The sequence below is a fragment of the Diadema antillarum genome, unplaced genomic scaffold (assembly GCF_040938485.1).
Source record: "Diadema antillarum isolate AM-2024a unplaced genomic scaffold, OU_Dant_1.0 seq00001153_RagTag, whole genome shotgun sequence".
Classification (NCBI taxonomy): Eukaryota; Metazoa; Echinodermata; class Echinoidea; order Diadematoida; family Diadematidae; genus Diadema; species Diadema antillarum.
In genome coordinates, this window is record NW_027271964.1 from 153,540 (window position 1) to 269,563 (window position 116,024).

The 116,024-nt window shown below is 39.2% G+C and overlaps 2 protein-coding genes across 2 annotated transcripts; one reads left to right on the forward strand and one right to left on the reverse strand.

The window, feature by feature from the left end:
- The first annotated feature begins 12,740 nt into the window (after nucleotides 1-12,740).
- Nucleotides 12,741-71,917, forward strand: LOC139744281 (NADPH oxidase 5-like). The gene is made up of 14 exons (XM_071654727.1): nucleotides 12,741-13,005; nucleotides 14,413-14,504; nucleotides 29,255-29,369; nucleotides 37,295-37,445; nucleotides 44,841-45,051; nucleotides 56,238-56,464; nucleotides 59,330-59,518; nucleotides 62,083-62,261; nucleotides 64,398-64,589; nucleotides 66,162-66,294; nucleotides 66,940-67,889; nucleotides 68,683-68,889; nucleotides 69,697-69,963; nucleotides 70,726-71,917. Exons 1-14 carry the CDS (start codon nucleotides 13,003-13,005, stop codon nucleotides 70,855-70,857), a joined length of 3,048 nt encoding a protein of 1,015 aa, XP_071510828.1. The 5' UTR covers nucleotides 12,741-13,002; the 3' UTR covers nucleotides 70,858-71,917.
- A 31,711-nt stretch (nucleotides 71,918-103,628) lies between these two features.
- LOC139744282 (DNA polymerase epsilon subunit 4-like) lies at nucleotides 103,629-107,397 on the reverse strand. Its single transcript, XM_071654728.1, has 4 exons — nucleotides 107,200-107,397; nucleotides 105,785-105,869; nucleotides 104,585-104,626; nucleotides 103,629-103,648 (listed from the first exon to the last, which is right to left on the reverse strand). Exons 1-4 carry the CDS (start codon nucleotides 107,395-107,397, stop codon nucleotides 103,629-103,631), a joined length of 345 nt encoding a protein of 114 aa, XP_071510829.1.
- Nucleotides 107,398-116,024: the final 8,627 nt, after the last annotated feature.

The following is a 116,024-nucleotide window of genomic DNA, read 5'->3' on the forward strand; positions in this document are numbered from 1 at the left end:
GAAGAATATTGAAAGAAAGAAAGAAACTAAGAAAGATAGGAAGGAATAAGAAAGAAAACAGAAAGGAAGGCAGGAGAAGGAAAGAAAAAGGAAATGAAGCGAAAGAAAAGGAGAAGATTGATAAGAAAATGGAAGAATTAATATCAAATATTTGTTAAGTCTGTACGAGACCTTGAGATCCATCTTGCGGTCGGAGCTTACTCTTCTGGAGCGAAAATCTATCCGAAGATATTTTGTGGGTATGCGTGTGTGTGTGTTTGTGTATGTGTAGTGTGTGTGTGTGTGTGTGTGTGTGTGTGTGTGTGTGTGTGTGTGTGTGTGTGTGTGTGTGTGTGTATGGGTGGGTGTGGGTGTGCATGCATTTTTGTGCGCAGAGTATATAGAAGATAACATAATCTGTCTTCCTATTGCTTTTCAGTGTATAAACAGGCCGTCTTGGTTCGATTAACTTGCGTATATCCGTCACCACCACTACCAACACAGCTTGTGCCTCACTCCAAGCGTGTCTGCTTTTTTATTGTTTTGTTTCGTTCTCTTGCGGGTTCTTGAGCTGTGCCTGAAATGGTGCATGCAGTAAACCCTGTCAAAGCGAGAAAGGATTTTTTTGTTTTTAGGGTCTTTTCTGTCAACTATTTATTTCTAAACTTTTAAGAGGGACACTGAGTGAATAGCAGCTGTCATAAATCACGCACTTCTCCTCGAGTTACAGTCGATGACACGAAGTGGAAGAGAGGTGATCAAGATACTTGAAACAGGTGTAATGTCTTCTTTCCAGGAGAGATTGACATGATGGTGTGGTGTGTGTAAGATTACACTCTCTCACGTCCATTGCCGCAGTGTGGAGACTGAGCAGAAAATGGTGTTAGATTTGTTCACGCCTGCTGCATAACTCTGGAAACGTGATGCGACTGGTACAATGCGAACCTGTACCTTTTACTCTCGGTTTGCTCTTGTTACAGCGGGGTATTATGGCCACATGGTAATTGATTTATGACATTTCGTGGGACGCGCAACTCAGGTAAGATTTATTCATCAATCTGGGAAATATGACATAACTACTAATGTCAGATATCAAAGATCTGCCTTGTTTTTACAACCAATTTTGATATCATCAGTAAGTTTGGAATTGTATATTGATGTATTTTTTCTTTATCTGTCTATCTATCTATTTACCGATCTACTACCATCTATCTATCTATCTATCTATCTATCTATATATATATATATATATATATATATATATATCTATCTATCTATATCTATCTATCTATCTATCGATCTATCTATCTATCCATCTACCTATCTATCTATCTATCTATCTATCTACCTACCTACATATCTGTCTATCTATCTACCTGTCTATCTATCTACCTATCTATCTATCTCTATCTATCTATCTATCTATCTATCTATCTATCTATCTATTGTTAGAATGCTTATCTATCTGTTTATGTATTCTGGTATCTAATCATCTATACATCCAAATATCTTTCTGTACTTACCCATAGGCTTACATTTTTTCGTGTCTCTACCTAATGATATGGATGCATCTCTCTCTAGCTAGCGAACATTGCATTTATGTTGTAACTAAGCCTCTTTCTTTCGGTCGTTTGATATTGACAATTCATATTGACATAGGGACAAACAGACAGAGAGCGAGAGAAAAACACAAGGCCCAGACAGATCTATCTATATATGGAAATATACGTAGAAATGTTTGTCTAACTGCGACAGCCGCATACATCTCAAGTTTTCGAAGAAAATATACCACGAGGACGCCCGCTGACGGCTAAACTCAGCATATCATTAAGAAACAGGTCATCCCCAACCTCACTCGCCCTATCCAAACACGTCGGCGCAGTACAGCGTGATTTCTTCACCTAGCATCCTCTGGCATCGTATCGTCTTACCGGGATATCTTCACGAAATCTTTCGCTGGTACAACTTTTAAAGGTAGGGTTTTCTCCTGCAATACTAGGAAACGAAGAGGTGGATGATGAGTATGAGTTGGGTTTCGGGGTATAGGATGGTTCCTATAATTATCCATGATTCTGAAGTTTATGTAATATAAACGTCTGTGTATCATAGTAAGGAACATGCTTCATCCACGATTATCAGAGATGATAATATTCTGAAGGAGTCTTCATATCCAAATGTATAAAAGAATACACAATAAGTTAAATATACAATATTTAGCAAAGATGAAGATTTATGAGTTCTTCTCATTCTTCTTACTCAAAGCTTTTGACATTTTTTCTGGTTTTATTAAACCAGAAAAATGAGGGAATGTGAAGAAGACCACCAGATAATCACAATTAAAATTTTGATGAAAAAGTGTAGCAAGGAGAAGGAAAATGCCATACGGGAAATACAGTGAGTTTGCCAAGCTAAGATGTTTCTGCTCATGACAATAATCACTATGAATATTGTAAAAGTATTGTAAATCGCGAGCTATAACACATCACTGACAGCAATCTTCCCTTTCATTATTCAAGCTGAAATTTTCGAGAGTTTTATTTTGGATTGATTTTTTCCTATATACTGCATATTCGTTATTCTGTCGGCAGATCAGTGATAATGCGATCTTTTCAATTCAAACTTTGGGGTAAAACTTTTGACAAGCGGTAAAAAAAAATAAAACAAACAAACAAACAAGCAGGTGCGGAATCTCTTTCCCGACTCCCAAATTGACATTTACAAAGTACAGTGTATACAAAGTGGTCTATAACTCACCTTCTGACGTCATAATCATGACAGTCGCTTTATCAGGAGAAAAACTTTTACTCGATAGTAGCCCCAATTTCATCCAAAAAGTGAATGCTTTGATGACGTGGAATGAGTATAAGCGAAGCCAAAATACGTTTGTATCAATGCGAGTGAATGTCAGCTACAACTGAAGACGTAGGCTATGTGAAGACAATTTTTTCTCTCTCTCTTTCTCTTTTTCTTTCAACTTCGCTGAATTAGAAATGATATGCCAAATATGATAATTACGATCAGTTTTGTGTTTTTGTTTTCCAATGCGATGGATTTCTTAGCGATGTAAGGCGGATTTGACTCGAATATTTGACTGCAAATTAATATTTTTTCCTTTTTATTCCCCTCAATTTCGTTTAAACCTGTTCAGAGTGAAGCTAAGTATTTGTCTTTCAGCTATCAAGTTCCAGTCTCGGTGTATCGAACTATTTTACCACAACGCCCGCTGAGCTAGCCGCGGGCAGTTCAGGCGGCAAACGACGATCTTAGGGTCAGAGAGCAAAATCCGGCGGTTGTTTCCACTATCTACCCGAAGATCTTTCCAAATTTGATCTCGATCGCTTGTCGGTTAGTTTTATTTCTGTATAAGTCCCTGTCGACACTACTTCTCATCGAAGAATTGAGGCATTAGCACGTCTGTCGAGTTTTCTGACTTTGTGGACATTTGCTCCAATCCTTTGATAATCCTTCAAGTCACGTCACGCACGAGACATTACATTACATTTCATTACACTACATTGCATCACATTACATTACATTACATTGCACAACATTACCACTACATTACATTTACATTACATTACATTTACATTACATTACATTTACATTACATTACATTTACATTACATTACATTTACATTACATTACATTACATTACATTACATTACAATACATTACATTACATTACGTGTAGCAAAAAAAAAAGCTGCTGAAAGCTGCTTATCCAATAGTGCCGAGCCAAAGTAAAAGGTCATTTTGCCTCTGATGAAGATTCTGCTATAGAACCGAAAGCTCAGGTCCCTTTTGACTACATTACATTACATTACATTACATTACATAATACTACATTACATTACATTACACTACATGACATGACATAACATGAAATTACATTACACCACATAACAACACATTACAGTGCATTCTTACACAGCGCAACTACCACTACATACCATAACATTGCATGAAGTACATCACATCACACCACACCACACCGCACTATTAAAACCACCTCAACGAGGCATCTCACGTCAAACCATCACACTGCGTGTCACGTCACGTCACATCACATCACATCACATCACATCACATCACATCACATCACATCACATCACATCACATCACATCACATCACATTATACTACCCTAAACCACACCATTCTTATGTCACAATACATTACAACACGTCATATCACATCACATCTCATCACACCACACCACAACAAACCATATCACACCACACCACACCACACCACATCACATCACATCACATCACACCACATCACACCACACCACAACACATCACATCACATCACACTACATCACACCACATTACAAAACATCACATCATAACACATCACGTCACATCACATCTTATCACACCATACTACACCACATAACATCATGTCACATCACATTACACACATCACATCACGTGACGTCACATCACACCACACCGCACCACATCACATCACATCACATCACACCACACCACTTCACATCACATCACATCACACAACACCACATCACATCACATCACATCACACCACACCACATCACATCACATCACATCACATCACATCACATCACACCACACCATATCGCACCACACCACATCACATCACATCACACCACATTACAAAACATCACATCACAACACAACACATCACGTCACATCACATCACATCACATCACATCACATCACATCACACCACACCACATCACTCACATCACATCACATCACACCACATCACACCACATCACATCACATCACATCACATCACATCACATCACACCTGACCACACCGCATCACATCACATCACATCACATTGCATCACATCACATCACATCACATCGCATCACATCACATCACACCACGTCACATTACATCACAGCACAGCACATCACATCACATCACATCGCATCACGTCACATCACATCACACCACGTCACAGCACACCACACCACACCACACCACATCACATCACATCACATCACATCACAGCACACCACGTCACATCACATCACATCACATCACATCACATCACATCACACTACATCACATCACATCACAAAACATCACATCACAACACATCACGTCACATCACATCTTATCACACCATACTACACCACATCACATCATGTCACACACATTACACACATGTGACTTCACTTGTCACGTGATTCGAGAGCTTCTTGTTTACATTCCCGCTCAAAACGACGTCACATCACATCTTATCACATCACATCACATCACATCACATCACATCACATCACATTATACTACCCTAAACCACACCATTCTTATGTCACAATACATTACAACACGTCATATCACATCACATCTCATCACACCACACCACAACAAACCATATCACACCACACCACACCACACCACATCACATCACATCACATCACACCACATCACACCACACCACAACACATCACATCACATCACACTACATCACACCACATTACAAAACATCACATCATAACACATCACGTCACATCACATCTTATCACACCATACTACACCACATAACATCATGTCACATCACATTACACACATCACATCACGTGACGTCACATCACACCACACCGCACCACATCACATCACATCACATCACACCACACCACTTCACATCACATCACATCACACAACACCACATCACATCACATCACATCACATCACATCACACCACACCATATCGCACCACACCACATCACATCACATCACACCACATTACAAAACATCACATCACAACACAACACATCACGTCACATCACATCACATCACATCACATCACATCACACCACACCACATCACTCACATCCCATCACATCACACCACATCACACCACATCACATCACATCACATCACATCACATCACATCACATCACATCACATCACACCTGACCACACCGCATCACATCACATCACATCACATTGCATCACATCACATCACATCACATCGCATCACATCACATCACACCACGTCACATTACATCACAGCACAGCACATCACATCACATCACATCGCATCACGTCACATCACATCACACCACGTCACAGCACACCACACCACACCACACCACATCACATCACATCACATCACATCACAGCACACCACGTCACATCACATCACATCACATCACATCACATCACATCACATCACATCACACTACATCACATCACATCACAAAACATCACATCACAACACATCACGTCACATCACATCTTATCACACCATACTACACCACATCACATCATGTCACACACATTACACACATGTGACTTCACTTGTCACGTGATTCGAGAGCTTCTTGTTTACATTCCCGCTCAAAACGACGTCACATCACATCTTATCACACCATACTACACCACATCACACCATGACACACACATTACACACATCACATCACGTCACATCAAATCACGTCACGTCACATCACATCACATCGCATCACATCACACTACGTCACATCACATCACAGCACAGCACACCACATCACATCACATCACATCGCATCACATGACATCACATCACATCGCATGACATCACATGACATCACATGACATCGCATGACATCACATCACATCGCATCACATCACATAACACCACGTCACATCACAGCACAGCACATCACATCACATCACATCACACCACGTCACATCACATCACATCACATCACATCACATCGCATCGCATGGCATCACATCACATCACATCACATCACATCGCATCACATCGCATCACATCACACCACATCACATCACACCACGTCACAGCACACCACATCACATCACACCACATCACATCACATCACATCACACCACGTCGCATCACATCACATCACAGCACACCACATCACATCATATCACACCACATCACATCACATCACACCACGTCACATCACATCCCATCACGTCACATCACACCACATCACATCACATCACATCACACCACATCACATCACATCACACCACATCACATCACATCACATTACACCACACCACATCACATCACATCACATCACATCACATCACATCACATCACATCACATCACATTTCATCACATTATCACATCACATTATCACATCACACCACAACCCATCACACTTCACTTGTCACGTGATTCGAGAGCTTCTTGTTTACATTCCCGCTCAAAACGACGCTGCTGGTCTTCGTTGTAACTTCTGTTGTCTGACCATTTATTCTCGAAAACGCCTACGTACGGTATAAGTCGATCCTCTCTGGACCATGCAAACCACTCCTCCTAAATGTCATCGACACCTTACGTAGTACATTCGCCAGGGATAATAACAGTCAACCTCGTATTATTAACCTCGACGGATGGATGGGGGGGGGGGGGGGGTTGGGGTAGGGGGCATTCGTTTCCGCTACGTCATGCTGTATTGAAGTACAATGTATGTGAGAGCCGTCACACATGCAACAAATTCCTCCCTAACTGTGATATACAGTCCGATTTGTCCTTTGCCCTCACCCTATCACTGTAACACGAATCTCCATGGATGTATAGTCTCGGGGGTAACTTGCGGTTCATAATGGTCCGTCTCTCTTGCATTCAATTGCGCCCTATCCCGTTTCCGGATCAGCGCGATCGCTTACAAAATGCGCACGGTATCGATGACCAGCAGACGATGTGGGGAGTGATTGTTCTAGGCGGGAAGGAAAAAAAAATAAGTGCTACCCTTCATCAGTGTTTACCGATATGCTATATAGTCGGCGCAAATTGAAGACTTCGAAATATCCTAGTAGATAAGAGTGCGTGTTTGGCACAAAACTGAAGTGCATAGGGCCTAAACACAATGAAACAAACATGAATCCGACAAATTGAATATTGAGACTAAGTGCAATAAAGCAAACTAATGTTGATCAACGAAATAAATTTATGAAATAAATGAAACAGAAATAGAAAAAGAAAATCAATTCCTGAAAACGCCGCCTTTGTCGTACTGTGCTAAAGAAGTTTCTTATGTGAATTGCTTCCCTTTTCTCCGCGAGGAAAATGCCTCTGATTGCAATTTTGATTTAGCCACAACTCGACTAAAACAGGCAGGGGCAGCATACTACCAAACATCTGTAATTGATATAAACAATTCGTGTGTGTGTGTGTGTGTGTGTGTGTGTGTGTGTGTGTTTGTGTGTGTCTGTGTGTGTGTCTGTGAGTGTCTGTGGCGTTGTTTTATTTCTTTTCGATGCTTGTGACGTCACGGTAACACGTGACAGACACGGTTATTTCAAGGGTCTCCAAAGACGCCACATTGAATGACCTGCTGACATTCAATCCGTGGTGGCTTTTCCCGTGTTTGTCTGAATGTCGCTGGGTCTGATCCCCTCCTAAACCTCTACTGATTTTATTCAAAACAATGCCGAGAGAAAAGATGTGTATTCTTGTGAAGGAAATTTAAATTCGACTATGACGGCAGGGGTGTGAGGCGCTAAATATTAAAGGGAATATCAATCCATGCTTTTCTTCATGGTGCGATATTCTGAAGTAAAAGACTTTGACAGACCGACGCAGGCATTGACTTATGGATAGATAGATAGATAGATAGATAGATAGATAGATAGATAGATTACTAGAAGAATATACAGACAGAAAGATAGATGGAAACTAATATATAATGAATAGATAGATATAAAGAAAGAGAGATAGGGACAGATAGATAGATACATAGATAGATAGATAGATAGATAGCTAGATAAGATAAGATAGATAGATATGGATAGATAGAAATCGATTAGTTACATGCGGATTGGTAGAGATACATAGACAGATAGATAGACAGGTAGATAGATATACAAGTGTATGTATATATTTAGATTGATATGAAGATAGATAGAGAGGCCGATGGGAGACAGAGAAATACATCCGTGCACCTTAGTGGTTCTGTCAAGTCACAACATTGCCATCATCGGCTTCTTGCTGAAACACAATATCAAGCCTGGCTGGGTTCCTATCACTTTATTAACCACTTCATTAAATTGAAACCCAAGCCAAAGTCATAATATAAAAGTTATAAATACGTTTCTACGAGTTTTTCTAAAGTAGCAACTTCTGATAAGTAAAAAAAAATGAGGCGATAAGATTAAAACACACACACACAGAAAGTTTGAAGAAAACTTGAGAACAAACGTGATGTCAAGACTTCAATCAAACTACTGAAACAAACGGAAGCGTAATGTTTTCTGACCTGGTTTGATTCTTTCAAAGACATGTGCAGTGTGTTGTTGTTGTTGTTGTTGTTGTTGTTGTTGTTGTTGTTGTTGTTGTTGTTGTTGTTGTTGTTGTTGTTAACCATTGGAATGCCACATCTCTGTTTATGCTCTCTCATATATAGCGGCAAAGTGATTAAATATCTCATAAAATCATTCATCTCCTGAAAACCACCTTTGTTAAAGGGGATGGCTAGTAACTGAACAGTGTCGGGCCGTTAACGATCGCCCCGACACTGTACAGTCATGCTAACCCGGAAACATTGAACTGCACATTACTTAAATATGAGACCAATATGAAGCAAATAATTTTCACACAACAATAGATATATGTCTCATCAAGTTTCTAGCATTTGTAGATCTGTAAGATACCAACTTCGTAATATCGGCTTCATTAGAACATATTTGAACCGCTCTTCTACCGAAAAATTAGTCCATGCCTTGATATCCTCTAGGCTCGATTTTGGAAACTCTGTCTTATTTAACTTACCATAAACTCAGCTCTCCATGCTACAGAGGCTTCAAAATGCGGCAGCACGCATCATCACACTATCCAAGAAGCACACTCACATCACCCTTATTTTGAGATCACTTCATTGGTTACCAGTCAAAGATCGCATTATTTTTAAGATTTTACTTTTGACTTTTCATTGCATTCAGGGCGCTGCTCCTCAGTATAACATTGACTTACTCCATAATTACATCCCTGCTAGATCTTTACGCTCATCCAACTCCGGTTCTCTGATAATTCCAAGATTCACTACAATATGGGGCACACGTGCCTTTGGCCATGCTGCTCCCACCTTATGGAATAACTTACCTTCAGCCGTAAAAAATTGTTCTTCATCAGACTCCTTTAAAAGCAGTCTAAAAACTCACTTGTTTAAAGCCTCAATTTGACTACTCATTACATGTACTTGATATTTGTATGTCCTTTTATATATCTCCTTCACTTTCTCTTCCTTCCGCGCCTAGAGCACTATGCAGAGTGGATTTGGCGCTATATAAATCATATAAATTATTATTATTATATAATGTACTCTTAAATGAATCCCACAAGGACTGGAACAATCATCCCCCAGTATTCCCACTGATTCCCACTGATCAGTTACTAGCCATCCCCTTTAATCAGAATGTGGCTGCTCTTTTCATCGACTCATTGACACTGTCTGTCCATGCCTGTCTGTGTGCGCATGTGTGTGATGTTCGCATCTCTTACATGTATGTATACTGTACGTCGCCTCTATTTTTTTTCTCTCTCTCTCTCAGGTGTATGAGTGTTGGACAGCATGATTAGAGACCTTAAATTATAGTCGCTAAACTATTTTCCCTTGTTCACATCACTTTAGATTTGTCAGACAGTGAAACATGCCTCTTCGTGTGTTTTTCATCGAGTAAACTGTAAACATTTCGTGTTACCACTCAGAATAGAGCGCCTGCTTATGATCGACCTAACTGGGTTCTTCTTCATAGTTATCAAGGAGGTAGATTTTGGATGAAAAGCGAAAAGTGTCACGCATTCAGTGGAAGGTAGAGAAATGTTTACTGCGTTGTCGGACGAGACTCCGGGGAGACGCCGAAGATTGACGACTCTGCCAATTAAAATGATGACAGACATGTAAAGATTAGCGCGGAGGTTATTGGGGACCCAGTCGGAAAGAGTTATTATTATCATTATTCTAGGTAATATATCACGCAACTTACCCCCTACTGACTTAGCGAGAAACATACCGTTTTGCTTTATCTGTCACGCCCAATTTAGATGGCGATAGCGTTGTGATTTCCCATGAAGATGACAAATATTTCAATGGCTCTCGTGGTCCTTAAGCTTGCCATCATTTCTTATCTTTGCTGATTTATAATGACCCTGAATTGCTAACTGAGCTCCCGATCAACATGTCCCACGGATTCTCGGTGAGGGCGACGTTCACTCTGAAAGGCAATTACACTTTTGCCATCCACTCCTAATAGCAGCGCAGCAGCAGCTGCAGGTAGTAAAGTGCTTTTCATCGAAGCATGATTATCTATAATAATAATGATAATAGTAATAATAATAATGATGATAATAATAATAATAATAATAATAATAATAATAATAATAATAATAATAATAATAATAATAATGATAATAACGACTTATTCATCCAAAGTAGCCTCTTTTGCTGGCACTGCTCTACGAGAGAGAGCCCTGCCATTACAATTACTCCAGCGTTGCCAGGTACCCATTCATATAGGCCCTACCTGGGTTCAGAGGGACATAATGGGTAAAACCATTTTGTCCTATAGGACGAACCCCGGGTTGGGGGGGGGGGGGATCGAACTCGGGTCCTCCGAGTCTTCCCTTCTATCATACTTTTTTTCAAGATGAAAAGAAAAACTTCTCCCGGGGAAACTTTCAAAATTTATATAAGATTGTAACATTGAGTTTGACTCTGGAATTGGTGTTCCGACGCCCTTATTCTCTCAGCATATTGAAACGTTTCATAATCATGGACAACTGATTAACAAATATTGTCCTACATCGACGGAAATAAGCATTAAAATCATCAGTGTTTTAGTAGTAGCCATGACAAAGATCATGGACCTACACACTCTGGCAGGATTCGAACCTACGACCTCCTGATCTCCGGACAGGGCTGGCGTCTTATCCACTGGACCACCGAGCTAGCATCCAACGACAGCCAGTGCTGTATAGTTCTAATCCTTGTAGTTGCAACGGGTAGTGCGTAATTCTTCAAATTCATGAAGTTTTTCCGTCGAGTTGTGTTGATTGCAACTGATATTGCAACCGTTTTATAATTATCTTATTCCTAATAATCCCAAGAAAAACTGACCTATCACGAATGCTATTGTAGATTATTGAAACTGCAGTTTGATTTTTTATGCGAAGTCATTTTGTCAGTTGATATGACTATTTCTCGTAAAGTGCTCGGTGTTTTGTTGTAGAGATCACCCTTTCGGCGGTCACAGACGTCATACAGGCAAGGATTAGGTACCAAAAGGGCATGTTATGTGGGCCACGATATCAATTGCTGTAAGATTATTGGACGAGACCAAAAGAGAGATGAAAGAAGTGAGAGCAAAGGGGTGGAATAAATGAGATCACACATTGGGCACGTTGACACAGAATATGAATCAAATTATCTACGTGGGTGTGGGTGTGTTTGTGTGTGTGTGTGTACGTGTGTGTGTGCGTGTGTGTATGTGTGTGTGCGTGTGTGCGTTTGGTGTTGGATGTGATGTTCAGCTATCACTTGGTACCGGTAGCCACCCCTTTGATCCCCCCTGATATGATAAAGATATCAATAAAGACAATTACCCTCCCCTGAGCGGCTTGTCGGAGTCGATTTGTCAAACTGCGTGCCAGGCGTGGAGTTTCTTTCACCCGCTCCAGTTGGGCGTGGGCTTCCACACAAACACCATGGAAACCACGAGGAACTTTCGCTCTTCTTCTGTTGCAATTTCGATATCACAACTACATCGTGCCTGCGCTTTCATTTCTCGGATAAACGGCAGGAAAAACTGACTCCTTCTTTCCCACCATTAATTTTTGTAGAGATTTCCCCCAGATTTGAGGTGCTTGGTTGAGATTTAAAAAGTTTTGTGTATACTGCTAGCTGTTTTCGAAGTTTTCTCACGAATGATGTTGGCGGGTTAGGAACTCGGGAGACTCAGCACAGACATTTTACCGTGGATAGTTTTCAGAAAGAAGCCAGGGTTCTTCGACATTCCTTGGAAGCCCAAACACTCGTTGAGATACAGCTCCCCGTTCACTTCGCAGAAATGGTGATGTATTTTCGAGTCTGTTTTCCTGTTGTATACACCGCAGTGGTGAATTCCTTTCATATGGCTGGTCATATATTGTTGTCATTTTTTGTTTTAGCTAGATGCTCTTATTGCTGAACACTTCCCGTCAGAAACATGGCTGCTTAAAAATGATACGAGGTTTATCATCTCCTTTTATTTTCAATCTCTCGCTCCCTCCCTCTCTCTCTCTTTCTTTCTGTCGTTTCCTACCTTTCTATTCTCTTTAGATTTGCTGGTTGCTCTTGCATGTCGAGTGTTGTTTTTTTGACAGCCCAACAATTTAATGCAAGTTTTCTTGATCATTGTCACACTCACACACACACACATTCAAAATAATTTTCTGTTACAAAGATAAAATACAAAAAATAAAACGACAGTCATTACAATGACTGTGATGCTGAACGGAACAAACGAGTAAAACAATACCATTCAAAATTACCTTTTATATTTCTTTCAGCGAACAACTGACTTAATAGACCTACTCCAATTATATGAAATGATATGTTTATATCCCACGGTATACCAAGGAGCTCCGGATGAGTTGTGATGTTGGGCCAACGATTTCCTAGATTCAAAGACGCCGTGTACAATTGATCAGAATTTTTTCTCAACATTTGTTACCCAATGAATAAAACCTCACAAACCATCAAACACACTCAAGCACATGCAAATACTAGAACAAATAACGTTATAGAACCCCACCTTTTTCTCTTTACCTACCTGCTTGGTACAAATTATTTTATGCTCTGGTCCACGCAAGTTATAGCAAGACGTTGTGCCTGAAGGGCATAATCATGACGTGGAAACCAAATCTTATTACACGCAAATTTATCAACAATGTTTTGCATCCTTGAATCTCTATGTTGAGTTCTCGGTGCTTCGAGAAAATAACGAATCACATCTTTATCGTGCTCATAGTGAACAGAATCAGTTTTTGATAAACGTGTCGTTAATTGCAGGTTGAGTTGGGGCTAATCTTATTAACTACATAATAATCAACTCTCATACCAAACGTGTATTTGATTTTTTTTGTTTTTGTTTTGGAGTCATACGTAACTGTTCAACCATCCGTTTTGCATTAACAATGGTCGATGAATTTTTGCTGTATTTTGACTTGCCTTATCGAAAATGAAACAGAAACGCATACTACAAAACGATTACAGGCGATAGTATACCAACATGTTTGAAATGAATGACACACAACACCACTGAATTGTTGCTTTGATGGCTTGTAATATTTTCTTTCTTTGAAAAACATTGACATACATGAGGTGTCACATTTATTCTGTAGGATGGAGGGTGAATCAAAATAATTTCATATCAGTCTGAGAGAAGTATAATTATTGTATATTATCAGCAAGTGCTTGTTTTCCCTTTATTTCTCAGGACGTTAAAGAAGCTTGGGAAATAAAGCAGCAGGATATGACGAACTCCTCGCCAAGCCGGCCGTACAGCATCGACCCTGATGATCCGAGAACGTAAGTAACAATTGATCATCATTGGTTTTATGAAATAAAAAAAAAACCCGCATGTAATTATATCCACATTTTAACCACGCACCACATGTTTATTTTAAGACTACAACGCTGATGCCCATAAATATCATTGGTTTCAACTTCACTTTACAAACTAGTATCTCATCTACTGTAAGCTTTAAACAATGACAAATATGACCATGGCATTACCTCTTTTGTCAACATTCTTTCCCCACATGGCCCTATCGCTGTATATTGCGTTCAAAAATCAATTTCGAGGTTTCCTTTTATTTGTCATTTTTAAAAAAAAATAGATAACTGTACACAAAGTGTCAATTTGTTGCGTCAAACAATGTCCCTGAAGTGGATGTCCTGACGCAAAAATGAGATAGAATTTCATTAAACAATAATATAACTTTTTATCACCGAGGTAGCCACCTCCACTTACACACATTTAACACTTATTAATACACACGTATTAAACGCAAACACACACATGCACACATTAATACGCACACGAGATTAAAGGGTTCAATGCATTAAATCGGCAATCTTCCTGCGTTATCGCATTGAACGTCATGAAGGACTTAGGATTGATTTTGTCCTCAATTATCCGATTTGTCATATCAACATTGTCCTCCGCTTAATGCGTATAATACTCCATGCTTTAACTTTGTCAATGACAGAAAAAAAATAGTTACAGCTGGGGCTTAAACTTTTGACTTCCTGATTTCATCCAACTTAGTCATTTGTTAGTCCAAACGGTGAACTGTCATCGTTGTAAATTGAGAGGACACGTCATTTTCTGTCATAGATTACTAAGTAACCCTTTCTGTGCCAGGAACTTTTGAATTGTGTTACAATGCTGTTTGGTTTGCTATACCAATCAACACTCAAAGCACACAAGGGGTTAATCAACCCACTGGATGCTTGATATGTTTAGACTGTGAGCAGTTGTCACATTTCGCAAACGATTAGTTACAGTGCAGTTTGACGCAATGTTCAGGTTGGTTTCAGTATAGAATAAGAGTGAAATCAGATTAGCGGAATAACAGAGGTTTCATTAAAACCGGACATGAAATCGGAAACTTACAGGAACTTTAAATTTCCACCTAATTTTGTGAAAAAGTAAAATAAGATGCAACCAACTTGTATGCAAGTCAGAGAAGTTGATGGTATCATCACTCCAAAAGTCTTCGGTTTACTTTTGCATACATCTTCAATTTTACTCTTTTCGGCATTAAATCATTCAAGTTTTGAAATTTGCATAGAATTATCATAAAATGATTCACAATATTGTTAAAAATTAGTGTGATTGTCTTGTGATTAACCTGACTTGTAGGGGGGAAAAGAGTTTAGTTGGAGTTACTAACGCATCAATCCAAAACATATTTGTAATGTTGGTGAGTGCAAGTCAATGAAAGATAGTAAAATTTTTCCGTAATGACATCACCGTCTCTCCTAATTTGCGGGTGTGATTGCGCTGTATGTCACCATTCGGTAGAAAAACCTAAGAAACTGTTAAATTCCATGACTCTGTCATATTTCATTTGCAATTCCGATTAATAGTCCACCAATATGTACGTCTGACTGTATTCTACGAGTCAGTAACGTTCAACATGGTTTGTAATTGGTCTGTCAGACATCAAATGCCACCTTTTTTGTCAATAGGGATAGGCAGCTTTAGATCCACGACGTTACTCCAGCGACGCGCCTATTATAATAGGCAAAGAAAAAAAAAAAGAAAATGAAGTTCTGCGCATGTGCGAGACAATATTGTTCCCAATAGAGCGCACGTTGTCCAACATGGGAGGAGGAGCTTCATAGAAATATAGCGTCGTAGATCGTAAAGCTGCCTACTGACGTTGGGAGGAAGCGCGGGACGGGAGTAGACCGAAAAACAACAATAACACCAACAACAAGAAACAGGTGGCATGGTGGTATGCAGCAGGTGGAATGATAAGTGTAGAATGAATCATTCTTTGGTCAGTTGTGACGTCATAGATTCAAGCGACACTAAATGCCACGTCCTATCCATCCGTTGTGAATACAAGGTCCCCTGCAATAAGCATTATTGTCTTAACGTCGTGCTGTTTCTCAGTGTTTTACGGAAATCAAAATCTAGATAAAGTTCTGAAGAAAAGCATGAAACCGCCTACTTGAGGGTAAATACTATCACAATCCGATTATCATCAAATTCAACGTCAAATGTCTTCATTCCATGCACCCAACCTTCCATTTTACCGTTTCCTTGTTGCGCGGGCCGTCCACACCATTAACGTACTTTGCGTTTAACCAATGACATCTTTGACATCTAAAAGCCACCGCACACTATTCGACATTCGGTCGCACGACTAACAGATCTTTGGATCTGAAATAAACAAGCGTATAATCTGAGGCTATTGTGATTTATTTCGGATCCAAAGTCGGTCAGTCGTGCGACCAAAAGTCGTATACTTGTAGTGTGCGGTGGCCTTTACTGGTACATTGAACAAGTGTTGAATCCTTCTGCTGACCCTTGTTGGTGTTCGATGCCGAATTAAACACAGACTTTGAATTACATTTTAAGGGGGCCTTTAAGATTTAAAAAAAAAAGATTACGTAAGCTACCTCTCATATCTTGAAAAATATCTATACCCTTCATAACCTTTGACCTTTCTAGTTTAACATATAACGTAGATGTGATCAGCAGTGATTTGCGTGCGTTCTTCGTCATGGCATTTTAGAATTTACACACTCATTCATTAGATTTTTTTTTAAAGTTAATCACAGTAAGAAAGGTAAAAACACAGACTTCGAATTACATTCTAAGGGAGTTAAAAATGTAAGATACGTTTCGTAATGTTTATATCTTCAAAAAATATTCATAACTATGATGACCTTTAACCTTTCCAGTTTAACATCTAACATAGATTTGAATGGCAGTGATTTGCGTGCTGATTTCGTCATTGCACTTCACTTTCATGGTATAGACCACCCTCGATCATTTACAATGTACATGAAAACTAGAAGTAAATCACAGCAAGAAAACTAAAAATAGAAATTGAAAATGAATAATAATGAGTAAACAATTCAACTTCCCTGGTTGCAGATAACATAGGGATTACCGAATAAAGTGACTTAGATAGTCATGCATACAATTGGCCTACATTTAAAGTAACAAAATCACACTTCTTTAATCACGCAAATCATATTCAAATAGTGTGATTCAGTATGATTGTTTTAATAAAATGTTATTTAAAAAGACATGAGCATCTGTGCAATGTCGTAACTTATTTATTCAAAAATCAATTTTGATGAAACAGTCATTTTACTCCTTGAATTAAACTTGCTGGAAAGAAAAAAAGCAATATAGGCCTACATTTCAATAATTTTGCCTAAAGGCAATGCAGTGATTGTACTATGTAAACGGCTTGATATTGTATCGAAAGGAATCCATATTTCAGTATGACGACCAAAAGTAACCAAAAAAAAAAGAGAGAAAACTTTCAGTCAGTCTAAAGCGGAACAGAATTCTTGACAGCCAATCAACAGCTTTGCTGTCCCTTGTATATGGACTGTCTGTGCTTAAAATCGAATAATAGATACTTCCCTAAAGCATCATAATAGAGACTAAGTCACTGGAGATGAGGCTTTTCGATAAGACCACGGACCATCAATCGTGGGCTCTGTGGTTCTAGTCCGCTTGCAGCAGTGGTTGTGCCCTTGTAGGCAAGACACTTGTGTACTTCAGTGCACTCCCGTTATAAGGAAGTCCTCGTGACAGGTGCTTTTCTTTCGTTACATCGAAAGCTCGTTATAGCCGAACAATAAAGTACGTGAATGTATATGGATGATAATCTTTTGACCTGAATGTTTACTTCATTGTAACGAGCATTTCGTTATAACCGTGCTCATTATAACGGGAGTGCACTGTATTGCCAAGTCCTTCTCGAAGGGGACTCAAAGACGTCTGTCATGTGGTAGCTTGATCGTGTTCGTGGTCTTTTAGAATTTTCCCCAAAAACGTCACTTTAAACAAATTAAAAAGCATGATTGTAGCGAATGTGAATAGCAAGAGTACCAACCGTGACTTCTTTCTTCTTTCTGAAGGCTTTTGATAATCTATCCTATCCAGCAGTCTATATTATTTTTACCATCTAATCAGTTGTGATCGTGTAGAGGAATCTCATTACAACCAGGAAGGCTTATCCATCTATAGATAACATGGGGTTAATGAACCTTGACCTCAGCCGTGGAGTTCGGGCCGCAATCCCACTAAAGCTCTGGACGATTGCAGGTATACGAATACGTAATCTACCGTAGATTAATCAGACTGTATAGATGTGGGCATGTTACAGGGGTTCTATAGGCGTACAGTTACTGGCACCCCCAGTGAAAATTGTTGAGATATTTAACGGCGTGTGGTCAAATCGAGTGTAGTCACAAGCGTCAGTAGAGCAACTTTAAAACTAACTGTCCTTAATTGAGATTGATCGAGTGCAATATATGATGAATGAATGAGCATATATATATATGAGGTACTAAGATCGATTTTTGTTATTTGTTTGTTTGATTTGTCTTCGTCCGAATTTGACAGAAATCATTCTTGATAAGGGAAAAAGGGTAACAATATCATTCATGTGGTACAGATACACCACATAATCACATAGGTTAGTTACAAGTTGTCCTTGTAATGCTGCCATTATTTGCTGTAAATATGATACATGTATACCATAAAATTTTCAATTTCAAATTTTAAATTTTAAATGTCAAAAAAGGGCAAATTTGGTGGCCCGATTCGGGCCACCAAAATTTTTTGAAAAGTATGTCAATAAATTCGTAACTTTTTGCGCCGGAAATGCATAAATGCATGCAGTGAGTGTGTGCAAACGTAGTACCTTTGCCTTTTGTGTTTTGAGAAATAGAAATATGTTCTTCTAACTTCTTAATTATTTGCATGTAATCTGATGTCATTTATTTATGTTCAGATGTTGCAACCCATATGCCTGTCAATGACTATTTATACTTAGTCTTCACCATTCAACAATTACATTTGTTTAAAGGATGGATGAAAAGGACTGAACGAGTGCCTGAGAGTGAGTGTTGCGAGTTTGTTGAGGTTTATTTATGAGTAGATATGTCCAGCTTCCAATTCTTACTATGATAAAACTTAAATATTTGACTCATTAAAGAAAGCAGGACTTTTAATGTTTTTGTTGGGGTTTTTTTGCCACCAAATTTTTCTCTCGGGCCACCAAAAATTTGAAATTGATGATTTTGGTTTAAAAAAAGTTAGTATGGAGCCCTGATATATATATATATATATATATATATATATATATATATATATATATGTTTGTGTGTAGGTCTATGTGTGCGCGTGTGTGTGCACACACTGCATACATGTTATACAATATTGACAATTGCTTCGACGTTAAGAAGAGATGAAAGTATATATCAACACAGAGTGATTTTCCTGTCTTTTGTAAACTCTAATGGGTCTTTGTTTGCCATGTCTTTGTTTCGGACATTAAGGACAATAATATTAAGTGTTCTGCTTTGTTTCCCTGTATATAGTTTTTCGCCTTCACTGTTTGTAGCTGATATATTATGTCTAAATCGTTGTGGCGCCTATTGTACCACTGTGGAAAGTTAACTCAAAATAAGTTCGTTGTGAGGATCATATCGTCGTATCACTTGAATCCAATTTTCAATATGCATTAGAATGGGAGCAATGGAAACCTAATAGGATTTTGCTTCATTCCAGCAATTACCACTTTACCATCACGCGATACAATGGCCCAACATATACAACACAATTTAATTGTTTTAATTGGTGTAAGAGCTCATTTCTGAATATGATATATCGACGGTGCTCTGAAACCTGCAATGCAATGTAATCAATCTCTATAGCCGTTCGCAAGGTCGTGTTAAGTGGTTCTAAATTTGCGCACGACCTCAAACGGCTGTGAAAATATTTGACTTTCCCTCTGATATTATGCGGACTGCTAATACATTGACTTTCACACGGGAAATCAAATAATATTAGGGACAGTAGTTTCGCTGAAATTAGACATAAATTGAGCAAATTGTTCACATTTAAAGTAACATTTTTTTCATGATACCTTGTATACATATTATGCAAATGAACTGAGGTGATAGCGTCATTACTTAATCAACGTGCAACTCGACACCATGTTCTACATGGTTTGAATAAAATATGGAGAAAAAAAAGAATATTGATTGTTCTGTTTTATTCCGAGAGGGAAAAAGATTGAACTGTACAACAGTATAAACCTGATGTTACGTCTAATTTCCCTAAAAATCCTACCATTCTAATAGCCTGATTAATATATTCAATTTATTCCAGTCAACTTCGTCATAGATATTGTCATTTTTTGTTTAAATCGTATCCTTATCACTATGGATACTTTTAAAGGAGACGCCTTTTAATTTGTAGACCAAAATGATACTTTATTTTGTACAAACGGCTGAAAAAGTTTTGATGCAATTACCCTTATGTTTGAGTGTGTTTACTCTTCATTACTATTAACGTGAACGTGCGGTATCACTTTAAAGGTATCTCTCTCCCTCTCTATATATAATATCTGACGAAGACCGTTTCAAAAGTCAATTTTCCTTCTTTTTCCTCACTAGTAATAATGCCTGGGGTTTTTTTTTTCTGACGGTTTTGCGCCAAACAGGATGTTTTTCGCCTGCTCTGAGATCGCATCCAAAGATATCGTATCGCCGCTCGCCAGCTTACTGTTAACAGCCATGATATCCTATCAGTATGTATCAGTGGCGGTTTTCTTACGGATGACCACTGTACGCGTTCTATGCACATTGTGCTGTGACTTGTTAATAAATACCGCTTCTTTTGATGGTGAATCTGCTGGTGTGAAATGTACGGATGCGTGCCGCCTGTGATGTAACAGAGAAAATTGTCGTTGACGGGATGATGTCCATAATCCTATATTCCAATCAAAATTTACAGGTTGCCTTTTAGAAGTGAAAATTGCATTGTTGCAGACTACGTCATTCAAAGAGAGAGAGAGAGAGAGGGAGGGAAGGGGGGGGGGGGGAGACCAGCATTGACATTCTCAAGACATTGTTTGTGCCTAGTCCCTCTAAAAGGTTATATAATATGAAATACTATGCATTTTCAATCAGAGCGCTGTAGTCGTGTAGTTCTGTTTCCTAACACCTGTCAACCCTACCCGACTTTAATGGATTTTTCCAAGGCTTACAAATGGTATCTTCTATCAGTCTTTCTCTTTTCCTCCATCTTCCTTGCCTTCTCCCTTTGTTGAATCTATCAGAGTACATCTACTTAAGCTTCTCTACGAGACAACAGTAATACCCCCGGTTCGATTGATAAATAATTAGTCGCGCAAACATGTAACACGGGTTTGGCGTATACACGGAGCCCGGGACCCCCCCCCCCCCCCCCACCCCGAGTGGGTGTGTATAGGTTCGCAAATGCATCTGTTCGCCAGCTCTCTTTGTCACTACTGATGGAGCGAAAGGTGTGGTTACCTTTGTGAATTCAGCTGAGGCATCGTAGCAACGCAGGTGGGGACGCGTTTTTTTCCTCCATCGTAAGTTTCGTTAGAGTGCAAATGGCGGATATAAAGAGATGAAAAGGAGACTTCTAGAAGTGATTGTCATATATATGATACATATATATATATATTACATTCACGATGATCATAATAATTATGAATCTCATTGGTGTACGTTTCACATAGATAGAAAGAAACGTTTGTTTACACGCCCACACGTAATGTGTGTAGTCATGTTTATAATATAGATGACGTGTATATCAATATGTATGTTTTGTGTATATATATATATATATATATATATGCGTGTGTGTGTGTGTGGATGTACATTTGTGTATATTATTTCATTCAATACAATTCATATCTATTCAGTAATCGACGTGGGTAAGATTATGAACGCTCCTGTTAATAACTTTTGGTTACCCGTAAATCTGCCCCGCCCATTTCCTTGTTGATCATACAAATTGTATATATCCTGTATTTTTCGGTAAGCACATTTCGTGATTTTGAATCGCACGAAACCATACACGGCATTTAGCTATCCACGATTTGCAGTCCCCATATTTAAACGCTCCTTCAAGTTTGAACAACATCATCACGGTAGATGGTGGAAACATCGGAGAGGCTTGAACTCGTCCCCTGGCCGTCCAACCAAAACTTTCCATTTGTGGAGTGGTAGCTAGGCCGCACGAGTCCGCGCGCTCACGCTTTCTCCTTGAAATATGTACAGCCGCATAGTCGAATGATGTTGATTAAATATACGTCATTGAGATAAACTCGGAAGCTTTGGCCGCGTAGATGTCACTTAACACAACTCGCTTCTCCGCATCCACGCGCTCACCGTGATATCATCTCCGCCTCGGGGGGCTTTCTCAACACCACTATCAATCAGGACCGCTTTGTGCTCAACACCTTCTCTGTTTATGTAAGGTGAATCCGAGGGGAGTGAAAGGGCGGTTAAGTGGTCATGTGCCCCCTTCTTTGCGTGGCGACTGGAGAAGTACAAAAACATAAATTGATTTCTGTGTTTGCTCTGTGACAGCTGGACCGTGAACAGAAAAAAAGTGATCTCTGAAGACCTGGTGATATGATGTAAATTGTTTAACGCGAAAGGGATCGCATCCGAAACCCGCATCACCTCGTAGGTCTTGTCTTGAAAATTTACCTCTTTTGGCATGATAGATATGATGTTTGTTGTGATGATCTGATGATTGTTGAGAAGCAGCGTTTTGGGGAAATCCTGTTTCTGTGAAGTGTCAACGACCTGTCGACGCCTAAATCCGAGAAAGACTGTGATGGGTATAGGTTCGGCGTTTCGTGTTTAATAAGAACAACACATCGAGACAAAACAAAGTTCACGGACGATTAAGAGAGAAGATGATGTGACGTTCTTCTCTTTCTCTTTTACGGATGTGATGTGTTTATAAAAATACAAAAAGCAGGAGAAGTTAGGTGAAGTAAGCTCGCGTGTACCTCGAAAACATAGTTGCCGTTGAGTATGGATTGCGAAATGTTCCCTTTCTACTGCTGGTGACAATTATGATATTCACAACCCGGAAATGACCACGTAAAGATGAGACCAATAGGCACTGAGCAGGAACAAGAGGATCTCCTAGCCAAGGAAAATTCCCAGCGGCAGAGGTACGATTTCGTAAGATTCTCTCGCAACACCTCTTTTTGATATGTGATTCCTACACTTTATTTTCTGTGTCCGTTTGTTTGTTTCTGCTTTATGCAAGGCAGTGAGTATTTTTGTTTTTCTCATTGTATGGTAGTGATTTTAGTTTGAGCACCCTCGCGTCGTATGGTGGAGAGAAGCACCATCTAGCAGCCGGGCTAAGGCTGCTCATAGTAAGCTATGCAGTTGTGTGTGCCAATCCTTGTAAGATTTATACAAAATCCTTTAACCACGATGTTCCTCTTCAGTTGAATGTATGAATGGGTATACCAACAATGGCTAGGGTAATATTGATGACATAGCTAGCCCTTTGGCGTTTGGGATGAGCAATGGCAACACTGAAGCGACTATCCTTGGTGTGTAAGACTACATGATTATTGTTACTGTGATAAAAAATATCATGTATTATCATTACTGCTACTGGTTCCCATCGCACTTCCATATTTCATTTGCTCCTTTCAAGACACTGTTAAGGATTTAAAGATGTTAGATTGTCATTTCAAAAGAAGGGATTCATTGAGTTAAAAAAAAAATTGTTCTTTCCGTAGATCATTGTTAAAACAGACCAAAGTGAGGATTTTTTTGAAATCAATTTCGGAATGTTACAATGGTTGTGTCCTGGAGTTAATTAGGTTGAAAAAAATTTGAATATGTTGGCTCGAGTGAAGAATCCTTAAAGGCATAATCTACCATTTGCAGATGAAACAAAAACCCAGCATTAGTGCTTCAAAATAGTTCTAAAGTGTGAGTTAAGGACAGAAACAACCAATGTAAAAATCTAAACCAGTATAATCGATGTTAAAGAAAAATATTTCCAGACTAAACCGTCTACAGTTACGGTTTATTGAGAAAAATACAGATATCTCCTTATATTTTAGGCTTTATCGCGCACATTTTATATGATAGGATATTTTTGGTACAACAAACCTACACATATGCATTAAATATCATATCTTGAAACTTTTTAAAATCACTGTTCCCAAAGGTAAACAAGACCTTTAACGGCTAATCTATCATGACAAATCCTACTCAGATTTCCTGAGCAGACAGCGAAAATGAAAGACAACGTTTAAACTTAAACAAAGTAAAAACAAAAACACACACACACAAGCATTCGATTTCAGTTTCCTTTATAAGTAAGATTAGTTCTTTCTGGTTAGATTTACATTTATGTATCTATATCTTTAATTCATGTTATACATAGAAATTTGATTACAAAATGAGTTGGCTTGAATTTAGTCTGCCTTTAGAAGGTGTGTTTCGTGAATCTACGGAGAATTAATGTCATGAAAGGTGTAGTAAAACAATTTCGTAATTAAGAAAATACAACTGCAATTATTACTCATCAAATCCAAGACATGGGATCAGATTTAAAATGAAAACGGCAATTCGTGGAAAATTTAAAAAAAATACGTAAAGTCACGCTTGTTTGAGTTATAAGTAATAAAATCAAATGGGGAACTTGTGTCGTACTCATGTTGTAAGAGTGTTTAAAACTGTCAAAGTGATTTTAATCCTTGTTATTATCACAATGAACAGATGAAGTAACGATAATAACTATGATACAACCACATCCAAGTATCGAATACCACTTAAGCTTCTATGGACCGTAAGAATTGCGGACAACACAAAATAGGTTCACATTTGCATTGTGTCTTTTGATTTATCTACTAAATGGTCCCAGAACCAATAAATTTGCAAAAGTTTTTCAGGGTTTTTTTTTTTTTCTATAAAAAGAAATCTGAAAACGTGAAAGCATGGATATACCTGAGCGAGGACGGTTCTCAAAAAGGGAAGCCGAACTTTGGAATCGTTGGATACAATTTTACTTATTGATGAAATATATACTCTCCACTTTTCATTTCATTTCATTTATTTCATTCTCATTTTTCTTTCAACAAAACATAACACAAAGTAAATCAAAAATTCAATCATAAGCATGTATACATTACAAAGTATGACAATCAATTGTAATCAACATTTCAATATGATATACAAGACTATTCATTTCAGTCCTTTAGTCATTCTGTCGAAAGTAATGTCTAATATTAATGATCTTCTTTAGTGCAACATAAGCAACACAGCAATCCTTATCAATCCACGTTAACATAAAGTACATTACTGTTCCCCCCCCCCCACACACACACACATGCTTCCAAGATTCTTTGCTCTGTCAATGGATTTTTTTTTTAACTGAGTATTAAAACTTATTGAAGGGTGAAATGATTGGAGAGGATATCATTAAGTAGATGACACGTAGTCTCTCACAGGTTCAAATCAATTCAAGTCGCTTCAAATATGATCAAAACAATTCTTCAAGAATTTATGAGCATGAAAATAGTCTTTCTTTTGACTGCAGATTAATGTTTAGCGATAAAAACCTGCTCAAGAGGCCTGGGTCGTGTACCTTGACCAATTAAGCAGACCAATACTGTCTTAACCAAAATTTTGAATTCTGAATTTACAACCGCCGAATTTCAGACTCTTAGAATACTTTAGAAATTATAACTTTTCGGTCAATATAAACATGTTGACTTGGTCAATGTTGGTGTTTGAATCGACTTATTGTGTGTAGATCGGATCGTTTCACGCGCGCATCTCTGCCTCAAACTTCAACGCAGATCTCTCAGAACATTGATGATCTGCTAGCCAACGTACTGTCTTACCATTTCTATATTTAGGTTGTTGGAAGTAAGGTGAGACGAGCTGAAATATAATAACGTCGCAGGAAAGCTCAGAGTCTAGAGAAGTTATCAATATCAAAGTCAGGGTATCTACGCTCGGCGATTTTATCTTTCGTAGTGATGGGTAACATTTAATCTTTGCCACCCATGCAATCGCCATCCCCCCCCCCTCCCTCCCCTCTCTCTCTCTCTCTCTCTCTCTCTCTCTCTCTCTCTATATATATATATATATATATATATATATATATATATATAGTATAGGCCTATATGTATATGTTTATATATATATAAACATATATACAAGTTTGTATATATATATATATATATCATAAAGAATACTGTGACGTATCTCCTGTGTTGACGTATATGACAATACACTAAACACTACAACGTATTCGCTACAAAATCCTTCAATATATGCTTCTCCCAATGCTATTTATGGAAACTCGATGGAGCTATATACCAGTACAAATTTATTTCATATCACATTTAGTTTGGGTCACTTCAGTCCTAATAGCTTCATTTATAGAAACATACACCTTTCTGCCGATATGTTGACAACAAGGAGCCAATTTTAACCTGGGAAATAGAATTACAGATTTAGAAAGAAAGGAAGGCCGCTGTTTTGAGGCCTCCAATTCCGTTCCAGTACAAACGAGGTCGGTCAATTCTAATGACAATTTCGGTGGTGTGCCATGGAATTATCTTTGACGAAATTAAACTGTACCTCGCTTCTTGTTCGCCGGCACAATGCAAGATATTTTTGTACAGGATTCATTCATTTCAGTAATGGCAAAGGGAATTGGACGCAAGCCATTACATTGATGGTTTCATTTCGCAAGGAAATTGTCCATTTCGTGAAAAAAAAAGAGCGAGCCAAAATGTGCAGGTATGGGTGAAGGGGGCTAAGAGGTATGGCCAAAATTCCGTTTCAAAATAAGTGACTGATGCACCCTATCAGCCCTACTGTGAGATAGATTGAGTTAAAAACAACGACAACAACAACACCAACAACAACAACGATTTCAACAGCATCAATTAGCTATAGATTATAATGCAATCGTTTTGAATATGCATGAACATTAATCTTTTCATGAATTTTATTTTCTTCTGGTTTATTTTCATTTCATTTTTTTTTCTTGTTTTCACAGTATCTGTGGCCTGCTTTTTGTTCTCAGTTGCCGTTGCTGTCTCGTTTCTTTGAGGGAAATTGTCATAACATACCTTGCGTGTTCGAGTGCACATGAGGTCAAATGCAGCCATCATAAATTTTGGTTCATTGGTCATATAGGCTTGTGCCTTCTCACCTGCTGATATATGTTTATATATCATACAAAGCTATATCACATAGATTTGAGAGAACCATATCTGATCATGATCATAGTTACTGTTTTACGCGTAATGGTATGCTGATTTAGAGTAATATGTGTTGGGCGTGCTAATTTGCCAATCTATAGAGAAAGTGACCTTTCTATTGCTGACCTTTTCCCGCTAACTCTACCGCCCTCGTTCCATATAAAAACGAACCTTGGCATACATAGCATTGGCAAACAAACGACACACTTACATGGTTTACGTATAATCAGAAAGATTTGGTGTGACGGATAACAGCATAGATATACATATTAGATATGTAGGTCCAGGTTGTTTCCCAACTAGTTAATATATAGCTTATCGACTGCGCACTTTTTTATCTGAATATTTCATCTAATTTTGTATTTGTTTTTAATCAAAGATGCGTTACGTTTTCTCTTGTTCTACCAGGAGCAAACGCGTGTTTTCGATCTTCAGCGGAATATATACCATGTATACTGTACCGTGCCTTGGCAGATATAGTATACTCTCTCAATGTACAGATGCTGTAACTACAATGTTTTATTGCAGGAGGTATTGACCTTTGATGATTGTTATCGTTGTCATAAAAAACAAAACAAACAACCTAAAATGTCTGTTAATGTAAATTCTTCATGGTGCCTACTCAGATTAGAACCTATTTGTAGTCACAGTCGTCTTTGCATATTTCTGTTATTCATTATATGCCTCATTTAGATACAATCACATACCCTTCCGATGATTTCAGTAATGCAAAAGAAAAAAATCTTGATTTAGTATAATTTAGTTTGAAATAACCCAAAATTTCGCCTTTTAAAGTCAAATTTATGAAAAATGTGTAAGATGAATGTGTTTTTCTAGGAATTTATGTGCAGTTTTTCTTTGTTTTTTTTTCATTTATTTTCTGTGAATTAAAAAAAAGTCATGAAGTATCAATCAATGTAGTCACATGTAGCTCAAACGGATATCAGAACCTCAATGCATCTCTGGAGTTTCGGTGGTTATTTTTGGTTGCCGGTTTGTTTAAACGTCTGGCGCTGTTCTCGCTAGGTAAACAAGCAGTACACGCAACAATGCTTGTCGTGGGTGCTTCTTTTTTTCTCTCTCTCTCTCCCCCAGAACCCGGAAATGGATACATTCGGGCAACTGACGCGATGACCGTGACCGTCAAGGGTGTACAGCGTTTTTATCGCCCATCCTCGTATTTATTCAATCACTTAGATAGAGAGAAACGAGCAAACAACAACAACAATCATTCCATCGTGGTATATGTATGTGTATGTTTATTGAATTTATTTCGAGTAACTCATCTTGCTCATGGGGATGGAGGGCGCCGTATAATATTTTAATCGATTTCTTGAAGTACGTAGATGTGGAAACAGTCCTCAGACATTATGATGGCGGTCTCTGTCTGCCGGCGGAGAACTTCAAGTGACAGCACTCGCTCAATCCGAGCATCACTAAAGACCTCTCCTTTAATGGCTCCCGCGTTTTTACTCCGTGTTATTTCAGGCAGGAGAAGGACGAGAAATGGCTGGCCAAGTTGGAGAAGCGATTCAACGTCATCGCCGGCGACGACAACCAAATCGACCTGGAAGAATTCAAGAGGGCTCTGAACGTCAAAAAGGTAAAAGAATGTTCGACCTCGGTCGGTATCTAACATGATTTTAGCCTCCTATAGAGATGAGATATGATTCCTGGAGTCTGACGAGCTTTGACAATTTTGATGTGCTTTGGGGTTGTGGGATCGTAACGTAATAGATAATGTTGAAAAAAAAAAGATGGACTCACGCTATAAGGCATTCAGCCAGTACGAAGGCTATGTTACTCAATCTACTGTGTTTACATTTGCATAAGATGCACTCAAAGCAATTCCGGCCTCATCACTAAAGATGTAGGGGAGAAGGGGAGAAGAAGATGTCTGACGATGGCGGACATGTGCTGCCTTCTCAATGGTTAGATGTTGCAATGTGAACAACTCGAACGGAATGAAAGCGGCGCGCAAGTGTGCGTTCCTTGCGTTTCGCTTCCACAGTCCACACACATTTTGGCGCCTTTGTGTGTGCGTGTGTGTGGGTGTGTGTGTGTGTGTGAAGGCAATATGAGCGACATGGAGGTTTCACACTCCTTATCGTCAGCTCATCCTGCGTGATTGCCTTGACTTCTGTGTGTACTGTGGGGCTTCGGAAACAATTGTCCACCATGTCATGACAACACGGGATTACGGCGGGCCAAGGTACTTTTTTTTTCGTTCTTCCTTCCCTTCTTTTAATTGTCACAGTGATACCCGGCCAACGAGACAATGTACTAGAAGATGTGAAGGTTTTCAAACCGCCTTCATCGCGCCTAACCTGTTTGGCAGGTGCGAACTGGGTCGTGTAGATCTGTCGCGCCTAGCTGCTCCGGAACGTGCAGGCGATTTTACAGCTTGATTAATTCCTCTCTTCTTCTCCTCTCCATCTCCCCCTTCTCTCCCTCTCTCTCTCTCTCTCCCCCTCCCCTCTCCACAATCTTCCGTTCTCTCTTTTTTTCCCTTCTCCGTCTTTCTTACACTTCCTTTCCAAACGTGTAACTTTCGGTACAGTAACGGCCGAAGGCAAAGCCTGCTATCCGCTCTAAATATCAAGCGAAGCGGTCATAGCGTTCATTGTCTTACATGTCAAAGTAATGGCCGCCATTCATCCCCACAAGGAATACTGCAGAGAAGGAGAGAATAAGAAGCAGGAAGAGAGGGGGATGGAGGGAGAGAGAGGGAGAGAAATATCCCTCTGTCGGAGTAGAAAGGGCAGAATCCCTTTTGGTTTGACCCTCGATGTGGAGTGCCTTGCCCCCAGTGAATTTACCTTTAATATGAATCTCAAACATCCTATCCTTTAGCACAGATATTGTTCCCTTTCTGGCGGGAGGAAATTACCCCCTATACTCTTAGCTCTTTGGTCCGCTGCGACAAATGCAGAGTTAAAACCGAGAACTTAATGTCACCCTTTTCCCCCATGTAGTACCCGGCTGTTACTCCGCTAAGGGAGCCACATACTCGAGACTCTTTCCAATTTCAGTGGAGGGTCGTCTGCCGGACCAGATTGTGTGCTAGGAAGTGGTTTTGGCGGGAAGAAAAGAGGAGATTTCCCGGTAATGACCTTCTGTCTTCACCTGACACACTTGACTGTAGTTACAAGACTATCCCATAATTGCCTCCTGACGGTGAATGCTTCTAACATTGATCACTGGTGATCATGTCTTCTTCTTCTTCTTCTTCTTCCTCTTCTTCTTCTTTTCTCTCTAGCGGGAACGTTGTCAATCTTAGATAGGACATATAATGGAGGTCCCGTGTGTGAGAGGGTCACAACTCATGCACGTGAAAGATCCCGCTTCATTTATTCATCGCGAAGAGCGGGGTTTAACCATGAAGCTACAATTGTAGCTTCATGGTTTAACCCGGTGAAGTGGTCCCGCCTTACATCCAACTGGACCCGCTACCGGCTACAATAGCTGGTCTATGGAAGACCAGCTATTGCTGCTGAATATGGGCTCTCAGCCACCTTCTCTGATGTAAACACGGTAAATGAAGCAAGCAAACAAACAAATCTCGGCGGGACTTGTGGGTAATTGCTCAACCAAAAGGCGCAGCAGATGGAGATTGAAATATCATGTTGCATTGAACAATGGATGGAATATTCTGAGAACATAAAGTTACGTGTTCATGTTCATGAACACGTGTAAAACAATTGAGACGCGTGCTCAGCATGATCAATGTTTTCAGTTAGTGTGTGTCTTTGGCATATCGAAGGAAAACTTTGAAAGACCAAACGGGAGATAATGTACTCCAATCACCGTTGCCAACGAAATACGAAGAAATAGTAGGTAGAGAGGAGAAGGAGCCATAGAGGAGATGAAGAATTAAGATATGAAAATATAAGAAGAAAGTGGAAAATAAGAGAGGAAGAAGAATGAGAAGAAGGGGAGGAGGAGAGAGGGGAGGAGAAGAAGTAGAAGAAAAAGAAGAGAAGAAGAAGAAGAAAGGGAGGAAGAGAAGGACATAAAAAGGAGGAGAAGGAGAGGAAGAAGAAGGAGTAGGAGAAGAAGGAAAAGAGAACAAGAAGAAGAAGAAGAAGAAGACAAAAACGAAGAAGAAGACGACGAAAATGAAGAAGAAAGGGAAGAGGAGAAAACAGGAATAAGGAGGAGGAGGAGGAGAAGAAGTAGAAGAAGGGCGAAGCATGGAAGTTATGCTCCCCTCCTTGTGTTTCGTCAGTCACTGACGAAACACAAGGAGGGAAGCGAAAGAAGAAGAATAAGGAGGGCATGGAAGATGGAGAACGGGAAGAAGAGGAGGAGGAGGAGGAGGAGGAATGGGAGGAGGAGGTGGGGCGTGATGACCTTTCATAGAAGACGACACTGCCTTCTACATATTCGGCATTGAACAATTATCAAATTTATAAACAATGAGATACAAACGGGCATTAAGTGCAGCTTCTCAAGCTGTCGGATCTCTTTTTTCCGAAGCGATATAGGTTGTTATTCCGATAGACGTCCGTGTTAAGACAAGAGTTTTCGTAATGTTTATCAACCATCGAGTTGGGGATTACGGCATTACATCCCAGTAGTTATCACAGTCGCAATTTTGATTCACACACTGCACAGCCAGGCCATCATGTCAGTTTAAAGTTGCAGCAATGTCTATACAATATGCACAGATTTGCAACAACAAAAAAGAGAGATAAGTAGATCCTACTCATATGTTTTCTCCTTGCAATCATGACGTAGATAAAGTCTTTGATGAAAAGACAACAACATAAAAATGTGCACAATGCACTGCTTTTTCCTGTCTGTAGGAAATGTATTTCAAATCAAAGCTTATACATCAGGTAACGTTTATCGCTAACCCGTAATGTAAGAGGTTGAGAAATCGCCATAGGCCTTACACAGTATCCATAGGGTTCCCTTAAAGCAACGTGTTTCAGTACTCTGGAGTCCTAGCATGTAGTGTATACACTTTATAAAGGGAAATGAATTATACTTTTCAGCACGTATACACTTGCGCTTCCCGACGTATTATACTAATATACATACTTCTAATCATTATTTTTCTCTCTTTCCACATCTCAAACACTAGGTTCAGCTAATGATCTTTGATAACCATTGCTCGCAGGGATTTTGCGGGAGGCTCGAGAAAGAAATGAGACACTTCTGAATATACCGTAGAATTAGTATCACAACCCTTATCAATCTTCTCAAATCGAATCATCTGGAATTTGTATCAAAACCTATCTCAATCTCAGTTGTATTCAGGTTTGAGTGCTTTCTATACCTTTGCTATGGATGATAGTCATCAAATTCAAAGAAGAGGTCAGTAAGCCAGCAGCAGGGGCATCATGATGGCTTGAAATATTTTCGGGATATCGTGAGGCCAGAATTAATACTGAAAGCTAGTAAATTCAGGTAACAGGGTAAACGGTTACGACGGCCAATGCCCCCCTTTAAGGTGCTGGTGATGCTGCTGTCAACTAAGCCGCAAGCTTGTCGTCACAACGACAGTTGGGCTGAACAACTCCATCAATGAACTAACACGACGTTCTCTCCATGAACATTGCCACAGACGATTGACATTTTCACCGTTCCACATGAGATCGGGAGATAATCTGCCAGAAGAGATTTGGCGAAAAAAAAAAATCGAATGACGAGTTTGATGAATCAACAAATCCATTCAGAGAGACAATAGTCTCAATCATCTTACGATATAACATGTTTCAAACAGTTTGTCTGTAGTTAGTGTAAAATGTAAAGGCAATCGAGTGAAAGTTGGAATATCTATTATAGTCTGATAGTTCTATGCTAGAAAATAACAGCAGTGTGTGAAGGCTTTTATCGAAACGATCCACAGTGTTTCGGGATCAACAAAGTGAGGTCAATCATTACACATGAATTTTGAAATATTACTGCTGTATAGTAATTACTAACGTGATCAAAAGTAATTAAAAAACATGGAAAACTCATTAAAATGGCATGATCGCCTGACTGATGTGTCCTTAATCTTTCAATCTTAGAATGATCCCCGCTCATTTAATTGGAGCAAAGGATCGGATCAGAATTAGCTACTCTGCCATAGCGTGGCGACACCAGTGCTGACTGCACACTGTGCAACAAGAGCGGTGGGAGTTACAATAATGTGAGCAGACGGAGTGTGGCGCACTACTGAGGTGTATTACCTATAGATGTATTAATGTTGACTGCAAGCGTTGTTTTGTTTATTTTGTTTGTTTCATTCCTTCTGAGAAGATGGCTGGATAGCTCATATTCAGCTGCAATAGCTTGTCTTCCATGAGGTCCAGTTGGATGTAAGGCGGGACCACTTCACTGGGTTAAACACCCTGCGCTTTGCGATGAATAAATGAAGCGGGATCTTTTACGTGCATGACTTGTGACTCTCCCACACACAAAATTGTCCTCCATTTTATGTCCTATCGGAGGGACAGAGTGTTTTGCCTCTTACTATAGAGGGGATGGTATGATTACACACAACTTTGCTCAATAAGACTCGAAATTCGAACCCAGGTCCTTATAGGATTGTGAGGCAGACGCGCTACCGACTGAGCTAACTCACCCCCCCCCCCCCTTGCGCTTCCTTTGTTATAGACTCTCATTTCTAATTGGTCGCTATCGAATTGAATATCAATGGACATACGTGTACTTATCAATTTATTTATACATCCATTGATTAATGAATTTATTATTCTGTAATTCATTAATCTGTTGATTGTTGGATGTAGAAATTAATTTATTTACTAATTGAACGAACGATTAATTGATTGTCTGGACACTGGACCCTTACCATTTTCGTCAAAAATATTCATGGTAGTGTTCTCGTGCATGAGCCGTGATTGGTTGCTGGTGCTGCTAAGTTAGTATATATCCCGTAGGTATGAAGCGTTCAAACGGATTAATCAGTCCATGTGTACATTACAAATTATTACAATGTCATTGTTCATCAATTGTCAATCATCAATCAATCAATCAATCAATCAATCAATCCATTCTCAAGGGTCAAAAGATCACAGGACATCAGTTGACATGACTATAATATGAAGATAGATAGCCACTTGTTGATAAGTAGATTGCCACTTTTACGAAGGCAATTATTGACTGGGACTACTCGTCTCGTATCTTTTGCCACAAATTGCTTCACTTTACCTTAATGAATTGACACTTTAATGATCATGTCGTATGGTTTATTGTCATATCTGTATTATTACATTGTTCGTGAACAGCTGTATCAGGGGTAAAAAGGATATATCCGTGGAACCTGCCAACTTCTCCGATATTCCGCAAGAATGGATATTTACAGCATTTTCTTTAGCCAAAATTCATTTGAATAAAAAGAAGCTGCTCACGAATTGAACAGTGAGAACGAGGGGGGGGGCAGTGCTGACTAACGTTTTTCATGCATGAACGTCAAACGATTGTTTAGCAAATTGAAAAAAAGTTCATTCATTTCATTTATTTCATTTCCAACAATGCAAAACATTTTCATACACAAAATAACACAATATCAATACAATGTAGTAATAAAGAAAAATACGTGAAATTAACAATACTAAGCATCACAAAAGCAGATTGCTGGAAATGGAGGAGACATGCTAAATAGCAAGGCTTGTATTTTGCAGTCTCCTCGGTTGAATTCATCAGACCTAATATTGCATTGTGATTTCTAAATATCATGACAGCCGGATTCAGCTTTTTCAAAGATTACGTTGAGTGTTTAGGCAGTACAATTTTGATGGTCTAGCAATTTCACTCATATTACTGTCTTTAATGTTGCTGTATCACACATTTCTTAGCTAAACTCACTATTTTTTCCTGAAAAGATTTGATTTTGAATGTTTAGAAATTAAGAACGCGTGACAAAGACGTATATAGCTCCCCCTCACTCTCGTCTGTTCTTTCTTCAAATTACTCTGTTTGAATCAAAGAAACTCTAGTCATACTATGATTATAATAATATAATCATTTTAGGTTCCTCTTTCGTTTCTTCAGGGATGATTTCATGAAATGACGACAGAACTAGCTTATAAGCCAGACATGTTAAAGGGGGGGGGGGGGGGGATACTGTAAAACCAAAAATTTTCGGATGCATTAAATTTTCACGAACTTCACTAAAGAGCCAAGATTCGAGAAATTTAAATTCTTGCGACAGTTCTTGTCTACACTACATGCATTCAATGCCAGTGACAATTTGCGAAGATTTCATGCAGCGAATATTTCTGATTTCACAGTATATCATAACCCACAAAATATTATTTACTTATCGTCTACCAATATTTATGTCACGCACATTCAAAGTACATTAAGTTGGCTCAAAACAAGAGGTGAGTAGAGCTGAAAGAAACGGCAAACGCTGTAGTGCGCATTAAGAATCCGGTAGACATAACTTTACAACAACATTTCTGTTTAAAGACAACAAAATATCGTTGACCAAACACATTGAGGCACTGTACTATAACCCTGGCGAACTGCGTAAAACTGATTGTACGATTCCGGCTTTAATGGACAGTAATTCAATCATTCATTCATTCATTCAGACATTCATTCAGACATTCATTCATTCATTCATTCATTCATTCATTCATTCATACAAACATTCATTCATTCATTTATTAAATATGTGACAATAATATGAACAGATATGACAATGTGGCATAGAACAAAGTCTTCCACTGAAGTGGTGAAAGAGAACACATTGGAGAAGGGAGTGTGTCTTATCTTGAAATAATTGACGCATTTTTAAAAAATTCTTTATTCGAATTTCGTTCAATGCCACAAATTCACATTCACAAAACAAAGCAAAACAAAACATTTTACAAAGACAAAAGGTATTGTACACAAACATTGCAAAGAGATATATCAATTCTGCATTATAACTCATTTGACAAAAAACGAAATCCGATTTTTTTTTAAACACATAATTATATTCTCGCAAAGTGCCCGCAAAACGAGGACACGATAGTTTGCTCAAGGTATAATTGGGCACATACCACTTTTTTCTTGAAAAGAAATATATATATATATATTATATAAATATATACATTTTCCTTTTTTTTTCTTTCTGAAAACAGACCAATTAAAAACCGAAAACCCATCCAAAAATAAAATCAGGACCTAAATTCAGTTTCACGTCAATTCACTAATGACAGACTGAACAGAATCATCTTGATTAATTCAGGAGTACTTTTCAAGTAATAGCCGCTTGAAAACTTTCTATAAACAATGAATGCACACCTGAAGTTCCGTCCACTGGGACTCAAAATAACTCTGCCACGGTGTCTGAAGAAAAAAAAAAGTAAAGGGAAGAAAGGGATTTAAAAAAGAGAGACAGTAACATCACGCTCCGAAGTTAATAAAGGTGGGCTAATCAATTTTGGCAATGTGGCACCAACAAGACGAGGTATATGTAAGAGTGAATGGTTTTTGAGTATTTAAACAATATGATATGGTTGACAATCATGTCATGAGACATGTCGATGTAATGTACAAATCTGTGTTTGTATTTCCCTGCAGTCCTTCTTCGCCGAGCGGTTCTTCGAGCTGATCGACACCGACAGATCGGGCAGCATCAGCCTCAAGGAGCTGATAGGTGCTCTGCGGCTGCTGGTGTACGGATCTCCGCAGGATAAACTTCATTTCCTCTTCCAAGTTTACGATGCGGACGGTAAGTACTAAAATGAGAGCGGAATGATTGAATGAAATATAGAAAGATATGATTTACAATGCTTTATAGATACACTTTGGTAGATACTTGATGCATACGTATCGTATAACATATTGATATTTATTTAGTATATGCGCTTGCTAGCGTGAGTGCGTGTGTGCTTTCATTGAGAATGGGATTTCTATATCATTTAATGAAACTTGGATTACAAGTGCGAGAAAAAGCATGTGGATGTTGGTGAGATGGCTTTATTAAAAATGAGAGAACAGAATACAACTAATTATAATGATTCATCCGGAATGTTAAAATCATAATGATAATAACAATAATAAAAATTTTGATGATGAAAATGATAATGATGATGATGATGATGATGATAATGATGATGATGAAGATAAAAATATTATTGATGATAATAATAATGATAATGATAATAATAATAGTAATTATGATAATAATAATATTTATAATAATAATAATAATGATAACAATAATAATAATAATAAAAATGATGATAATGATGATGATGATGATGATGATGATAATAATAATATGATTGATAATAATAATAATGATAATAGTAATAATAATGATATTATTGATAATAATAACGATAATAACAATAATGATAATATTGATAATAATAATAATAATAATAATAACAATAATAATTTGCACTTATACAGCGCATCTTTCTCTCTCTCTCTCTCTCTCTCTCTCTCTCTGTTTGTCTGTCTGCCTCTATTTCTTCATACGTGTGTTCGTATGTATGCATCTGTCCAAAATCATTATGATTATCCATAAAATATTATATCTAATTTCTACCTGTTTGGTCATTTTACTTAAATAAAGGCAGGCAGGGAACAAGGCATTGACCAGTATAGAGAGGGAGGAAAAAAGTCCCTTTAGCAAGACATCCTTCGTTCTCCTGTAAAAGATACTGTGTATATGGGCAACACTTGCACGCCCTGTCTCAAAAAATTGGTAAGGCGGAGAACATCAACGTTGCCAAGAGCTGAACAAATTTTGTCTGGCACGATAACACTTTTCATCTAAACACTCATCTGTTATCTCCGTCGAGAGGGAAGATTATGGCGGTCCCGCAAATTGCACATTACTGTCATGACTGTTTGCAGAGGATAAGGATACTGTTATTGGTGGGTATAAAGAGCATATCTTTTGGTCTCCATGGCAACCTATCCTCATCAGTAGTCTCATCAGTGATATTCTGTTTTAATGATTGGCACTTTTATGATTATATCGTTTATCCCTTTCGGTGATCAGTCATTGTGCCATTATGGGACATTTAAAAAAAAATAACAGTGGCGATCACACTACGAAGCAGAAAATTGGTATGGAAGCCCGATGTGATAATGTGAGGCAACCTTGAAAATTGTATTTTGCAAACAATCCCTCGCAGAGCAAATATTTGGTCTTGTGAAGGCCAGGCTGCCCCTCTTCAACCTGCTACTTTTCACGGATGCTTGAAAGTTAGTAAGAGGTCCACATAAGGGCTTTTTACACTTGTAAATTTTTGCTTAGCCCCGGACCAACGGTGGGGCTAAGGGGGGGGGGGGGGCCTTAGCCCCACCGTTGGTACGGGACTATCCTTAGCCCACTTTCTGTTTACACTCGTTTTTGCCAAAGTGGGCTAGCCCCACCGATAGTACGGTACTATCTGGCCCTGCAAAATAGCAGGGGTTAGCACCGTAATTGCGGTGCTAGCACCGCAATTGCGGTGCCAAGCAAGTGAGTGTAAACAGAACGAAAAAATAATCCTGGGCTAAGCGACGGAGACGAAGTCCGACCCTCACTGACCAATCAGAAACGAGGTAATCAAGTGCTGCCGGTGCGTGCGTGTACGTGTACAGTACACAGCGTAATTATGAATATTCATGTGGTTTGGAAAGTCCGGGGCTAAGAAATACGAGTGTAAAAAGGTCAGTTTTCTCCTTAGCCCCGGACAAGAGATAGTACGGGACTAATTGGCGAGTGTAAAAAGCTGAAAAAATTGGTACGGGACTAACGATAGTCCTGGGTCAGAGAAAGTCCGGGGTTAAGAAACACAAGTGTAAAAAGCCCTATACCGTATCCTTTAATACGTTGTCAAGCTTCGTGTATGGCTAGAACACGTACTATTAAAGGAGACCTCCAAATGATTTTCAGACTTTTACATTATGAATAATTATAGATTGGTTATGCTGGGTACAGAGTTTCAGAATCTACAGTGATTGAGATGAGGAATAGGAATGTTTTCAACATTTATAACAAACTGCAATGAACAAGGATGATGACATGGCAGCCTCACTATAAGAATGCATGAGTAGGGCTCAAGGAAGCAGAACAAAAGAAGAAAGCATGCATTAATTCTACACAGGTGAAATTGTTAAGCATGAGTGATATTGTAAAGGAATTACACTGCTACATCTCTGAAATATGTGAGGCTCCTATGTCATCATTCTTGTTCAGTGTAATTTGTTTTGGGTTTTCAGATGATTAATTTCTCTGCTCAAGGACCATAATAAATTCCACATATCTATATACACGGAGCTGTTGATTTCCATGATGTGAAATTAAGAAAATCCTCTGGAATGCTCCTTTAAGCGCATCTCCCACACACCACTCTTCTTTACCCGAATCCCTCTTCATCCACACTTGAGCCGCCGACCGGTAGCCACTCGCTCCGGTAGAAGAACCCCCGTCAACTCGAGGAGGACGCCTTGCTGCTTTTGTAATCTACAATTTTCGTAGTGTTTCACCAAACAACCTATAGGCTCTTCTTCAGAAGCAATTATTATGTTCAAAAGATTACGGTCACAAGTGCGACTCTTGAAAACGTTCGGACGTCATACTATTGTCGACAAACAGAATAGGATTCCCCCCCCCCCCCCTTAAAAAAAATGAAAATGACCGTACTATTAAAACAATTTTCATTTATTGTGAAAAGGTTATACTCCTGACGCACTCTTGACGCATACAAATCTTTAAGTGTTATGTACTGTGTAGCTACAAATATCGTATAAAACTGGATTTGAAGCGTTCTTTTCATGAACACACCGTACTTGGCAATTACAGTACCTCTTCGACCTCGCTGGAAAGATTAGAATCTTTGTCCAGGCAAAATTTCACTCTTTACGTTATCAATACCTACTTGTGTCTCTACCCATACGAACACGAATGCATGGTTTTGTTGTTGTTGCTGTTGTTTTTTGTTCGTTTTTTCTTTCATGTTTGGGTGTATCTGGGGAGAGGCAGAAATTCAATTTTGTGCTACGTCTATGGTTTGTTCTTTTATTCTTATTCTTAATCCTTTTAGTATTAAACACCTCTGCAGCGAACTTTTAGCCCAGCAGAATTCGTGTCCTGCTATAAGAAAAAAAAAGACAAGAACAATGATTTTTTTTTTTTTAAAGTTGTTTTGATTCAGGTTGTGAAGCATGAGGTCGCCGACACTAAAAAATTGCTTTCAGCATCTTTCAATAAGTTGAACCACCCTTGTGACTGCAGGGCGGTTGAGAACAGGGATCTCAAAGGCAGTGACAATTTTTAATGGTGATACCAAGGAGGTATATTGGGAACATCAGAGATCTGGCAGGTGCGTGCACTTACAGGACATTACACGTGGTTATGCTCACATATTCCCCCTTTGGCCGACAGCTCCACAAGATCTCCATACCCCTTTTGATTGCAACCACCTGACACTAATATATTATTGGTAAGGTGGGGAAAGGAATTATACATGCGCTTCAAGCGGTATAAACCAGCCGAGAAGTGTGAAGAAATTCTGCTCCATTCGCATCTTCTTCTTCACCATCAAGTTCTAGATATTTCGTCCGTCTGTCTTTTAATTGATCTACTTCCTCTTTCCTTTCCTCTCATCTGTTCATTTCACCCTTGCCTACTGAGAATATCTACCAAATGTGATATTTAATGCTTACATAAAAACCTTTTCACATCACCACTGGGTAATGTCTTATCTTATTTCATTTCCAATTACTCTGAACCAATGCGATTTTTGTCTCCTCTAAATAATTTGATCTTGAAATTTTTATAAACTATCATAAAAATATTCTGTAATTGCAAGAGAGTAAATCGGTGTGGATGGTGTGGGTGTTCATCACACGCCATCTCTCTGAATAAATGAATACGTGAATAAATAAATGAATAAATGAATAAATACATAAATAAATGACCCCTTACATAGATAGATAGATAGATAGATAGATAGATAGATAGATAGATAGATAGATAGATAGATAAATGAATAAATAAACAAAGCACTAAATAGATAAATGAATAAATAGATAAATAGATAAATTAAATAGATAACGAGAAGACTCAGAAGCACATGGATCTCCCCACCAATGGCTTGAGTTAAAAAAAGTATATTGTGAGTGGGTGACGAAGTTCATTTAGTGGCATTTATGTGGGTGAGTGTTCTCGTCGCCCTGTACATGGATGAGCAGACTTATTCAATGACATCCTTCGTCTATGGGAGACTATGTGCATTAGTGTGGTGGATGGTTACGAATAGTTGATGCAGTACCGTCGATTGCGGAGAATAATCGTGGCGAAAATTTATAATGCAATATAATATGTCTCCCTTCTTGTGTGGCCCCTCGGACTGAAGAATAATGTCATAAATGGAACCTTAGCAGGATGTGGTCACGGTTTTGTTTGGATTTATATGAAATCACCTGTCATTCTCTTCTCTATGTTTTGTTTGTATCTATTATTACACGTAGAACTAAAAAAAAAGTGCAGGAGAAGATACGTCACCGGATATCCCGCCCTTTCTTTCGCCCACTCACACACACACACACACACACACACACACACACACACACACACACATGTGCATGTATGCGTCAAGTTATGTTAAGAGTAGATAGAACCTGTTATGCAAATTATCTTTATCGAAGCTTGGACTTACGGCATTTTGCACCGACTCCTCGGTGGCGTCGCGCCGTTTAGGCTTACACATTGCAGCCTGGAGAACTGTTCTACGATATCACGTAAAGTGGTGTAAGAACTGACATTGAGCTGTGGAGGATAAAAGTACGTATAAGTCACTTATTGCCGACTCTCAGCCAATCAGATACGAAGGGTTCGCACGAGCAGCTAACAGGCATGACTTATGTTATGGTATCTCGGTCATTCATTGTTCTATATCAGAGGAAAAAAGACGGGGAAAGGCGTAGCACAAAACGAGATAAATCAATTATTGCAACCTTCGTGAATAGCGCCCAAATCGCTCTCTGTACACAAGAGATGAAATCGGCTATGCCATTAAAGCTCCTGTTTTAATTGAAAAATGGAAAATGTCACGCAGTATACCTCATTACGTTGAACATGACCTTGTGTGGTGCTAGAGGGTCGAGTTGCTGTGAGAATCCAGGGGCCTTGTAAATGGATCCAACTATACAACCTGTAATCCGCTCTCGATCCTTCCCAAATCCATTTACCCATTAATGAACGGATCAAGGATCTTCTCGGGTTTAACAGTGTAAAGTGTTATGATAGACGCATCTTATTTTCAGTTATACAATGACGTAATGGCGTAACCATGCCACGTCAGCGAATAGAGGTAGTTGTATAAATTGCTAATGACTGTATGCATATTTGTGTGTGTGTAATTATGCACAACTCATCTAACACTGTTTAAATCTGCCCTTACACATTAAGAATCTTGTTTGGACAAATCTAAAATAATCTCAGTTTAAAGGGATCGTATATTTCTGGTTGAGACTTAACCTCAGGTTTCTAGTATTTTTGGGATAGGTAATGAGAAACCTCTTATGAAATATGAAGGAACATCTAATTCCAAGGAAAATTCAACATTTAGTTGGTGAAATTTCGTTTTGGGGTTTGGAAATTTGGCTGAGATACCCAAAACAGAGCAATCCTACCACCTTTTATTACGATCGCTTTGTTTTACTTTGTTTTTGGATGTGTCAGCCATTCCAAGCAATATTTTCAAACTTTGAATTCCTCCGAGAATGGTATGCTCTGTACTATTTTACAGGTGGTTTCTTGATAACTTGCAAAAAGTTAAAAGCCCAATCTTCACCTCTACGTACCATCCCTTTATTTGATCATCAGGAAAAGAAATGCTTCGCTACTGTCTTAGATCTACCTATACAAAATAAAAAGAAAAAGGCATTGAAGGCACTCTCGATGTGCAGATAGTTCAATGTATGTCTTCCATGCGTGTGTTTCAGAACTTGAATTAACCTGTGGTTCACAATGACATGTATTTTTGAAGATCTGCGAGACACCCCGTGATATAGTCCCTCCGTCCGTGAAATTATTTAATTGTTCATTTGGCTGTACCTATCACAACGCAACGCATGTCTGCAGCTGCAACGAAATGTGTGTGTGTGTGTGTGGGGGGGGGGGGGGCTAGGAACATCTCATACAGATGTTGACTCATGTTAGACTTCGATGATGTCTTGATGAATACATGTAATACATGTGACAATACAGTATGACAATAACTATAAACGGATTAAATAATACGATACGCAAAAGATAACGCGACTTAACGCGGCCAGGTGTCTCTCTTATACAGATTAGGCTCTTTAGAAGACGCAAAAATGCACCCCATCATTTTTAGCGCGACACTGGACAATACGTTGTCACGTTAAGATGGAACACACACAAGCACACAGACAAACACACACACACACACACACACACACACACACACACACACACACACACACAAATCCTATTGTAAGACATTCCAATGCGATGCTTTCAGTAGAACCTTCAATGGAAATATGAGAACACGCAAAGGATGGTTATTACTGTATAGAACAAGAAATGATCTCTGAGTCTATAGATCTGGAAAAATATCGAAATAGATATAAACCGATCAGTACTGTACTTGGTACTTGGTACTTATTAGAATAATCCTCCAAAACACTCCTTGGAAGGGTTAATACTGGAAAATATAATGGATGTATAGTTCCAGAATTGATAATCTCGTGGCTACTGTCAATTTATAACTGGCGCTTGTGAACCATGAAAATAAAACTAATGAATGAATGAATGAATGAATGAATGAATGAATGAATGAATGAATGAATGAATGAATGAATGAATGTGAATGAATGAATGAATGAATGAATGTGAAAAGATACTGGATGTATGTAATTCCTCCATTTACCTAATACCAACCCGAGGGAAGCTGTTGAGTCATAAACAAATAATCTCGTGCTTAATGACAATTATTTTTAACTGGCGCTTGTAAACCACGTGTTCAGAATATATAGTGGTATTTCAAGTACAACAGTGCTAAGCCTGCAATCTTTATTCCAGCTCTGATTCTTGTTTGTTTAACTGTTTGTTTTTAGTTTCTTTTTTTTCCTTCTTTTTCTTTTCGATAACCAGGCAGTGGATTCATCGAGTTCGATGAACTCAAGACGGTCCTGCACTCGTGCACGGCGGAAAGCGCCCTCACTCTCAGCGACGAGACGCTGACCGAGCTCACAGAGATTCTCTTCGACGATGCGGACGTCGATGGCGACGGCCAGGTCAGCTTCGAGGAACTCTCCGACCAGCTGAAGCGATATCCAGGAATCACTGCCAATCTCACCATAAGGTAATGGATACTAACTTGTCTAGTTTTCACTTTTAATATCAACTGAATCACATCAACTTAAGCTCAATTTTGTTTTTTTATTAATGTAATTTGTTCTAAATTTATATTATCGTATGTTCAGGGAGTTGGGAACCCTGTCTATTCTCGTCACTGCGCCGTCTGCGTGTAATGGAGTCGGTAATAACAGTAATACTTAATATCACATCGCCATGGGCTCAGAGTTGTCGTAAGCGGCCAAAGGACTACCGGTAGATAAAAGAGGAACTACCAATTACCGTCTCTCAGTAAAGTAATTGCGGCCCGTCACCAAGTCGAAAGTCGATGTTCTGATTTTGGTAACGCTACAGTTTTATATTGTCTGATTTCTAATGGTTTATGCTTTGTCACTTTTTATCTACCCCTCTTCCAGATAGAAAGAGACGTGTAGTCAGAAAAAAAAACACCAAAATATAAAAATTACAATTTGGAAAGGAAATTTGTCACCAAAAACACAAAATTAAGAAGGCCAAATTTGAAATTCAATAGAGTCAAGCGTGCAGGGGGTTTTGCCTTCGGATACAAAAGTATGATTAAAAAACAAACAGTAATGTGTAACAATATCTCTATTTCAAACAGAGACATTTCGAATAATTTTTGCAAAACATTGTGTGACTTTGAAATGCAGGCTATAAATTATGTGATATGTATGTATATATAATAAACATCAAAGTTCACTTTTGTCCCCAACCATATCGCCTATATTTTGCTCCTTTTTTTGCCTTCGTTGTCTGTAACTTTATCAGGATACGGTGGTGACGGGCGGCTATTGCATTTTACAGCGAAACAATCTTTTTTTCCAATGTAATCCTATATATTCTGGAAAGAGATAAAACATGTATATTATATTCTCCACGTGTATACATAGTAGGTCTTGAGATTAGGAGTTAATGCATACCATCCGTACAGTGCTACATACGGAACAAACAAACATGACAAAAATACAATAAAATAAAGCAACAAGATAGTTTTTCACATTTGCCTGGGAAAGGAGATAGTGATTAGTATACACGTGTGACATCAGGGTGCAACTGCTAATAATAATTCACGTTATTGAAATATACCGAAAAGTCTTATAAGTTGTTTTGTTATCTCGATAAATCCTCAATATTGTTTCACTGATCTCTTCTTTGTGGTCATGATTCGTGTAATGATTCGACATGAAAGTGACAAGTTGCATCCAACACTTAATTGCTCTTTTTTATGATATTACAGGTTGTTCATTTCTGTCATTGATTTTGCTAACTATTGTATTAAAACAACAGCAACAAAAGACACTTTGAATTTTCCATCGTATGCCTCATGCAATAACAAAAAAAAAGGAAAAAAAGCATGCCAAAGCAAAATCATGGGTTTGCGTCATTCATTCTAACAAGCAGTATCAATGTCCAAATAGACTGTGCTTCTATTTTTTTTTAAAGAAAGAAGGGGATCTCCTATGAAAATCCAGAAGTTTAATTTTTTAAACTAGGGATAAAGTCATCAAAGAATTGTTTTCTTGCCGCTCGTTTATCCAATTACCATAATGCACCGAAATGAAGCATCTGCAATTTATGAAAATATCACAGAGGATATACATAAATGATAATTATTTTGTTCACCTGTCAGTGCTAATTGTTAGCTAGTGAATTGAATGGTACATAAACCCTTTCAATCCGACTGCAAAACGATTTAAATCAGGAATCTTGTTAATGACGCATCAGCTAAATTGAGACAAATTGACTATGTCGGAATGTGTGCGCCCTGACACACGCAATTCGTCATTAGCTGTACTATGACCACCAATGTACCATAGAATTTTATTTGGAAGATATACGCGCCCACCAAGCACCACTTACTAATAGTCCCTTATCATAAAGAAATTTTCACTTGATGCACTCATTGGTATTCCGCGAATTTACAGGCCCAAAATATTGAGATAATATCGTAAATGTCATAAGGAGAGGACTTAACAAAATGGCGCATTTGCTACGGACAAGCTCGTCATGCCTTTCTTAAATGTTCTGCTTCGGTGATAATGAGTCCACAGAGAATGTCGCACTATACTCCTTGGCTAGACCAGGCTCATCCTCTGCTTCTATTCCTACCAGCAACAAGGTAATGAGCTCGCTGGCCTCTTGGATGGATAAAGCTGAAGTGTCAACATTTCGATATGATATGATATGATATTTGCTCTATCAATTGCAATCTATTCCAGTCAAGGTCGATTAGTGTCTGAATTGCCATTTGATTGCTTGCACGTCGCGTCCGCACCACGGCTTAATCTTGTTTCCGAGAACTAGGCGATAATCTGATAAAAGTATGGGGGTGAGAATATAAAAGTATCAACTTTCTACTCTGACCATTTCAAAATGCAGCATGGGTTTGTGCGGATGGGTTTAATGTTTTTTTTTTCTTTTATCATGTCCATGTTTTGCGAACTTCTTGTTTTTTCCTCTGCAAACTGCATGCCGCTTTCTTTCTGTTCTGCCTTCCACCACCTGTCATTTTTACTTCAAAATAAAAAGACATGAAATCATGAATCATTATTATGCATCATGTTTTTGTGCGTGTCCTGCATGTCTGTGCAACTGTGAATCGCTTTAGTGTTAATTCAGATTCTGTAATGAGCCAGCTCACTGTTACAATCGGAACAATTAAGTGCGATTAAAGGTCACTGCGAACTTTCTATCAAAATTGACTTGTAACTGACGTATTTGAAAATTTTGATGTCTTCATAAAAACGGTGTACATGTTTGAGCTAGGTGCATATCGGAATGCAAAAATGGATATAATTTTTCAATCAAACAGCAGACGTCATTCATGCAGTGGCACTTAGATTATTACCCTTTCTACCTGTCAAATTTTCTACCTCTTTGCTAATCGAAAGATTAGTCCGTGTTTCAAAAAGTCTGTGATTCAGAGGTTTTTGCGGACCATTATTTACTGTGAATTGGCTTATATTGTATGGCAATTAGCGAATACTGCATAAACAGATAAGTCCTTTCTCTTTTTACTCGAACACTTGCAGTTATGGCAAAGGCAAATCTTCCACATGTAAATTAGAGTAAGCTAGTAAAGCAGTGGTCAAGCATTAACCCCGAATATTTTGAAATATGCAAATGCTCAGAAAGCATTATAAAAATGCATGCACTCATCTGTCTGCTACTTATCACGAGGAAGATATCCAAAGCAGCTCCATGATATTCAAGTCTTGCTCCCCGTTGCAACAACTAACGTAGGTCCTATTCAAAGTATAGGCATTGAAGAGCGATGTATAACAGCAATTAGACCATTCTACCTACACAGTGTTTGAGTTTTCTGCATTATTTTCTTATAATAAATATTCCTGTTAATCGGGAAGAACGAAGATTAACCGGAGTCTTGCCTGGCTCAGGAAAAAGACATGATTGCGAGTTCGATCCCGTTTAATTAGTTTGTTATTATTGTTATTATTATTATTATTATTATTATTATTATTATTATTATTATGATCATTATTATTATTATTATTATTATTATTATTATCATCATCATTATTATTGTTATTATTATTATTATTATATTGTTATTATCATTATTATTATCATCATCATTATCATTCAGCAGGGTCACTGAATTATTAAATGAGTCATTCGCACAATACCATGGAGAAAAACATACCAGGCCCTGTTTTATGAAGAGTTAAAATTGATTATATAGTTGATTTCAACTGCAAGTCTATGGCTATTGATAAAACGGGGCCCTGGTACTATTTAAAAGCCACCCAATTAAAATGAATACCTAGTAAAGTGGCATAGTTTGGCGGAAAACCTCTTTAGATATTGAAAACACTGGGAATCTCGTGTGAAATCGGTCCCAAAGCTGCTACAAATGGCCAAAGAATGCACATTTCCGATTTCATCGACCAAAATAAACTATACAAACGCATTTCTCTGAGGATGCAGTAGTAATATTGTTCTTAATATTATACTTAGAGAAGAAATCCATCCCAAATGTAAATCAACTTTAAAAGAAAGAAAAAAAATATCCCCTACAGAATGATTGAAAAAAAAAATCGGATGAGGAATAAGCAACATATGACATTTTGAAATTTCACATATTTTTCGGAAAACATTTCTTGACCAGTTCTTCTTTACCATTGACGGACAACCATGGTTTGATCGGTGTACATGTACTGAGCATGGCAAGCTCGTGAGCAAAGCGCCCCTGACCGAGTGGATTTAATGAAATGATTAAACTGAAATTGATACTGTTTCATAGTTCTGCATCGCGATGACCTCTGAACATGTTTAAGTGGATAAATAGTACTACAATCAAATGGCGGCCGTGCTGAACACTAGTCTTGGGCCTAGGAGAGAGGGAGAGAGAGAGAGAGAGCGAGCGAGCGGGGGCGATTGAGCAAGGTTAAACAAACAATAATGAACAGACAAGATCCAATATGGTAGGGAAATTACGTGGATGTAACGGATAATATCCTATAATGATGAGGGAAATGACGGGTGCACGTCACGAGTGCGACACCCACGAATCATACAACCCATGAGTCATACAGCCCACAAACTATACAGCCCAAGATTTATACGGTCCATGAGTTCGATTCTAAGCAAAGAGGCCCATGAGACCGACATATCAAGCTCCGTGATGTAATGTCGATCTCGTGGGTCGTTTGAACCGTGTGTCGAACCCGTGGGCCATTTTTGCTCAGTGTCAAACTCGTGGACCTTGTTTGCCCAGTGTCGAACTCGTGGGCTTTGATTACCTAGTGTCGGACTCATGGGCCTTATTTGCCTAGAGTCAAATTCATGGGTTGTATAGACTCGTGGGCTTTATGACTCATGGATCTTTTTCAGTGTCGAACTCTTGAGCCGTATGACTCATGGGTGTTGGTCTCGTGAAATGACACCGAAATGACGGGGTTGTAACGGACAGTACATGTATATGGTGGGGAAATTACGTGGGTGTAACGGACAAAATCCTTTATGATGAAAAAATGAAGAGATTGTAACGGACAATATCCTATGTGGTGGGGAAATGACTGGGTTGTAACTGAATGGGAACAACTGAGTTTTAACTACATTGACTCTACGAACAATAATGATTCTTCTTTTTCTTCTTCTTCTTCTTAACCTTCAATGGGCTATGTAAGCCTATATCACGAAGATAATCTTGTGCGATAGGTTGTGTCCGCCACTGCCATGACTGCAGCGGGTTAGCACCCTGCTCTTTTCGACCAATTAGTAAAGGGGGAATCTTCTGAGTAAGTCGTGTCTAATATGTCTAATCGTGTCTTATCCAGTGAGAACGGTATGATTACAACACACCATTGTTTACTGGTATACGGTGGGATTGATGGTTTCGTCGATCTGAGTACGAGCTATACGAAATAAGCTTGTTTCGTAGTGGTCTCTTCAGTTTGATGCTGCAAAGTAAGAAGATTACCATACATTGTCTTGCGTACTCTCCGCATGTGGTGGTGGGAAACTAATAGCGCATAGAAGCCAGATTTTCCCCTCGAATTCTCCAAGGGTCCTGCGTTGCTACAATGGCTGAATCACGAATGGTACGTGCACATAATTTCTTGTATCACACCAAATGATGCTGACGAGACAGCCCACTATCTAATCGAATAGGATTTTTATCTGTCAACCTACTACTATGTATGTGAAAACTTTTCCTTTGATTTGTTTTAAATAATGCGATTTTGTGGACATGTCCCATAGCAAAGTATTGTAACAACATTTGCAAAATATTTCGCTTACGCATATTAGAAAAAGAATAGTATGACGTAAAAAAAAAACAAAAAAAAAAACACATGCTCATTAATCTAACAATTTGAGGATGCCAATTTGAGGATGCCAATGTGCTTTAAAAAAAAAGCAAAATTCTCGCCTTTACTTCATTGTCTCTGGCATACTGTGCCACTTTGATCAATCTGTTAAGTGTAGGCCAAGTGATAGGTGAACTCGCACCAATTCATCGCCCTTGACCTGGTATGAAATTGAATTTAAAAAAAAGAACACTAGCTCGCGGCTGAGAGATTAAAATTGCTTTTGGTTGCGTTATGAGAATTATTTTATGTTCTGTCGTGCCATTCATGCTTTCAGCAGTGTCGTATGATGCAATGGATCCAAATCGTCTCTGTTGATATTCCCTCTATGAAGATGCCAAACTTTGCTAACTCTCGATTTTCATTCTGCTGTCGAGTCTCTGTCGCGACGACGTGTCTACATCTTCTTTTGGAGAAGCGGTGTAACCATGGTAACCAAATGCAAATGTCACGCAAGTCCCTGGTGATGGGATCCCTGTCTCCCTGGCTCCCCACCACCCCCCCCCCCCCTAACAAACAAGAGAGAAAGTGTAGCATTGTGATGTACACTTTGCTACAACTCTCAAACGCTCCTTTAGAAAAGAAGAAGAAGGAAAAAAAAAGCTCCAATCTGTGACGGTGGAGGGATTGGTAATCAAAACTATAGTACGTTGTGTTCCGTAGTTCACTAGGCGGCATCCAAGACGATGGCAAGGAAATTTGGGATCACGCGTGGGCGCGAAAACTTCGGAAATCATGCAAAAAGAGGTAGGTAACCAGCGGCAACGCCCTGGTAATTGGACAACAGGTAACACAGCACTCGTTGTGCGTTGGAACTATTACCAATTGACATGTCTGTGTAGGTCATCGTTCGAGACCCGGTGGCAGACCATGAACTCTCGTGGTCTGCCACCCGGGTATGTTTGTGAGTCGATGAAGATATTTGAAACATCCTTGTGTCGATCTATACGACTAATGACGTATGGGTCAGACACAATCACTGTCTTGATCGTCATGTTCATCTCGAATGCAAACTAGTTTAATTGAAAGGCTCAAGAGAAGAGAACTGACTTTGCGATTATCAGTAAGAATGTTGACTATTCTAAAGCAATAAGGTGGGCCCTCCACCGAATCATTCCATTTAAGAAAAGCAGAATTTAATATTCTCCATCAACTATACTGAGAAATTGTTAAAAAATATGGCAAAGGACCAACATATGCTAAAACAACTTAATCTTGGGACCGCGGTACTGTCGAGATTTGGCATAAATGATTATTATTTGGCAGCCTCGTGCACTAATGTGAAATGATGACGCATAATGTGACTTTACACTGCCAAATTGTAAGGGAAATTATCATTATCTTTAAGGTGTGAAGTAAAAATAAGAAACTTCATTTTCACTGCAAAAATATTTGTCTTTTTTTTTATATTGATTCATAGCAGATTCAGAGGGTTGCTCATTGGTTTGGTTTTCCTTTTCGCCCGGTATGTTCTTCATATGTCCAAGTCCCCATTGATTTACGGAAATGAATAGCTTAAAAGATAATAACGTGGGATTTGGAAATTCGCAACTCCTTCTCGACATGGGGGTGTGATCTTTTAACCTTTATCCTGGAAAAGATAAGACCACTGCAAGTTTAAAGGACATCGATCATTCCATATCACTGTGTAATGTAGCTTTTATTTTTTTTTCCGATGGCAAAACGAAATTTTAATTCCGGTGTGCTTTGGGGAGTTGCAGGAATTTTTGTCTTATCATTTATCCAGACTCTCTCTCTCTCTCTTTCTTTCTCACTCTCCCTCCCTCTCCCTCTATTTTCTTGTTTTCTCTCTTTCTCTCTCTATCTATTGTTCTGTTTTTTTTTTCTTATGTTTTTTCATTCTCTGTCGTTTCCATCACTCGTCACGAGTTTATCCAGCACCACCTCTCAGGGATGTGTGCAAAGTTTGTAAGCCATCCGCGATGGCCATAATGAAACCGTAACATGTTAAAGGACAAGTTCACCTTCATAAACATAAGGATTGAGAAAATGCAACAATATTAGTAGAACACATCAGTGAAAGTTTGAGGAAAATTGGACAATCGATGCAAAAGTTATGAATTTTCAAAATTTTTGTGTTGGAACCGCTGGATGAGGAGACTACTACAGCTTGTGAGTCATATGCGTACAACAGGATAAAGAAAATGTAAAGAAAATTCAACATATTTTCACTTTTTTCGCATAATAAAAGAGCACTTGACTTGTCTCTTTCTAAAAGCAGGGGGAATAATATTACCCCTAACATATGTCGGTAACGAGTCAAGGGAATATGTACTTTTTTCAAAATATGGAATTTTGTGAAATTCTCTTTATATTTTCCTTATATTGTTGTACGCATGTGACATCTAAGTTATTCATACACTGCAGTAGTCTTCTCATCCAGCGGTTACTACACAAAAACTTCAAAAATTCATAACTTTTGAACGGGTTGTCCGATTTTCCTCAAACTTTCAATGACGTGTTCTCCTAATATTGCTACATTCTCTCAATCCTTATGTTTATGAGGGTGAACTTGTCCTTTAAAGTTATTCATCCATTAGACATGTTAGAGTGCATAATCCCATCAGAATACAGTGAGCTCAAACTCGGACATGGTCGACTTGCATGCTGGATTTTCGATAGAATTTCCGGATTGCAAATTGAATAAGCAGCTGGACAGAGTAATCGAATTATTCCAGCATTTGTCTTACTCAAATTCAAAAACAAAACAAAACGAAAGTTGAACGTTGAAATTTGGAATCATGACCATTATAGTGCGAGTAACTTCTTTCATGTAATGTAGTTCTATGTAGTTCCATGTCAGGCAATTCCAAACCTTATCAAATCAAGTGACATCATATCTACAGAATGGTACAGGTTTCCCTTGCTAGACCAGCTGGGACTCTTGTATCATTGGATGAAAAACAATCCTAGCAAATAAAGAAATGACACTATCAGTATCAACTTTGAAAGGTTTAATTCTTCGTTAGAGTCTGATTTATATCCGTCATGTTCGCCAGAGCATCCACAGAGTTCAACAAGACAGGGCATTGCTTGTTCTTAAAGGGACTGTACATGTACTGGTTGAGGCGGGGATTCGTGTTTTGAACATTCCTAAGTGAGATAATGAGAAACCTCTTATGAAATATGAAAGAGCATGTAATTTTAAGAAGGATTCAACGTTTATTTGATGAAAATTAGTTTTCAAATGGCTGAGATATCCCAAAAAGTGATAATAATAAAAGGCGACAGGCCACGCCTTTCATTTGGATCTCTTTGTTTCACCTTGTTTTTGGATATCTCAGCCATTTCAAAACCGATTTTCATCAAATAAACTTTTGATACCCCTTAGAATTGCATGCTCTTTGACATCTCAATTAGTGGTTTCTGAATATCTCGCAAAACGTTAAAAGCTAAATCCTCACCTCAACCAAAACTGTACACACCCTTTAACACAGGGGCTTAATTAAAGGACAAGTTCACCTTCATAAACATAAGGATTGAGAGAATGTAGCAATATTAGTAGAACACATCATTGAAAGTTTGAGGAAAATCAGACAATCCGTTCAAAAGTTATGAATTCTTGAAGTTTTTTTGCAGTACCCGCTGGATGAGAAGACTACTGCAGTGTATGAATAACTTAGATGTCACATGCGTACAACAATATAAGGAAAATATAAAGAGAATTTCACAAAATTCCATCTTTTGAAAAAAAGTACACATTCCCCTACCTCGTTACCGATAAATGTTATGGGTAATATTATTCCCCCTGCCTTTAGAAAGAGGCAAGTCAATTGCTCTTTTATTATGCGAAAAAAGTGAAAATATGTTGAATTTTCTTTTATATTTTCTTTATACTGTTGTACGCATATGACTCACAAGCTGTAGTAGTCTCCTCATCCAGCGGTTCCAACACAAAAATTTAAAAAATTCATAACTTTTGCATCGATTGTCCAATTTTCCTCAAACTTTCACTGATGTGTTCTACTAATATTGTTGCATTTTCTCAATCCTTATGTTTATGAAGGTGAACTTGTCCTTTAAAGAAGACATCCAGTCCAAATATAAGTTAGTCTGATATAGAAAAAGTAAAATATTACGAGTTCAACGTTAAAACTTTGATTGAAATCGGGTGAAAGATAAGGAAGGTATGACATTTTGAAGTTTCGCTAATTTTTCAAAAAACAGTTCTTGATCAATCAATATGAATATGCAATGATTGGAAAGAGAGCATGTCATCCCCTCACAACTTGTCAGATAGTTTGTATAAAATTGTGAAATTTCTAGTTTTTCATTCAAATGCAATTATGATTATGCCCGAGGCTCAAAGCCTGGTATATCTAACTTACCACTATTCTGAAGTTATTCAACCAGGAATAACATCATGTTTCAGACTTCTATGACAGAAACATCGAATTTTCATCATTTTTTTTTCGCACACGATTAATGGAAAATCGTGAGGTTATATGACATGGTTAGCTCATATCCACTGTGTGACAAGAACTGTTTTGCAGAAATTAGCAAAACTTCAAAATGTCATAACTTCCTTATTTTTGTTCCGATTTCAGTCACATTTCTACCGTTAAACTCGTAAGATTTTATACTTTTTTTATCAGACTAACTTATACTTGGACTGGGTTTGCCATTTAAAGGGGAATCCCGGACCTGTCAAAGATTAGTCAGGAAAGAACGAGGAATATTTTATAATCACAGCGGTGAAGATTTGAGCAAAATCGGATACAAATTAAAGACGTTACGAAATTACGATATGTCGCCAGTTTGTGCAAAACAGTTCTCGAGCAGTTGATATGAATAGACAAAATGAGTAAGATGCTGATGTTATTTTCACCAAACAATATTTAATTGATTCTGAATAAAAGAGATATGACGATTTTTTTTTTCTGTCAAAAAGTGTAAACCAAAATGTTATTCCGGGCTGAATAACTTAATATTGAGCCATCATAGAAAGGCCTATATTCATAAGATTTGAGACAATTGAAGGGCATCATTGCATTCGAAAAAAGAAAAGAAAAAAACCCCAAAATATTGTGTACAAACTATGATAATGGCAAATTGAAAGGCATGTGTGAGGTGATCACATAATCAGCTCACTCATCATCATCTTGACTGTTCAAGAAGTGATTTGTGACAGTAGCGAAACTTTACAATTTCATGACTCCCTTGATTTCTCTCTGATTTTGATCAAGTCTTTACTGTTTTCTTAGAAGACTAACTTTGTAACAGATGCAAAATTCCCTCTCATATTGCAGTATGAAAAATCATGTGCTAGAGTGTCGGTATCTAAACTGTCTTGTTCCCCACTTCTCACCACTACACACAGTGCTGCAGAATGGCTCAACCCACGCGCATCGAAGAAGAAGAAGGGCCGAGAGTCGATGAAGATCGCCTGCTGTAGCTACCACGCCGTCCGCAACCACTTTTCGCTCATCACCTTCAGCGTCATCTACTTTCTCGTAAATCTCGCGCTAGGGGCGTGGGGCTGCTACGACGGCTACCACAGCGCGGAGAGTCAGCACCCGGCTGCATTGGCTATGGCAAGGGGAACAGGTATAGGGAGCTTAATTAACAACTTCTCTCTCTCTCTTTTCCGTTTTTTATTGATTTTTGAAGTGTTGGTGTCTTCATACCCGTTACCTTTATTATCGTTGTCCTTTTGAAGCGAATCTTGATCTCAACAGTAAGTTATGGGCCTGACAAAGCTTTCCCGATTCGTGAACTGTTCGGGCATTTCGGGCAGTTTTGTAGCTCTTCGGAAAAGGTGCCTACGTCATAAGAGACACAACAGCGAGCTTTCGCAAGCACGACGCGGCCGGTAGCTCTGTGTGTCGTGTGCAAAAGCTGCTTATGCGCATGATCAAATCCGAGAAACGTCCCGTCCTGAGGGAAACGAGTACGGTACTCGATCCCGAGCAGCTGGGCAAGTGAACCAGCCAGCCAGCCAGCCAATCATAATCGGCTATACGCCTCCGTCCACACAGGAAAGCGAAACTGCTGGATATGGGGACGGGAGTCCGAGTGCGGGGACTGTCACGTTGATTGCTTCCGCGTACTCTCGGTCTTCCAGTCGCGTAGCGAAAGCTCCTTCATGCGCGTTCGGGATGCGGCCTTCTCCGTGCAGGACGCGCCAAAGAAGATACGAGCATTCTGTTGGATTTCGCCTGGGTCCGGTAATCGCGCACTGAATAAGAGGTAGCCACATCGCTTTCTCGGTGAAGCGAGTAGGGTATTCAGACAGGCCTCAAAACTCGAAATCTCTGCTCCATTTCCAACAGCCTACTTACCTATCATCTAAATACAACGTTAATGAACTCCATATATGACTTTGTTTATTTTTTTATCTTATCGTGTAACAATCACGAGCTCATGCAAAATTCTAGTAGGATATTTGAAAAAGAAAACAACAAATTTGTGTTCATACAATTAAGTTGTGCTTATGCTGTGTAAAATTCTTTGTTGGAAATGGAAAAAGTAAATGAAATTAAAAATGAAAAATGAAAAATCAAATAAAATGCACCAGCCCAAAAACTATCGCTTTGTCGTTCGAAAGAATAAAATAAATCAGGAAAAATAGTATAAAGAACAAAATATGTTACCGGTCTGGTATAAGAAATGAATACGTGAGGTTGATAAGAGTGAAATTCCACTACAAATTACACCTCAATCACAAGGAGGCTTGATATAAGCTTTCTTTTAAATCTGGGTATAATATTCATTTCGGCGCAGATCCTAAAAACACACGAAACTTTGGGATTGTGATACCCTAGGCTTCATTCAAGGTTCTCTTGCAAATTTCAGAACATATAGTGAAACAAGTTTGCTTACTTTATATATTATATGAATCAATTAAAAGATTGAATTATTTTTAGTATGTATCATAGAATATTTTGCTTTTAAAATCTTTCACACAAAGACGAGTCTTTATGACGTGGTAGCGACAATACACCTGCCCTTGGGATTTTTAAAGCTCCGACACTGCAAAATGCTCTTGGCTTAATCCTGTCATATCATGAATGGAATCTTTATAACGTTCTGCTGCATTCAGTTTTTTATCGCGTATTTTTTATTTTTTTGGTGACGTCATGTATAAACTATTTTACCCTAGCTTCCGATGTACCCATTCTACATACAACTTAAAACCCGTACATCAGTCAATGCACTCAAAGTAAATTAGGACCAAATTAAGCGAACCTTGGGGAAAATTAAAGGAGTACATTTTCAATGAAGAGTAGGCTCTCGTTCTAGTTTGTTTCGCCACAATAGAATAATATGACGCATCCCGTCATTTACTTTAAACCATTTTCCTGAGAATAACAATGATGAATGCGTATCAAATAACGCATTTAATGGAACTAAGAGAAAAATAGGTGAGACCGTCCATTGTTGCATCACATTTTGATTGTAAGAAGTTCTCGTTCAAACGAGATAGCTTTCTAGCAGTGTAAGTCGGCAAATTGATAACTGCGGTTATTCAAGAGCAAACACAACGACAACCCTTTATCATTCACATTTTTTTTTTCATTTAAGGAGCACTGAATGAAATGATTTTGTGACGCATATTCACAGGCAAAACCACACGCGCATTTGCCATTGTGTTTACGTAGGGTGCAATCGTGGGGCGTAATCACTGTTTCAGTACACACTACTCTCGTCACTTTTAGTCTGCTGAGAACTGAAGAGGAGGCAAAATTAGCAAACAAATGTTCTACTGAAATGAAATGACATTATTGTTATTGGATGACGTTTTATTTCAATTTCTCCCACTAATGTCGAAAGTGGTTATCCACTCATCTATTTATGGATATCCGTTATTTCAGTAATGGTAATAAGCTCATTTGTTCGTTTATGAGTGCCTCTGACGAAATATTTCAATTTTGAAATGCACTCACCCCAGGATACAAATAATTTCAATTTACGCCCCCCCCCCCCCCCCCAGCTGCTGAACATCCTGAACGTGTGAGGATTTTGACACAGTGCTTCACATTTATTGTAATGATGGTCAACTTTCTAATATTCTTTCCGAGACATTATAGAGAGAAAGAATATGATATTGAGAAAGAAGTGCACAAATTTTATCATGCATAACATACAGTGAACAGTGTTGAATGTTTTATAGCATTTATATTCTACTTACATGCTTTATCATAGTAAGTTTAATTCCTGTTTTATTCATTTATTCTGTTGAGCAAATTAGTAAGGCAGATTGATATGCTTGATGAATTTGATATTCACTTTAGTTGTTCTCTTAAGTCATTTAGAATAGCCTGCGTAGCAAAAAGAAGTAGGAAAAAAATCATTTAGGAGCTCCTGCAGCGCAGTGGAATAATATGTATCTTTTTTGCCCTCAACAAAAGATTCATTACCCATCGTAATTAATATATCCTAACATTAAGATATCATTTTCCTCCCACCAAGGACGATGCCTTAGCTTCAACTGCTGCTTCGTTCTGGTCCTGATGCTCCGGAAGCTCCTCACCATATTACGCAACAGTTTCCTGATGTCGGTGCTGCCTCTCGACCAGCACGTCGACATCCACAAAATGGTCGCCGTCCTCATTCTCGTATTCACCGTCTTTCACACCATTGCCCACGCCGCCAACTTCGGTACATACCTCTGTCAGTGTCTGTTGTACTCAACCTTTTCTGTGCCGATCAGTCAAATGCGCACAAATTTCACACACATAGCGATGAACAGAAAATAAACGCGGAACATAAAAGGTTAAAGAGAGCATGCAATGCAAATATATTATGTTGACTTGTATCCATTCATAACACTGATCTGCATGTGGGCCATAATCATGTTTTATAGTAGTTTTTTTTTTCTACATTTTTTCTTCAGACTACTTGAATTGAATACACTCACACGCATACACACACAGAAAAAAAAAACAAAAACAATAGCTGCCAAACCAAGATTCTGTCAGTGACATCATCTGTCAGTAATTTAAAGGGATGGTACAGTATTGGTGGAGATGAGAATTGGGCTTTTAACTTTTTGCGAGATACCAAGAAAACACTTATGATATATTACAGAGCATACCATTTTAAGAGGAATTCAAAGTTTATTTGATGAAAATCGGGTTTGGAATGACTGAAACATCCAAAAACAAAGTAAAACAAAGCAATCGTAATAAAGTGTGGGTCCCACACTCTATTAGAATTGCTCTTTTTTTGGATATCTCAGCCATTTCAAAACCAATTTTCATCAAATAAACATTGAATTCCTCATAGAATTACGTGCTCTTTCATATTTCATAAGAGGTTTCTCATTGTTTCACCAAAAAATGCTAGAAACTTAAAATTAAGTCTCAACCAAAACTGTACGATCCCTTTAAATGAATAACAAAAGACAATGCAGGGAAACAAGCACGTTATGCCCAGTCTATAAAAGGTGGTGCGTTTCAGCGTCTTTTGTTAATCATATCAGTGCTCTACACGTGATTGACAGATGATGTCAATTACACAATCTTGGTTTTAAAAGGTGTGGTTTGTTTTTTTTAAGTAATCTGAATAAAAATGGGGAAAACGTTATCCTAAAATATGTGGAATGTTTTTAGATCTTCTTTTTGCCACATGAGTAATAGATGAGCAGGGTATCATGAATCAATACAAGTCAACCTGCATTTACATTGCACAGTCCCTTTTATGAGAGAGGACCTCCACTGCAAGACCTAGATGACTTCATACACATGAATAACCATCAAATCCTCGGGGAGTTGGTTGCAGAAATCGTTTGCTTATCACAATAAAGATTGAGTTTAGGGGTTTATATAAAGCATTATATTTTGTACATTTTCTTATACCACATGGAAGAACAGTAGTATTCTTGTTGATACAGCTAAATGGGCAATCGCTCGTATACATGTTTGTTTTCTTTTCATGTTTTGTCTCTGTATCATGTAAGTTTTGTTTTTTCACTGTTCCTTGTATTTCGCTGATTTTTTTTTTTAAAATGCTTGAATTCGGAAATAAATAGATACGCAAGGATCAAAATTTGATTATGTGGTATATTACTGTCCAAATTTAGGCCTAGATGAAAATCCTGTTTCTTTTCTGACTTCCTTTAAGCTGTTTGCTGATTCGAAGTGCGTAGAGAGTGATTCCCCTTGAGGAAAAATCCACCCTGAAAATAAAGTTGGAAAATAATCGAACTATAACAAAACATAATAACACCAAAGCGTTAAAGTAGACAAGCGAGCAAACAAACGAGAAACAACACACATATTATAGCTCTCCTCGTCAGCCGATATCGTGTTTTCTGCTTGTTAAGCTATTTTGTTCAAACTGTGACGATTTAATAGAAAGTCGTTTTTCCCCCGAGCATTTTATTGAAATGAACTAACTGATTACTACATTATTATTATCATCTTCATAATCGGCATCAGGATTATAATCGTCATTGTCGTCTCTAATTACTCAGTAAAATGTGACCCTGCACCACAAAACACACAACAAGTCGCCGGACATGGATTTTTAGTTAAGGGCAGATTCTAAAAGAGCAGACTCTAAGCTTTAAAGTGATGTATAACTCAAATCAAATGGATTCTCCTAACCTATCTAAATATTGGAAAGAAAGCACAAACTCAGGAAAAGTGTGAACTGAGAAAAGAGGCTCTCCACAGTGTGTATTCAAGCGCTTAATCTCTACCAAGCCGTGCTGGCTGTGCGATGAATGGGACAAAAAACAGGAAGTAAACCACCGGAGTAACAACAATGAGGGGATTATCAAATTGAACTGATATTGAGCATACCTTATAAACACACTCTGTCCATAATTAATGCCATCTTTTAAAGCAGTAGCGTCATCCTTTCAAAAGTTATTAGAGTTGAAAGTGAAGAGTGTGTACAAGGTTTCTCAGAAATGAAAATTTGACTCTAAAGACACATCTATTCACAGTATTCTATCAAAAATGTTCGAGATGAACTGCTAAAAAACACACACTTTCCTGACCGTCTTATGATCCCAAATTTTAACATAATGTAGTAGCAGAAGTGCTCTTTCAGAAAATATGAAAAAGTCAAGATCGGCCAGGTTGACATATTTCACCTATTTTCAGTCCTCACGCAAAATCAGTGTGTGCGACTTTTTGTTCGTTTTGTGATGCACGGTCACAAATTATGAAATCAAACTAAACAAAAACATATGTCACGTGTCTTTACTGAGACAGCCCTGATCACGTTAGAGCACCCGAACGGAACGACGCTGGTGGAGTTTCTCTTCACCCCTGTCAAAGGCGTCGGCTGGGTCGGGGGCACGTCCAGCATCACTGGCTTTATACTCATCGTCATCCTAGTCATCATGGCCCTATGTTCCATGCCTTGCATCAGAAGAAACGGCTACTTCAAGGTATGATTTTTACTATTGTGTGTAGAAGGCGCTGCACCACACCGTTTGTTTGTTTGTTTGTTTGTTTGTTTGTTCGTTCGTTTGTTTGTTTGTTTGTTCGTTTGTTTGTTTGTTTGTTTGTTTGTTTGTTTGTTTGTTTGTTCCTGTTTTAACTCTGAGTGCGAGCGCGTTTGTGTATGTGCATTATTACGGAGAGGAAAAGATTGTGCAGCAACTCAACATGTCACACATATCATCACTGACACCAACAAATCCCCACCAAACTAGAAACTCCGCCTCACATGGGCTGAACAGGTTATACTTACTTTACATAAATACATATTCATAACAGTATGTTGTGTAATGTGCTTGCGTGTGTGCTTCTTGTTTGTATATTTTGTGCTTGTTTTTGTACACCGCGCGCAGCACTCAGTGTAAGATGAGTGGACGATGTTTCGAACTCATAAACAAACGATTTGATACCACCATCGTGGTATATAGGGCCTACATAAAGATTTATGGTCGCAATTGGCGTGCATTTGCACCTTCGTCAACACGGAGAGAGAATTTCCCTTTAACTGCACTCACTGATTTAGCGCATCATCATCAAGCGAATGCATTTATCTTTTTATTATAACCATTCATAAGGTGCCGTGTTAACATCAGGCTCAATCTAGAAAAGAAAAGGAGTACAGATCAAAATTTCTCTGAATTCGCCTCCAAATGTAGCTATTCTTGTTATTGCAAAAAAAAAAATGCATATTATACAAAAAATGCACGCACAAGCTGCATTGAAAATCGCGAATGAATGTGGTATAGTTCTTATCAAATGCAAGCGTCAGTATTCTAAAAGTAGAATTGTCAAATAGAGCTTTTTTTTTTCATAGAGAGGAAAACGACTGTACAGCCCAAAGATAAAGTAATTTAGTTAATTCAACTTATACTGTTAGAAGCGCTGTAGATGCACCCGCTGGCATAATGCTAAGTTTGTTTATTGCTGTCCCACGCACGTTACTTGCTTGTCTTGCGAACTTGCATGTCATTCAGGCGTATTCATGATTTTCGTACCACTATGAAGAGGAAACATTTAAACCACAGAAATTCGCGTGTAACAAAAAAAAAAATCATTGCGGTTTCCACCAATGTTTGCCAGTAGTCCTCGGTCAGTATTTACATTTTGAGGAAAGAAATGTCTCGTGCATTTCAATCTAAATTTGATTTTCGGGGTTGTTGTTGTGACTAATGCATTTGCCTAAATAAATTTGCTCAAGTTGCCTATATAACTGCAGTGAAAAGGAAGTTCATGCATCGTCAACTTATCGCTAATCTTATCTCTAAACAACTAAGTCAGATATGTGATGGAAATTCTGTCAAAAAACAAAAACAAACAATACACACACACACACACAATAGTTCTGATCACGTTATGCAGTCATCAGCACAATGAACAATTATTTGATAACACCCACCTGCCACCCACGTGTTCTCGTTACCGTACATGTGATTTGACAAAGCGTTACTACATTCTAAATTTCCTGTTCGTATCATAAATCTCTGATCCACTTTCCCTTGTTCCAAAGGGGTATTCAACTTACACATATAACATGTGAGTTCAGTGTAAGCAGATTTAGTATTCACATCAGTGAAGTTTGAGAAAAATTAATCAATCTCTTCAAGCAAATGTTATGAATCTTAATATTAAACATGATGAAGGCGCCTGTTTGTTAAATCCATTCACTGATGTATTTCAGTAATAATTCTGTATTCACTGATTCACAAAGGAGTATCTGTGTTTTGGGGTTGAAAGTATTGGCTGAGGTCAAAGTTTATTTGATGAAAATTGGTGTTGAAATGGCCCAGATATTCCAAAACAAAGCAAAACAAGGGGATTCTAATACAAGCTCGGTCCCACCTTTTATTCTTCGCTTTATTATACTATTTTGTTGATCGCTCTGTTTTGGATATCTCAGCCATTTAAACACCAATTTCCATCACACAAAACTTCAGTTCCTCTTAGAATTAAATACTCTTTCATATTTCATAAGAGGTATCTCATTATCTAAAAAAAAAAAAAATCACCATCAAACAACGTTTGGAAACTTGAAGCCCCATCTCGACCGAAACTGTACCATCTCTATAAACTAATGACATCAACAGGTGTTCTACTGGACACATCAGTTGTGCATCCTCTTCTGGGCACTTCTCATCGTCCACTCGGCCACCTTCTGGAAGTGGTTCGTAGCGCCAGGCGTCATCTACATTGCCGAGAGGGTCCTTCGACTCCAGATGTACCGACGGGCGAGGTTCGGCATCACCCACATTCAGGAAGGCTTCATTCTTCCGGCAAATGTGAGACATGATGTACAAATGTATATGAACGTGATACACTCCATATCCCCCTCCCCTCCCACCCCACTCCCACACACACGCACTTCCCATGAGTGTTACACACTCACTCATTTTTATTCTTATCTTGATAGACGACCCAGTGAATATTGATAGTATAGGAAGTATACAGATGGACTTCCAACTGTTGAATGATTGACCATAGATAGTGAGTGCATTCTGTTTCATCAAAGACTGAAGTAGCGGCAGTAAAGGAAAAGGAAAAATAACAAATGTCGACTGAAGGTGGATGTGCATTTTGTGACACGAGTTAGATCTAATATGTATTGAATCCTATTGATTTGAGTTAAGATATCATTTTTAGTTATAAGAAATGTGATTCTTAAACTTTTCAAAACTGCTTTTTCCTTGCCATTTCACGCTTGTTATGTTATTTTCCTCCAGGTGTCCATAACAAAATGTTTGTTTTAATCCGACTTTCCTTTACACACCGACCTAGCAGTCATTATCAGCAGTGTGTTTGTGTGTCTGTGTGTTCGGCGTATCAGCTGACTTGCTACCATGTTGCTATAGTTGAATTTAGCTTGTGAATTGCATGCGATTTTGTAATCCCATTGGATATAAATGTCAAATATTATTCACGTGAGACACAGATATACTGGGACATCAGAAAGACCAAAGACTGTCACGTGACAATTTATGGCCGTTACCTCGACGCCGCAATTATGACAACACTCAGAATGAAGGCAATTTCAATGTAATGACAACAGTATAGTAACGAAAGTGTAAATTGACTGCAATGGCAGTCTTATCATCGCGATCTCGCGAAAATTGAGTATGGCTGGTAAACACAAAGGCAGTCTGTTTTGTAGGTGTTTTTGTTACCGTTTTTGGAGGGAGAATGAGTAAAATGTACCCCCCCCCCCAAAAAAAAAAACAAAACAAAACAAAACAAAACAAAAAAAAACACACACAAACACAAAAAAACCCAAACAAACAAACAAACAAACAAAACAGGAATATAGTAAACAAACAAAAAAATGACTACCACACACACTTTCTGGTGCCGGAATTCCATCTTATCTTCTTTTTACCCCTGAAATGAGTGGTAGGATGAGTATAATTCACTGAGATACGAATGTGTTGAAACATTATCGAATATATCGAATGGGTCGATACAGCTCATGTCCTTTGGGCAACAATTACGTTGGCTACACATTGTTGTATTACTAGCCGGTTCTCCCGTGCACAAACGAACAAAACGCACATAGAGGGCGCCCCTTCAAGACACACACGCACGTAAACATACTCAAATCTAACGCTCATGCCCCGCCCCTTGTCTTTCCACCATCTCTCTCCGAATCCCCCCCCCCTTCTTGCTCTCTTACACTATAATCTCTCTCTATTACCCCTCTTAGTCTCTTTCCTGTTCTCTCACTCTCATTGTGTTTCTCTTTATACCCCTTCCATTATCCACCCCTTCCATTACCCTCCCCTTCACTCACCCTGGCTGAGATCCCGTGCTGTTGAATTTGTATCGTTTTTGTTCTGTTATTATTTTGTTTTATTTGACAGGTTGTCCACCTAGTGATCCAGAGGCCTCCTAACTTTAAATTCCACGCCGGGGAGTACATCTACGTTAACATTCCAGCCATTGCATCCCACGAGTGGCATCCGTTCACCATCAGCAGCGCCCCAGAGCAGGAAGGTAAGTGAGTCGTCCCCCCATCACAACGGGCCCTTACAGACCTAAGATGTCGGTAGGCCCTACTCAGATTAAAGTGAGATACCATACCAAGTTTCAAGTTGACTTTGAGTCAAACCGAAGTAAGGAAAGACTACAAAGTTTTACGTAGGGTTGTGTTACAAAACAGTGATATAAATATGTCGCGACATCATTAAATGCAAATTAAATGGAGTCATGACATCATCACTTCCAAGGTTGTCTTTGGCTTGTACTCAGGAATATCACCTCCACCCCCCCCCCCCAAAAAAAAAGACGTCATCATGCAATCAACAGCCCCAATGCTCCTTGAAAACAATTGATTCAACAGGTAGTATTAGAAAGTGAAATTTAAATGTTAGTGTAGCTGACTGAAGTTAGGGTAGGAAGCACTCATGTCCAAGCTTACAGCACGTGAATGCACAAAGCTTCAATCCAGTGAGTTGTAATTATAATGATTATTTTCCAGTATAAGTCAGCAGCTCCATACAACGACTGGTATGAGGTAGCATTACATAAGCACGCACACACACACACACACACACACACACGCGCATCAACAGCAGAGAATGAACTCATAGAGCTAGATGTATAAAAATTATCTTTTTTTTTTAATCACTTACTCGACAGAATTCATGTCACTGCATATACGATCGATCGGACACTGGACCAAAAGACTGTATGACGTTTTCAAAGAGCGAGAGGAGGCTCAGATCAAGTTGAACGCCGAGCAACTGGAGACAGGCGTTGAGGGAGACTTTCCGCTGGAGTCTCAAGTCAAACCTATGGAGGTTCTCGCCGAAGAGGGCTCCCTAATGGGTTCGTTGATGGGGTCACTAAAGGGGTCAATCTCAGGGTCACCGCTGCGGAGGATAGGACCGCTGACCCCGTCTAAGAGGGCAGCGAGGAAGCGGCACGTCAGCGGTGAGACGAACTCGGCGTACGAGGCCGAACTGACTGACGACGACTCAGTAGTGATGGGCTTAGATTGTAACAGCAGCACTGTAAGGGATGATGCCTCGCTGGACGGTTCGGCCGGTGACTGGCGCTCGAGGACGGACTCCGTCAACCAGCCACTGCCTGGTCTGATAACAGACCTCAACGAGCGATCGGGTACGCCGGTTCGGGAGGTGGACATTGACGAGTGCTCAACATCCGGCGTGGCAACCCTGAACGAGAGTTCGACGCCCGCAAGGGAAGTCAAAGGAAAGACTATCACACTTAGCCCCATAAAGAAACTGAATCCCGCAACGGACGTTTCCGCGCTGACGCAACCATTGCCTTCTGTTCAGTCTGTGAACGGGCGCGACCCTGTCGTGGACACCACCGCGTGCTTCCCGAAGCAGCCTCTCGCAGCGGCCTCGGCGATCGCAGCTAAAGATTCCCCGGCTCCACTGCCAAGGAGGACGGAGTCGAAACTGTCGAGGAAGTTGTTTTCCAAGGCCATGAGTGGTAAAGCCGAGGCGAACAAGGGAGGTACGAAGAGACAGAACAGTCGGAAGAAGATGCGTCGGAAACACACCTTGCATTCCCTGGACGCCGCAAGGTGTCTCGGTGGTACACCGCACACAGGCATGGAGGTACACTCATAAACTTTTAAACAATAATCGCTTCTATCAGTTGATTAACAAATTGCCCTAACATCAACGTAAAAATAAGCACTGAATTGATCAGTGTTTTATAGTAGCCATGATAAAAGAAATCATGGGCGTACATACTCGAGCAGGATTCGAACCTACGACCTGCTGATCTCCGGACAGGCGTCATCTCCACTAGACCACCGAGCTTCCGCCCCACAGCAAGTGTTGGTTCTAATCCTTATAACATGCAGCGGGCACTGCGTAATTATTCAAATTCATGAAATTCTTCCGTCGAGATATTTTTCTAATGCTATAAGGATTAGGATTAGCACTTGCTGTGGGGCGGAAGCTCGGTTGTCTAGTGGAGATGACGCTTGTCCGGAGATCAGGAGGTCGTGGGTTCGAATCCTGTACGTACGCCCATGATTTCTTCTATCATGGCTACTAATAAAACACTCATCAATTCTGTGCTTATTTACGTTGACGTAGGGCCGTTTGTCAATCAGATACAATAAAAAATAATCGACGGAAGAATTTCATGAATTTGAATAACAATATAGCTTCTGTTGGCCTATTGTTTGGCAACAGCTAATTTATTAACAGTGAGCTGTAGGTAATGTAGTTGCTGGCGTCACAGTTTCACTATCACAGACATGCATTGAATACTCTCTCCATCTCTCTCTCACTCTATGTAAGCAAAAATCGTATTTGATAAGTGTGATTTAAAAGCGCATTGCCCAACTCAGTGACATTCAGTTTCCAAAAGGTTGTATATGTTTCTTGTTGGACACAGATCATTCTCGACGGACCGTACGGCGCACCGGCGCAGCACATCATGAGCGCAGAACACGCCGTCCTCATCGGAGCGGGTATCGGTATCACTCCGTTCGCCTCCATCCTGCAGAGCATACACGCGCGCTACAAGGCTGCCAAGAAACACTGTCCAAACTGCCATCACGCCTGGGTCGAAGACGCGTCAACGATACTCAAGATGCAGAAGGTTTAAAGACTACCTTTTTCTTTGTCCTTGCTGATGTATCGCTTCTCCTCATTGATATATGACAGACAGTTAGTCATCACCATCATCCTCTGGCCATTCTGTCATAGGTCTTTCGTATTAACCAGGAAGACTTACTTATGTACCTTATGGTGCAGTTATCACCTTTTTGATCTAACTGCTCATTATTGCCAATCATCGATTTCATTGTCACACTCGCACAACGATGACTTTAGTGCTCACGCGCACTTTCATTCTTAATAGACAATAATTATTTTAGATTAGGGAACTTTTTGCAAATTTTATGAAGCATCATTGTATAATTATTTCAATACATGTCGAAAAGAAAATGAACTCGCAGATGATAACACTGTCTATAAACTCCAATCCGTTAAACAAAATATTCTACAAACTGGTTCTGCAGTCATTTTTGGGTGTTTTTTTTTCTTTCTACCAATCGTTTATCCATTACGTGTCGTCGTAAATGTGGCTTTTCTGTTAGCAAGATCTGACTGTGAAACTTTCAGAAGAATTAATTGAAAAAAAAAGTGGGTAAGATAACATTCTAAAGCTACTCACAGAAATTGCTCATGTTTAACAACCTTCGGAAGTAAACATTCTAAGCAAACTGAGTTCATACAAGATTCAATACTTTTGTGACTTTCAGAAGTAGGTATTTTTTTTTTATCATGGCCACTTATAATTCATATTCTACATGAAAGACAAATCGTTCTCGGACGTAACGTTGCCGTTTTACATCAGTGACACTATCCGGGCTTTAACAACTAACTCCTTCTCGTCCAATCGCAGGTGGATTTCTTCTGGATCAACAGGCAGCAGCGGTCCTTCGAGTGGTTCATCAGTCTCCTGAACGCCATCGAGCTGGAGCAGGCGGAGATTCCTGTCTCGGGCCGCTTCCTCGACATCCACCTCTACATGACGTCGGCTCTCTCACCCAGCGACATGAAGGCCATCGGACTGCACGTCGCCCTCGACCTCATCCACAAGAAAAACAAGCGCGACACGATCACCGGCCTGATGACAAGGACGCAGGCGGGCCGGCCCGACTGGGATGAGGTCAGCATCTGCCTTGTCTAGACCGAATACTAGTATCTCTTCTTTTTTTTTTTCATGTCGCCCCATGCAGTTTCCCCTCATTTCAGTCTCATGTCTATTGCAGTTGGCAGTTAAATCATTTTATTTTCCACAAGGTTTTCTAGTGGCCAGCGCACTATTACTTACCACAGGGAAAGCGGAAAGCCTCCATGCTGGTAGTGAATTTACACGATGCACACTGACTTTTTTTTCCTCATCGTTGCAACTACTGACATTGCAATCGTCCACATTATTACCCGAATTCTTGTCACGACTGCATGTAATCGATAACCATTCTATAGGCAGTAATAATGATAATAATAATAATGAGAAAATGGTATTAATGACGACAATAATCATTATTATTATTGTCATTGTCATAAGTTATATTCTCACTATCGACGTAAGCGGTGTTAACAATATCGGAATTATGTAGCTTTCGTTTTTATCGTAAGGATATCATACCTTGCAACTGCTCAACTTCAAATGATATTCAAGTCGCGATTTACAGTAGTGTTCACTCCTGTATTTCTCAAAACTAATGGGTTGCCGTGACATTCCCAGAAAACTCTTGTTGCTAGACATGCTAGAAGAATGGTAGAGTGTTGTGTAGGATTGCTCCATTACTTCACTGTAAGAACAGAAAATTAACAAAACAGAGTCATATTTGGGGGATCTGGAGACAGTTTTTTTCAAGGTGATCGTGAATTAGATATTTCTTTGTTTATTGTCGACATTTTACAGGTTTTCCAGAATCTGAAGCGGCAGCAGAGAGGCAAGATTACGGTATTTTTCTGCGGGTCTCCAGCTCTGGGGAAGATCATCGGTAAAAAATGTCTGCAGTACAAAGTTGACTTCAGAACGGAACATTTCTGATCACTGTAATCTGTCACACTGAAAAACTCATTGCGAAATGATACCTACGTAACGGCCTTATCGAGAAGAGAAGGGAAGAAAAGTGACTGGAGAGGGGACGACTGATGGACCGCCATATGAAACCCGCTGCTCACTTTATCTCTTCTTTTTATGTCATTGTCAGAGTGTGGTTATATCATCTGTCGGAGAATGTTCTCGATGTTGTACATTCTGTGAATGTTCCGGACGCAGAAAGATTGTCTGAGACAGACTTTGGTTACCAACGCATACAGCGAGATCTCGTTGCTTCTATCATTGCCAAACTGCCTTCAAATCTCTCCTGATGTGAAGTTTTACAAATGTAAAGTGTTATACGAAACTTCACCTTCTTTGTCGCACCTTTCAGCAAGTGGTCAGTGAACTGTACATTGGCCTAGCTAAACTAACCCTATGTTAGAGTCAGGCCCTCTGCAAAAGTCGCGGTTTGTTTGTTTGTTTATTTGTTCGTTCTTTTTTTTTAACTCTCAGAAGAAGAACACCTTTCTAATAATTTGTGAAGTGGTGAAAGTTTTAGTACATCCGTGAACAGGGAATGGTGAAAATATGTTTTGTCCAGACAGATAGAGTGGAACAGCCGTGTCAGGCTGTACACAGACCAGATATCTTTCATTATTACGGGAAAAAACGAAATATATGAATACATAAATTATCAAGAAAAGAGTGCGAGGTTGTTAATCACAAATCTTGGAGGATCCCAACCTTCTTGGTCCACCAAGACTGCTGAATAGAATGTTCAAATATTTTGACGTTTTGCGAAAGAATTTGGCGCTTTCCTATTTGTTGTGTAGGGATCGAATATTTCTTTACTTTTATCCATATCAATTACACGAAAAAGTATTGACCGTAGTGACATTAACTTCCACTGTCCTCTCTAACGTAAAACATAATGATGATTATAGGTATGGCACAAGGTGAACAGTGCCCAAACTAAGACCATGCTAAGACTTAGTGCGTTACTAGTAATATCGCTGAAACACTGGCTATAACAACAGAGGGCGATATTTCCCATTGTCTGCGAGAGCACGTGGCTTGCCAATACTGTATCATCTTTATTGTTATAGATTTGGCGTCGATCCAGTCTCATTATGAGGCAAACAGAGTCAGGCTTTTGTATTCTGCTTGTTGCTCTTTATACTATTAAAAATAACGAATATAATGCCGATCTTTTCCGTTTGTAAGATTATCATGAATCGACTATATTGGAAGCACGGTGTGATATCACAGATAAAGATCTAAAAACAAAACAGTCTACATTTTTTAGAGCAACAAGATAACGGCAAATATTTGTCCTGTGTATGATTCTGAATAGATAATGCAACTCTCCAATATTTTGAATTATGTTTTTTTTAATGTATGCTGCCATTATTTTGCTTCCATCGTGTCCGTATCCTAATAATGTCTATCATTTAGTGTTTTCGCATCGTGCTGACAATTTTTTTAATGCAATTCTCTGCAAGCGACTTTAAAGTCGAAAAAAATCACACATATTCATTTTTATTCCGAGTACTGATTTCATTATCATTATGAATGTAAACCATTTACGACAATAATTCATCACTAAAATTAGAGATCATGACGTAATTCTGATCGTTTAAATTCTGAACTACCAGCCAACTTGATGTTGGTTCTCAGCCCAAGTCTCGCCGAGCCCTCTTTTTTTTTTCTTCTTCATCCACTTTGTGTGGTGCCTACCGTGTGAATCAGCATGACAGTAAAGCAACAATGACTAAAATCAATGTTCAAAAGAATAATATATCATAACCAGATAACCGTTCTTCTTGAGATATATCACTTTAACATTTTAGAGGTACAGTATTTGTACAATTCCAAAACTTTGTCCCAACACAGCCCATTACACCAAGGGAATCTTTAGCACGCTCTCCATTTTGCTCGTAGTTATTATGGTTATATACGTCTCTTGTAGGCCTAGATTGAAAAGTCAATTTCTTCAGTAGGTCTATTTCATTGTCAAAGGGGATCCCTATATCATAAAACTCACAGAAAATTATTGCATGTGTTGATAATAAACAGTAGGACTGAAAATAACATGTTTTCCGTCAATTCAGCTGATCGTGCGTCTTTGGTATTTTCTTGCAGAGTTACGTGTTTTTGTTCTACATGAATTCGAAATCTGAAAACATAAGGGCTTTTTACACTTGTGTTTCTTAACCCCGGACTTTCTCTGACCCAGGACTATCGTTAGTCCCGTACCAATTTTTTCAGCTTTTTACACTGGCCAATTAGTCCCGTACTATCTCTTGTCCGGGGCTAAGGAGAAAACTGACCTTTTTACACTCGTATTTCTTAGCCCCGGACTTTCCAAACCACATGAATATTCATAATTACGCTGTGTACTGTACACGTACACGCACGCACCGGCAGCACTTGATTGCCTCGTTTCTGATTGGTCAGTGAGGGTCGGACTTCGTCTCCGTCGCGTAGCCCAGGATTATTTTTTCGTTCTGTTTACACTCACTTGCTTGGCACCGCAATTGCGGTGCTAGCACCGCAATTGCGGTGCTAACCCCTGCTATTTTGCAGGGCCAGATAGTACCGTACTATCGGTGGGGCTAGCCCACTTTGGCAAAAACGAGTGTAAACAGAAAGTGGGCTAAGGATAGTCCCGTACCAACGGTGGGGCTAAGCCCCCCCCCCCCCCCCCCTTAGCCCCACCGATAGTCCGGGGCTAAGCAAAAATTTACAAGTGTAAAAAGCCCTATAGACTTGTGTGTAAGTAGTGTTACAGCAAGTTCAGGACAGACACACGTTTTTCTGTCTCAAGTTTCTTTTTCCACTCATGAGATTTGTGAAAGTAAGAATTCAATCTGTGCAGGAAACTTGAAGAAATGTCAGCAATAGTTTTGTCGCTTTGACATAATCAAATCTAAAGCCTTAAACTCCTTAATAATTGTCGCTTTAAAGTTGAGAATCTCCGTTTTAACATGTTTGTTTCACAGTAATGAAAGGGTGTCTCAGTGCAGTTGAATAAACATTTTACCTCAGAGCATCTTTTCTCAAAAGCAGCATTCCTACACGTTTATGTTAATCATTTATTTTGTTGGGTTAAGAGCATTCAATTTTGATGTGTTGTATCATTTCTAAACTTTCTGAGAATGTACTCTGTCAGAATAGACCTTTGGTCGATTTTTTTTTTTTTTTTTTTTGGGGGGGGGGGGACATTTTGTAGGTTTTGTGAAGACGGGTCACAAGTCAAATACAGTATGTGAATGAAGGTATAACAACACTCATTAACTGAAATTTCATATCAAATGTGTACCCGTTGCATGCGTAAAATCCTATCTACGCATTATTATTACAGAGCACAGTACTTTGCTGCAGAATGGATGCAAGTACTCTTTTCATAAAAGTAAGACATTTTGATTTATTCCTTGGTATCATTCTTAAAGTAATGTTTGCAAAATTGTACATTGCCTTTCATGTGCACGACATATGCATAAAATCATTATCAATCAGCTAAGGTGTCCTAAACACACACACAGACACACAGACACACACACAACCCTAATTTGCATGGCGAAGGAGAAGACTACATAGGTCTGTTTTATTTATAAACGAACTCTAAACAGAACAAGAGTTTTTGTATCGTACTTTGTTAAACACTGTTTTCCAATTAGCGTCCACTGACAGTGTTATATTGTTCTATGAATGTAATTATTGTGGTTCTTTGTTGTTGTTTTTTGTAATGCACAAGGAACACACGGTTTCGATTTTCTTTTCCGCCAAATTATTCTGGTGTACATTTGATTCATCTTTTGCAATAAGTGACCGAATCATTAAAAAAAAAACTGATATGCAAAATTTAATCTTATTATAGATGTCTTATACATTATGATATTATCAGTGTATATCACAAAGCAATAAAATACGAATATTGCTGTGAGAATGGATTCTGTTTACTTGACGTTCGTTTCTCATTTGAGGAGTGTGTGTGAGGTGTATAGGCAAAGGCCTTTCAGAGCAGGTACTACTAGTATCCGGTTATGCACTGGTAATATAAGGAAACAATGCAAATATATATATATATATATATATATATATATATATATATATATATATATATATATATAATATAACAGCGATTATTTAATGCCATGAATTTTTTTTTATCACACATTGAGTATAATACTTTGTCCATCCTTCACACGTACGATTCTGAAAGAAACATACGACCAATTCCGCATATCATTAATACCCACCTTCACAGTGGGTGTGGTATATTTGCATAGACCAAAAAAAAAAAAAAAAAACAATTTTACTCCTAACAACTCACCTTATCTGCAGGCCTATGATAGCTCAATCAATCTCTTTATGCCCCTTCTTTGTCGATATGTATTGTATTGTTGTTCGTGTTGTTGTTGGCAAAGACCATCCCCAAAAACAAAAACAAAAACAAAACAAAACAACTGAAACGTTGAATATGACGGTCCGACAGTCTTGCAGTCATAGTTGATCACTTGCAGTATGATCTCCTTAGAACATGGAGAGATGTCATTCGATCTTCTTTCGCTCAGAAGCTGAATTATATTTCACGCATGACTTTGTCTGCCACTTGGTTACTAAACACTCTAGTAGGTGATATAATATACCTCCATTGATGATGAATACCACTGTGATATTCTTTATGATTGAGGCTTTAAATGATTTATGCAAAGAAAGCTTAGCATAGAGGACACTGAGATATTCACTACCTCCTCCTTCTCCTCTCCTCTCATAATATAAACATTAACTTTCCGACATGAATCTGAAATTGAAACATCATGAATCAAACATCAACAAGAAATCTGCCATCACTATTATCCCCTTATACTTAGTTAAGTTTTGGCAATGTATAAACATACTTACCATCCATCACTTCTGCACGAAAGAGAGCGCATGAATGAGAAAGGGGCAGATCATAACGAGCATTGATGATAACATCAAAGAAATAATTTGCAATGAGCCCCACCCCGCTCATTCCTGTGGTGGACTTCCTATATAACATTCCACCTCCACTATATACTTCCGCGATGTGTTGGGAAATGGCGCCAATATGATATAGCACAGAAGCAAAATAATGTGTTGCCATTTCGCATGCTTGCGTTCTCAATTAAATGCCAGTTCCGATTAGAGCATGACTTTTATGCAGAATTGATACTCGTCAAAACGTGCTCTGTCCAGATTCTGAATGATTCCAAGAGAGTGAGCGTCATTCGGTTCACAGACATTTCTGTATTAAAGACACCCTTTCAAGCGTCATTTACTTTGTGACAGTTTTTGTTAGCTTATCATAGTCGTTTAGCAACTACAGTGAAAAATGGATAATACCTTCCAATCCTCACAAGAGAGATGACAGAATATTTCCAATTCGAGGCAAAACATTGATTTTCAACAGAAATACTTACCATGATTGTTGAATACAATGAAGCGTCGTTTCATGATATTTTTTTCTTCAAATAAATCATGCCCTGACTTTCCAGGGCAGCGGAACCGAGGGGGGAGCTCAGCCCCCTTTTTTGTGCACCCGTATACATAGGAATACATACGGTGTCACCACTTTGACCCCCCCCCCCCCCTGAAGATTTTTTTTTTTTGCTTGTTTGTCAGCTGAAGTGGCAGCAGAATTTGCACTGAAGGCCTTTTTTTTTATTGTTAGCTCATGAAACCCGAAAGTGCCCCCTCCCACTTTTGAAAACGTGGCGCCTAGCCATATGCTTTCTGCCACAAACTGATATTGTGAATATTATTCAGCACATGTGCATCCACTGCCATTAGTAATGAGCCCCTCCCCGCTCATTACAGTGATGGACTACCTTCATCATTCCATCTCCATTTGAATCATGCTAGGACTAGTGTAATGGTGAATAGAGATAACGACAACTCTCATTACTAATTAAGTGTGGCTCAACGCACTTGCTATCTGGTCATGCTGTGGTTTCGAAAATTCTTTGCACACAGCACACGGAGAAACATTGTTGCAAAGTGCTGATAAATTCTCAACATTTATAATGTAGTTAGGAGCCAATTAATACAGTAATTTGAGCGAATGTGTGTAGACTTCTGAACAGAAGTCGACATTCAGATACCTGAATACCATAATTCATAAATCTCCTCTTTCATTCGAAACCATTTCCCAACTTATAACCTTGTTGTTGTTGTTGCTGTTGTTGTTGGTGGTGATGGTGGTGTTTCACAATACCATTAACGAAATTTATCGTTATTTTGATTGTTTGTTCAATAGGATGAGTACTAGTAATTGCAGAACTCTAATTTCTCAGTTTTGCTTCGTGAACGACAGCATTAAATCATTTCTAATCCACATAATATAAACATGATATATACAGGTATACTTACCCTCCTGTGGAGTGCGAGATCTGAGAAAGTGTATGTTTATGAGGTGCATGCAATGTTAGTTAGTAGCTTTGATTCAAAATCATCGGCGTCATTTCTTAATTCATCTCATCAAACTCTTTATATTTTTTTCCTTGCATAATATAACAGTAGTCAATTATTTCTGAATTAGGACATTATTTCTTCATGATTCTATAATTCATCATATACCAAAAGTTTTAAAGAGAAATCAAAATTCAAATTAAAGATCCTGCTTTCGACTTGGAAGCTGGTAAATTGTTTTGCTTATAAGAGTGTTTTTTTTTTCTTTCTGAGCATATGCTGCAATTGAATCACTTTGTTCTTTTTGTTAATGGTGTGTTTGCGTCACCGAGAATCACCGGTACATCTCCATTCATAGAGGAAGATTTTACCTCATGGTTTTGCTTTGTTATGTTTCGTTTCGTTTTTTGGGTTGTTGTTGTTGTTGTTGTTGTTGTTGTTGTTGTTGTTGTTGTTGTTGTTGTTGTTGGCTTGCTCAGTGCTTTTTCCTCTCAAACTACACTGTGCATGCAAGCATGTAGTTTGAGATGTCTTTCCAACATCAACAAATGTTACTGCCATCGACATGTTCGTATGATTTACTTTGCTAACTTTTCATAGAATTGATGGTGCTTTGTCACTGCGTTCATGCAACATTTGCTCATCTTTTCTTTCAGTTTCAAATGCCAGTATATTGGTTAAATCATAAACATACACTTTCTCGTCCATGCGCACCACAGCGGTTTATAGAATCCTCTCCAACTCATCGAGGACTTCGTCGACGGCAGGCCGGTAGGCGCTGTTCTCCTGACAGCACATGGCCCCGATGTCCATAAGGTCGTTGATGCCTCCAGCAACTCCCATCAATCCGAGCAGGCGGCCAAGCTGGTAGACATCGCTGGCCGTGCTCGTCACCTGGTCGTGGAGGACACACTCCGGGGCCAGGTGGTGGTACAGCTCCTTCAGGCTGTACTGGTCCTTGATCTCATCAGTGAAAGTAAATGAGATGGGAGAAGACTGGGGGCAAACGAGACCCAGGTCGATCAGTCGGGCCTGCCAGTCACCTGGGAGGAACGAGAGAAAGAAAGGGACTTTTTTTTTTAGTCTTCACCAGTCTTTGTCTTCGCTTTAAAAAGGAACGAGAGCTTTAGCATCATTATATCAATGAGCCTGATATTTATCCAATACTAGTCCAACTTATGTGATATCTGACGTCCATAATCTCTCTGAACACATTATCTTGTGCTGCATACGAGAAGTTACAGTGAACATGATGACATAACGTAAAAGAAAAATGGGATCAAGTTATGCTAGACTGGTTCAGATGCCTTCAACAGAGTCACCTGAAGAGGACAGCTGAAGCATGCAGTTGTCCTCCTTCAAGTCATTCATCAAGTAATTCTGATGATGGATAAGACGAAGTCCTCGGTTGATGTCAATGGCGATGAGGAGCCATTGACGACGGGAGAGGGCCGGGGTGCCTTCCCTTATGGCTCTGCTCAAGGTGTAGGTTTCTCCAGTAGAGCCATCACCTGCGATACAAACATACACGTGCGCATAACGAATATAGCCAGATATAGAGGTTGCAACAAAAACGTTTCTACGTTACATTGCAAATTCCAGAAATGAAATCGCGAATGAGTTTTTCTCATAAAATAGAAAACACAGTGGATCATCATAGCGTAAACTTTACCTTCAAGCTACAGGGTCGAATTTTAGAGACAATTTAGAACACAGTTGACCGAGTATGGTCTCACCTATGAATTGCATAGCCAGCCCGATGCAATTTTCGCTGATCTGAAGGCACCCCATAAAACTCGGAAACCACTTCTCTTTTCCAAACATCTCCATCAATGCCGCCTCGTGGTGGATATGTGTCACCTGTTATGAAAAAGTTATGTTTTGGGTTTTTTTATGACGAGCAGATGAAATAAATCATTCTGTTCAACGCATCACAAACATTCAGCCATAGAGAAAGTTATGGCAGTATTGTTATCATGATGACGTCATAGTTATATATTCTGTTTTGTGACCACGAGTAGCATCATAATTTATGTCGCACCAAAGTGAATGGAAAGCTGCTGTATATATAATTCTGAATTTGTAAACTGCTGAGAAGTATTATTGAACAGACAAACATTGCTCGTTCCGATTGGAGCATGAATGGCAAAGAGCGGACTCAGTAGACCTAAGACATTTACGATTCCAGACTCGAAGCATGCAAGGAGACAACAGACATGACCGAGCAGTTACTTTTCCCCATGGAGTTTACCTTGGTCGTCATCGACTCGTCGTCGTCAGGCAGTTCGAAGCGCTTGACGGCGACAGGTCGATCGGTGTTCCGATGTCGAAACAGGTGCACGGATCCGTAGCTACCTTTGCCAAGGATGACGTCACCACCTGCCGGGTTGAAAGGCTTCAAGTCCGACATCCTCAGAATCATGATGGAGGCTGGTTCACCACCAGGGGATGATGGGTTACTATGGGATACCACTCCGCCCACAGCTCCAACAACAACACTTCCACTGGGGGATGGTGGATGTGATGTTGGTCTAAGAAGGAAATATAATGTTTTATTGAAAAAAAAAGTGTTTGAAGGTTAATCAATTTCTCCACAATATCTGTACTCATCAATATTATGAAAACATTCTAGATATCCCAGCTAACAAAGTATCTAATTCTGTTGTGCTCTTCGTCATAGTGTATTTCTATCTCCTGATATCTTTCATTGTTTGTATTTATTTGTTTCTATTCTTTGAGAGAATCTTTTCGTGTTCTGTGTATACAGACTTGATCCAATAGATGTGTTTGTTTGTGACAAAGAAAAAGAAGAAGGAGGAAAAGAAGAAGAAGAAGAAGAAGAAGAAGAAAAAGAGGAATGTGGCAAAGCTTTATTGCGCTTACTCCACCAGATTGTGTTGGATGATGTCTGTGGTGGGTGATGACAATAAGATGGGTTGGGATGAGGATGTGACTGATGGGGCGGTGATGATGGGAGCACTGATGGGTGCAGGAAGAGGTGTGGTCTCCAAAATGGAAGATTTCAACCTTGAGAAAGATGGATTTCAAGTTTGAGGAGGTTTTAATTCCACTTTTACTCTTCTCTGTGTCAACGAACTGCAGTCTTATCCATAATTATTTCTGTTGTTGACTTTATAATGTAAGCTTACTTAAAAGGAGAATATTTTTTTTTCACATATTTTCATTATTTCCTGTTTCTATGAGATGGGTCTCGGTTTTATCACAGTCATTGATGAAGTATAAAACTTACCAGTCAGGAAAGAGCGAAGAGATCGGCGGAGCGGACTTGGTGGTAAGGTCCGCCTCCATTCGAGAGTCCAAATCCTGCTATAGGATAGATAATTATAAGAATTGACTGAATCAAATATAGTAATGAATGAAAGGTTAATGTGCGTGTGTATCTGTTTAAAATGTTATCAAATTACCATGTCAGCCGTTATGATTTGCGTTCAGTTGAATTATAAGTAGGCCTATTGACAAGGTGTTTGTTTTCATGTCTTATATTATTGTCGCTTTTACCAATGTTATTTCATATCACTATTTCTGAAAGCGATGCATTCTAAAAAGTCAACAGAAAAGCGTTACAAGGTGTTGGTTTCTCCACATTATTCAAGACGATAGCCAAGCACATACCTTAAGCTGTCTCTTGGCCAGAATGAGATTGTCTCGTCTGGCCTTTTCCAGCTTTCTCTCCAGGACTTGAACTCTCAAATTGGCGTCGAGGTATTTCTCCTCGGCCCGACTCGCCCGCTCCTCTGCCTGGCTGACCCTCGTGGCCAAGTCCTGGAGCAGAGAAGACAAAATCAGACTCGAATCGGATATTCAAACTTTGGAAAAATGCTAATGGTGAAAACTTATCGAGTTTTCCATTCCTTTTATTACATTGGTTTGTCTATTGAGGTAAGGAAGTATATAGAACTTATTATATGTTATTCAGGTTTAATTAATGCATCTGTTTACAATTTGACTTACATCCAACTGTTCTTGTAGTTTTCTCTTCTCCTGAACGTCTTGCAGACATTGAAGGAGAAGATTACCAGCAAGGTTGACGGCTGGACGTGACGAGGCCATCATGGGAGAGTTGATGGATGGATCTTTCAAAGCCCGACACATCTACGAATCGAACAAAAGTGAAGGATAAGACAGATGTAACGTGCACCCATGCACAAGGACTGCTGCATGAAATACTACAAACTGTACCCACAAGTTTATCTCGAAATTTAATGACGAAAGCTACTGTTTTCATTTTTAAATTTCCTGTTTATGCTATATAGTCTGTATCAGGTCTCATGCATCCATGTCTTGTCTTTACTACATGTTCCTAACAACCTAGAATCTATTTCTATTCATGTCTGATGTTCTATTATATCTCGATTTAGGGCACACTAGTATAACAAAAAAAAAAGTGAAATGTGACCATATAAAATTGCTCTAAGTGATCTTGTGTTTGCCGTTTTACTTGTATGTAATAATTTGCTTTCAGACATTGTCAGACAAAGTTCTTTACATGGGTGGGAATCTTGTCTTACATCAAGCCAGCTAGCCATGTGTGACCGACCGACGGCAGCTGATGACCCTGGTACGCAGGGAGGAATGTCTCTTCCACGTAGCCAGGGATGAGGGATGTGACGATAGCCTTTATAGTAGACTCCCATTGATAGTGATTCGCACACTACAACAGAAGACGATGATCTGAGGAAATTTATCAAATGTGCATAGTTACCAACATAGATCACCACGATGTATAGGGAATATTATCAATATAGGTCAATGTCATTGACTAAAGCAAGGCCTCACACTTTAATATCGGAAAGCCCAAGTATACCAATGCTTTGGCGGCGTATCATTTTATCTCGTCCGCGCCATGTATAACTGTAACGTAGCAGTTTAGATGGTGACTAGCACTGTTTTTTTTAATCAGAATTAAATGTAAATAAAATGACGTCTGTTGATTAATTAATGCCTCCACACTTTCTCTGTATGGTCAAAAAATCTAAAGAAATCGTACACTGACCTTAGGATGTAAGGAATCGAAGAAAGTTGATCACTAAATAGCCAAATATTTGCCAAGAATTCACAGTAGATAATCTCTCAGTGAGCTCAAGAGCAAGAGTGGCAAGAGTGAAAAGCGTCGATTTGTTTACTGAACGTTGACATGGAGACCGGTATGCCCTGGAAAAAGAGTATGCGCTGGGCGCGAGGTTTCAATGCGCGAATGCATCCCCGCGCAGGCTTTCCATCTATGTGCATTTTTACAGCCGGTTTCTACGATAGACATTAATTTTTGTTTCGCGATTTCGATTGAAAGAAAACAAAAACAAAAACACAACAATACCACGGCAACAACAAAATTTAGTGTGTCTTCTCTCTTCTCTGCCGGTGAGAAATGCAGAAATCTTTTTCCATTATTTTTCTATTTTGTGCTAAAACTACTGGGCTACAGCATCAAGAGAATCAATGGAAGACATGAAAAATCTGGGTCTTTGCGCGTAGCAATGATGACGACACAAAGAGATCGTACACTAACACAATCTCTTTGTGACGATACAAGTGAAGCCAAAGTCTGGACATTCAGGTTATGGCGCCAAAACCAAAACGATCATGATAAATGATGTGGATGAATGAGCATAGTATCAAGTCTACGACCAACAAGGCTCAAGCTTCTATTACGTTGGTTTACAGCGAAATTAAATACTATTGATAGTTAAGAGGGTTCTTGATCAGCGTAAAGCTAGACAAAATATAGAATGATGGAAGTCCCATACAAAATCGGACCTAGGATTTGAAAAAAAAAAGAAGCTATGGAATTCTTAAGTTTCCGGTAATTTACAAAATCAGTGATGGAACTAGTCGCAACAATTTCACTGCCTCATGGGTCTCCTGTTGAACTGCTCACTTTTTTATATTAATTAATTACTTTTTGCTTCTGTTTGATATCGACTCCATATTAACAATAACGCCTTTACTTTTAATACTCTTAAAGTATTAAAAGTAAAATGTCTTAAGTATAATGTCTTTACTTTAAAAGTGTTACAGGGAAATAATACCTAAATGTACATTATCATCCATTAGGTGGATGAAATGTTCTGTTTACCTTATTCTCTGTCGTCAAAAGAAGTGTAACTTATATGTTTTGTCGAAAAATGAAATAAACTTTGAATTGAATTGAATTGAATTAGATGGATTGAGTGAACGCAGCAATGATAATTAAATACATCTCAGTGAAATTTAAGGAAAATCAGACCATCAGTTCAAAAAGTTACGAACGTTTGAAGCTTCGGTGCTATATGCCGCCATCGCTGGATGAGTAAACTTCAAAAGTAATTATATCACTGTAGGTAACGAAATAAATAGAATTCGACATAAACTTGTATTTTTTACATAAAAGGAAAGAACTCTTGGACTATATCGCTTTCAGAAAGCAGGAAGAATACTACCATGTCAAGTCCAGTTTGTTACAGAAACTTTAAAATTGTATAACTTTTGAATGTATTGTCCAATATCCCTCAAACTTCACTGATGTGTTCTTCTAATATTGCTGCATTCACTCAATCCACTTGCTATATTGCCTGTCATTCTTTTTTTACTGGTCACACATTTAGCTGACTTCCGGGGACTGAGGGCGGGGTGCCTTCCTTGAGGACTCCAGTGCTGCTCATCCTATAGGGTTTCCAAGCTAGTCATCATCTGACGTGAATGAAGAAAGTACTACCCTTAAAAAGTGTCAGAGACATAGATAAGAGCACAAACACACAAACACACAAACACCCCCTCCGACACACACACACACACACACAAACAAGTAAACACTAACAAAAAACCACAAACCGCATAAATTATACTGGTTAAACACTAATGTGCAAAATAAAAGTCCATACGTTGGTATAGCTTATGATCAATAATCAGGGATATTTGAAGGAATGAAAATATCACACTCCATTCTGTTCTTTTTTTTTCTTAAAGGGAAGGTAAACCCAAAGAACAATGTGGAGTGAGTGAAAGCAGCAACATTAGTAGAACACATCAGTGAAAGTTTGAGGAAAATCGGACAATCGATGCAAAAGTTATGAATTTTTAAAGTTTTGGTGTTGGAACCGCTGGATGAGGAGACTACTAGAGGATATGACGTATGAGTGGACAACAATACAAAGAAAATATAAAGGAAATTCAACAAAAATTCACTTTTCTAGAATTATGAAAGAGCAATGGACCAACCGCTTTCAGAAAGCAGGAAGAATAATTGCTACCCTTAACATATGTCAATATCAAGTTGATGGAATTTGTAATTTTCATGAAAAATGGATTTTTGCAGAATTTTCTTTATATTTTCTTGGTATTGTTGTCCACTCATACGTCATAACCTCTAGTAGTCTCCTCATCCAGCAGTTCCAACATCAAAACTTTAAAAATTCATAACTTTTGCATCGATTGTCCGATTTTCCTCAAACTTTCACTGATGTGTTCTACTAATGCTGCTGCTTTCACTCAATCCACATTGCTCTTGGGGTTTACCTTCCCTTTAAAGGACCAAGAGGTTGACTATACCAATTTCACAATTGCTTGATCATCGATGAATTTATCATCAGGTCTGGTCAAAGAATTTTTTCTTTTCTTTTCTACTCGATCTTTATTGTTCTGATCGAGTGTGTTCACCTCAAAAAAACCCCGAACTACTTGGTTTACCCCCTCCCATGGCCTCCCCACCCCCTTGTATGCTACATAATTATATTATTACATTATCGTCTCTGTACAAAATTAATTCGTATCATTGTCATGACTATAGTCAATAGTTCCCGTTACGGTAGCACTTTGTTTTAACTTGTTACTATCATCATTAGGTGTAGGACCCTAGTTATTATCATTATCATCAGTATTGTTACCTAATATGAAATTATTATTACGTGCATTGTCATTGTTGTTATCAGGGCCGGCGTACGTTGATAAACCTTGGGGCCCAGTTTATGGGAACAGGAACGTTATTCATTCTCAGGATGGAGGGGAAAGTCATTTTGGATAAACATACTAGTATTTCTGGTGTCACTTCCGGGGTTAATCGGCTGAGAAGCAAAGGGGGAAAAAAAAATGTCTTAACATTTTCTGGTTCCGTTTCCGGGGTGATCGGGGGGGGGGGGGGGAATACCCGTCCCCCCCCCCCCCCCCCAACCCCCGGTTCCGCCGGCCCCGGTCCCCGGTTAATCAGATCATCATCATCATCATCATCATCATCATCATCACCACCACCACCACCATGGACAAGGTACATAGCTAGCGATCATCCATGCCACAGCTCGTAGAGATCGTGATACACGTACAACAAACAGATGATTTGTCAATGTGCAGTGTACCGTATACATACAGTGCAAAGACTACGTGGCAATGATGCGTTACAGGCAGTCTACAACGCTTACGCCAGCGCATTAAAGCCTTTCCATCTAACTTGAGAGCAGTTAAGAAGAAACACGGGTTACAAAGATGCTGTCAAACCTCTTACTATTTGGGTAAGTTAATTTCAGCGGTATGGAACACGATTTGAACTATTATACCCATGTTGGTCAGGTCGGCACCGTTTAAGAATTCCAATTTGTAGTCCCATCTATTGAACTGGATGCTGTGCTGCGACTGCGTTCATTTGTTCTTCTTCTTCTTCTTCTTCTTCCTGTTCAGTACAGTCCACCTTTGGTGTATTGTCGTACTGTTGGCAGGCATGGTGTGGAGGTGTTTATGTACAGTGCAGGTTAAAATGACTACATTTTCTAGAGTGCAGCTAAAAACATCCCATTCCCTTCTAGCGGAGTTGAATATCCTGCACCACTTGCTTAAACTGAGCTAAAGTGGTGCAGTTGAAGGTATCCTGGGGCAGAGCATTCCATAGTCTGGTTGTGTCTGGGAAGAATGTCCTTTGGTAGCTAACAGTTCGTGCATATGGAATAAAGAGCTTGTGAGAGTGTCCGCGGAGTGAAGTTGATGAAGAAGGGTGTATGATATCTGGGGGTATGTCAATGAGTGAGTACTTGATGCGGTACAGCATTACTACCTTGAATTGAGCCCTGCGCTCTTGAAGTGTAGGCCAATGTAACTGGTGGAGCATGGCTGCAACACTGCTTGTTCGTCTGTAGTCATTGCAGATGAAGCGAGCATAGCGACGTTGCACCATCTCGAGCTTGTGTATATTGTCTTGAGTGAACGGGTCCCAAACGGTGCATGCATATTCCATTATGGGGCGTACCAGTGCTTTGTAGCACAACTCCTTTGTGTTTCTTGGACATGACCTGATATTGCGTTGTAAGAAGGCGCTGGTTGAGTTTGCTTTCTTTGTTATGACATTGATGTGATGGTTCCAGTTCAAGTTATGAGTGAGATGGACACCAAGATACTTTGCAGTATCAGCTTGATCGAGGATCTGACCATGGATGTTATAGGACTTGATTATCGGACGTCTCTTTTTGGTTACATGAAGAGTTTGGCATTTCTTGGGGTTGAATTGCATGAGCCAGTCTTCCTCCCATTGCTGTAATGAGTCAAGATCCTGTTGTAACTTGACTGTGTCTGCCTCAGACTTGATGTTACGGTACAACATGCAGTCATCTGCAAATAAGCGTACAGTGGTATCTGGAGATATGCATTCTGGTAGGTCATTGACATATAGAAGAAATAGCAAGGGACCAAGGACACTACCTTGTGGAACGCCTGAAGTTACATGGCCTGTGGTTGATGAAACTCCTTCCAGGGTGACTTGTTGGGTGCGATTGCGGAGGAAGGCAGAGATCCAGTCATGGGTTTTATCCTGAATGCCATAGAAGTGCAGTTTGTACAGAAGTCTTGAGTGTGGGACCACATCAAACGCCTTGGAGAAATCCAGCAGTAATACATCATGTTGCTGTTTGTCATCAATCCCTTTAGCAAGATCTTGAATAGCCAAGATGAGTTGTGACTCACAGGAGCGTTTTTTTCGGAAGCCATGTTGTGCGTTTGATAAGATGTTTTTCTCTTCAAGGTGATTCATTATGCTACTGCTGACAATGTGTTCCAACACTTTGCATGAGATGGAGGTCAGAGAGATCGGCCGATAGTTCTCAGCCTTGTTCCTTTCTCCTTTTTTAAAGACAGGAGCTACATTTGCTTTCCTCCAGTCCTCTGGGATTTCACCTTGGTTCAGTGATGCTTGGAAGAAGATTGTGAAGATGGGAGTCAGCTCCAAAGCAAGCTCTTTCAGCAGTCTAGCTGGTAGTCCATCTGGTCCTGTGGCTTTGTGAGTCTGTAGACCAGAGAGGAGCTTAAGGACACCAGCTGCTGAGATAGTGATATTTTCCATGGCAGTATGAGGGCTGATGCCTTTGTCCTTGATGTTGTGTAGGTTTTCATTCTTATTGAACACTGAAATGAACTGGTCATTCAGGATCTCAGCTTTGGTATGTCCATCTGTGTATGTTATCCCTTCAGGAGATTTTAAAGGAGCTACTCCAGTACGTTCGCAACGTTTGCTATTGATGAAGCTCCAGAATCGCTTTGGATTACTTTTGGATTCTGGACTTACAATGTCAGTAAGGTAGTTGTTGTATGCTTCCTTACAGGCAATCCTGGTTTGTTTCTTTAAGTTCAGGTATTCCAGAAAGTCCTTCTGCTTTTGGGATTTTCTTGCACGTACGAAGCTGCGTTTCTTCCTTCTGGTGAGCCGCTTCACAGAAGTGGTGATCCAGGGTTGGTTAAATCTGGTGGATGTCATCTTGGATGGGACATGTTTGTCAAGAAGCTGTAGAAGGAACTGTTTAATCTCGGACCACATCTCTGGAACAGGACTGGTTACAGAAAAATTCTCAATGAAGTTCTTCTGAAAGACGACGCAGTCATTTTTCATGTTGCGGAGATCAGCATTTTTCCAGAGGTGTAATTTTCTCTTGACAGGTTTCCTTCTCTTTGGAGAGACATCAGAGTCTACAACAACAATGTCATGATCACTGATTCCTGGGTGGGCAGTACATCTATTCACAAGTGATGGTCTGTTTGAGAGGAACAGATCAAGAGTCGTCTTGTGTCTGGTTGGGAAAGTGACCATCTGCTGAAGACCGCAGTTGCCAATCATTTCAAGGAAGCGATTGCTGATAGCATGAGTATATTGGTTTCCCTCTACTGCTTGGGTGTCCCATTTGATGTCAGGGAGATTCAAGTCACCTCCGAGCCAAAAAACAGCATTCTTATGCTTGTTGCAAAGGTTTTCAATTTCATTGCAGAGATCGTCAGTGTACTGAAGAGAGCTTGATGGAGGTCGATACAGTGCTCCAACTATGAGGGTCTTGTTTCCTCTGAGAGGTAGCTCAGTGAATAAAGCTTCACACTCCGATCTGCTTGGTATGTGCTCACAAGTGTATCTCTTGTTAATGGCTATAAGTACACCTCCGTAACCATCAGCACGATCCTTGCGGAAGACGTCATATGTACTGGGAAATATTTCGGAGGTATGAATGCTGTCGTTGAGCCATGTTTCTGTTCCGATGATGATTCCTGGTGCTGTTGAATCTATCAAATTTGCAATTTCCTCTTTCTTATTTTTGACACTTTGGAAATTCACTGTAACTATTTTTACACTGGTTGAGAGATTAGTCTTCTTCACAGCACGCCTTTGTGGAAGAGGTGAAGAACTGGCTCTAGGAGGGCCAGGGCTGCCAGGTTCATTTAAGTTGTCTTCAGAGATGCTCCGTAAACTTTCAAAACTGTTCCACGTATTTGTAATGTGTGAGTCAAAGAGGCTTGTTGAAAACTGGGGCATACCACATGCTACACATTGCCAGGAAACACTGGAGTTAGCAAGGGCTTCGTAAATGGGAGTAGCCATGTGCATACAGTCTACATGGTACCACTGCTGGCAACAATCACAGGCAACCCCTCGTTGTTTCCAAGTGACGGCTCGTTCACATATCTGACATGGATATTTTGCCTTGGGGCCAGGATTGAGTTCTACATCTGAAGAAAGAGCCAGTACAAGAAGGCTAAGGTACAGCAGAGCATGATCTTTACCATGCGCACCTTGGGATGACAAGCATATCTCAGATCGTTGCTTCAGCAGATGACTGAACACATTTCCTTTAACATCATGAAGAAAAGAGTTCACTTGTTTTGAACAGTAACTCTGCTGATACTTCATGCTGGGGTTTTGAATATTTTTCCATGAGGAACTGTACATGTACCCGTTTGCATGTTTGCACTGGTATTGCTGACATGTAAGGACGAAGTTCAGACATGTTGATAGCATCAATAACAAGCAACATCTGTCGATGAAGGCCATCATTATTGCAGCCACGTAACATACACTTGATGGAGGGAGGTAGTCAGTGAGGTATTCAAGAAAGGATCATGGAATCACCTGATAAAAGATGACACTACTAAACTGTAACTACAGGTATATGTAAGTCATGTCTATGGGGCTCAAACTTGCTTGCCAGAGTAGAGCTGACATGTGGTTGTCAAGGCTGGTTTGTCAGAGGAAAAATAAAAAGCACCAAAATTCACAAGAATTGTCTAAACAGACAAGTAAAAAGTCGGTACTGACAATAAGCCAGGCTTCCATGTATTGCCTGGGCTGTTCCACTAATAACATGCTTCATCAGTAATGAGACAGAGAGGTAAGTTGTAGCTTACAGTTTCATGATGAGTGCTGAGGAGTTTCCCGCCATTTTCATCTGCTTGGAAAAAGATGACACACACATGGTATCCTACACATGGGACTGAACTTCCTTGTTGGTTGGTGAAGTTGCAGTAGACATGAAGAAAATCCCCTCTCTGTTGCTCCTTGCACTGAGAGATCACTCCAAAAACTCATTAAAAATATCTGCAAGGTGAATATGCAATGCCTGATGTCTAAATTGAAGGTTGTATTGGAAGCCTAAAAACAAATTTTAAGCCGTTTTTGTAAGCAGGATACAACACACATCCACACCACACCACCACCAATTTGCAGTTTACTTCGACAGTTTGGGCGAGTGCCCCGATCTTCTTCTTCTTCTGATTAAGTCTGCCTCCTTCAATAGACTGAAGATTCTTGCAGACTGGTGCTATTTACATTATAATACAATTTATTTACAGATATTTACAAGCACATAGAAAATTTGACGAAAATACTAGCCACTGTGATCAACCGTTAGACGGTTTCGAAATGATCCCACAGATGGCGCTGAAACAATTTCTGACGACAGGGAATTCCAGTTCCTTACAGTTCTTGGGAAGAACGAATGGCGATGCGATTCAGTTTTCGAATATGGTACCTGATAGGAGTGTGGTTGCGAGGCTCTCGTTAACTGAGTAGCCTGTTTGATGATATAGTCCTGTGCTGAAAGAGGAGTGAGATTATTGTGTATTTTGTACATCATAATTAGCCTGTCATTTTCTCTGCGCTGTTCCAGAGTGGTCCAATTAAGTTCTTGTAGCATTTTGGTGACACTCGAGGTGTTATGGTAGCGATTTAAAGTGAATCGCGCAGCTCTTCTCTGGACCATTTCCACTTGGTGGATTAGGTTCTTGGTAGATGGGTCCCAAACTGTGGAAGCATACTCAACAATTGGTCGAACCAATGTTTTGTAAGCTGTGGCTTTAACATCAGAAGATTTTATGCGAAGATTGCGTTTTAGAAATGCAAGCACGTTATTGGCTTTATTGACAGTATTGTTGATGTGTTGGGTCCACTTCAAATCAGAAGTGGTGGTTACACCCAAGTACTTCACGGATTCAACAGATTCAAGAGGGGCGTTATTTAGATGATACACGTGTTGCACCTTACTTCTTTTCCTGGATATCGTCAAAACCTTACATTTATCTGTGTTCAAATCCATCATCCATTTTTTCGCCCTGTCACCAATTTTGTTTAGGTCCTCTTGAAGATTTTGCGTATGATGTTGATTGTCGATAGTCATGTAAGAAATTGCATCATCAGCAAAAAGGCGAACCTTTGACGCGAGACCATCAGGCAAGTCATTGATGTAAAGTAGAAAGAGGCAAGGCCCAAGAACCGACCCCTGAGGCACTCCAGATCCTACCGCTACTGAAGAAGATTTAATACCATCCAAAACGACCCTCTGACTTCTTCCTTTGAGAAAACTTTGAATCCATTTCAGATTTTTCCCCCTGATACCGTAGTAGTCCAGTTTACGTAAAAGCCGCTCATGCCCAACCTTGTCAAAAGCTTTTGAAAAATCCATGACTATAACATCCGTTTGACGTCCTGCTTCCAAGTTCCTATGTAAATCGCTTGTGAAACCAAGTAATTGTTGTTCACACGACATGTTCTTACGGAAGCCATATTGCAGGGGGAAAATGATGTTATTTTTGTCCCCGTGCTTCATAATTTTGCTGGCTAAAACGTGCTCCATTAGTTTACAGCAAATACATGTCAGCGAAATGGGGCGGTAGTTTACAGGAGTAGATCGATTACCTTTCTTGTAGACTGGTACAACATTTGCTTCACGCCAATCATTTGGTATTTCACTTAATTCATACGACAACCGGAATATATTGCAAAGAATTGGAGCCAGAATTTTTGCCAGCTGCTTCAAGACTCGTGGAGTTATACCATCCGGTCCAGGGGCCTTACGTGTCTTCAAACCACAAAGTAACTTCTCTACACCCTTTGATGTAAACAAAATATCCTCCATTTCTTCAAAGTCTGAGGTTTCCGGTAGTAAGTCATTCGGTATGGGAGTTTCCTTGGTGAAAACACTTTTGAACTGTTGGTTCAATGCTTCAGCTTTTGCAATTGGATCAGTGATCGTAACACCATCACTTTTCAGTTCTCTTATTCCTGTATTATCAGTTCTGTTGTGTTTGATGAAGCCCCAAAATCTCTTCATACTCTCAAATTCTGTGGTATCTTCATCGATAGAAAAAAGAGATTCCACATAATTCCAATAAGCCCTCCTTAGCTCCTGTTGCAGTGATTTCTTAACTGCTTTCAACTCTTCCTCCAATTGAAAAGGGACTACCCCGTGGTTTCTCAATTTCATGTTCCGACTTTTTTTGTTCAACCTATCTCTCCTTTTGATCAACCTTTTAATCTTGTTTGAAATCCAAGGTATGTCATTCTTTTTGGAGGTCATCTTATGTGGAACAAACTCTGTCATTCCCTTCTCTATTCCATTTTTGAACATAACCCAAGCCTCATTCACTGAGCAAAAATCAAGCTTATCTTCAATTTCCTTGCCTACACCTTGCATGAAATCAGCAAATTTCTCCCAATCCGCTTTGCTGTAGATGTTAATTTTCCTTCTTGCTAGCTTCTGGCGAGTTGGACAACCAACAATCGTGAGAATTGGGCAATCATGATCTGAAATGCCTGGTACAACTGAGACATCAGTGACTAACGTTGGATTATTTACTAGGAATAGATCAAGGACGTTTTCTTTCCTGGTTGTTTCCGTAACTACCTGCGTTAACCCATGGTCATCAAGCATAGAACCAAAAGCATGATGAAGCGCTGGGTGATGACATGCTTTCACCTGTCTTGTTTCCCAATCCCATCCAGGTAGGTTAAAATCACCTCCTATGACTACCATATGATCGCGATTCAATTTACAAAGGGATCGTTGAAGCTCTGCAAGACTCTCTTCGTCATTTTCATGAGGCCTGTAGTACGCAGCTATATGTAGAGTCTTAGATCCCGCCATATTTAATTTACACCAGAGAATTTCACAATCTGTTTCTAGTTCAATTTCTCTTGTAGCTAGAAGTTCTCTCTTAGTAGCAATAAATACTCCACCATGAGGGTCATTAGGTCTATCTCTTCTCTCAATATGATACTGATCAGTTGGGAATACCTCATTATTATTGACTGATGACGATAACCATGATTCAGTACCAATGACAGCTTCTGGATCATGTATTTGCGTCAGGAGATGGAAAGACTGTTTTTTGGCGCGAATACTTTGGCAGTTGACATTGAGGATCTTAATGGATCGGAAGTAATAGGACCTGGGGGGTGTTTCATCAACTTAGTCAGCGCTGACAAGTTGTCATTTTCTGACAATCACCATGCCATGGTAACACGTCAGTGACCAGGCTACCACTGTACCAGAGCATCTCAGCCAATCAAAACCAAGAATTTTGCTGAAATTGTCAGCACTGACTAAATTGATGAAACACCCCCCTCTAGTACCTGCCTGCGATGACAAGGACAGTTTGCAGCCGGTCGACGGTCGTAAGCAGCCTTCCCCATGCTAGCCTTTAAACAAGGCGACTCGCTCTGCGTGCCCCCGTATAGCGCGTTTACCCCACAAACCTGTTGGCCGGCGAGTGGAGCGAGCCGCCTTTATCCACTCGTTCAGGGATGTGTACTTTTGTCGTTGTTGTTTCTTTATATTCTTTGACAAATTTGCGTACAAATTTGACGCAGAAAATACACACGGCACCAAGGCAAGCCTCGTTAATATTAAAGCCTCGTTAATATTAAGTAACCATTCTTATTCTACTTAATATTAACGAGGCTTGCCTTGGTGCCGTGTGTATTTTCTGCGTCAAATTTGTACGCAAATTTGTCAAAGAATATAAAGCAACAACAACGACAAAAGTACACATCCCTGAACGAGTGGATAAAGGCGGCTCGCTCCACTCGCCGGCCAACAGGTTTGTGGGGTAAACGCGCTATACGGGGGCACGTAGAGCGAGTCGCCTTGTTTAAAGGCTATCCCCATGCGTGCAAGCAGTGTTCCATAGTATATTTTTAAAAACAGAATTGGTATAAATGGTAAAGAGACCATGACTGAGAAGCGGTGCTTCACATATTGATGTTCAATGTAGTTGAATTGACTTACTTCATTACACCCGTCAAGTGAACATTCCCGATCCCCTAAAGCAAGCCGCCCATGATTTGACCATAACGCTATCCAAAATTTGACCGCCGATTAGGCCTAGAAATGTAAAACCTATGCTGCCGCGCGCAGTCTAATTTTGCCACGGGAGGTCGAATCTTGGTGCAGATTTTTTACATCATAGTTAAAAAGTTTGATAAACCTGTGTAGATTCAGCAATAATGATACAAATCTATTGCACCGCATCTGCTTGTTTCAACAGGACGCTGCTGATAAATGCAGGAGCAGTTTTGAATTTCAACTTGTAAGTATGCTTTGCTCTTAGGTATATACTATCTAGTACAGATTGTAAATGTTTAGCAATTTTTGATGTGTCAATTTGATTTACATTATATACTGAACTCTTACCGTGTGCATATTACTTTGTATTTAATCAATTATGTAAAATTTATGCTTAACCATATCCAAAAGGGTAATGAACTTAAATATATCCCATGTGGTTTTCAGTAATATTGTGTGGACAGTACATTGTACTACTACATTGTTTGCAACTGTGCTGTCATCATACAGTAGATTGTATGTATTTAGGTTACAGACTGCTTTAAAAAAGGAAACTTTCTTTACAGATAGTGTATGCAGAAATTACCATGTACTCCTGTTATAACAAACACTTTATCCCTCGTATTTATCCGCAAGTTGAATTATCCTTCAGGTTATGTGTCACACTCTAACACACTGCTATAGCTTCTGACCATCGGAGCATTAAGGATTTAGGGTTTCTGGGATGAACACTGAGCTAGGACTTTCTATAGTTCAGTCAGTAGAGCACCAGGTTAGCAATCCAGAGGTCTTGGGTTCGAATCCCGATGGAATCCCATTTTCTTTGCCATTTTTCCACTAATGAAATAAAATTTTGTTACAACAAAGTAAAACTTCAGAAAACTACCTTCCTGGGGACTTCATAATGGAAGTCTCCTTTTTTATATATTTTTTTAAAAATAATTTTTACTTCTTCTCATTTAAAGAAAGAACAGGGCAAATGATACAGATTCATAATTGATGCTTTAAATGTGGTTAATCACATAGGCCCTACATGTACCTTGTTACATGCAGGGGAAAACGGGATAGGAGAAGATAGAAACCAAGCCGGCTTCCCCGTTAAAGCCGATATCTCATTATATCTTGTTTACCCAGTAATGACCTTTGAAGTGAGGCAGTCCTAACGAATTTAAAAAAAATATATGTTGTTGTTGGTACCTCCAATGAACTACTTTCACCAAAAACAAACTTTCAAATCATCAAATAAGCTCGTAAATTTTGATTGAAAAAGTGTGCATCTGCATGGTGAATATGCTAATGAGCAAGTCTTGGCAGAGAGTCAGACGTCACCGAGGCACAACTCTTCCCAGCCGTGTTCTGCTCGTGATGCGTATGCTCCCTAGTTATTTATAAATTCATGTTCACTATTTATTTTTATATTAATTGTATATATAAATAAGCATGAAATATTTTGTTTGAAATAATAAAACCACATATTGTCACATTTTATGACAAAATCAGATATGATCATTTTGAACACTCAAATTGGTTTTCTGAGGCACGGCTGAGTTGGGCATCAATGACATTGCACCTTTTTGCAAGCTCTTACACGATCGCTTGCAGGAATTATTTTTTAAAAATCACGTACAGAGACAGTGTTTGCTTTCCACTTGCATAAATTGGTGAAAGGTTATATTATTTACTCTTCTTAATTATCATACAGTGAATATTTTCAGGACTGCCTCCCTTTAAGTACCTGGGAGGCTTTGTTGAAGCCTCAAAGCCATTCTAAGTACACATGTATCTTCCCAATGGTTATCATTTGAAGTTGTTTTGTTGTATTTAAAAAAAAAACTAGCCAATTGCTTTTGAAGAGATGTTCATTCTTGTTTTTAAATTATTCTTCAAGTTTCATGTAGCAGCACATGATTTTCACTACTCATACAATGTACACCAAACGGTATTCTATGAAAAGTCTGTATTTATATGTTTATCCATAATGCAGTAAGAAAAAAGCAGACCGCGATGGATTTGATGATGGCCTGACAGAACCCTCAACAGGTAAATAAAGTGTACTTTGCTGTGGGTACATGGGACTCATTATGTTCTTTTTATGTATAGTATATTCTGCAAAATCCAATTTTGTTTGTATGTTTGTGTGTATGTGTGTGTTTGTATGTGTGTTGTGCTAAAAGAAGACATATTACAGAATTGTTTGCAAAAGTATGTATTACTTCAGCGTATTACCAAGTACAGTTACATATTTTGCCGTTCATACTGCTGTGAATAATGATATTATATCTTTCAGGTGACAAGATTCGGGAATTTTTGCTGAACCTGCGATACTTCAGGATATTCATCGCATTGTGGAATATCTGCATCATGTTCCTCATGCTCGTGTGAGTGACATAGCTTTATGCTGATTATCTGTTGACGCAGGCGTCTCTCATTTATACGGCATAACAGTTTTCTTTCATTACATCAAAATCTCATTACAGCCGAACAGTAAAGTTTGTATGAAGATATGTAGGTAATGATTTTGGGACCTGAATGTACATGATACTTTGTTGTAACAAGAATTCCATTGTAAAATCTGTGTTGGCTATAACAGCAGTGCACTGTTTTTATGAAGGAAAACAAGCGTATTCCCAGTAATGATGAAATGTCAGTAATTCAGAGTTTTGCAGTTTCCTTGTACAAATATCAACTACGTGTATACAGATATGTATACACCTACGTTTGTGCCTTGAAACAAAAAAACAAAACAAAAAAGAAGTCTTACCGTTTGTTACTAAGGCAGTGGCGGATCCAGAGGGGGGCGCAAGAGGCGCACGCCCCCCCCCCCTTTATCTATCGTTAAAAGCAAAAGAAATAAAAAGAAAAAAATGAAACGAAACCCGGAAGTGGCACCAAAAATAATAGTCACGCCCCCCCTTTACAGAATTCCTGGATCCACCCCTGCTAAAGGGTTGGTGAATCTTTACCTCACAAGCTATAATACATACATTTGTATTGGTAAAATAGATATTTATTTAGATACATACTTTGGTAGATAGATACAGTATTTATTTAGATAGATATGTAGATAGATAGATAGATAGATAGAAAAGATGATAGAAAAGAAAAGATGGATGGATGGATGGATAGATAAATATATAGATTCATAGGTCCGAATTCACGAAGGTGGTCTAAATTTAAACCATGGTTTATGTAAATTTTTACTGCGTAGATATGATTGATAGACTGCATACGCTAACAGGCATCCAGTAAAAATGCGGGCATTGATGCGCGCATGTATTGGTACGCCTATTTAACGCTTATTTCAGACCATGGTCTAAATTTGTACCATGGTTTAAGTTTAAACCACCTTCGTGAATTCGGGCCATAGAGTCTGGATTATGGAATTCAAATTTGCCCTTTTCAAGACTATTGTATTGAAAAATAGGGAGAAATGCTGTGAATTTCACCCATTCTCAGTTGTGGTATCAACAATAAGCCTTAAATAAAGCAGACCTTTAAAGGGATGGTACAGTATTGGTGGAGATGAGCATTGCGCTTTTTAACTTTTTGCGAGATACCAAGAAAACACTTATGAATTAGTACAGAGCATACTATTTTAAAAGGAATTCAAGGTTTATTTGATGAAAATCAGGTTTGGAATGACTGAAACATCCAAAAACAAAGTAAAACAAAGCGATCGTAATAAAAGGTGGGTCCCACACTTTATTAGAATCGCTCTGTTTTGGATAACTCAGCCATTTCAAAACCAATTTTCATCAAATAAACGTTGAATTCCTCATTGAATTACATGCTCTTTCATATTTCATAAGAAGTTTCTAATTATCTCACCACAAAATGTTAGAAACCTGAAATTAGGTCTCAACCAAAACTGTATGATCCTTTTAACCCTTTGCCTCCCCAGTGGTGGATCCAGAGGGGGGTGCACCCCCTCTTTATTTTTTGCTAAAACGAAATTAATTTTGTAAAGGCGCCTCCCCTTTACGGAATTTGTGGATCTGCCCCTGCTCCCCACTCTTCTTTCCTGAAACTGTAGAGGGCGCTTAAACAAAAACCTCTGTCTTGCATACTTTCTTCTTTTACACAGCTTCTTTGGATCATGACGATGGATGGGAGTGACCATGGTAGATCACCAAAAGCCAAGAACATATCACCACAGAGACTGAAGGGCAGATGCCCTCACCATAAGACCTCTCCCATGCGATCAGGCCCCTGCTAAGCTGTTTACCCATGGTTGATGTCATGGTGGCTTTTTTTTTTTTCCATTTGTCTTTTGCTGTTTGGAGACACCTTACCATGTCAGAAGTATAGTATGGGCAGCCTGAGGGAGAAGGCAAATCGACCAGCTCGTAATGGTAGACAAAGTTCTACCCAGCTGCATTGCCCGAGCATGTAGAGGACCTTCCACATGAGGTGTAGTGACAAAGACTTCTTCTACCTATAGGTGCATTATCTGTTTTATCAATTTTACATAGGAAGGATTCAACTGCTCTGTAGCTGATCTTGATGTACATATTTTTTCCAAGGAAGTCTGTATGACTTTCATCTATAAGAAAATTATGTTGCTTATAAGTGAGATATGTACAGAAATATTTTTCATATCGGCTATGAATGACTCCCCCATGATCATAATAATTATACCCCCACCAAACGAAGTTTGAAGGGGGTATATAGGAATCAGCGGACGGTCGGTCGGGCGGTCGGTCGGGCGGTCGGTCGGGCGGTCGGTCGGTCGGTCGGGCGGTCGGGCGGTCGGGCGGTCGGTCCGTTGCAAATCTTGCGTTGCGAACTACTTCCTCAGTTTTCATCAACCGATTCCCATAAAACTTGGCACAGATGTGTGCCTTGGGTTGTAGATGTGCAAGATGTATTTTTTGACAGTACCCAAAAGTATGTTGCCATGGTAACGGCATATTATGGGCAAAAATGGGTACAAATCTTGCGTCGCGAACTCCTCCCACAGTTTTTGATCAATTTTTATGAAATTAGGTACAGATGTTCATCTGAATATGTTAATGTGCAAGACACATATTTCCGCAGTGGCAAAAAGTGCGTTGCCATGGTAACGGCATGTTATTGGTAAAATATAGGGCAAAATGCTTCATGGCAAAACTGCTTCATCAGTGTTCTTCCAATTCTCATGGAATTCATATTGAAAGTTTGTCGTAGGATATAGGTCAGCATGACACATTTCTTGACAGTGACAAAAAGTATTTTGCCATGGTAACAGCTCACATATTATGAGCCAAAATGATGGAAAATTTTGTGTTGCAAACTACTTCCTCAGTTTTTGCCCAATTTCCATGAAACTTGGTACAGATGTGTGCCTTTGGTTGTAGATGTGCAAGACGCATTTTTCGACAGTACCCGAAAGTACGTTGCCATGGTAGCGGCATATTAATGGCAGAAGATCAAGGAAAGATCTTGCGGATTTAACTACTTCCTCAGTTTTTTGACCAAAGCTTATGAAATGTTGTTTTGACCGAAGCTTATGAAATGTTGTTTGGCGGGGGTATAACCAGTCGCTGTAGCGACATTTCTAGTTTATGTCTGATCACTATGATTAATTTTATCCATCTCGTTTTCATCAGGCTTACCTCTGGGGAGAATTCTCTATACAATGTTACATCAGAAGTTTTCTGCTGTCTTTGCTCCTTCCATCTATGTTGAACATGTGTTACCAGCCTGAAAGTGTATGTGTTGAGTGTAACACGGTACAGTGTAGTTATTATGACATCTAGAAGAGTCTGATCAAAACACCATTGGGAGGTAGTACACACATGTAAGTATATGAATGTCACCATTATCTCAAGGCCCCCAGAAGTAATAGTTCACAGAGCTCTGTAGATTTTTTCAGGTCGTCACATCAGTCAAAAACTGACCTTGCACTTACTTTGCCTCTATTTTTTTTTCTGCTATACACTTTGTAATGTACTCAGAGAGTCATATCTGCCAAAATGACATCCACAGACTGAGCAAGACCCAACTGTATATCTTGTCGTTCCTTTCAGACTAGAATATGTTTTATATCTTCACTGGAACATTCCCCCCCCCCCCCCTTTGAACTTCTTTCTACTACTTTTGACAAGAAGAAACATTAAAGGCCATAATCATGCAATATCAATATCATTATTTATCAAATTATTCATGATATATGTTAGCCCCAACCAAAACCTGTAAATACATTCATGTTTTGCTACTTACATGTATCACATCCATGATGGCATCGCACTATTTCTTATTTATTCAAGTGCCTTGTTTGAATATGAATGCTGAGGGAACTTATGTTATAAAGACTGCATTCCATTCAGCAAATGTGACCCGCTACAACAAAAGGATCCTAAAGTCGCTGACCGGTGAGCCGAGAAAATCAAGTTAGAAGTCAGATTACCAAAATCTGTCAAAACGTTCGGATTTCTGTTTTTAAAATAATTTTGTAGTCTAATGTATCTTCTATCATCTGCCGAAATTTCGAAGCTAAATGATCAAAGGAAAGGCCTGAAAATAGCAGTTTTCTGGGCCATGCTTCTCTCGCCCGTCAGCGACTTTAGGATCCTTTTGTTGTAGCGGGTCACAAATATTAATCGGGCTCAACATTAACTTTTTTATCTGACGGCTCTTTCAAGGCCACTCAAAAAAGAAAAATTTTGTGACCCGAAATAAACAAAACATTATTCATATTGGATCGTAGTTGCCTGATTGGGCCACCAAAAGATAGCTTTGGTAGCCCAACACCAATTTTTAGTGGCCCTGCACCACTGCTACAGATCTGGAGCCCTGTGTAGATTTAGGTCGGCTGTATAACGAGGGAAAAGAAATGTATTCTTGGTGAATGTGTATGCGCTTTCCGAGAGGATTGTTTCCATCAAATTATCACTCAAATGAAGGGAGAGCATGGATGGATTGATAGTGTTGTAAAGGGGTTAATATGTTTTCTTCAGACTGACATCAACAAAAAATAAGGTACAAACAGCAAGATGTTAGCCAATTTGCAATTACTAAGAACATGTTAAAAAAAAAATACCCTTGAAATCAGTTTACTTCTACACAACAACTATTGAAATGAAAAAAGAGAAAAATACATGTAGATGTGCTGTAACTGTACATAAAAAAAAGTTATGTTAAAAAGTTATGTGCTGTGTAATTCACTCAGCATTTCTAATTGTGAAGTTTCTTAAATTGAGAGAGTAAATAAAGTCTTGCATGCAATGTACAGAATGACCTTTTTGTGGCTATGTTGTGTTGTATAATGTACAAATTGTATGTGTTGTAAATTATGTATAATTATAACACACACACACACACACACACACACATATATATATATATATATATATATATACATGAATATATACATGTATATATATACATATATATATATAACATGTATATATATATATATATATATACACACTTCTATATATATACGGCTTGTATGTATATAAAACTACAGTCAACCTTGCTCAAGTTGACCTTGCATAAGTTGAATAGTCGCCTAAGTCGATGGTCTTTTTAAGTCCTCTTCTCTTTACATTCTATTGATTTTAATCCCTCATAAGTCAAATTTTCTCTTAAGTCAAAGCTATTTCTTTAGTCCAAATAGATTCGACATAAGCGAGGTTGACTGTACCGTGGAATATTGCACACTACATGTATCACTACATTTTAGTGTCAATGAAATTCCATGACTTCTGTGATTCTTCTTGTACAGATGCCTCTTTTTTCATCACTTTGCACTAAAATGTACATGAAGTGATCAATGAATGAAAGACAAGCATAGAAACTCCGCAGCACAAACAAACTACACATATTCACATTGTATTTTTTTTTCCTTTTTCTTGTGCAGTTGTATTTACTGTACACTATTTACACCATTATTCTGTCACCTGTTCCATTTTGTATATCCTTCTGCTGACATTAGGGCAATTCAGAGATTACAATCCCATATGTAACTTGAACAGATGACATGTTTGCAACACCTCACAAGCAGTTAAAACTTTTTTTTCCACTAACATTTATGCAATTTTGCTTATTCCATTCTTATATAATCACACATTTTTTTCTCTCTCTCTCTCATTTCGGTAAGCATGTAACGTAACTGTAAAGCAAACAGCAGAATAAATGCATGAACACGAATTGTCACTAATGACTGGGTTAACAAATTACAATGTAGTGTGTCTGGCCTTCTAGACCAATTAATAATGCTACAACTTATCTTGCTTATCTTCCATTAAGCATTAGTAAAATTGCAACAAATATTATTTGTCAAAGGATATAAATGATAAAGTTGGGATACTGTCTGTAATACAGTAAACCTTCCATAAGTTGACATCACTCGAATCGACAAATCACTCAAGTCAAAGTTATGAAAAGTCTTGAATTGTTCTTTTCTTATGTTTTGTTATTCTCTTGACTTCTGCACTAGTCAACCAATTTTCTCCAGTCCCATGTGTGTGAAATTTATGCAAGGTTTACTGTCTTGTCTCATATGTTGTACACTGTACTGGAAAAGAAAAAGAAAAGAAGAAGAATCAATAATGACCACAACCCTCACAGATTAAAAGCTTGCGATACGCTACAATACGAAGGCTCTGTGTATGGAGTACAGTCTGCTATTACTTAGAAAACAACTCCAAGAAATATCATATAGATATTTGTAACTTGGATGAATCCTGAGATGGCAATTCTAGAAGCCTGATTTTTAGGCCAATTTCTGGGTCTTTTGGTGTAAAAATATTTAATAGACCAGCCACATATGAATGCACTCACTAAGTTTGCCTATTTTGAGTGTTTTCCGTGAGATGTTTAATTTCTCCAATATTAATGCCAAATTGGTTTGAGTACAAAATCTCTCTCAACGGGCACTGCCACGGCCAATCTCACGACATCAAGCAATCAGTTCTTGAAAGCACAGCAATTTGATGCAGTCTGCCCTCTAGAGGTGACGTAATATATCTCTTTGCTACCATAAAACCACTGATATGGTTCTTCATAAAGGATACTTGGGACTCGCCATGAGTAGGATAAGTGTACATGTGTAACAACAGATCATTTGCTGTCATAAAACTAAAGAAAAGCCTACATCAACAAGTTACGCACAGTACAGTCAGCTTTTCATAAGCTGACCATACAAGGCTTTTGGGATTCCAAATAAACAATAGCATCACATACATTGCAAAGCTAATGATTACCACTTCTAGAAGTCCTTGGATGACCGTGCCACCCCACCCCCCTCCCAAAAAAAAGTAAAGAAGGGGGGGGGGTCATGAGAAGTGATACAGATTTCACTCAACTATCGGAAAAAGCCTCACTGAATTCACTGACGATGATGCACATCTATGATCCTTTGGCACACTGAAAGTATGGATGGACGTCTATCTGAAGATGACCCCAGCCAGTGGACACCTCCATCCACTTTGTGCTGCTTACTGCCACCGAGCATGAGAGAAGTGTCCGGTCTTCTCGAGTGCATCCTGAACCAGACGAAAGGGCTGGGACTTAGTTCCACTCAAGAGCTCCTGAAAGAAAAAAAGAAAGATAAGAAAATTGAAATTCTGACAGGTGAATAAATTTGATTGGCAGCTTTTGCTGAACTCTCTCCTTGCACCTGCTCCAAGTTGTCCAGCTCTCCTTTTCTCTCTCTTTGGTTATGTCTTTTTCTATTACATACATGTACAATGTATCAGTTGTTCTTGTTTTTTAAAGAAGAGTGTCTGGAAAGGCACAACTGTTTCCATAACAAGAAATGCATGTTACTGTATATTTACTGGTAGTGAGGAGGTACATTTATCATATTGACCAGCACAAAATTAGACTTGTATGTTATAATTATTACTATCCTTGGCAGAAAGGAAGAGCAGGATATTTCATGACTATCAATATTGCTGTCACTCTTCTTTTTGTTTGATGGACATTCTCTCCCCTATTTTGGGCAAGGAGGCTGTCACAAGAAATACCCAGGTTGACTGGTAGTCACATTGCATGCTACTCTGCAACCCTGACGCATAACTTGCAATATCAGTACATGAACTTGGTGGAGATATATTACAATAATTATCATGGCAGACAATCAGGTCACTTGTGTCAAGCTTGTCATTTTGGGGAAAAACAATATTTAAGGGTTTGTAAATGTACATATACACTGTAACTGTAATTGGGAATTCAGCACAAAGTACGAGGTTATGAGATAATTATAATGTGACCGCTTTAAGCTATAAATAGGCCTGTAGTCCATTACCTACTGTAATTCATTTTTTAAAAACACACGTTCGTTATAACTTGCAATCACATCAAGGTTCTGCTATATCACTATCATCACAAAATAACCTCTTCAGAGGTGACATTGTAAGTGATATCATATGAAAGCTGGTACAGTTTACACAATAATAATAATAATGATACCCTAAAGAGAATGAAGAAGAAGATAATAATAATTCTATCCCAACTACACTTACCTTCTAAGAATGCATATGAATCATTGGCATCTATAGAAAGATCTGTGGAAAAACAAAACAAAACACAGTATTGTTTTAGCTCTGTGATGCTGATTTTTCCAAAATACTTTCATGTGATAGTTACAGGTGTAATGTTCACAGATTATACACCCCCTCTTCCCCCACACAAAAAACAAAAACAAACAAAACCAGAAGAAGAAATACTGTAAAACATGATATATTCGCGGCACGAAATTTTCGCGAATTGGAGCCGACGGCCTTTTTCGCGGCAAGAAATTTTCGCGAATTGCCTCTTGCGTTCAATGAATATAATGTAGAAAAGAAATTTCGCGTGCATTTTAATTTCGCGAATCTTGGCGCTCGCGAAATTAAAATGCACGCGAACATTTCTCGTTTTACAGTAGTTATTAGGTGAGGATTTTGCTTTCCTTTAATATAATAATATCATCATGTACTAGTTACAATGATACCATCACCAGTTTCTGTTCTTTAATAGAACAATAGTCTTTCAATACCCATGCTTGACCACTGTGTCTAGAATTTGAAGTTATGGAACGAAAACATTTTGTCTCCTCCACACTGGACAAGTTGTGATAGGGATGATACAGTCAACCTTGCCTTTAAAGTCAATCTATTTGGACTGAAGAAATAGCCTTTGAGAAAATTTGACTGTTGAGGGATCAAAATTAATAGAATAAAAGGAAGAGGACTTGAAAAGACCTTCGACTTCAGTGATTATTCAACTTAAGGCGAGGTTGACTTAAGCAAGGTTGACTGTATACTGGATAATTACGTTTGTTTCATATTGAACACAGAGTAAATGCAGATTTCCAGATCAACAACTTCAAGCCCACAGAGACTGCAACAGTCAACATAGATCAACACGATTTTCTTGCCTCCTCTGGTGAAGCTGCTTTTCTATACAGTGCATTCCCATTATAACGAACACGGTTATAACAAAATTCCGGTTACAACAAAGTAAAATTTCATACCACAACGATATCCTCGTTACGTTTTTTATTGTTTATATGCTTGGTTACAACTACATGTAAATTTCTATAACATTTTTTTTTTTCCAACGAAGTCCTTGGGACCTGTAGTTGTCTTTCGTTATATCATTATGAAAGGAAATTGCCGGTCCTAAGGACTTCGTTGTAATGGGAGTCCACTCTATCTTGAGATGTAGGATGCTGTACGAACCAATGTCTTGTTTCCTCATAGTTTTCCTCTTTCCTCTCTCAGTGAAGATGACTGCTGACTTGGTGAAATTTTCCAGGAAATATTCCTGTGTCAGACAAAAACAAAAGGATATAGACAGAAACAAAAAAAAAAAATTATGATGGTAATTTCAAGGTGCAATTCATTACCATGTCCAAGCTTACAAGTTGACTAGAATTGAGTGCATGTATTGAAACAAACAGAATGATTCAGGTTTCATCAGAATAAGACATAGGGCCTACATGTACACAGGAAAGTAACGAACTTTGAGTTTCATAACTATTTTCACATACAATGACATTAGAAGCATCAGCATAGCATAATGGCGCATAATATGCAAATTCATAGATGAGATGGTTGACTTCACTTTGGAGATGGTGTCTCATTGAGCTTCACACAAATCTAAGGAAAAGTAAACATAATAAATTACACATGTGTACATGTATCAAGCATGTTAAATCAAATTTCAGCAAAAAACACATACAATTGATTACATTGTAAATGTAACTGAGTAATGCAAACGGGGGCCTAGATCTACATAGTACTTTATAAAGTCACAAGGTTTTCTTTTCGTATCCTATTCCTTCATCTAATGCTACAGTTAGTTAAATAGACCATGAGTACCAATGACCATAGGCTATAGCCCAACTAACTGCGACCAGCCCCAACGTGCAGCGCAGCGTTATAGCGGCGCGGTCTCCGGGGCTATAGCCCAACCAGACCAGACGCCATGCGCTTGTGTACAGCCGAACTGCGACAGTTTAGGTGTTTTACAAGTGTAAGTATAAAGAAGATCATTGCGGAACTCAGGGTAGTGTATCTTACTAGTATTGTACATATAGCAAACACATAGTTTTAGGGTGATTAACCGACTCCTGCCTGCCTTGGTCGTGTACCCGGTACTGGGCCCCATTTCATAACTAGCTGCTCGTAAAGTTACGAACAACTTACGAGCGACTGGTGATCAGTTCTGATGTGCTATACTTATCAGAATTTCCATAACTCAGCACAAGAACTGATCACCAGTCGCTCGTAAGTCGTTCGTAACTTTACGAACAGCTTTATGAAACACCCCCCCCCCCCCCCCCCCCCCCCGGGCTCCATTTCATAAAAGATGTTAGGATGGCAACTCTTGCTGGCAACTTCCAATGGCAACAGCCAATCAGGAAGCTGGATTCTTGTCGTTACCATGACAATTGCCATTCCAGCAAGAGTTGCTATCGAGTATCATATCAACTTTTTATGAAATGGGGCCCAGAGGTGCGTGCAGCCAGTGGCAGAGTGTCTATTGCGCAACTACAATCAGATTGCAACATGAAACAAACGCACACACGTACACATATCTCAGCACACGGGACCACAATAATAATCATACATCGGCTGATACGAAGACTTACCGTTGCTTTTGCCACAAGAAACACAGATTCTTGACTGGCAAGAGTAACATCAGGATCAGTCTTCATGATTGTCTTGATTCTCGTCATCGGAAACTTGTTATTCCTGGTGGGTGCCCCTGCAGGCTTCTCGTCGCTGTTCTTCTCTTTCTCATTCTCGGTTTGATCTTGCCGCGGTGGTACGTCTTCACTGTCCGCCATAATCGTGATTACAATTTCTGAATGACATCGTTGAGGGCAGCAAAGATTCTTAGGCCAATATGGCTGCAATCTTTGAAAAATTAATAAAACAAGGAGAATATAGGCAGATAGGTAGATAGATTATTTGAAGGTAGGAGAAAAAAAAAGAATTTTATTACAGGTAACAATGTAGGTCTACTCTCAATATTTACTTCCACTTCACATTTCCGAGAAACGAAACCATTACTTTCCTAAGTATATCCAAGTTATTATCAAAGGGTTGATGGCGGTCTGATGACTTTCATATTTCATTTCATTTCATATCAATTCTTTCATTTCCAACAAAGTATGAATGCAATAATAATCTAGCATTGTTTCTTGTGTGAACTTCTTAAGAGATCGTTTCGTCAAATATGAAGTATAACAGTAATTGGTACCTCTCCTCTCCTAAGAACTTTATTAGCTCAAAATATACAATATACACAAACTTTAAATTTTGGGATTCTCTAAATTGCAAAGACAAATGAACACTCAAAACAAGTGAAACACTCACTCGCCGAGCTCTTTTAAATACAAGTTGGAACTTTTTTTCCTTTTTGGTTTTAAATCCTAATGTCCAGTGAGGTACAAGTGTGTCTAGCTGTTTAATGATTCCAATATTTAATATCATCATCATCCCGGGATGATGAAATTAACTTTTGTTTTCTTACTAGCACAGTATCAAGGCATTTTCTTGCTCATCCCCTTTCGGATTCCGCATTATCAGCTAGAAGACTTTATACATCTGTCGTCATGTCGTTGTGTAAATTGTTTCTTTCTTTGTTTCTTTGTTTCTTTATTTCTCTTTTTTTTTTGTTGCTATGGGGGGTTCTATAACTCTGTATGTCCTGCTGGTCTGTCTTGTCTCGAATTTCTTCACGTATAATATAGTCTATTTTTTAAGAAATATCAAGCTTTTCAATGTTGACTTGCCCACAAACTATTAGCACTGCTTTTTAACGTCTCAAAATTTCTCAGTAGGCCTACACAGGGCTTTTGAATTATCAGTTTATTGCATTCGAACAATTTGCTTACTCAAGATGTTTGTGATATCCTCATTTTGTGTTTTGTGGGAGAATAGAATAAATTAAGTTGAATTGGATTGATCAGAAAATTAATAAAGATAATAGCGTGGTTAGAATAGGTTACTTTCATTTTCAACGTACGCCAATCATATGATAACCTTGTAGTCGAGTTTGAATGATTCAAATATGTCAAATAATCTCGACAACCTTTTAAAAAAGAATTAACTTCTCATTGGGTGTACGTCACGAGTTCAACACCTACGTGTCATACAGTCCATGAATTCGACACTATAAGCAAACAAGGGCCAAGCGGGGGCCATCACGAGACCGTCACTATGCATGTTATGCTCGGTGTTGTAATGTCGAACTCGTGGGCTGTGTTTACCTGGTGTCGAGCTCATAGGCCTAAAAGTGTGCCTAATGTCGAACTCCTGGACTATATAACTCATGGACCTTTTTATCAATGTCGAACTCGTGAGCTGTGTGACTCGTGGGTGTCGGTCTCGTGGAATGACCCCTTCAGTCTCCCTGACTTCTTTTGTATGCTATCTAAAATTAATATTCGCGGCGTTTTGGCTCACTGGGTAACACCACGGTCATGTGACCTTTTCGAGTCCCCTCCTTGCAGCGGTTGTGCCCATAGGAAAGACATTAATTATTGCCTAGTCCTTCAGACATAAAGCCAACGGTCCTGTGGTTCCCTATTTGTTTAATATCTCCACTCTTACTACAGAACATCGAAGCATAGTTCGTTTATTTTTCTTCTTCTTCTTCTTCTTCTTCTTCTTCTTCTTCTTCTTCTTCCTCCTCCTCCTCCTCCTCCTCCTCCTCCTCCTCGGACCTCCTCCTCCTCCCATGACAAACTGAAGTAGGCCTATATCGTATCACAGTGCGATGAATCAAATTTGTGTTGGTCGACTGCCAGGTCGGTGTCAGACCGGGCCAATGAGGCCATGTGTTATCGTCCGATGAAAGAACTTTACCCCGTTCCACAGAGATTTTATCTCATCGGTCACTCATCGGAAGCGGAAGCAAAGATTGTTGCTTCCGGCCACCCACCGAAGTGTATTTGATCGCAGTCTGAAGAATCCGACTTGATTGGTTGACTATCAGGTGAGTGTCAGACATGTCGCGTGTGATCCTCATCGGACGATCGTGCCTCATCGGATCACGCCCGACATGTCTGACACTCACCTGGATAGTCGACCAGCACAAGTCGGATTCATCGGACTGCGATCCGATGCACTTCAGTTGGTGGCCAGAATCAAATAACTTTGCTTCCGACGAGTAACCGATGAGAACAAAATCTCAGTGGAATGGGGTGTATTAGCTCAGAGCAGCAGCTTAGTTCGCCATCGGACGCCATTTTCGGTCGCAGACTGTCGAGACTGTCCAATGTACTGTAGTAAGTGTTGAGTCAGTCGGGACCGATGTGTGTTAAACTGAGTTGTATGACTATTGGGCGTGTTCAGCTGGAGTCCTATGACATCCTGTTGAGTGTCCGATGATTAAAAGCCGACATCGGGCAGGTTAATTTGAGTCCAGGTTCTGGGGCTCTTCTGGCATGGGTATCTTCTTTGTTGACCCGTGGTGCGATTCTCTGGAGCCTGTCCGCTCAGATTCCGTCAGGATTCATAAGGACGCCGACATCATTTTTGTTTTCGCATTTGGTGGATTAGACATGTTAGATGAGCAAACAGATGACGTTCATTTAAATCTCATTTGAATATGCAAAAGTCACATTGTACTTTACTTTGTTTGTAAGCAAATGTCATGTTGTATACTTTCGTCGGAAATGAAATAAAATGAAATAAAATTGAATTAAATGAGCCGCCCATAAAGGGAACATTAATAGGGAATCACTGCTTCCTTAGCAGCCAAATAAGACAAAACAAAACAATGATTATACGTCACAAGTGTTATACAGTATAGTGTCACTTTGCCTAGTCACTTTCTCTGTTCGTGGAGTAATTAATGCAAAAACAGATCGACCAAACAAAAAGTTTGAAATAAAAACATTTCCCCCTTGTTCAGTGGCGGGCCACTTAACTAGGGATGGGATAGTTAAACTGATCTTGAATGTGCTTTGATTCATTACTTCCTTTTCCATTTTATGAGGTATTTTCTCACTGTGAGTGATCGTCAGGTCTGGTTCTGGTTCTATACAAAGGTTTGATTTATGATGATAAAGTTTAGAAGAGATAGACTCGAGAAAGTGTATGTATGTACATGTATTATGCATGTATGTATGTAGGCCCTATGTATGTATGCCCGTTTGTTTGTTTCTTTGTTTGTTTGTTTTGGTAATTAGATCAGGGGTAAATTTTGATTGTGTAGAATAAGGTGTTTACGGAGTGTGTAACTTGTAGTTAAAGAGTGGGTATGGTCATGGTGCCTAAAGCTAGAGTCACACTCGGCCGGGTCACAAAACGGATTAGATCCGGGTGAAAATGAGCTGGAATAGTCCCGGAATGGAGGGTAATTTATGCTACATTCACACTCGGCCGGATTTCGAACCATGTCCATAAGGTATTATTTTAACCGTATCAACCCGCTTCGACCCGTACGGACCCGAATGTAAACCTTGTTGTCATCTGTTGCATTGAAGGCAATGCGGCATACGGCAAGGGTCCATACGGTTTTACGCTGCGGGTTGCAGCGGGTCGACACGAGTCAATGCGGTTCGAAGCGGGTCAATTCGGATATCAATACGGAATTGAAATCCGTGAGAAAATTTTGAACATGACCAAAAAATTTTCACCGCCGTATCGCAGCCCCTGGAATCCATCAGGAATTGACACGGGTTATACGATATAGCGGGTCAATGTGGGTCTTTGCGGCTCGAACCGGGTCGATACTGTTTTAACTCCTTATGGACCCGGTACGAAATCCGGCCGTGTGAGACTCTACCATAATCTGGCCTGGGAGTCCTTGACATGAGAAGACGCTCATCCCTTATTATGTATACACTATCAGGATATGGGGCGTTGGGCCTTGAAGGGAGCTGTATGCCTTCCTTATGGACATTTATTAACCCCCTGTGTCTCTGTGAGTATCAATCATACCGATTCACACCGAACCCCATAGCAGAGCACACACACATGACTGTCCAATCTCCGTGGCACAAAGAAGGTTAATCATTGTGGGGTTTTTTTTTTAATGGGTGTGATAATAATATGGGATTGTTTTGCTGAAATGTTCTTGTCACTTTTTGTTTTTGTTCTGCTGTATTTTCCCTTCTTTATGATATAGTGACTGCTATATTATTTTCATACATTTTGTTATCATACGTGATTGTGAAACAGTTATGTAACACATATAATTATGATAAGAATTGCAACAAAAACAGCAACTACATCATTTACATGTCTGCTGAAATTAAGATCTCCCAAGAATCCTTAAGTAACGTTGTTAAAATTACAAAATAAAACATAATGTTAAATCGGTGACATTGTGATTTTGTAACTCGTATAGACAAAGGGACAGAGAGAAAAAAATGATTTGTTTCTGAATCAGGATTTAAGAAGAAGAGACACATTAGATCTCTTTCCCTGAAATTGGCACCAAAACAAGCAAAACTGGAATATGATTTGCCATATTGTTGACCCGCTTGCATTTGTTACACCATTTTAATTCTACCTTGTTTATCGTTGTTTTTTTTTCTTTCTTCGTAAACTTACATCCGCATTATCATAAGTTCGCAAAGGACGAACTGAACAAAGAACATAAAATGCAATGAGAAAACATGTGGGCTAGTCATGGGGGGGGGGGGGGGCAAAACATGACAATGTTCATCGTACTATGTTTTCTTTTTTTTTCTGGAAGTCTTGTCCCTTCTTCACAGACGAACATCCGTAACCCAAAACCATTCCTTTCACCCATGAATGTTTCTCGTTAAACGCTTCGGCTTGATATGTCTCAGATGATTGAGACACAAAGAGTTTTCATCTGTTTTACTCTTTTCTTTTTTACTTTATTGACTTTTCATGCTACGTTTTTTGATAGTGTTGTTGATGATGGTTTTTTTATGTTTCTCTTCTGGAATAAACTTTGTTGTTGGGCAGGATGTAGGGTCAAACCGACTGTAGACTCTGTCATTTCCTGTTTCCCTTCGATTACACCATACTCCATGAACCCACTGGGCCCACACAGTTATGAAGAAGGCAATTGCACTGAAGACTACTGAAGTATATACGAATCTAAAGAGTTATGAGCGCGCTGGGCTTTGCTGCTTGATTATACAATATTTCAATGATAATGTAAGGACAAAACAAAAACAACAACTGAAATATGCATGCGTGGTGCATGAATCATGGTAAGACGGTATTGTATATCATAAATGACGTGTAGATCAATGAGGTTAAATAGTGATAATATTTGTGGCATCTTCCACATTGACTTGTACCAAACACCGACATTCTGGTAAATTTTGTGATATTCATCCTATTGTCACAGAAGAAAACACAAACAGGAAAAAAAGAGGAAAAAGTACAGCGTTTGTATCGCATTCTGTAGCTTCATCGTGATATATAGCTCCATGGTTTCATTCAGCATCTGCCACCCACTATAGTAAACTACCGATGCAATTGCGATTACAGATTACAGGTTATCATATCTCAGCAAGGACGATATCGATCCCGGAAACTGGTCACTGATGCTATCGGGAATAGGTTCCGGGACTGGCTGTCGACAGTCCCGGAAATGATCAAACGAAGCCACCTTTATTACGTTTGCATTGAGATTTACGCTGCTTATCTGCAATGAGTGTCCCCGACTACTCTTCTCTCAAATCAACCCGTGCCTGCATGTACACTAGTTTTCCATGTACAAGTGTATGTCCTGGTTCTACGGCAAAGGTCGATGTATCTAACATCTGTTGTTTGTTCATTCAGTCTGTCTTTACAGTTTCATTGATGGTTCTTTTCTTCACATATCCTTCAAATCCTATTTGTTTGTTCGTTTGTTTGCGTGCCTTATCCTCCACATGAAGGACACTAAATTTGTTCACAGTATACGTAAGAAAACAAATCAGACATCATTGGAAATCGTTCATTTCGATGTGACTTGATTTGATATCTATGCTTTTGTCCAGGGACTGACAAGAAGAGTTTGAAAAAAGGTGCCAACAAAATACTACAGCCCCCAGCCCACCTCCCCCTCCTCTTTCCGAGGTCCCTATAGCTCCTGCGGATAAATATCCATATACACTTACACAGCAAGTGAGGTCACACCTCCCTGCAATCAATCACCTACACCCAACACAAAAGTACACGAAACTCGACTTTGATCGATTCTATTTCTGAAATCATTTATGTCGTCATGATTCTTACAAAGTAAAGGAAATTTAACGTTCATCGATGATATTTATGCAATGTTAGAAAATAGTCGTCATGTTCAGTATCCTCTTAAAGCTTGAGCATTTTTTTAAATCCAACAGTAGCTTCATTATTGAATGGGTCATGTAAAAGCGGCGTAAATGTGCGTAAGGATTAAAAAGCAAAATGTTGCAAAATGAGTGAGATTTGGGCTTTGGGTATTCTTGCTGGACGTTCGAACAAATATTTAATTAATGATTTGAAATCAACATCATAATCATTCGCCACGTAAACCAAATCAGTCACGATAACTTTCTAAAGACCTCTTGATTTTGCAAACACACAACCTGCACGAAGGGATTATTTCTATTCCTTTGTTGATATTATTGGATGAAGGGGGGGGGGGGTAAAGATTATCACACATTCAAAGTCATCTGACAACGCACCTGCCATACGTGCTGAAGACAGTCCTGGGACACAAAGGGGACACTTTTCTTTCTTCAGCCAGGCGTATTTGTCTTCCTGTACCACAGTATTTAGCCTCATGTTGATAAGATAAGATACGGTATATAGTGACATGAGTATGAGATGGAGAATTTTATTTGAGATGGGAAATTTTATTCTTGTAGGCCTATCATTGGACATTGAGGATTCCGACAATGATGGCTAGGTTGGCCTTTCCAGTAGAATACATACCTCCCTACACCATCACACTCCCACCACCAAAGGGTGTTGCAGCGAGGACACAAGAATCAGCAAAGCGCTCCCATCGTCGGCCCCATAACTGTATACCCCTCCACAGATGAAGCGAAGGCAAAATCTGCATTCATCACTAAACAATTACTGGTGACCACCTAGATCGATTCCATCTCAGGTGAAGGAGACTCCATTACCCAGCCGAGCCTGACTTAGGAGGTAGGACGACGTATGCCTCTCGGAAGATCTTCGAGCATTAAGATTTGCTGCATGGAACCCTTCCGGCGGTTGGAGCACTCTCTCATATCACCTTGCAAAAATGGCCCGGAGGATACTTCCCTCGCTGATTGTTGTCAGTCCCTTAATGAGTTCAGCCTAATGATCTTGTCTTCCTCATTCGTGGTAGACTCGGGACGTCTGGATCGGGGTCTGTCTTTGACGTAGCTACAGTGCCTTGAAATTTTCTTTTTCAGCGTGGATGTGGTTCTTTCACTGACGCCAAAGATCTGGTCTGCATCCCACTATTATGGGGTACCCCATCACAGCTTCAGTTTGCCCATGACACCGGAACTATTCAGATCTGTTAATCTTGGCATGATGGGCAGCTGGAAGGCAAGTAACCACTAAGTAGACAATCACTCTTCTTCTTCTTGGATACTGTCCAACACCCCTTAGTAGGGGAGAACCGGACAGGGGGTGCGCTGGTGTTTATTGCGCGGAGAGAGAAGTGTGGAATCTAGTTGCTTTCACATTAGATGGCCTTTCACACTAGAAGGGCCAGGATCTAGTGAAATCAACGCTGATCAATGATATACAAGCAAAGATTGTTTTTATCAATGAGAATGTCCGTGGATTCACCACCAATCTAATCATTAACACAATAAAGTAAAGTGTCCTATTTGTGTCACTGTCTTCTGATGACTCGGACTGTTTTGAAACTGCACAATTTTATAGCTCGCCTCATTTACAGCCGATTTCGATCAAGATTAATTGTCACTGTTGTGCTTATAAAATTGTACTCATTTAACTTTATAACTGGTCCATAGAAGTGCCCTTTAACTACGTACACGTGTATACAGTACTCACACACGCACATCCACGCGCATGCATCTCAATAACAAAGTACATCATGTTATCAGAAGATTGATTATCCTGAAACTTGGCTCAGTCATGGAGCGCGTTCTATAGACTCATGATTATTGGTTGTGCTATTGATGCTTTGAGAAATTCCTTTAGGTTCTACATAGTATTCATGTCTATAGACTTACGTATCCATCGCCAGGGGATGACAACCACTTGGCGAATAAAAAAGAAAGTTATACCTCAAAACTTTATATGTGTACAGAGAAATAACGAATGGCTAGTCCCTTCGGAAAATAGCAAAACCACGAAATCAATACTGTTAATCCAAAACACCTAATTGGAAACGGAGTTGGAAGTTGACCTGTGCGACAATTAGATGTTTCGCGATAACAATATCCACAACAAATTTATCCCATCATCATATATCTTACCAATTCTAACTTTCAAACCAGACTACAAAAAATTTCCACCTTGCACAAGTACTATATTA

Coding starts and splice junctions, on each gene's coding strand:
- LOC139744281 (XM_071654727.1), top strand. Junction 37,446..44,840: donor CCAAGTTTACGATGCGGACG/GTAAGTACTAAA, acceptor TTCGATAACCAG/GCAGTGGATTCATCGAGTTC. Junction 67,890..68,682: donor CACCGCACACAGGCATGGAG/GTACACTCATAA, acceptor TGTTGGACACAG/ATCATTCTCGACGGACCGTA.
- LOC139744282 (XM_071654728.1), bottom strand. CDS start 107,397: ATGGCGGACAGTGAAGACGTACCACCGCGGCAAGATCAAACCGAGAAT. Junction 105,870..107,199: donor TTCTTGTGGCAAAAGCAACG/GTAAGTCTTCGT, acceptor TGTCTGACACAG/GAATATTTCCTGGAAAATTT. Junction 104,627..105,784: donor TATGAGGAAACAAGACATTG/GTTCGTACAGCA, acceptor GTTTTTCCACAG/ATCTTTCTATAGATGCCAAT.